The 144,179-nt window shown below is 42.4% G+C and overlaps 1 protein-coding gene across 3 annotated transcripts; it reads right to left on the bottom strand.

Moving 5' to 3' along the window:
• Positions 1 to 47,804: 47,804 nt before the first annotated feature.
• DET1 (DET1 partner of COP1 E3 ubiquitin ligase) lies at positions 47,805 to 114,266 on the bottom strand. Of its 3 annotated transcripts, none has more exons than XM_073653272.1 (5): positions 114,179 to 114,266; positions 110,936 to 112,041; positions 88,230 to 88,420; positions 75,609 to 75,800; positions 47,805 to 49,314 (listed from the first exon to the last, which is right to left on the bottom strand). In XM_073653272.1, the coding sequence occupies exons 2-5, from the start codon at positions 112,031 to 112,033 to the stop codon at positions 49,125 to 49,127; spliced, it is 1,671 nt and encodes a 556-aa protein (XP_073509373.1). In that variant the 5' UTR covers positions 112,034 to 112,041; positions 114,179 to 114,266; the 3' UTR covers positions 47,805 to 49,124. The 3 variants fall into 3 exon arrangements, with proteins under 3 accessions (XP_073509373.1, XP_073509375.1, XP_073509374.1); XM_073653274.1 differs by having other exon boundaries at positions 110,942 to 112,041; XM_073653273.1 differs by lacking the exon at positions 114,179 to 114,266 and adding an exon at positions 113,745 to 114,170.
• Positions 114,267 to 144,179: the final 29,913 nt, after the last annotated feature.

The following is a 144,179-nucleotide window of genomic DNA, read 5'->3' as shown; positions in this document are numbered from 1 at the left end:
TATAATACTGCTGCATTACAACAGAGTGTGATTCATCTAAGCCTACTAACCCTTAGTTATAGAACGTATTGTATAACTGAATTTTAACCTAGAATTTTTTTTGTTCATTAACACATGAATATATATTTTTTTTTTTACCAGTCTTCACTTTATTCATTAGATATTGTAAACTTAGGAGATTGTTTCTCAAAGTGGCGGTAGGTATAAATAATAAATAATTTTTCACCCTCCACTTTCTTGAGCTTTTAGTTTTTGTTGGGTTTAAAAATGAAATTACGTTCATAGATGAAGCCTCTAGAAGGGTCTTATAACCTTATCTTGATGACCCTTTATGCATCACTATTTCAAGATCACTTAGTAAAGTAATAATAGGGGGTTACTGAAGAACGAATAGTTGTCAGTGTTTACCACTTTAGAGATTATTTTTTATTTTTAAGGACAACTCTTATGTTTTCACATCATGAATACTTTTTTTCCCAGTGCTTTGTAGCCCACCTCAGTGCCCCACAATCATGCCCTACATTAAATATAACTGGATATCTATTAGGTATGAACACCTTCTACCCCACCTAACTTTAAAGGGAATTTATTGTCAGCTGTTTGACTCCTAATCTGAAAGCAGAATCATGCAGAAACAGAAATCTTGATTCCAGCGATGTGTCACTTACAGAACTACTTGCTGAAGTTTTGATAAAACACTTTTATCAACAGGAGATTATCAATAGAGGACTAGTAAACCTGCTGCCATGTAGTCTTCCATATGCATAAGCTCTGTGTAACCCCGTTTCCACTATTGATTGGCAGCTTTCTGCCTATGCACAGTTGTGACGATACAGAGGTTACGCCCACAGGAGACCCCGGGTTTTCACAACAGTCTACACTGAAGGTCTCCAATCAATGGTGTGGGTGGGTTATACAGAGCTCAGCAGTCAGAGAACTGGAAGATCTGCAGCAGATAAAACTGTGATTTTATCAAAACTGCAGCAAACGACCCAGTAAGTGAGTTATTCATCGCTGGAATCAGGATCTCTGCCCCTAGACCATGCTGCTCTCATATAAGGTAGCAAAAACCTGGGGACAGATTCCCTTTAATGATCAGGTCTATATTTCATGTTTGAAGTAAACTATACAGCATAAGATTGGTAATTATGACCCAGAGATGAGCGGTGTAGGACAGTAGTAATGCTTATCACCCTCAATGTAGGGCAGTAAAGTCAAATGGTCACTCCATATTGGCCAGATACAGAATCATACCTCAAGATATCGGCATAATACAAATATCTGGCACCCACCATATATGCTTTTATTCATAGTTTATCACTCATTACTAGTGTTGAGCGAGTATGTTCTATTAACCCTTTCGCCGAGTATGCTCAGGCCGAGCTCCAAGTATTTACAGCTGCTCGGTGATATGGTTGAATCGCTCCCGTGTGCATGATTTGCGACTGTTTGACAGTTTTATTACATGTGAGGAATGTCTATTTCTTACACATTCCTCACATGTAATAAAGCTGTCAAACAGTTGTAAATCATGCACATGGGAGATTTAACCTTATCACCGAGCAGCTGTAAATACTCAGATAGAACATACTCACTCAACACTACTCATTACACAATAGAATGTTTTTAGGTTTCAAGTTACAGTCAGAGAAGGAATGGAAAAATCTCAAGTTACCTAGTTGGTTCTAGTCATCTGAAAAATTGGTGAATGTATAATACGTCTTGTTTGCATGTGAGAAAGCCATTTCGAAAATTCTCTTTTGATTGATGTTATTTGAACAATTTGTTTATTCTGCATGTTCCTTATCTTCTAGCCTCAGCTGATATCTGTGACACCTGCACCGCTCTCTTACAATGCATTATGTGCATGCCATATGCTCATGTTCAGGGGTGGTATAATCATGGCATCATGTGCTTTTGTGTATCATCCGTTTCCAAGTGTAGCGTGATTACACAAACGACGTTGGCACTGAGACAAGCCTGTGCATTGGGAACCTAGAATTATACTTTTTTTTTTCTCTTGGAAATGTCAGCTATTTTTTAGGGTACTATAGAGAATTTCATTTTATGTAAAAATAATATAAGGTTGCAAAGGATTTAAATAAAGGGCAGAAAATCCAACGAATTAAATATCTTCATATTTTGACAAAAAACATTTGCAATTATTGGACTGTTCCAATTTGTGTTTTCTCTACTTTTCTGCTGACATTTACGGTGTTGAAGCACTTGAAGGCCATGAGCAATTGTAGCAAAAAGGATAAGAGTAAGCTGAAATCTTTAAAGCGTAGCTATTGTTTTAATTCATAAATCAATAGAACACAGAAAAATAAGGAGCTTTGTAATATATGTTATCAGAGAGATTTGCTTCCTCTGACAGAATTGATCAGTCATCATCAAAATTCTCAGTTCTGAGGTAAAATCTGTATTCAGTGATGACAAACTTTCCCATTACTGAGATAGAATTGTATCCATAGCAGCTGCCATCTTCTATGTAGATGAGAGGAGGAGGAGCTAAAGGCAGAGCCCCTCCCTTCTCCTCCCCCTCCTGTCTACATACAATCTGATCAGACAAAACCCAAAATAAAAACATAACAAGCAAATACCCTGCAGTAAATAAATGAACAGAAATGAAAATAATATAGGGCCTAGTTAATATAATTTTGAAAAAATTTTTAAAAGCCATCCCACCATGTCAAGGTGACCCTATTCGGGATGGTCCTAACCTCTAATATTAAAACCTTACCATTTGTCAAGTGACATACAAGTGGATAAGGGCTGAGAAGGACTGAGACTCTTATCAGTAACAACTGCCATCTCCTATCTCAGTAATGGGAAAGTCTGTCTTCACTGAATACAGATTTTACCCAGAATGGAGAATTTTGATAATGACTGATCAACTTGGCAGAGAAAGAAGCAAATTATTTTCATGTATACTATTCATTTATTGAATAAAAATGAAAACAATGGCTACGCTTTAAGTATGTCAAGCACATTGCACCATGCCGCCTACACCATGTTTGTAAATTTGCCTCAATTTACTCAATATTTTCAGTACTGTAAAATTGTGCATCTTATTGTTAAATTTACTCTTAGAAATATGTTTTAATAGATACAGAGCTAACGTGTACATGGCATGATTTCCTATAGTATAGAAGCCCCCATGACACAGCTGTCCCAGCATTGCCATTTCCCTTTTACATGGCTTGTATAAAACAGACAATTTAATTTACCACTGGATAAGATCATTCTAACTCATTAACACATGCCCACAGAAAATTATCTATTTCAGTGTTTCTCAGTCGCAGTCGACAAGGAACCCCAACAGGTCATGATTTCGTTAATACCGCACAAGTGATCTAATTAGTATTGCTTTATTAGCATCAGCCACAGGCTTCTTCCTGTGGGAAATCCTCAGTGCTTGTTCTTATGGAGTTCCTTCAGCATTAGACCTGTTTTATCAGAATTTCACTAACAAAACTCAAGCCAAAACCGAGTAAGACTATTGTCAGTGGATGCACCCATAGATAAAAACACACCTCAAGTATTTAATGTGATTTTTCTAATTTTATTGCTACATGTCGTACTCTGAATGATGAATAGAAATAATTCATTCTAGTGAAATTCCACTGCATTTTTGGCTCGGCTGATATTTGAAAAAAAAAAAAGACAACAATTTTTCACACCTGTTATCCAGAATTTACATGACTATGGATATAGAGACGTGAAATGTTATGTTTTAGAGGGGTACAAGAGTTACTGTCTAGCATTAAGTAGGTACAGCTAAATCTTGGCTATGTGACCTTGGTTTCTTTGTTTTTGAAACAGACATATCCAAATTACTTACGTACGACCTAAAAGGTCGCAATAAGGTAAAGGGCACTCACATTGTTTTTTCCTTCTGCTTGCATAATACTCTCCATTCCATTCGGCATTTTAGACATTAATTGGCACTCAATGACTGCAAGGCTCGCTTGCTGTCTTTTTTTATTGAGCTGGCTAATAGCTGGCTGCAGAGGAACAAGGACTTGCTTAGCAGAATACTTCTCCAAGCTCGCTCTTTCTTTGCCCCCCTCCCGACGTTTTCATTTTTCCTTTCTCCGACCACCACCACTTCAGTTCCTCTATACAGCTGAAAAACAGGAAGCGAGATAGGACTGAGCATCAATTTATCCATACAGCAAAGTGCTCTTAGGTTCTTTTCAGACCATGCAAGTGATTGTTTTGTAAAAGCCGGGTTGCTTTTTTCTTTTTGTTCGTTCTTACGTTGTCCTTTGTTTCTTTCGTCCTGATCATCTGCTGCTCTTGGGGAAGAGACTCACTGGGGAATGGATGTTGTTTAGTCGGTCCATGCGTCTGTCTTGGTGTCACCATGATGCCTTTCTGTCGAGGTTTAATACTAGAAGTGACATTGTTACAGACTGCTCTTTCTGAACGGCAGGTAGTTTTATTACTAGTTCCAAAACAAAAAGTGTCAAGCACCATTCAACAGAATTTAAAAAAAAGAAGAATTATTATTTATAATCAAATAATGGCGTCAAGTTACTCTTTATTATTATGTTCTATTATAACCAAGTGTTCAAAAGTGTAAAATATGCTGCGATAAGATATATGCTGACTAATTCCCTTTTCTACAGCATATGAATGTGCATGAGAAATATGTAAAGTTGCATTACTGTGAAATATCCTCTTAATTAAAGAAGAAACCTCATCGAATTAACCAAGTGACTTTTTTTAGTCTTTGAATAAAAAAATAGGTTTAATGGAATTCGTCATAAGGATAGAACTTTTTTTTTTTAATTAGGACATATTACAATGGGCCATAAAAATGCTGATCGGGGCCTGAGATAGAATACTCCACAGTAATAAAGGTATTTCCATGCATGTGACATGCCCCCCACATCTTTTAATTTTTTCCTTCGTTAGGGTCAAGGTTCTGAAAATGTAAAAGGTGAGACCACAAAATCCAGTAGATGAATGGATGTAATGGATGAAAGTAAAATGACTTAAAGTAGTATGTGTTGGTGATGGGTTCCAGGGTTGACAACTTGACTTTATATTTTTTTTGGAAGGCTTATCAAAAAAATCACGGACAGACAATATTTTTGTATGGACACTTTGTAAAACCATATCAAATCATTATGATTATAAGTGATACATGTCTACAGCTCATAATTCTGATAAGAAGACATCAGCTGTATTCAATGTGAACGAAAAAATTATGATAATTAGTGTTACAATAATTTTTATACGTTTCCAAAAAAATCACAGATGCCTTGAACTTTTTTTTACGAACTGAGTGAAAAAGTGCCCTATTTTTATGGACTGTCCTGGAATTTCTGGATGGATGGCAAACCTGATAGGTTCTCTTTAAAGAGAACCTGTTATTACGAGTTAGCAGTGGAAAGACATGGCCATAATGGGCCATACTGTTTAAATTGATACCTTTGGTGAAGAAATCTCTGTGGTTCTTATTTAATCAGCATTTGAAATTTTCTTCTAATGAGATTTCTGTGCACAAGGGCAGGACTATGGGTAGAGACTTTTACTCTTCTTCCGGCCCCTCTGCCTGCCTCTGGTGTTTCAATGACAGGTCACTGATCTGAAAATCAGAGGCGGCACAGATCGATATCTTGGCTCCATGCCATCTTCATTGAGCTGAGATTGTGTTCAACATATGTGCCACCTCTGGCGACATTTTATTGTAGCCCAGCCATGAAATCAAACTGCGCACACGCCACCCACGCCAATGACGGTGGTGGTGCAAAATTTCAAACAGAAGTCAGTTTACTGAAAAATCACTGATTTGTCATTGAACACAGGAGGTAGGCAGAGGGGCCGGAGCACCAAGAGAAGACCCATATGGCTATGTCTTTACTTTACATTGCTAAATCGTGCTGACAGGTTCTCTTTAAAGCATTGGTAAATTTTGACCAACTATTACTTACAGTTTTGACCAACTTTTACGATACAGATGTGTCTGTCGTACTGGACCCCCATAATCTTAATGAAACATTGGTGGGTGTATTAAAAATAAAATGAATACTCCTAGCCTCCACGCTTGTGGCTTCTCTTCCCTGCTGCCATTTCAGAGATTGTGTGTTGGTAAATTATCCCACTACCACTCCCCATATACCACCTTTCACAAGAAGTTATAGGCTGACATCAGTCACTGTGACCCCTCTTGGATTATGCTGGTGACTCCTAGCTACCACCACAATCTTAAAGGAAAAACAATCTATCTAATCATTTCCAATTATATTCCCAAAAACATTGTTCAGTTAAACAATCCTTGTAACGAAATGAATTAACTGCAATTGCTATTATATTATTGATAAAATAATTCTGTAGAGGCAACAAAATATGCAAGATTTTTACCGGTGTTTTAATTTTCAGCAGAATGTTACAGTTGTCCATACATTCAGTCTTATTTACTAAGGCTAGGTTTATATCTATCCTTGTTCTTCCATTATAAGAACAGAAAACTGAAAATAATGGTAGTGCTGGATCCATTACATGACAGACACCAATGGCGTCCCATGGACCAATGGCTAGAATCAGATCTATCAGGAAGCTGTCATGGGGTCTATCATTTTGCTGGAAACAATAGCGCAACATGTTGGGCTCTTTTTCCTGGAGGACCAAAGAAAATGTGAATTTAGCCTTACAATGTAGCACCATAAACAGCAGTTGATGGTCTGTGTTGACAATTTGTTAAAGAGAATGTGTGTTAGGTGTTTGATTTCAGTTTTATTAATTAGTTGTATGTCTGTAGAACATAATGTATTTTTTTCTTTTTTCCTAAATGTTGTAGATATTCTTTTTTAATTAACACCTTCTCTGCGTACGAGAAGTATTAGAGACATTTTTGTTCTATATTTTCTGTAACGATAGTGCAGCAATATGTGTGCACTCTACAGCAACTGAAATTAATAGTAATGTATCTGCATTGTCGGCCAGTGTCAAAACTGGAATGTTTTAAGATTTTTTATGTTGAGAGTCAGAAATAATAATTACAAGAATTTTTAAATAAAAACCTAAATTATATCTGCTGTTAAATAGTATTTTCTGAGGTGACAGGTTCCCTTTAAATAAGATTTTTCTCTTTAAAATTCTCAGAGGGTAAATTAATGAGAATGTATAATTTTCACGCCAAGCTCTGCCGTACTTTCTTGTAATTCCCACAGGCATGGGAGACAGTTCTGATACTTATATTATGTTGGTAAATTATTACACAATATACAGTGCATATAAATTAACTCCTAACTGCACCTAAAATATAAACTACACAGTTGAAAGCAGATAATCAACATTTTTTTCCAACTGATATCAATGTTTGATATTAGTTGGATAGGATAGAAAATAGGCTTGGTATTATTGTGACTTAAATCCCTTAAGAACCAAACTATTTTTCGTGCTTCCGTTGTTTCCTCCCTTTGTTTCAAGTGCCATAGATTTTTTTTCCCCCATGGATGGAGAGATTATTATTATTTATTATTAAAGTGCCATTTATTCCATGGCGCTTTACCTTTACATGTGAAAAAGGGTTATACATAGCAAAAATAATTACAATAAACTTGAACTATACAAGTCAGCGACTGGTACAGGAGGAGCGAGGACCCTGCCTGCGAGGGCTCACAATCTACAAGGGATGGGTGAGGATACAGTAGGTGAGGGTAGAGCTGGGCGTGCAGCGGTATGGTGGAGCGAGGGTTACTGCAGGTTGTAGGCTTGTAGGAAGAGGTGGGTCTTCAGGTTCCTTCTGAAGGTTTCAACAGTAGGCGAGAGTCTGATATGTTGGGGTAGAGCGATCCAGAGTAGGGGGCATGCACGGGAGAAATCTTGTATACGATTGTGGGAAGAGGAGAGAAGAGGGGAGTAGAGAAGGAGATCTTGTGAGGATCGAAGGTTGCTTGCAGGTAAGTACCGGGAGACTAGGTCACAGGTATATGGAGAGGACAGGTTGTAAATGGCTTTGTATGCCAAGGTTAGGGTTTTGAACTAGAGTCTCTGGGCAATAGGAAGCCAGGGAAGGGATTGACAGAGAGGAGAGGGCGGGGAATAGCGAGGGGATAGGTGGATTAGTCGCACGGCAGAATTTAGGATAGATTGGAGGGGTGCGAGACTATTAAAGGGGAGGCCACTGAGCAGGTGGTTGCAGTAGTCGAGGCAGGAGATGATGAGGGCATGCACTAGTGTTTTTGCAGATTCATGGTTGAGGAATGTATTTTTGAGTTGGAGTTGGCAGGAAGTGGAAAGGGCTTTGATATGTGGTTTGAAGGAGAGATTAGAGTCCAGGGTTACCCCGAGGCAGCGAGCTTGTGTGACTGGGGAGAGTGGGCAGCCATTGACTTTGATGGATAGGTCACTCAGATTGAGTGAGATGGGGGGAAAGATGATGAATTCTGTTTTATCCATGTTAAGTTTTAGAAATCTAGCAGAGAAGAAGGACGAAACAGCAGACAGACATTGTGGGATTCTGGTTAGTAAGGAGGTGATATCAGGTCCAGAGAGGTAGATCTGTGTGTAATCAGCATAGAGGTGATACTGAAAGCCGTGAGACTATGAGCTGGTTGGAATCGTCATAAAAACACCTAAACCTATATTTTTATGCCAAAGAATTATTTCAGCCATAAGTTTGGGTGGAAACAAAGATATGATTAATAAATATATCATAGAAACCGTTTAACCCCTTCATGACCAGTGCATTTCCAGTTTTTGTTTTCATTATTTACCCTCCTTCCAAAGGGACGGGTTGGTTTACAAGGTTACATTGTGGAGTCCACTCATATAGTGCTGGAAAGACCGCCTGATCTAATAGTATGGGCGTCACTGTAAGCCAGACACTGCGCACTATATGTCTGTGTCAATGGCGCCCTATACAAGCCTTATCCATATGCATTTCTAATACTAGGTGTTTGAGTGGTTGTCTCATAAGTATTATGCACCGGTGCCAACTCAGCCTTTATCTAGGGGGGCTGCGGCACCCTGCAGTGCATTTGTTTGGTGACCTGTGTTCGTAACTAAAGGGTTTACGCCAGAGAACAGGTGTAGAACACTTCAAATAGTCACAAAAATGTAGCAACTTTTAGCCAGTTTTGGGCATCTCTGATAAAATGCCTGGAGCTGGGACGGTCCATGGCGACGCCCACCCATAAAATTCATCAATAGTGGTGGTGATTTTTACTCTACAAATGTTACTCTAGTCCCTGACTAGAGTAGCATTCCTGGCAAGGAGCATGAAGGCACACATCACTGAGATGTTCCGAATTCTTTAATTGGAGTGTGACTCTTAATGAATTCAGGGCATCCAAAACGTCCTTTCAATAAGACTTCCATGCAAAATGCTAGTCTTAAAGAATTGAAACCTAAGACTCTATAAGAGATTGGAATCGCCACATCCAAAAGCTATAAGAATGCAATATTATTATTGAAACAATGACAAAAATCAAGAACCAGTAATGTCGGATTTTGGGCTGGACACATGAGACAGTTCTGGATACCTGAGGAATATTTAAAGGGCAGACAATGTACTGTAGGTCAGATACTGTATGGTGTGGTTCAGTTACCACCGCACCAATTGTAATTGGGTAATTGTATACTTGACAATCAAGATGCACATGATTGCTAAGTGCCATTATCAGCCGGAATAATAACCATCATGTAATTCTGATCAGTTTTTGTCATATGCTGCTCCTGCTAGCAGGGCCATAATGGGTACAAAATCTAACTGGATGTCTTAAAGACATTGGAAAGCGGGAGCAGAGATTAAGCTTTGCATTCTTATCTGATGAAGACAATTAATGTCTCTGCATTTGAGAAGTGCTGATTTTAAGGTTCAGAAAAGGCACTTACAAGAAATACAGGTCTGATATTGAAAAGAAGCAAGCATGGAGTACGGATACTTCAAGAACATGAACTAGCAAATCAGCTTTGGATTAACTCTCCATACAGTGTAGGACTTGATTTCGATGCTTGCACATTGCTGAGAAATCTGTAATTGGAAGCCAGGCTAAAGCTGGTGTACGCAATAACCTGCGATTTTTACCTGAAGGGCCCAGAATCCTTATTCTGAAACTGCTGCGTGGATCACAGTAGGCTATAAATTGTAGTGCTTGACATACAGTATGTGTGAAAAGAACATTAGGCCTTTATAATTCTTGAAATAAAATAAGGAATATTTGCTGTCTTACTCCCTCAAATCACACCCCCCCCAAAAAAAGTTTGCTTTTAAACTTTACTAATATTTATCCGTCCCTTGCAGAGATACATATTCTACTACTATGGTGTAGCGTGTTCTGGGGACCCGTGACTGTAGCATGGGAGTCAGTGATTATATACTTTTTCTTTTGAGTACTTAAAGCTGAGACTTATCAATATGTCCAAATACCGGTAAGAGACAGTGACCCTAGCAGGCGCTAAACATTGCGCAGACATGTCTACAATAAGAATAGATCTAGAGAGACATGAGATGTGGCATGCATGTCGTATCAAGTCAGACTTGCATAAGCAGCACTCTAACATGATGTGATACACCTAAAAGTGCTGCAGAGTAACGCACAATTGATCACAATCACAAACCTTCATCCAACAAACCCCTTTTTTAAATGCCTTGTTTCCAGCAGAGAGTTGTCAAAGCATTCAACTGTTTCCATATCTCATGTAATGGTAAGCTCCCCGCCCTAAACACGCTCTCTAGAGTCCCCACCTATTACACATTTACGGTTTGTCATACTGATTTATTATGAGAAAACCCTTTAAAGGGAATCTGTCAGCAGGTTTTTACTACCTCATCTGAGAGGATCATCACGTAGACAAACAAGACCCTGAATCCAACAATGTATCACTTAGTTTACTGGGTGCAGCCGTTGTGGCACAATCAAAGTTTTTTGATTTGGGAATGAAGCAGAGCTGAGAAAGCTAACCCTGCCCACACTAGGCTCTTTGCACATTGTCTATAGACAGTGAGCTGCTTATCTAAGAAGGGGCGGAGTCAGACGCGTTGCTTTAGCTGTTATAGTCCGGACAATGACAAGGTGATAAAACCTTCAGTGAAATAAACAACAGCACACAGCCTGACATGTGACAAATAGTTGAAATCTGTGTCTAAACTCCTGCCTCATACTGTCCTCAGATTACATAGAAAAAACCTGCTGACCGGGTGCACTTAATATTAACCTAGGATCTGCAAACATTATGATTAGTCTTATTAATTACTTAGTATATTTATTTTATTCCCATTATTTTTCTGCCTACTTTATTTAATCTTTTATTATTGATAGGAGCACTATACTTTATATGTTATTAAATGGTAGCTGATGTAGGAATATGTTAAACAACAAACATGTATTGTGTCCTTATAAATTTACCTTTGACCTATTACTTTTTATTCGTATATTATTAATTATACTATTGCGGTTTCAACTGTGTACTATAAATTGTGCTTTTATGTCTGAAAATATTTATTTATTCCGTTTATTATAGATTATACTCCTGCTGTTTGACAGTGAAGAGTATGGTGCACACAAAATGAATTGTATTTGTTTACATCGTTACAAAAGTTGAAAAACGACAGGTCTATCAAGTTCAACCTTTCTCCGTCAACGGAACATTCTCTATGGCTGGATTATTTATAACTCACAATGCCATTTGCTGTGAAAAAAGCATCCAGCACTTTTTTAAAATTCAGTTATAGTGTATGCCATTACTACATCTTGCTATAGTGCATTCCACAGTCTGACTACTCTAACTGCAAAGAATCCTTTCCTATTTAGCTTCCAGAACTGCTTTGCCTCCACGCAATGAATGTCCCCTGGTTAATTGTAAGGTCCTTGGAAGGAATAAATCATGCGCCAGTCCTTCCGCAACACATGTAGTTATATATAGCATATAAATGAGATCTCCACTGAAGTGTCTAATTTCTAAGCTTGTTATAGAGAAAAATTAAAATCCATAAGACATCTCCAGAAGGGAGAAGAACTGACACTTCAACCTCCTTTGACGTAGGACTACACATTGATCATGTGGGACTTATTATAGCTAGGGAGAAAAACTAATTATAAAAAGGGAAATGAGGTAGAAGATATGACATGTCAGCTCCACTGAAGTAGCAGCCTCCTGCAGTGACCAGGTAATTAAAACAGAAACACCTTTTTTTGGGAACCAGATAACAAAATAGGGATTCATTTAGACAGAGGCAGAAGCTTCCTTTCATCAAAGAAAAACTGGACAAAAGCAGTAGACACTCTGTCTTCGGCATCCAGATATGAATATTGGGGTTAGCATTGATCCGATAACTATGGGAGATACATTTTTGGTGACTTCATGAAGGGACAAACAGAATGCATTCACTCACATCACTGTAAGGGCATTCTAACCCCTCTAACTTAATCTCGGCTTGATGGATGAGGCTATCCAGGTCTTGTTTGATCTGTTTGTAAAGGTAAAATCGCGATTTTATGACATTATCTACCGTCTGGGACCTCCAGGGGAAAAGATATCCTATAAGTTGGGGATCTCATAAAATTCCAGCAGATCTAGCACATCCCCCAAACAGCCCCCACATGACCTTATTAAGGGGAGGTATGTGGGAGTAACCTTGATCTGAAAAAGGCAGTATTCAGGTTTAGGTCATTCTGGAAGAAATATTTCACTGTGAGGTTGTCCCATTTTCCTAATCGGAGTGCTTCCCTCCGCTAAGCTCTGAGCCATTTCTGTGACACAGGTTTTGCAATTCCCTTTCGTTATTCCTTTTTATTTTATGTAATTGTATATATCATATTGTTTTGTTCCCATTTTGTATCATCTTTGTATATTTTTATAAAGACTGCCTATCTTACTGAATAAAATATATAAAATTTAATAGCTCTGTTCCTCTTGCTCTGTAAACCACACCCCTGAAGCCATACGTGATGCTAAAATCGCTTGGAAAGCGCTTGTCAACTCGCATGCGGAAATGCAAGTGAAGAACGCTTCACTTCCCCATGTCCCTGGCAGGAAAACGCATGTACAATCCGCATGCATTTTTTTCTGCAAGGGAGATGCAGAAACGCTCAGGAAAAAATCCTGAGCGTTTCTGCATCGTGGGCACATAGCCTTATAAACATTTAACTTCATTGGCCATGTGTTTGCCCATGCAGATATCTTATCCAGATAGTTCCGTAATATTACACAATCCAGCTCAGTTTTTATTATCCTACATAGTTTTGTGTCATCAGCAAATACTGAAACTTTACTCTCAATCCCATCCTCAAGGTCATTAATAAAGAGACTAAGGCTATGTGCCCACGATGCAGAAATGCTACGGATTTTTTCCTGAGCATTTCTGCATCTCCCTGGCAGAAAAAACGCATGTGGATTGTACATGCGTTTTTCCTGCCAGGGACATGCGGATGTGAAGCGTTCTTCACATGCATTTTCGCATGCGGGTTGTCAAGCGCTTTCCAAGCGATTTTAGCATCACTTGGAAAGTGCTTGACAACTTGGTCAAACTATATAAATCCATGCAAACGGCATGGATTTATATAGTGTGACCGTAAAGAATGGTAAAAAAAATAAATATATACTTACCTTCTGATGGCCCCCGGAGTCTTGATTTGATGCGTCCTCGCTTGTCGGCAGCTCGCGGTACACTGAAGGACCTGCCGTCACATGACTAAATAACGTCAGCGCAGGTCTTTCAGTCCACCGCGATCTTCCGGCAAGCGAAGACAAGCGCACCGCGGGCCATCAGAAGGTAAATATCATATTTATTTTTTATTTTATTCTTTTTTTACAGGTTCTATGGTACCCGAGTCCAGAGGAGAGTCTCCTGTCCTCCACACCCGGGTACCATCCGCACATTGAAACGCTTGGATTCCGCATGTACAGATGCAGTGATGCGTAATCCAAGCGTTCCAATGCAAGTCAATGGCGGCGAAAACGCAGCGCTTCCGCAAAATAATTGGTAGTGCTGCGTTTTTTTCCGCAATGATGACCCACAGCGGAAATTTCCACAGCATGCGCACAGCACATGCGGATTATCATTGGGGAACATGGCAGACCTTCTACCAAGCGTTTTTTAAGCGTTTCTGCAGCGGAATTGCCGCTGCGAAAACGCTTAAAAAACATATCGTGGGCACACAGCCTGAGAAGAATCGGTCCTAGCACAGATAACTGGGGTCCCCACTGCTGACTATATCCCATTTAGAGAAAGTACCATTTATGACGACTCTTTGTTTCCTATCATTTAGCCAATTCCTTACCCATTTCCATATACTTCCCCCAAGTCCTTGTTTCTGTAGCTTCAGTATAAGGCTGTTATGTGGTACAGTATCAAATGCCTTTGCAATGTCCAGATAAATCACATCAGCCGCATTACCAACATCCAGATTTGCACTTACTTCCTCATAGAAACCCAAAATGTTGATTAGACACGACTTATCTTTCATGAATCCATGCTGGTTATCATCTATAATATAACCGGGGATGTGTGTCTCTGTCTGAAGCCTCGATAGACTGTGCATGCTCGACGCGCAGTCTGGCTCCAGACAGAAGCACGCATCCAGCCATTACAGGTAAGAGGAGTGTATGGAGCCAGAGATCGCGGTATGCGTAGGCACTGAACGCATACCACGATTTCCGGCGCCATACTTACCTGACCGGGAGGAGCGTTGCCGCGGCTCCTCTCTTCGCCGGAGACTGGGGCAGGAGTGAGGCGTCGGATCGGCGCATGCGCATAGTGCTATCAGGCACCATTTTACTGAAGACACATTTACAGTGTGTCTTCAGCAAAATGGCGCCGGACAGCGCGGCACTCCTCCCCCGGCCTCGGGCAGAACAGGACGCAGCAGCACTGGAGCACAGAGAAGAAAGGCGAGTATAACTGTTTATTTTTTTGTATGTGTGTAAAGTGTGAAATGGATGAGGGGACCATGCATACCAGGATTGGGGGGTGAGGGGGCCACACATACCAGGATTGTGTGGTGAGGGGACCATGCATACCAGGATTGTGGGGTGAGGAGATCATGCATACCAGGATGAGGGGTACCACACATACCAGGATTGGGGGGTGAGGGGACCATGCATACCAGGATTGCGGGGTGAGGGGACCATGCATACCAGGATTGGGGGGTGAGGGGACCATGCATACCAGGATTGGGGGGTGAGGGGACCATGCATACCAGGATTGGGGGGTGAGGGGTACCACACATACCAGGATTGGGGGGTGAGGGGTACCACGCATACCAGGATTGGGGGTGAGGGGTACCACACATACCAGGATTGGGGGGTGAGGGGACCATGCATACCAGGATTGGTGGGTGAGGGATACCATGCATACCAGGATTGGGGGTGAGGGGGACCATGCATACCAGGATTGGTGGGTGAGGGGACCATGCATACATGGATTGGGAGGTGAGGGGTACCACACATACCAGGATTGGGGGGTGAGGGGACCATGCATACCAGGATTGGGGGGTGAGAGGACCATGCATACCAGGATTGGGGGGTGAGGGGTACCACACATACCAGGATTGGGGGGTGAGGGGTACCACGCATACCAGGATTGGGGGTGAGGGGTACCACACATACCAGGATTGGGGGGTGAGGGGACCATGCATACCAGGATTGGTGGGTGAGGGATACCATGCATACCAGGATTGGGGGTGAGGGGGACCATGCATACCAGGATTGGTGGGTGAGGGGACCATGCATACATGGATTGGGAGGTGAGGGGTACCACACATACCAGGATTGGGGGGTGAGGGGACCATGCATACAAGGATGAGGGGTACCACACATACCATTATTGGGGGATGACGGGCCCATGCATACCAGGATTGGGGGTTGAGGGGACCATGCATACCAGGATTGGGTGGGGTGAGGGGACCATGCATACCAGGATTGGGGGGGTGAGGGGACCATGCATACCAGGATTGGGGGGTGAGGGGTGCCATGCATACCACAATAGGGATGAGGGGTACCATACATACCAGGAAAGGAATGCGGTGTACTTTCCATACCAGGATGAGGGATGGGGTGTCATGCATACCAGGATGAGGGGTATCATGCATACCAGAATAGGGATGAGGGGTGCCATGTATACTAGGATGAGGGATTAGGTGCCATGCATACTAGGATGAGGGGCACCATACATACCAGGATAGTGATGAGGGGTACCATGTATACCAGGATTGGGGATGAAGGGCCCATGCATACCAGGATAGCGATGAGGCGTGCAATGCATACCAGGATGGGGGTGAGTGAGCCAAGCATACCAGGATTGGGGATGAGGGGTGCATTGCATATCAGGGCTGGGGATGAGGGGTGCCATGCATGCCAGGATTGGGGATGAGGGGTGCCATGCATGCCAGGATTGGGGATGAGGGAGCCATGCATACCAGGATTGGGGATGAGGGAGCCATGCATACCGGGATTGGGGATGAGGGAGCCATGCATACCGGGATTGGGGATGAGGGGTGCCACGCATACCAGGATTGGGGATGAGGGGTGCCACGCATACCGGGATTGGGGATGAGGGGTGCCATGCATACCGGGATTGGGGATGAGGGGTGCCATGCATACCAGGATTCGGATGAGGGGCCATGCATACCAGGATGGGGATGAGGGGTGCCATGCATACCAGGATGTGGGTGAGGGTCCCATGCATACCAGGATGAGGGATACCATACATACCAGGATAGGGGGATGATAACAGTTTCGACCTAAGGCTGTGGGGTCTAAAAGATAGGGGGAGGTCGAAGAACAAGCGCAGATCTAAGTGTAGATTTTCTATATAGATTAGAAAAAGAGAAAAGGTTTTAAGCTCACCTTTAAATTATCTTGTAATACTGCATGTCGACCTCACAGTCTTGTTTCAATATCCAACTCAGGTATGCAGCTTCTTCACGGGTGTGACAGGATCTCTCAGCCAGGGATCCGTAGGATAGGATTAGAATGGAATACCCGATAGGACTAGTGCTCCCAGACTTGCAAGGATTGGAAAATTAACTCTATCTTCAAAAGATTTATTTCACTCTGTTTTCTCGATATAGTACATATTAAAACAATAAAACAACGCGTTTCGGCTATAGAATAAAACAGCCTTCTTCAGGTATGAACATATCTTAGAGTATATGAGAGTTATATAGTCTTCACAATTGCACCTGGTTATGTTAATTGGATTAGAGTAACCATATGTTTCAGTTTAATCATGTCAGCTGTTTTTCTATACATATATATGTGCAGGTTCAAAAAAAAATTTATTTTTTTTCTTCTTCCTCCTTTTCTTTTATTTTAATATCCAATTGGTTCTCAGTATGTAGCATTAGAATCGCCATCGAATGCAAAAAAATAAAAATACAAAAAAATAAATAAATAAATAAAATAAAAATATAAAAAATATAAATATAAAAAATAAAAATACAAAAAATAAATAAAAAAATAAAAACTTTTACACGTTTTCGATTTTATCTTTGAGGCCGTCTGGATATAGACAGCGTAGCCTATATATCCAGAAGGCCTCTTTCCTATTCAACTGATGGATTCTATCAGGTTTATCTGAAGGAATCTCCTCCACTGGCGTTATTTTCACTACAAATTTCTTATCATGAGTTGTTAAGAGATGTCTTGATAGACTATGCGTTAGGAGTCTGAACTTGGCATTATGTCTAGGTCCAAAATTTTGTGATTACTAATTTTGGAGCACTTTTTATACAAAACTCAAAATTACCTGTGTAACCATAGTGGTAAAATTATGAGTGCTTCCATCCACCACTTGCACACAATACTTAAGCTCCCTCGCATGGTGGTTTTGGGCAGCCAGAAGTTAATTTGCAACCCTGGTGGTTGGAGCTTTGTATAATAAGTTATGGCTCTTGGAAGAAGGGAAGGAAAAAATTAAAGCACAAAAACGGAATATCGCCATGCCGGCAATGGGTTGTTGTTTTTGTTTCTATAACTTTTACCCCCAGAAGCCAAGAATAAGTAGTAAAATTGTATAATGATCTTTTGTTGATCATGTTTAGCAGAAGAGCTAGACATCATTGGTATTTGACCCATATATGGTTTTATTATATAAATCTAAATATGTATACAAGCTTATGCACCAACAAATCAGCTTTAAATCTCATGTTGGTGGCCAATGGTTCCTCCTGAAGAACCCAAGAGACTATAAAGTTTAGAGTTGTCTTGTTGCTTACGGGTGGCAGACAGACATCAGACTGTCATAAAATAATATGTTGCCTGTTGACGGAAAATTTTCTTTCCCTGTGGCTTTTCTACTCTGGCTGAAAATTTATCTAAATAGAATTATATTTGCTGAAAATGCATTTTGCTAATCGAATTACTTGTTAATTTCCCTACAAGAGGTTACTCCCAACCATCAATGAGCACAATCAGCACATGTGGAAAAGGAATAAAGCTTTATTTATTTTTTATACTTTGCTTATATAACGCTATCATATTTCGCAACGCTTTACATACCTTATCGGCACTGTCCCCATTGGGGCTCACAAACTACATTCCCTATCAGTATGTCATTGAAGTGTGGAAGGAAACCGGAGAACCCGGAGGAAACCCACGCAAACACAGTGAGAATATACAATCTCCTTGCAGGTGTTGTCCTTGGTGGGATTTGAATCCAGGACCCCAGCGCCACAAGGCTGCAGAGCTAACCATGAAGCCAACGTTAGTAAACACTGTTTTTGATAAAAATAGTGTAAAAGCCATCCCACCGCGACATGGTGTACCCTACTTGGGACCGCACTATCCTCTAGTAATAAAGTGTCAGACGATCTGAATGTGGATGGGACAGAGGCCCAACTGTTCAGACACGCAGCCATGGGAAGATATATAAATGAAATACCCAGCTCAAAAAAGGGGATCACACCCCTATTTGTACAAAGTTTAAGAAACTACAGCAAAACAAAAGAAATGAGCATAAGTTGGTATACATGCAACATATAGGAGCATGTTCACGCTGTGGCCATTTGACAAAGCCTAAGATAGTAACAAAATGAGGATATACCCTGCTGTAACTAAAATTAATATTACATATAAATCATATAGGATACTTAGTAAACACTGTTTTTGAAAAAAAACAAACAACCTTTTACTATTTACAGTAGGGTATATGCACATTTTGTTTCTATCGTAGGTTTTGTATGTAATGAAAGAAGGTGATGTGTCTGCTGTCTGTGGACTGATCAGGTCAGAAAAATGGATTTGAATCAAGCAGTGAAATAAAGATGCTCCTGATAATAATAGGCAATATCACCATCATCACTTATTCCTACTGAATACAGGTCTAAGGAGTAAGGATTCAGCTTAGAAAACTGAATAAAAGCTCACATGTGACACATAATTTAATGAGATTTGGTCCTTCCAATTTTTTTAAGCATTTTACCTGATTTGTTTTCCTCAGTAAACACAATTAAAGCCTGGCATACAGAAGACAATCCCAATTTGTCTCATTTCAATCAAATCTCGACGTAAAAAAAGTAATTTTCTATGTGTCCCAAGAGATCAGCCATTACCCCCACTTTCACTTCACAATCCCATGTTTGGTTGGTGATAGAATGTTAAGTCCTTCCCGTCTAATCCCTCAAGGTATGAACAATATAAGGCACATAATTCATTCATTCTAAGGACACTGTTGGGCCCATGCTTCCTGGGCACATACACCCAACAGTGTGCAGAAAAGTAGTGTGGACCGAGCCATAGGATAGGGACCGGTTTCTCCACATCCGAGAAAAATGGTCCAATTATTCTGATCAGGCTCTAATCGGATCTGATCAGAGTGGCATCAGTTTTTCTCGTGGAAAAGATAAAATAAAAGGTTCTTCACCTTCTCCATTCTGTCAGTCCGTGAAAATCGGACCGCACTTAAATGTTATCTGAGTGTGGTCCTATTTTTTTCACTGACCCATAGACTTGCATTGGCGATTTTGATTCGACAGTAGAATTAAAATCGGACATGTGCACAGCCCCACAGAATATCATAGAAACGAATGCAATTCGTGAAAACCATCGATAGCACTGGTACGAGAAAATCGGTAGTGTGCACGAGCCCTTAGAGAGGCACAAAGAAGATTTCCCTCTAAGTTGTGTGGACACACAACCGTGCAGTTTTAACATAACCACTGCTCAATGATAAAACCAGTGAGCAGCTGCATTTGCCAGAGTGAGGACTCACATGAGAGTATAACATGGCCAAGTGCTATGCGATAAAACATCGCATAGCACTTGGACCAGTGTTCCAGTGTTATTCTATCGGCCATCTCAGATCTGCGATTATTTTGTCATGGCCATTCAGCATGAGACAACAATCACAGCATGCTGCGATTGCATAAGTGAATCAGATAGCGCTCACCCATATAAGTCTATTGGTGTGTGTGAAACAATGGACTGCACTCGGATGTCATTCGAGTGCAGTCTGATATGCGCCGAGACAGGCAATTGAGAAGATAGAGAGATGAATCTGCCCTTCTCTCACCTGTGGTCCAGTTCTCTCATGTGAGAGAATCGGATCACAGTAAAATGACGCTCGGCTCACGCTCGCAGCGGAGTTTGAGCAGTGTGTCATTAGCATCTCGCATCGGATGCTATAAGCTAGTGTGACCCCGGCCTTAAAGAGTAACATTTCTCCCCTTTAGCAACTGTATATAAGTATCCATAGCACACAAGCTGCTGTGACAGAAGAGTTCCCCCTTCTTTGCCACTGCCAGAAGGGGAATGCACTGACTGAGATTACACACAGTGGGATGGAAACTGCCCAGTGCCATGTTCCCTGCATGCCCGTCTCTCTTTCTCTTTTGTTGAGGCAGTAGCAAAGCAGTATACGAAGAGCTGCCCATGCCTAACACTACCTCAGGGGCTTTTCAGCAATCAGCCATAGAAAAAGGTGTGTTTTCAACAATCCTAGCAGTTTAACCCCTGATATGCTGATGTTAATAGTGACAGCAGCACAAGAGCAGTTTGATACAGAGAGCACTCCCTCTGTCAGCGCATCAGCACCCCCCCATAGCAGGAACGTGGTGGGGGGGTCGAAAGTGTTGCTATGGCAACCAGAAGCCTCTAAATCTGCCATACACTACATCCTATGAGATCCCACTGTCTCACGCCGATATCTCGCACACCTTCTCAGCGCCGTCTTACTTACTTCCGTCACCGCTCTACTTCTCCTCATGTCAGGCCATCTCACTGTGTTGCCTCTTGCAGCACTCCCCAGCACTGCTGCATCTTCCTGCTGTCTCCACCTGGCTTATAGGGAGGCATGGCCAGTGTACCCCACAAAAAAGCAATCCTACAAGTCTGTCCATGGAAAAATAAAGAAGTTATGGGTCTCAAATATGTGGACCCACACAAACAATTTTATTTTTTTTTTCAATTGATTTTTTTTTGTGTCAGCAGTAAAACACAGGTTTTTTTTAAAAATTGGGTATTTTCATCGCATCGGATCGACCTGCAGAATGAAGTTATTTTGTACAATGAACTGAAAAATAACTAGTGTTTAAATAAAATAAATAACAAAAAAGAATTACTTACTTTTTATTAACTCCACAAAAGTATAAAAAAATTAATCAAAAAGTCATTTGTACCAGAAAACGGTATCATAGAAAACTACCTCTTGCCACACACAAAAATAAATCGTCGTACAGCTCTACTCAAAGAACATTGTAAAACATATGGCTTTCAGAATGATGACATAAAACTATTTTTTTTTTTCAAGTAATAAAACTTCATAAATTGGGTACTCCTATAATCGTGCTGACCCACAGAATAAATAGAAACCTTATACACATGACATATGAACTATGGTAACGTAAAATATAGCATTTATTAGAGAATTGGATAAAATACATATACAAAATACATATCTGGACAAAGGAAAAAGAACATACATAAAAAGGTCAGACTCAGGGGAATACAAGCAGTATGTGGATCAATAAAACATCCCTGCACTGCCCTATTGCAAAGGTGCTGTGGATAGCTTAATATCAGCAAATCTATACCTCAAAGTGCAGTTAGTTATATGGAATTACTGCTTAGCGCAGAGAGAGAAAATATCAGACCAATATCTATATAAAGTGCTACGTGCCAATGCTCCATACTGATTATACTCTCAAAGCAACAGTATACATGTTATCTTATGGGAGATTATTGGTAAATATCTCTAACATCCCACCTATCAAAGTGAAAAAACCTTGCACAATATTGAGAAGTCCAATGAAGGCATGCAATAAGGATGTATAATGATAATTTGAGCTCACCCCTGTGTGCTGACCAGGTCCGACGCGCGTTTCGCCGCTGGCTTTGACGAGGATGAAACGTCAAAGCCAAAGCCAGCGGCGAAACGCGCGTCGGACCTGGTCAGCACACAGGGGTGAGCTCAAATTATCATTATACATCCTTATTGCATGCCTTCATTGGACTTCTCAATATTGTGCAAGGTTTTTTCACTTTGATAGGTGGGATGTTAGAGATATTTACCAATAATCTCCCATAAGATAACATGTATACTGTTGCTTTGAGAGTATAATCAGTATGGAGCATTGGCACGTAGCACTTTATATAGATATTGGTCTGATATTTTCTCTCTCTGCGCTAAGCAGTAATTCCATATAACTAACTGCACTTTGAGGTATAGATTTGCTGATATTAAGCTATCCACAGCACCTTTGCAATAGGGCAGTGCAGGGATGTTTTATTGATCCACATACTGCTTGTATTCCCCTGAGTCTGACCTTTTTATGTATGTTCTTTTTCCTTTGTCCAGATATGTATTTTGTATATGTATTTTATCCAATTCTCTAATAAATGCTATATTTTACGTTACCATAGTTCATATGTCATGTGTATAAGGTTTCTATTAATATGGTGGGCATATGAACATTATTATTGTGCGTGCACTAATAGTGTTGTCATCGACCCACAGAATAAAGTTAACTCCTTACTTAGGCAGCACGTGAATAGCGGAAAAAGTAAAATAAAAAAAGACAATAGAACTGCTGTTTCTCTCTATAAAGAGTTAATAAAATGTATATAATAATTTATATATGTAGCCCAAAATGCTGCCATTGAACAAATACAACTCCTGGAAAAAAAACAAGCCCTCATACGGCTACGTCGATGAAAAAATAAAAATACTAGGGCTCTAGGAATGAATGAAAAAATATAAAATGGGAAAAAAAAAAAAATGTTTTGTCGTAAAGGTCCAAAATGGACAAGTTCTTAAGGGGTTAAAAACATCGTCAGTATTTCAGTTTATGTAAATGATGTTTTTATGCCATTCAGGGCCTTTTCTACACATTTTTGTGAAATTAGCAGAACAACTCTTGCGGCCGAACTTGGTAACTTTCCAAAAACACGGATCTACTAGTGTCTCTTTCTCTCATTTTAAGTTCACAGCATCAAAGCAAACCATTCAGTGCCCTATTTCATGACTGGCAAAGGAGCATTCAGAGCAATTTAGGGCAATCTCACCTTCCCTGTAATCAGCGCTGAAGGTGCTATTAAGAGCTTAACTGGGTCACCACTGACAAATCAATCCATTAATTTCAAAGAACCAGGCAACTGGTTTCCTAAAGGCCGTCTCCAGAATTCGTGTGCCTCTCTTATCACCTCCTGATTTACCCTAACTAGGAGAGAGGATAAGTTAGTGTAGCAGGAAAGACAAAACGATTGTAGGGTGTATTAAAAGTAAGTGACCTGAATTGAAATCAGGCAGAGCTACTTGCTGCACCAGGTAGCTAATATGTTGTTTTTTTTCCTTTTTTTGGCACCTGTAAATACAAATGAATCTGGAACTGATTTTTAACCTCTTTCTTCCCTTATAGATTACTTTTTACAAGCCTATATTATATCACGAGGGGTTCTAGTGACAGTTTTAGGATCAATGCTACTATGTGGTGGAATCTTAGTACATACAGTTATATGAAAAAGTTTGGGCACCCCTATTAATCTTAAGCTTAATGTTTTATAAAAATTGGTGTTTTTGCAACAGCTATTTCAATTTGATATATGTAATAACTGTTGGACACAGTAATGTTTCTGCCTTGAAATGAGGTTTATTGTACTAACAGAAAATGTGCAATCTGCATTCAAACAAAATTTGACAGGTGCATAAGTATGGGCACCCTTATCATTTTCTTGTTTTAAATACTCCTACCTACTTTTTACTGACTTACTAAAGCCCTTTTTTTGGTTTTGTAGCCTCATTGAGCTTTGAACTTCATAGCCAGGTGTATGCAATCATGAGAAAAGCTACTTAAAGTGGCCACTTGCAAGTTGTTCTCCTGTTTGAATCTCCTCTGAAGAGGGCATCATGGGCTCCTCAAAACAACTGTCAAATGATCTGAAAACAAAGATTATTCAACATAGTTGTTCAGGGGAAGGATACAAAAAGCTGTCTCAGAGATTTAACCTGTCAGTTTCCACTGTGAGGAACATAGTAAGGAAATAGAAGAACACAGGGACAGTTCTTGTTAAGGCCAGAAGTGGCAGGCCAAGAAAAACATCAGAAAGGCAGAGAAAAAGAATGGTGAGATCAGTCAAGGACAATCCTCAGACCACCTCCAGAGAGCTGCAGCATCAGCTTGCTGCAGATGGTGTCACTGTGCATCGGTCAACTATACAACGCACTTTGCACAAGGAGAAGCTGTATGGGAGAGTGATGCGAAAGAAGCCGTTTCTGCAAGCACGCCACAAACAGAGTCGGCTGAGGTATGCAAAAGCACATTTGGAGAAGCCAATTTCTTTTTGGAAGAAGGTCCTGTGGACTGATGAAACCAAGATTGAGTTGTTTGGTCATACAAAAAGACGTTATGAATGGCGGCAAAAAAAACTCAGCATTCCAAGAAAAACACTTGCTACCCACAGTAAAATTTGGTGGAGGTTCCATCATGCTTTGGGGCTGTGTGGCCAATGCCGGCATCGGGAATCTTGTTAAAGTTGAGGGACACATGGATTCCACTCAGTATCAGCAGATTCTTGACAATAATGTTCAAGAATCAGTGATAAAGTTGAAGTTATGCATGGGATTGATCTTTCAGCAAGACAATGATCCAAAACATCGCTCCAAATCTACTCAGGCATTCATGCAGAGGAACAATTACAATGTTCTGGAATGGCCATCCCAGTCCCCAGACCTGAATATCATTTAACATCTGTGGGATCATTTGAAGACGGCTGTCCATGCTCGGCGACCTTCAAACTTAACTGAACTGGAAATGTTTTGTAAAGAGGAATGGTCAAAAATACCTTCATCCAGGATCCAGGAACTCATTAAATGCTACAGGAAGCGACTAGAGGCTGTTATTTTTGCAAAAGGAGGATCTACTAAATATTAATGTCACTTTTCTGGTGGGGTGCCCATACTTATGCACCTGTCAAATTTTGTTTGAATGCAGATTGCACATTTTCTGTTAGTACAATAAACCTCATTTCAAGGCAGAAACATTACTGTGTCCAACAGTTATTACATATATCAAACTGAAATAGCTGTTGCAAAAACACCAATTTTTATAAAACATTAAGCTTAAGATTAATAGGGGTGCCCAAACTTTTTCATATAACTGTATGTTTAGTCTGTTCTTATTGAATTGTCTAGAATATCTGTATGACACCTTAGCATCTGATGTCCTCCCGCATTGAAAAAAGTTAGTAAAGCTGGCCAGCTTGCGAAATTTAGCAATTAGAGTTGGGTGGATCGCATTGCTGGACTTCGGTCCATTGGTCAAGTTCAGTAAGGTTTCACCGCTGGATGGGAGGCTTGTGAATCTCTTACCTTCCAATGTTGGCACGACTTCATCATTGTGGCGTAATGAACAGATGATTGTCTTCAGCCGCGCTGAATCATAAGCCTCTTGTCCAATGGCCAAAGATTACTGACCTGGCCGATGGACCGGAGCACCATGAATCTATCCACCCAACATTATCAGAGATAATAGGCAGACTGGCCAAAAGACACAAATAGCTGTGTTTGTTTGTTTTTAGAAACAAATTGGAACACCTAAAATTATTAAGATTGTGAGTGATTTACACTAATCATTGATAACATTAAAACCACTTAAAGAAACCTGTCACTTTGTTAAAAGTGGCCAGTGTTTCGTCTTATGATATTCCCACTGCTACCCGAGAGCCATACAGTTCCAGAGATATGGGACTTTTTGTTTTGAGCCAATTCTTAACAGGTGCGTGGCTCACTGAATTCTCCAGGAAAAATAAAATAAGGGCAAAAACTGGCCACTTTCGATCTTGTGGCAGGTCCTCTTTGGGTGAAATAAAAACCATTATCCCAATACAATGGCACCTGTCATGGGATAGAATTTATTAGAGAGAAGGTGAACAGACTGTTCTTCAAGTTGTTTTGTTGAGCGATGGAGAAATGTGCAAGCGTAAGAAGTAAGTTTTCCAAATTGTAATAACTAGACAATTGGGTCAGAACATCTCAAAATTGAAAACTCATAGGGTGTTCCTAGTATTCAGTAGTTATTACTTACCAGAATTGGTTCATGAAAGGACAACCAATGAATTGGCAGCAAGGTCATCGGCACCCAAGATTAACCCATCTTGTGGAATCCCACAGAGGATCTACACAGGGATGGCATTAGGTCAGGGCAGACTAGGCACCTGTCTAGGGTCCCTACTCCCTTGGGGGCCCCCCAGCGACTACAGCAGGAGCTTCACTGATAATAGCATTATCAGTGAAGCTATGTAGAGACTTGTTGAGGACCTGTAGTGACATCATAATCATGTGACCATGATGTCACTACAGGCCTTGCAGTCTGAAGAGCTTCAGGATCTTTGGTGAAGGTGTTGCATTGAAAGAGGAGCGTGCAGTGAAGGACAGGAACCCTGGCCACTAAACCTCCACCATCAGAGTGATAGAAGCGCTCATTGGTCAGTGCTCCTGTCCTCCTGCACAGACCCTTAGGGGGAGGGGGAGCCAGAGACCCGGCACCTACTGAGCTGCCAGAGAAGTTCTCCCGTGTCCGCCTGTGTACTGTGCTGCTCCTTTCAGCCTCCTCCTGCTTCTGCCAGCCCCCTCCTGCCACCTCATCCTGCTCTTGTCAGCAGTCCCAGCAGAGGAGAGGGCAGGGAGGCGTCTGCTGGGACAGTGCTGCTGTGAGCAGGAGAAGCTGCAGATCATATTGTGGAATAGCTTCATTCCCTTCAGCATAAATCAGTGTGTGTGTGTGAGGTGTGTGCTGTCTGTGAGATATGTATGTGTTTATATGAACGTTTGTTGTCCAGCATACATGTTCTGTGTGTATCTACGGAGCATTTGTTGTGCAGCATGTGTGTGCCGTGTACAAGTGTGTGCCATGTACATGTGTGTACAAGAGTGTGCTGTGTGTATCTTGTACATGTGTGTGTATAGTGTGTATTGTGTACATGTGTGTATATAAGTGTGTATGTTTATGTTTTATTTCAGTATTCTAACTTATATACAGTACAGACCAAAAGTTTGGACACACCTTCTCATTTAAAGATTTTTCTGTATTTTCATGACTATGAAAATTGTACATTCACACTGAAGGCATCAAAACTATGAATTAACACATGTGGAATTCTATACTTAACAAAAAAGTGTGAAAATACTGAAAATATGTCTTATATTCTAGGTTCTTCAAAGTAGCCACCTTTTGCTTTGATGACTGCTTTGCACTCTTGGCATTCCCTTCTCATGAGCTTCAAGAGGTAGTCTCAGTGCTCAGATTGACTCTGCTTTCATCTGTGAAGAGTACAGGGCGCCAGTGGCGACTATGCCAATCCTGGTGTTCTGTGGCAAATGCCAAGCCTCCTGCACGGTGTTGGGCTGTGAGCACAACCCCCATATGTGGACGTCGGGCCCTCATACCACCCTCATTGAGTAGGTTTCTAACCGTTTGTGTTGACATGCACATTTGTGGCCTGCTAGAGGTCATTTTGCATGGCTCTGGCAGTGCTCCTCCTGTTCCTCCTTGCACAAAGGCGGAGGTAGCAGTCCTGCTGCTGGATTGTTGCCCTCCTATGGCTCCCTCCACGTCTCCTGGTGTACTTACCTGTCTCCTGGTAGCGCCTCCAGCCTCTGGACACTACGCTGACAGACACAGCAAATCTTCTTGCCACAGCTCGCATTGATGTGTCATCCTGGATGAGCTGCACTACCTGAGCAACTTCTGTGGGTTGTAGAGTTCGTCTCATGCTACTACGAGTGTGAAAGCACAACCAACATTCAAAAGTGACCAAACATCAGCCAGAAAGCATTGGTACTGAGACGTGGTCTGTGGTTCCCACCTGCAGAACCACTCCTTGAGGGTGTCTTTATAATTGCCAATAATTTCCATCTATTGTCTATTCCATTTGCACAACAGCATGTGAAATTGATTGTCAATCAGTGTTGCTTCCTAAGTGGACAGTTTGATTTCACAGAAGTTTGATTTACTTGGAGTTATATTGTTGTTTAACCCCTTCGCAACCTTGGGTTTTGTCGTTTTTGCTTTTTCGTTTTTTGCTCCCCTTGTTCCCAGAGCCATAGCGTTATTAGTTTTTGGACAATATGGCTATGTGAGGGCTTATTTTTTGCGGGACAAGTTGTACTTTTCAACGCCATTACTAGTTTTACCATATCGTGTACGGGAAAAAAATTCCAAGTGCGGTAAAATTGCAAAAAAAGTGCAATACCACAGTTGTTTTTTATTTATTTTTTTTACCACGTTCACTGAATGCTAAAACTGACCTGCCATTCTTATTCTCCAGGTCATTACGAGTTCGTAGACACCAAACATGTATAGGTTATTTTATATTTAAGTGGTGAAAAAAAATTCCAAAATTTGGTAAAAAAAAAAAAAAAAATAGCGCCATTTTCCGAGACCTGTAGCGTCTCCATTTTTCGTGATCTGGGGCTGGGTGAGGGCTTATTTTTTGCGCGCCGGGCTGACGTTTTTATTGATAACATTTTGGGGTAGATCCGATGTTTTGATCGCCCGTTATTGCATTTTATTGCAATTTTGCGGCGACCAAAAAACGTAATTCTGGCGTTTAGAATTTTTTTCTCGTTACACCGTTTACCGATCGGATTAATTCTTTTTTTATATTGATAGATCGGGCGATTCTGAACGCGGCGATACCAAATATGTGTATGTGGGTTGTTTTTTTTTTATATCTTATTTTGAATGGGGCGAAAGGGGGGTGATTTAAACTTTTATATTTTTTTTTAAAACATTTTTTTTTCACTTACTGCATGCTTCAATAGTCTCCATAGGAGACTAGAAGCAGCAGTTGTCTGATCGTCTCTGCTACATACAGGGGACGAGCAGATCCAGTGCATGCAGCAGAAATGGTCCTGTGCTATGAGCGCCGACCACTAGGTGGCGCTCATAGCGACCAGATCATGACAACCACAGGCGTCTGCTGCAGACCCTGGGTTGTCATGCACGCCCATCGGCGACCCGCAATCACGTGACGGGGTCGCCGATGGGCGGGGCTTATGACGCGCAACCCGGAAGCTCGCGTTAAATGCCGCTGTCGGAGATTTGACAGCGGTATTTAACATGTTAACAGCCGCGGGTGGATCGCGATTCCACCCGCAGCTGTTGCGGGCACATGTCAGCTGTAAGAATCAGCTGACATGTGCTCGGTTCAGTGAGGGCTCAGTGCAGCAGCCCTCACTGAACCGGGGGTACGCAAATGTGCGTACTAAGACGTCATGGGTTGGAAAGGGGTTAAGTGTTCCCTTTATTTTTTTGAGCAGTGTATATTAATTACTCTCACCCTCAAAGCTCTTCACACTGGTGCACCGCCCTTTATCTCAGTCTACTACAATATCCCTGATCTCTGTTCTGCCGGTGATCCAATACTTAGGGGAAAAAATATCTGCACCATACACTATGTGCAGAATTATTAGGCAAGTTGTATTTTAGAGGGATATTTTTATTATTGATCAACAACTATGCTCTCAATCAACCCAAAAGGCTCAAATATCCAAGCTTAATATTTTTGGAAGCTGGAGTGGGTTTTTTTTAGATTTGGCTATCTTAGGAGGACATCTGTTTGTGCAGGTAACTATTACTGTGCAGAATTATTAGGCAACTTAATAAAAACCAAATATAATCCCATCTCACTTGTTTATTTTCACCAGGTAAACCAATATCAGTGCACAAAATTTAGAAATAAACATTTCTGACATGCAACAACAAAAACCAAAAAAAAAATAGTGATCAATATAGCCACCTTTCTTTATGATGACACTCAACAGCTTTCCATCCATAGATTCGGTCAGTTGCTTGATCCGTTTTCGATCAACATTGCATGTAGCAGCTACCACAGCCTCCCAGACACTGTTCCGAGAGGTGTACTGTTTTCCCTCCCTGTAGATCTCACATTTTATGATGGACCACAGGTTCTCTATGGGGTTCAGATCAGGTGAACAAAGGAGCCATGTCATTATTTTTTCTTCTTTTAGACCTTTACTGGCCAGCCACGCTGTGGAGTAGATGGATGCATGTGATGGAGCATTGTCCTGCATGAAAATCATGCATTTCTTGAATGATACCGACTTCTTCCTGTACCACTGCTTGAAGAAGTTGTCTTCCAGAAACAGGCAGTAGATCTGGGAGTTGAGCTTCACTCCATCCTCAACCCAAAAAGGTCCCACAAGTTCATCTTTGATGATACAAGCCCATACCAGTACCCCACCTCCACCTTGCTGGCATCTGAGTCGGAGTGGAGCTCTCTGCCCTTTACTGATCCAGCCTCTGGCCCATCAAGAGTCACTCTCATTTCATCAGTCCATAAAACCTTTGAAAAATCAGTCTTAAGATATTTCTTGTCCCATTCTTGACGTTTTATCTTATGTTTCTTGTTCCAAGGTGGTCATTTTTCAGCCTTCCTTACCTTGGCCATGTCCCTGAGTATCGCACACCTTGTGTTTTTTGATACTCCAGTAACGTTGCAGCTCTGAAATATGGCAAAACTGGTGGCGAATGGCATCTTGGCAGCTTCACGCTTGATTTTCCTCAATTCATGGGCAGTTATTTCGCACCTTTTTTGGCCAACACGCTTCTTGCGACCCTGTTGGCTATTTGCCATGAAACGCTTGATTGTTCGGTGATCATGCTTCAAAACTTTGGAAATTTCAAGACTGCTGCATCCCTCTGCAAGACATCTCACAATTTTGGACTTTTCAGAGCCCGTCAAATCTCTCTTCTGACCCATTTTGCCAAAGGAAAGGAAGTTGCCTAATAGTTAAGCACACCTTATATAGGGTGTTGATGTCATTAGTCAACACCCCTCCTCATTACAGAGATGCACATCACCAGATTTACTTAATTGGTAGTTGGCTCTCAAGCCTATGCAGCTTAGAGTAGGACAACATGGATAACAAGTATCATGTGATCAAAATACTCATTTGCCTAATAATTCTGCACACAGTGTACAGTCCTGCTCATCGTTATTGGCACCCTTGAAGTTTAAGTACATAATGTGGAATATCTCCTGAAAAAAATGAATTAAGTAAAACAATTTTTTTTGTATAGAGTACTCGTGTTAAATACAAAAGAGCAAATGATAAGCAATAATTTAAAACAAAAATCAGTGGAAGGGAAAAATAGAAAAACCTAAAGCTTGCTGTGTCACACACAGGTATTGGCACCCTTTACATTAATTTAGTATGGAAACACATTTTGACTCGCCTGTGGTAAATCACAAAAGATTCACCTGTGAATTGTCGGTGCCCAAGTGACATGAAGTAGCCAATGAATGATGACTTCAGTGTTTTAGAAAGCCACCTGGTAGGCCCTGTTCCTTTGTCACAATGGTGATGACAAAGAAGCTGTCTGAGTACATCAGAACTGCTATTAGCAAACACAAGACTTCCAAAGGGTATAAGGCCATCTCCAAAGATCTTGGTATCCCAGTTTCAACAGTGCGCAATGTTATTAAGAAGTTTGCCAAGCACTGAACCGTCAAGAACCTCCCTGGAAGTGGGGGAAAGAGGAAAATTGACAAGAGATGTCTTCAAAGGTTGGTGCGAATGATGGAAAAAACACCACGTCAAACATCCAAAGACCTCAAGGCCAACCTTGAACAGTCTGAGGTCATGGTTTCAACACGTACCATACGCTGCACACTAAACCAAGCAGAGCTTTATGGGCAAAGGCCAAGGAAGAAACCATTGCTGAAAAAAAAGACATAAAAAAGAACAACTGATTTTTGCCAAAGAGTACATTGACAAACCACAATCCTTGTGGGAAAATGTTCTGTGGACTGTTTGTTTACAGACGGCGCAATGAAGCTTATAAGGAAAAGAACACCTTACCAACAGTTAAGCATGGTGTAGGATCCATAATGCTGTGGAGTTGCTTTGCTGTGTCTGGTACTGGAGGCCTTGACCGTATCACAGGAATCATGAAATCAGAGAATTATCAAGATATTTTAGAGCAACATGTTCTACTCAATATAAGAAATATTGGTTTGAGTCGAAGATCAAGGGTCCTCCAGCAAGACAATGACCCAAAGAAAACATCCAAAAGTACACAGGAATGGTTAAAAGAGAAAAAATGGATTGCATTAAAGTGGCCAGCAATGAGTCCTGACCTCAATCACATTAAAAATCTTTGGGGTGAGCTGAAATCTGCCATTGGGAAAAAGAACCCTGCAAACATTCAAGAGCTTGAACAAACTGCAAAGGAAGAGTGGGAGAAAATTCCGGCTGAGAAGTGCAAGAAGCTTATAGATGGCTACAAGAAACGTTTGGAGGCTGACAGCAATGCCAAATGCAATGCCAACCAAGTATTAATTAGGGGTGCTTTTATTGCTGCACATGCTGTTTATTCCGTTTCTCCTTGAAATTGCAACATGGAAGTTAAAAAATAATGTTTTATTGTTGCATTACTTTGATCACTAATTAAAAAATCCTGAAGATATAACTTTGATACATTTCCATTTATTTCTGAAGATATTGTATAGTCTATGAAAAAAATGAAGGGGTGCCAACAACAGTGAGCAGAACTGTATAAATGCTTTGCATAATTTTTATTTTCTCTTTGAGCCAGATATCAAATCACATATAAAGGAAAGGAAAAAAATTATTTTTCACGCAAAGTGATAAAGTCAACTATTCCACAGCATTATTCCATCAAGTCTACATAGACATGCTGTTGGGGGTCAAATCGGTGTTGTTCCACCTATGTAAATGTTTTCGGGGTAATGCCCCTTCCTCAGAGGTGATTCAAAACTAACATCTGCTATTAACTGAACCTTCCATTCCTGGCCCTAAAGGTTCTCAATATTCACTTTTTCAAACGTGCCCTAAAGCACATTTTCAGACAGGGATGTCACATTCACACTAATCTAATTTTTCGTCATTTCGTTCTGAGTTTTTTTTTTTTTAAGAAGGGAATCGGTCGTATTAACCATGCTGCTGAAACCACAGGTATCATCTAAAGCCTGGCTGGGTGAATTCAGCTTTGTATATTTGCCTCGTGTGCATAGGAAAAGACCTGTCAACCTCCAGAGGCAGCGCTGGGAAGAACCGGCAAGGGACAGCACCAGACTAGTCTCTTCTCTGGCTATGGTCCCCTGTCAGATCTTTAAAGTAGAATTTCTCTGAAACCCCAGAGCATTTTAAAGAAAAATATATCTGTCTGCGATTGTGCAGCCAGGCTCCGATTTATGCTACCTGGGAATTTGGCAGTATGAATCAGATGGCAGGTTTGCCTTTCAATTAACTTCCAGCCATTTTTTATATATAAATTTTGTAGACATTGTAATTGCTTACAGATTAGTGGGGGTCCAGGTAATACAGTTTAAACAGAGAGCATAGGCTACAAAAGTCTATGTTTTCTATTGAATCCATACTTTGCTGTGTGTGCTTGATCAAGTAGGGGTTGCAGGTATTTTTTGACTGATCAATGGGGTTCTCCGGACCGTGATAAATTTGCAGGCAATTAAAAGTGATGCATCAAAGCTTTCCAGGAGCAATAAAGTTCCTTTTCTCTTGGATTCTGTACTTTCAGTCCTTTATAACACCATTAACCTGTAGATTAACCCCATATCTGCCGGTTAACAGCGTTATCTGACATGACAGGTTCACTTTAAGCAAACATGAACATGGACAGCACTGGTATGCAACTATGATGACATCTATGTGTAGTCGGAGTTTTTCACAGACTGAAAGAACTTGAACAGATAAATCGGATTTGTAACTAGGATCAAAACCAGACAGATCTCAGCTTTTTTTGTGGACTGCTCAGACTGAAAACAAACATGAACATGTGAACAGTCCCTGACTGACGGGTACGTCTTGTATTTGTAAAAATCACATATACTACATGTATGTAGAAGACATACGCCTGAACAGGTCCTTACTATTAGATCGGTTTTTATTGACGCCATATGTAGACTCGGAGTTGTACAATGCTGAGGAATAGGTTGGCGCTACAAAAATATAATTATTACTGTAAACAAAAATAAATATTACCCAAAAATAAACTTTGTAAATAGACAATAAACTTTATGCTTTACTAAATATGTATGAAAAGTTCCTTTTTTTTAATTAAACAGTAATAAAAAAAAGAAATAAATCTGTTTATTAATGTCTATCAATTCCTATTTTCCTGTTTGCACAAAATATTTTTGTCTGAAAATCCATCCCCTAGTAAAGGACAGAACCAAACTAATTTATTTCCTTATTAATAGCTATTCTTAGTGTTGCAGCCAAACTGGTCGCCATAGTTACAGTGATTAGCAAAGGCTAAAATATTAAGTCAGTCTAGAGGGAGGAGAGACATTCTGTACCTCGCCGTACAGTAACCAAGGTCAGCAGGTACATCTAATCCTCCCAACCCCGGCGTTGATTATTGGAAGCTACAAGGAAGCAGAGAACGTGGCAGCTGGCTGCCCAATAAACCGCGCCAACCTCAAGATGCTTTCCCTTAGGCTCACAGTGATAAACAATTAGACTTTAATACCCGCACTAAAATAAAGGAACCATCTGCTTTCCAAATGCACATAATCATCATCCTCATCATGGATTTTATTGTTCATTTGCTTATTGGAACCTCTGATTCTGCTTTTATTTTGCTATTAGTCAGTGGCCGGCTGAATTATGGCGTGCTGTAAAGACATTTGATTTACTTCTTACATCTACATTTACTAATCCATATTTATTTCACATATTGTTAGTCTACGTTCACTCCACATTTGGACATAGAAATTTGTAGGTCCTTACTAATTACGTAGGTCCTTACCAATTCACACCTGGGTGTAGGCGTGTGCCGTTTTTAAAAGGGTTTCACCATGAATGAAGTACATTTTTAATTAATAGATCTTGGAATAAAAAGATAAAAATTTGAATTGTCCCTCCAGCTGCCACCATCTTAAAGATAATCAATGCTTTCCAAGTGAGGGAGCGTGGCTTAAAGGGGTTGTCCCACAAAGTTAATTTTAATCAATAGATCTTGGAATAATAATAGTTTCCACAATTGGATGTGTTTAAAAGAAAATGTTCCTGTGCTGAGATAATCTTATAAATGTGCCCCTGCTGTGTACTGTGTAATGGCTGCGTCTGACCGTACGGGCGCACCGATGGGATAGCCTCTATCCCCTGATGACGCCGGTTAGGCGAAACATGTCGAGGAGGCTATAATTTTAGTTTACAATAGGACAGGTAGGGAATAGTGCAATAAGTGGTCCGCGACCACAAGCATATGATAATGGAAATAGATAGGATGGCTATTGGATACACAGTTATGCCAATTGAATAATCCTGATAGTCCTCACTACCTGCGCCTATATTGGAATTTTAATATAAATTACTACTATAATAAGGATTTAATTATTAAAAGTTAAGTTTTATAGAGCTTTAGTTGGGGGTTCTATTTGCCAACAGGCAATATGTTAATGAGTTAAATTGCCCCTACGCTGTCTCTGGCTGAACACTGTTGGCTAGTTATGACGTGCATCTAGCGCGGCCATGTTAAATGCCGCTGTTGGAGATTGACAGTGGCATTTAACATGTTAACAGCTGCGGGTGGATCGCAATTCCACCTGGGGCTGTTAGAAGCACATGACAGCTGATCAGATCAGCTGTCATGTGCCTGAAAAGGTGGGGGATATGCACCGGAGCCCGCACCAAAGAGGCAGAGGCAACCCATGACGTACCTATACGTCATAGGTCATAAAGGGGTTAAACATATGAAAAAAAGAAAAAAAAAAAAGTTCAAATCACCCCCTTTTTGCCCCGTTGAAAATAAAACAAAAAAAAAATACACATATTTGGTATCGCTACGTTCAGAAATGTCCAATTTATCAAAATATAACGTAAATTAGTCCAATCGGTACACAGCGTAACGAGAAAAAAAAAAGTCTCAATTAAATTTTTTGGCCGCTGCAACATTGCAATCAGAGGCAATCAAAACATCATATCTACCCTGAAATGGCATCGATAAAAATGTCAGCTCAGGGTGCAAACAATAAGCCATCCCCAGCCCCAGATCTCGAAAAATGTCAATGCTACAAGTCTCGGAAAATAGTAAACACAAAAACTTTTTTCATACAAATTTCGGAATTTTTTTTTCACCCCAAGCTATACATGTTTGGCATCTGCGTACTCATGCTGACCTGACCTAGTCAGTTTTACCATACAGTGAACATGGTAAATAAAAAACCCCAAAAATAATTGTAGAATCACACTGTTTGCAATTTCACTGCACTTTAATTCTTTTTTACCCATTTCCCAGTACACTGTATGGTAAAAACAATGGTGCCATTCAAAAGTACAACTTGTCCCGCAAAAAACAAACCCTCACACAGCTATATTGATGGAAAAATAAAAAAGTTATGGCTCTTAGAAGAAGGGGAAGAAAAAAAAAAAAAAAGAATGGAAAATGGCCATGACGTGAAAGGCTTAATCTAGGTGTATGAAAATCAATCACAAAGTCAGAAAAAAAGACGTCTCACGGACATAAAAAACAGATAGATAAAAATCATAAGAAATTTAGAAAAATATTGTCCAATTTTTCTGGATGAAACACGAATGATTTCTCGCATGCTCGTCTGCAGCCGGCCTCAGGCCAGGTTCATACAACCATATAATAAATGTTCAGCTTTTCAACCAGAAAACTCGGACGAAATTTGTCATCCTTATGCAATCCGCTTTTTTCCAGCAGTATCTGCTAATAATTTACAAGATCATTTACAGTTTCCAAAGTTAAAAAATTACAATGTATCTGTAAAAAATGGATGCTATCCATTGGGCAACAGATTGCGCACTCAGACTTGCATAGCCAGTCTCATCCGATTTACAGAAGAAACTAGAGCATGCTGCTTTTTCATACGCAGAATTGGTCAGTGAAAAAAATCGCTTATCTACACTGCCCCATTAAATAACATTGGTCAGTGTGGTTCGTGTTTTTTTTTTTTCTTTACAGACAGCAGTTGCACGGAAAATATGGTTATATGTTTGAGCCCTTAAAATGCAGAATGAGCTGTCAATCTAAGTGCCAGGGCGTGCTTACAACTGGCGCACACAATATAATGAGTGGTGCGGTGTCTAATCGCTCCATGCGCCACCCCCATCACCGGCAGCTCCCAGGAAGAAATACATTCATTTTCTCCTAGTATTCACAATTTCATTAAGGTGGTTCAGAAGCATAGTAATGCTATTAACCCTATTTCTGCAAGTAAATAGCATTTTCTGATGTGACAGGTTCCCTTTAAAGTGGCTAACTATATTAATGTTATACGTTGGGAAATCTGGACACCATACATCTATGGCTCTGTTCACATTTCATATTTGCTTTATAAAGCTCCCTTGTATCCAACTGTATATTTGCATGCATTATCCACAGGATAGGACATCCAATATGCTTTTTAAGTGAGGTGTCTATCTGTTGAAGAAAGAGTAGCCAGTTGTGTCCTTCCGCAAGATGCCAAAAGCACCTTCCCTACAGCGCTCTATAGACTCGCTTAGTGTATGTGCCCCATCCCGAAGCTGACTGAATGTAGCATGAATATAGTCTGATATTTGCAAAGCCTGTTCTTTGTTTTTTTACTATATATATGAAGCAAAATTAGTGTTACAGGACCCTTAAGTCTTGCAACACTAATTAATTACAGGTGGTTAAAGAAGCACTCCTCCCATCAAAATTGTTATCCCCTTAATATATTGCAATCATATTATATAGCACTGTGTACTTACAGTGGTGGCCAAAAGTATTGGCACCCCTGCAATTCTGTCAGATAATACTCAGTTTCTTCCAGAAAATGATTGCAATCACAAATTCTTTGGTCTTATTATCTTCATTTAATTTGCTTGCAAGGAAAAAACACAAAAGAGAATGAAGCAAAAATCAAATCATTGATCATTTCACACAAAACTCCAAAAATGGGCCAGACAAAAGTATTGGCACCCTCAGCCTAATACTTGGTTGCACAACCTTTAGCCAAAATAACTGCGAACAACCGCTTCCGGTAACCATCAATGAGTTTCTTACAATGCTCTGCTGGAATTGTAGACCATTCTTCTTTGGCAAACTGCTCCAGGTCCCTGATATTTGAAGGGTGCCTTCTCCAAACTGCCATTTTGAGATCTCTCCACAGGTGTTCTATGGGATTCAGGTCTGGACTCATTGCTGGCCACCTTAGAAGTCTCCAGTGCTTTCTCTCAAACCATTTTATAGTGCTTTTGGAAGTGTGTTTTGGGTCATTGTCCTGCTGGAAGACCCATGACCTCTGAGGGAGACCCAGCTTTCTCACACTGGGCCCTACATTATGCTGCAAAATTTGTTGGTAGTCTTCAGACTTCATAATGCCATGCACACGGTCAAGCAGTCCAGTGCCAGAGGCAGCAAAGCAACCCCAAAACATCAGGGAACCTCCGCCATGTTTGACTGTAGGGACCGTGTTCTTTTCTTTGAATGCCTTTTTTTTTTTTCCTGTACACTCTATGTTGATGCTTTTTTCCAAAAAGCTCTACTTTTGTCTCATCTGACCAGAGAACATTCTTCCAAAATGTTTTAGGCTTTCTCAGGTAAGTTTTGGCAAACTCCAGCCTAGCTTTTTTATGTCTCTGGGTAAGAAGTGGGGTCTTCCTGGGTATCCTACCATACAGTCCCTTTTCATTCAGACGCCGATGGATAGTACGGGTTGACACTGTTGTACCCTCGGACTGCAGGGCAGCTTGATCTTGTTTGGATGTTAGTCGAGGTTCTCTATCCACCATCCGCACAATCTTGTGTTGAAATCTCTCGTCAATTTTTCTTTTCCGTCCACATCTAGGGAGGTTAGCCACAGTGCCATGGGCTTTAAACTTCTTGATGACACTGCGCACGGAAGACACAGGAACATTCAGGTCTTTGGAGATGGACTTGTAGCCTTGAGATTGCTCATGCTTCCTCACAATTTGGTTTCTCAAGTCCTCAGACAGTTCTTTGGTCTTTCTTTTCTGCATGCTCAATGTGGTACACACAAGGACACAGGACAGAGGTTGAGTCAACTTTAATCCATGTTAACTGGCTGCAAGTGTGATTTAGTTATTGCCAACACCTGTTAGGTGCCAGAGGTAAGTTACAGGTGCTGTTAATTACACGAATTAGAGAAGCATCACATGATTTTTCAAACAGTGCCAATACTTTTGTCCACCCCCTTTTTTAGGTTTGGTGTGGAATTGTATCCAATTTGGCTTTAGGGCAATTCTTTTTGTGTTTTTTCATTGAAGACAAATTAAATGAAGATAATAATACCAAAGGATTTGTGATTGCAATCATTTTCAGGAAGAAACTGAGTATTATCTGACAGAATTGCAGGGGTGCCAATACTTTTGGCCACCACTGTACACTTGCTCATTTTGCCTTTCTACCTAATTCTTTGCTGTTCCATTAGGCCTATGACATCACATGATTAATAACAGACTATTGCACGCGCTCTGACGAGCGGCTCCCCGCGTGTGCGCTGTGAAGCTGTGTAGTTTTCAGCTTTACTGTGTGCGGCTGGAGCAAGCGCCCCATACTTACATCATCGCAAGCTGGGAGCACTGAGAACTCAAATGCCTGGGCGGTGCCAACCCTGACTGAATGTGAGGAATCACACCCCTATGACTAAACGAGCAGGTATGATAAAAGTATATAAAGGGCTTTATACTCATGATTTAAGTGCTGATTTTAATGAAAAAAGCGTGTTAGTGATGCACATTGCATCACTAACAACGCAATAGGGATAGTTTACATAGTACAAGGGACATGACAGGTTCCCTTAAATCCTGCTCCCTGCTCAGTCCTTTGCTGTTTATTGTGGTTCCTATGTGCTGTGGTGGTGCGAGGTACTAGCATTAATGTTACTATCTCTTCAGGGGTTTTCTCATTTTCTCTTCTGGTTACACTCCCTGGGGTTCTTGCAGATGTACTCACCTGGTTCTTGACTAGGCACCAGTGGCGTCACCAGACGCCAGCTGTCCGGCAAAAGTGGGACTGGGAAGGGCTCTGCCAAAGTCCCACTACTGTTTACTGGGAGCTGGGTGAAGAAAATTCCCGGCTGTCAAGGACTCGCCTAGTTGGGCAGCTTGTGCAAAGTGCGTCTGTGGCTGCACCTTTGCTATTTTGGTGCCCGTCTTGCTGGGTCCCTCTGCAAAGTGCATAACAGGAAGTGAACCATTTGGAATTACCTATATTTCTGCATTGATTACTAATAAAATGTGGCCTACATGCAAATCGTTTTACAGTACTGTTCATGTATGTTACAGTGCACATTGAGTTAACACTCACAGTGCGGGAGACGTAGTAAACGAAGCCTGCAATTAACCCATAAGATTGTAATCCTAAAATTATGTCCATTCTGCCTCAGAACATAGATCTAAGTGCTGAGTTTTTTCATGAGCCCATAGATTTGAATTGGCGAAGCTGATTATAGATTTGCATCAAAATCATCCACGTCTCCATGATTTTGTGTGGATCGCTCTGCCCGCAAAAATGGGCATTGGCTTCTTCTTTCTTCTGCCCAGGCTAGTCACTAAGTGGGGAGAGCACCTCATCACCGTGCACGCCGGAGGTCACTTGAGAGGAAGTAGCAGTGACTCACTGGCGCCTGCACAGAAGAAAGAAGCCACTGCCCATAGAAGGGCCGAAACATCAAGTGTAATTGTGCTATTGCAGAGCTCAGGCGGGGGATCCCAGGGCCACCACTACACGTCACAGGGAACTGTGACGCTGATGGGAGGGAGCCGGTACGCTTTAATTCGTTACTAAAGACAACTCCTCTTCATCTCTGCACTAGTTATAAAATTTTCCCCAATTCCTTTAACATTATTAAAACAATTAAGTGTTTCCCGTACAATGAAACTCATACCCAGCCACAGATACGTAAAAAAAACCTTTATTTAAATAAAAACATAAATATTTTACTATCTATACATATGTATACAAAAGTCCATTGTTGTATATGACTATAATTCATTTATGTAAAATACGGTCATCCTACAGAATGCATAAAAAATACCACCTTTGGCATAAAAGCATTTTGCTTTTTCCTTATCAGAGTTTAAATTGCATAAAGACAAAATAATCAAACCAGAAAATATTATCTGTGAAGGCTTACATGAAAATGCCTCTTTTAAATAAAATATGTGTTGAGCTTTATCACGCCCACACAGAGATTTCACCTTCAGAAGACAAAGACTTGCTGAATAGAGACAGAGTTCCCGTTAAACCTCGAGGTTGAAAGGTTTGACATGAAGTGAGGATCTTTATAGGAGCGGCTTTACAGAAAATGGATTTCTCCTTAGTACTAAATATAGTTGTCATTTAGAGAGACTTTCGCATTTAGTTTTACAGCACTCGCAAACACAAAAGGTTACAAGGTTTCCCCACATTCGGCTTTACAGGTTTTATCTATGCGTTTTACTTCATTTTAAGGCCTTCAATAGCACTGTGAGGGAAAGATACAAAAGAGCGCTAGACAGATCATAATTGATTTACCATTGTGTTTTGCCATCTTTGGCGAGGTCCTTGGATTCGGCAAATATTATACAAAGACTGAAACATTTAACATTTTGTTTTCTAAAAGAGATACACAGCAGAACAGCATGGTGTAGACATGGCCAAGCAACCTAAGTACCAGTAATGCTGGTCAAAGAAACAGATAATTCTGCTGTTAGCACAAGGTATGGCAGGAGCGAGAAAATCAGATCTGCGGTGTAGACCCATCATGATGGAGAAGGGCAAGTATCAGTCATATTGAGTTTTCAATCATTTTTCCTAACTATAAGGTAGAGAATAGGACTTTTTTTTTTTTTCTTAAGACTGGAGGTTTATTCTGATTGCATGTCATTTATAGAAATTATCTGATTGTTTTCAACATGTCTGGAAATGGTTTAATATTTGTACTAAATAAGAAACCCGATAATGAATGGAAAATCCTGAAGTCTGGGTATCCCGCTAAACAAATAGCTTAATGAAACCCCTTTGGAACAAAGAGCAAGAATATAAATATATATTTTTCTCTTATAGATCTCACCACAAAGGGTCATGATTAAGTGCTCCACATTCCATGTTCACTTAATAAGGATGATGTACACTGCTCAAAAAAATAAAGGGAACACTTAAACAACAGAATATAACTCCAAGTAAATCAAACTTCTGTGAAATCAAACTGTCCACTTAGGAAGCGACACTGATTGACAATCAATTTCACATGCTGTTGTGCAAATGGAATAGACAATAGATGGAAATTATTGGCATTTATCAAGACACCCTCAATAAAGGAGTGGTTCTGCAGGTGGGGACCACAGACCACATCTCAGTACAAATGCTTTCTGGCTGTTTTGCTCACTTTTGAATGTTGGTTGTGCTTTCACACTCGTGGTAGCATGAGACGGACTCTACAACCCACAGAAGTTGCTCAGGTAGTGCAGCTCATCCAGGATGGCACATCAATGCGAGCTGTGGCAAGAAGGTTTGCTGTGTCTGTCAGCGTAGTGTCCAGAGGCTGGAGGCGCTACCAGGAGACAGGCCAGTACACCAGGAAACGTGGAGGGGGCCGTAGGAGGGCAACAACCCAGCAGCAGGACCGCTACCTCCACCTTTGTGCAAGGAGGAACAGAAGGAGCACTGCCAGAGCCCTGCAAAATGACCTCCAGCAGGCCACAAATGTGCATGTGTCTGCTCAAAAGGTTAGAAACCAACTCCATGAGGATGGTATGAGGGCAAGGCCCTCCATGTGCCGCATGGCCCTCCATGTGCTTGCCAGAGGTAGCCTGACTGCCATTAGGTACCGAGATGAGATCCTCAGACCCCTTGTGAGACCATATGCTGGTGCAGTTGGCCCTGGGATCCTCCTAATGCAGGACAATGCCAGACCTCATGTGGCTGGAGTGTGTCAGCAGTTCCTGCAAGATGAAGGCATTGAAGCTATGAACTGGCCCACCCGTTCCCCAGACCTGAATCCAATTGAGCACATCTGGGACATTATGTCTCGCTCCATCCACCAACGTCACGTTGCACCACAGACTGTCCAGGAGTTGGCGGATGCTTTAGTCCGGGTCTGGGAGGAGATCCCACAGGAGACCATCACCAACCTCATCAGGAGCATGCCCAGGCGTTGTAGGGAGGTCATACAGGCACGTGGAGGCCACACACAATACTGAGCCTCATTTTGACTTGTTTTAAGGACATTACATCAAAGTTGGATCAGCCTGTAGTGTGTTTTTCCACTTTAATTTTGGGGTGACTCCAAATCCAGGCCTCCATTGGTTAATAAATTTGATTCCCATTGATGATTTTTGTGTGATTTTGTTGTCAGCACATTCAACTTTGTACAGAACAAAGTATTCAATGAGAATATTTCATTCATTCAGATCTAGGATGTGTTATTTGAGTGTTCCCTTTATTTTTTTGAGCAGTGTATATAAAAGTAGTGCAGAACGAGACTGAAGTGACTGTCCATAACAATCAGTCACATCACATTTTCATAAAATTTTTTTTTTTTTTTACAGCTGGTACAATATTTTAAAGGGGTTTTCCAGTAACAGCTGTTATTTGTAAAAATCATTTATGTTCCCATTTAAGCATTTTTCTTATTTAGTAAATGTAGGCAAACTACATTGTTGGGCTTCTATGGAAACGCATCACTTAGCTCCCCCTGTGACGTGCCAATCCTGCACTGTGCTGTATACTACCGGCCTCCCTACTTCCAGCCAGTACTGAGCTTGGCATGTCACAGGTCACGTGCACTCTAAGGGCTCATGCAAACGACCGTGTAAATATGAAGAGCGCTTTTCACGGATAGTGTCCGTCCCCATGTTATTCTATGGGGCTGAGCACATGTCAGATTCTTTCCTCGGACTGATTCAGTGTCTGATTAGCATAATCAGGCCAGTTTTCTCAGATGAAAGAAAATAAGTTGTGTGACCCTAGTTTAAAGGGAAAGTTCTGGACTACCTGAGGTGGGCTGAAATAGCTCAACACATCACTGTTCACAGGTGGCATGGCTACTAGAGATGAGCAAATCAATTTGCAGAAACCCTAGTCTAGCAACCAAGTCCGTATTCGGTGGCTTTTTGAAGAGAGCCCTACGAACCGCCTACTAACTGCCAGCATCTCTGACTATTTTGATTAGTTTGCCTGGCAAGACATATTGTTGAAGCATGACCTACACAATATTTTGCAAGGCCAACTAATTAAAAGGAAAAGCTAGGGATGCCGGCCATTAGGTGATGGTTCACAGGGCTCCAGTCTGGTGGCCACAGAATACTGATGTGACAGCTGGACCAGGGTTTTGAGAATTTATTCTGTCATTTCTAGACGGTATTTACCATGGTGGGGAGCGTGTGGGTGTGCAACGCAAAATAGTGGTGATGAGTCAGGGATGGATTAGCTGGCAGCAATCTAAGATGGCAAGCTAGAGACACAAGTCTCAAAATATTCCTGAGAAGTGGGTGGCAATTCTTGAAAGAACAGTCTCAAGAAAGCTGTTCAGGGTGGAAAAGGAGTGTGGAGGTGGTGATCTAGGCTTACCAGTGCTGTGAAGGTCTCAAGATGGGGCTGAGAGGGTACAGTGTGCAGATACAATAATTTCAAGCTTATAGGGGAGGCAACAGTGCTGCTTGTGAGTCATAGGAAATGTAGTCTTATTGAGCAGACCATAAGTACCAAATGCAAACAGACTGAGCATGTGGTGGTGGCCTTGGGGGACCAAAAAAACAATCAAACATACAGGCAGGTTAATAAATTATCCTTTTTTTCTTCTGATTGAAAATTATATTGATTTGAAAACCCCTTTAACATTAGCACAAGTTTTTAATCTATCTCCTACATCTTGTACATTGCAGAGTAAACTTGTCCCCGGATGTCGCTTGGAACTTAGATGGGGAACCGCTTGTGTTCTATTTTTAAACCATTCGCTTATATTCCTTGTCAAACTACTTTAGGATGTATTAGATTTGCTACAGATTATCTGCAGTAAAATCCACATATTTTTACATGCAGATTTTGTGCAGGACTTCAGCATCTCACAGAGATACTCTTCCAATGAATCCCTGTGTTCTGCTCGGTCTGTTCAGGCCCTCCACCAGGTATAATATGTATAGATCATTTTAGGTTCTAATATGACCACTAGATTACAGGAGATTAAAGAGGAGATAGAAGTACTGATAAACTGGATATGGTTATCAATGTATAGGCAATTGTCAGCAAGAGAAAAGCTGTTCATTTCACTAGAAGCCAAAAAAGGTAACTAAACCAGAAATCCGGGGTAGTGCACTTTCATGACAATATAATAAAACATTAAAGACAATGTTATCATGGATTTTGTCTATGCAAGTATTGCACAGAAAATACCAAAATCACACAAATGTCCTTATATAATTTAACATCCCAAAAATCACAACTGAGTTGCCAAGTCCTCTGCTAACTTCAGGATTTCATACACGGACTAATTAAAAGAAAAAATTGCTACAATGTAAATCTATGATTTTAATATGTAAATGTACTTATGCAGAAGATCACCAAAAATAAAGAGGAAAGAGCGCTCATCCAAGTACTGCTCTCCTTTGAGGCTGAAGACCAGCTCAATAAGTCTATGAACCATTGTTCAGTCCACGAGGAAAGTAGCTTCTGTCAATTTATTTTAGTAACCGGTGAAGGTTTCTGTTCCAAGACCCCACTGAATATATCTTCTAACAGGTCTTTATGAAATGTCAAGGGTTTTCTAAAAGTGGTTAACTTAACGATCAGAAGTTCTTATCGGTGATAGTCCGGGCCTTGGGAGCTGAAATGAAGGAAAGGGTTCCTGCAGCACTCCTCCAGACTTTTAGCTCTGAAACCCTGTTGTTCAAATGGTTAGTAACTAGAATTAAGCAGAAAGCTTTGCAGGACCCAGGCCCAGCAGTCCCATCAGTATTCTGTGGCCTCCAGACAAAAGCCCTATGAACTGTCCTAACTACTGGCATTCTTGGTAACTCTTCTGATTAATAGGCCTGGCACATCATCATCTCTGTGGTGTGACCCACGCATGACGTCGTCCTGGGCTTACTAATCAGAAGAGGCACCGGGGATGCCAGCCACTAGGAAAAGGTTCACTGGACTCTGGTCCATGAGCTAAGGACAATATTGTAACTGGATCAGGGTCCTAGAAATCTTTTTGCTCAACTCACGGTGTTGGTTTCTGCTAACTGATATGAAATTAAGTGAATGTTTAAAGATTTAGCAGGCTGGGCATTGTAGTTTCTTGACACAACATTACTGGCACATGATAGAAGCAGCATATACTTTAGTACATAGAAGTGATCTTTACATTTCCACATCTGAAGATGACCCACTTCACTCAAATATTGTAGAGTTTGTAAAATTGCAGCAGTACTTATATTTGAAAAAATAGTGTTTTAATAACACACTTTGATAGCACTGTCAGTACAAATAATGTTCCATGCGGCGTTAACACCAGGACTGGGGAGATCTGTCTTCATTCATCAAGAACAGGAATATGTAAATCACAAGAGATGAGAAATGATCCATTCATTTGTATGTGTTCCCCTTTCCCATTGGCAGCATGTACCAGCTCTTGGAAGAGCCCTCCAAACAGTGCCGCGTACTACTTCCTTCTAATCTACTGGTGAAGAAGGGCAGTACAGTGCAACCAATTCTCTGTGTCTCCCTCGTTTGCCCAATCAAATCTTTCTGCTTTACTAATTAGCTACTCCGGTCAGGGATTCCTTCACCCTGCACTGCCTGTTCAGCAGTTTTTCAGGAAAACACATTGATGGCCTGATCTTAAGTTGGCCATACACAATTAAATCTCATCTTGTTTGGCCAAGCAACATTGCAAGTTACCTCTTATTAGAAATTCTATTTGTTATCAAGAATGGAGGGATTTTTATTTCTATAATTTACTTCTTGTTGTCTTGGTTACCAACGGTAGCCGGTTTTTGGAGCAATGACCATGTGCTTGCAAGAGCTGCTCTGAAGCTGGCCAGATTTACTGTCCCTACACTCCTCAGATATTGCAGAGACAAATCTGCCTCTCCTTGCAGTAAGGGAGAGCACACAGAACTGTCAATCACTAGGAGCAAGCTGGTAACTGAGTGGCAGTGAAACAACGCACTCTCTTTAAAGGACCTGTCCACTACTCGGGCAATCCCCCTCCTCATTCCGCATGTTTGCCCCTGTTATAATAAAGAAAAGCTTACAATCACCTCGCCTTCCTGGGGCTCACGTGCGGTTGTTATGACACGTGAGCCCTGAACCGAATCAGCGCTGGCGTCACTGTCCCCACCTTCAGACGTATAAGTGACTAACAGGAAGTGAGCGGCCAGCCGCAGCTCTCACTTCATCTTAATTACTTATGTGTCTGAAGGTGGGGACAGTGACGCCAGCGCTGATTGGGCGCAGGGCTCACGTGTCATAACAACCGCACGTGAGCCCCTAAAAAAGTGAGTGCCGACACTGATGGAACAGAGCCAGCATGGGAGCGGAGCATAAGTTTTTTTATTTTAAGAGAGTCAAACATGGGGAATGAGAAGAGGGGTTGTCCAAGTAGTGGATAGGTCCTTTAAGGCCTCATTCAGACGTTTGTTTTTAACGGATAAAACATGGACCCATTATAGTCTATGGTAGAGTTCATATGTCCATGTTGTTTTCTTAGCAGACCGTGTGTCTGCACAAAAAAAAAATCACGGAGACATATCCATATTTTATTTTGATCAAAATCAACCATACAAGTCTATGGATCAGTTTTCTGATCCAGTACATTGATGTAAATCGGTCCATTTTTTCCACATATAAGAAGAAAACTAAGTGAGTGAGGCCTTAGGCAGCCAAATTTAAATATAAATGCTTGATCCTTTTGTTCTGTCCACCTTCAGTTATAGGCATGTCGGTGATCAGTGATACAACACCCCAGGGATAAGGCACTTAATGCATGCAGCAAAGTCAGATCCTCAAGCTTAGACCTGTTCACTATAGAGGGGTTGTTTGGGACATTTATAGAATGACACTGACTCTGAGATTATGTAATATACTCACTGTTAGGATTCCACTGTTTCTACCCTCCCAGCGCTCGTCATGTGACTACTCCATATGCAACTGGACAACTTACAATGATGTGCAGACCGCTTTTTTTCCACTTTCATGTGTCTCAATTAATAAAAAATAAAAATCATCGGCTGACTTGTTAATAGAGCTGACCGACAATACCAGGCAGAGCAACATGTACATAGTGCAGTGCCTTGATAAGCTGTTGTCCAACCCCTGGCACCCCATCGATGACAATGCGGTTGAAGATTAGGATCTTAACAATAGGCCATCAATGAATACTTCCAGAAAACCTTTATGAGTAAATTAAGGGCTGTATGTAAGAATTGCTTACTTTTGGTGCTGACATATGGAAAGGTCAAACAAGATGTGATCTTTGAGGGCTTCAGGTACCTGTAGAGATAGATATGATTTCACGTAGTCCTGGAAGTAGACATTATCTTAAGTGTGATGGGTTACAATTATTATAGTGTCAGTGTTAAAAATCTTATTGTGAATTAGTGGTGTATTTCGACATCCTGTTTTTAAATTATCATTTGTTCTGTGAGCTTTAAAGGTGAATATTAGGATTTGGTTTCTAGTTATTAAAAAAAAAAAAAGTAAAAATTATGGTATTAAGGCAGCAGGTTATAGCTCCGAAATCTTCTACGTGCAGATGTGTCTCATGTGAAAGTTCACCACATATTCTGCATTAGTCCTCTGCACAGATATTGCGAATGGCTCAAATGGATGAAATGTGAAGGCCACAAGCCTACGTACAGTGTGATTAATAGGTCGCCCAAGAAGGCCAGCCTGGATTTTAAACTTTAAAAGTCCGGAATCTCTTGCATAGAACCTAGAAAAGAAAAGCAAAAGAATTAGAAGACTAAGAAATGTTTTCGCTCTAAACATGATCTAACCTAGTTAGGGGAATAAGGCCACCCTATAGGTGGCAATGCAAAAAGCATTTTGTAACCCACTTCAAACCAGTTCACCCTTCTGTGGGAGGCAGTCCTACGCATGCAAGCTCTATGAGTTGCTTGAGTGGCAGCAGAGACAAATGGATCTCATTTATTTCTGGCTATGAGGAGACCAATTGTGAGACCCACACCTAAAGGCCCCGTCACACATAACGAGATCGCTGATGAGTCACGGTTTGGTGACGCAATAGCGATCTCGCTAGCGATCTCGTTATGTCTGACAGGTAGCAACGATCAGGCCCCTGCTGCGAGATCGCTGATCGTTACAAAGCTTCCTGGACCATTCCTGGGTCGTTGCGCTCCCGCTGGGCAGTGTGCATCGCTGTATTTGACACCTTGTCAACGACCTCGCTAGCGATTCAGAACTGAGACACGTAGAGGTGCATAAATTGGACTTTTCTGCGTTCATCGTCCCCGATTGCTGGTCGCTACTGCGTCCTTGTTTTTTCAGATCCCACCAGCGTTCTCCGGCTGTGACTCCACTTTGAACAAATCAGCCATCTTTAGCGAAGTAGGTATTGTTTGGGGTCTCAAATGAGTTTCCATTTTTAATTCATTTATAGGACATCTACCAATTATCTGCTATCATTGCTCTTCACGGAGGGAGGGCTTGGCTTCAATAGTGATCTCGTTAGCGATCTCGTTATGTGTGACGGGGCACCAGGACCGTTAAAATACTGGCAGCAGTTATCGCGGCAGGTCTTCGCATCATGGGTGTTTCTGCCATGTCCCACTGGTTGAAGGCCTGCAATTGCAGGATCGTTTGCACGCTATTCACCGAGCTCCACTTCCCCATTGGCTTGGTCCACAGAGTCCACAAAGCCAGGCGGACAGTACGTAATTGCATCACGTCGACGAAGAAAGTTTTGAAGCGTGCAACAGGCCAAAAGAACAGAGTCTATTGATTTAAGCTTCATGTTAATTGGCGTATGAAAAACTCTGAAGCGGTTGGCCACAACAGCGTGTCAGAAAACGTGCTGTGTGGGTGTGTGTGCACGAGACCCCTAAAATATCTGCCCATGCAAAAGCATATATATACAGATAGAAGCCAAGCCCTCCCTCCCTGAAGAGCAATGATAGCAGATAATTGGTAGATGTCCTATAAATGAATTAAAAATGGAAACTCATTTGAGACCCCAAACAATACCTACTTCGCTAAAGATGGCTGATTTGTTCAAAGTGGAGTCACAGCCGGAGAACGCTGGTGGGATCTGAAAAAACCAAGGACGCAGTAGCGACCACCAATCGGGGACGATGAACGCAGAAAAGTCCAATTTATGCACCTCTACGTGTCTCAGTTCTGAATCGCTAGCGAGGTCGTTGACAAGGTGTCAAATACAGCGATGCACACTGCCCAGCGGGAGCGCAACGACCCAGGAATGGTCCAGGAAGCTTTGTAACGATCAGCGATCTCACAGCAGGGGCCTGATCGTTGCTACCTGTCAGACATAATGAGATCGCTAGCGAGACCGCTATTGCGTCACCAAAACGTGACTCATCAGCTATCTCGCTAGCGATCTCGTTATGTGTGACGGGGCCTTAACAATCAAAGACTTATCTTGAGGATCTACTATAAATGTTTAGTTTGGGAATATCTCTTGGTTGCTTTTTCCAAGCTGTAGGATGCTTATGTAACCAGTAAAAAGATGCATGCTGTCACATTAATTAGTTCAGTGCTGTGATAAAATAGTTTTGTTAGAAATAAAGCAAAATTACTATGCTGAGAAGGAAAAGACACCAATGAAGAATAAGAGCAGCGATTGCTCTGGACAACTGGTGGAAATTCATGACAAGAAAAATGATGCAGTGCCTTAAATTATGGAGAAAGGTAATGATCGTTCTCTGCTTCTCAATGTAGGTAACACGGTCACATATCTCAAAACGTAGGACTCGAATAGGATTTACTGCATTCTTGTCATCTCAGAAAAATGCTAAAATTACAGAAAATCTGGGATAAAAGGTTTAAAGTAAAATATATAGTAAGGCACTTTTAAGGAGAAGAATCTGTCTTTACCAGAAAAAGATTATGTTAAGAGCAATGGACAGTACTGTCACTGTACCTACAAAATGGCATTTTTATGACCTGTACGCCCATCGCAACAAATAAAGGGAACTTATCACCTAGGTTATTGACACCAACCACCACCAATGTGTTATGTAGCTCTTTAGTACCTCTCCTAGCAAGCTTCTGGAGACATGAAAGTGTAATGGAGAAAGTACTAAATTCTGAATGTGCTGTATTCTAATAATCCTCAAGAAGTCATCTGAGTGGAGCCGTTGGGAACTGTGTGACTTTTTGGACAATAGTTCTATTTAAATGACTATTTCAGAGTAATTATAATATAGCACTTACATAATTAACCCCTTCCTCGTATGTCCTATTTGGTGATCCTGCAACAAGGGCTGTGGAGTCGGTAAGCCAAACTTCCGACTCAGACTTCTCAATTTCTATGCCACTGACTCCAACTCCCTCATACATGGCTCATGTTTAAGTGATAAATTTACTTATGAAAAAATATTCCCCACAAACTGCATTGAACTACTGTACCCAATTTATTATATATTTTAGGAGTCAGTCCATTTTATACCGACTCCACCAAAATGGGCTCCGACTCCACGACTGACTCCCTCATACATTACATGGCTCATGTTTAAGTGATAAATTTACTATAGCATAGATTAATCTCAGCTAAAAGTCTAGACCCTTAGATCAGGAATAGGACAGACCTTTATAGGACATTTCATAACTTTCCCAAATTCTTATGAAAAAAAATTCCCCACAAACTGCATTGAACTAATGTACCCAATTTATTAAATATTTTAGGAGTCGGAGTCGGTCCATTTTATACCGACTCCACCAAAATGGGCTCCAACTCCGACTCCACAGCCCTGCCTGCAACAGAATGTATCAGACACTCTGCGATCAGCACAACCACTGCCAGAAGCTCTGTTAAAAGGACAGATGAGGTTCTGCAGCACCAGACAGGGTAAAAGCCAGCACCAATCCAGGCTATGAAACCCTCTAGATGCTGTGACCAATCATGACCGCTGCATCTAGATAGTTGTGAAAGGAGGGGGCTCCATTTGTAACCTCATCAACCACCCTATCTGTTGTGATCGCAGGGGTGTTGATGACTTCTGGTTCTGCCAAGAACTGTGGAATGTTAGGCCCTGCCATCAGAAGGGTCTAAGAGGTCTCCTGTCAGTGTAAAATTGACAGGCCTAATACATTGCAATACATGAATATAGCAGCCTATTAGACTAGCGATCAGACTATTCAGGGTCCAACTCCCATAGTTAGTCTGAGTAAATAAGTGAAACAGAAAAATATTCACAACATTTTGTAAAAATGTAAAAAAGAAAAAATTATGGAAAAATCTTTCTAAATTAAAAACTTTCATGTAAAAAAAAAAAAAAAAACGTACACAACTGGTATTAACCCATCTGCAACCGGTTGAACTATTTAAGGGTCACACAATTTAACATGTACAGTGAACGCCATAAAAAAAATCTACATCAAAATGCTATTTTTTCATCACACTGCCATACAAAAAGTGGAATAAAACACGATCAAATCGTAAGCAACCAAAAAAGTATGTAAAAAAAAAAATGGTATCACTAAAAACTTCAACTCTTTTCATAAACAATCAAGCCCCCCCACTCTGCTCTTTTGGTGGAAAATTAAGTTATAATTCTCAGAATAAGGCAGTGTTCACATTTATTCTATGTGCTACACTAAACACTTACGTTGCGGTTTTCATGTAAATCTGTCAAAAAACATGATACAGACAACTAGAACCAATCAATGTAATGAGGCAGGAGTCATTTTGGACTATCTGTTTCTGTCCCGGCAGTGTCTTGTTTTTTTTTTGTTTTTTTAGAAGTGCACAAGAGTGTGGTTGACCGGGCTTTTGTACATGCCTAAAAACACAGATACTGTTGGAAAACAGGCCAGACAGAGTGCACAGTGACTATCTGCCTGGCTGTAGTAAGTGCTCAGTATAGAGCACAGGATAAATGCAAACCTAGACTTATTTTGATTTTTGGGAGGCAGATTGAAGAAGGCTACATACATTTACCCTGTGCTCTATATACTGAACACTTAGGTCAGGGTTTCCGTCTAAATGTCATGAAAACAGGATTCAAGTAAAAAAACCTGATGAAATCATTCACTATAACTTTGGACGTTATCAATCTCTGCTAATTTGACACGGCACCCACAAACCATTGCAGCAAATATGCACTTCAAAATGGCCCTCCTTCTCTTCTGAGCTTTGCTTTGTGGCCAAACCGTAGTTTCCAACCACATTTAGCATATTGGTGAACTAATAATAGGGTTATTTTTCTATGGCTACCCCTTATGAAAATGAAAAAAATGGGGCTAAAGCAACATTTTAGTGGAAAGCATGTGTGGGTTCAAAATGCTCGATACACCCTTAGATGAATTCCATGAGGGATGTAGTTTCCACAATGGGGTGACTGAAAATGTGACATGGTGCTCGCAGTCTATTCCAGCCAAAAGTCAACTCTAAGAGACAAATAGTGCTCCTTACTTTACAAACCCCACCCTCTGCTTAAACAGTAGATTCCAACAACAAAAGGTACTGGCGCATTAGGTGGGGTAGGTGAGAGGTTGCTTGGGTATTTTCTCATTTTACCATTAAGAAAATGAAAAATGTAGGAATGAAGAAACAATTTAGTGGAAAAGTCTAATTTTTTTGTTTTCACATCATAATGCCATAGAATTCTTTTAAAGCACCACTGCAGCGTTTTTTTTAGTGCACTGCTGGAGTGGTGCATTAAATTTAAGTCCCGTGTCATATACTCATCTTCCGCTGCCTTCATCGGTTTCCAGCATCGCTCTGGTCAGTCTCCTGTGAAAAGTGACCAGCTGACAGCTGCAGTTTTCATGGAGCTGCACGGAGGTCACTTTTTAATCCAAGTCTATGAGAGCCTCGTTCTGGCTCACAGACTTGCACTGAGAGCTTGTGAGCGGAGCTTCTGACTTTCGGCTGTCAAAAGCTGCACTTACAAGATGGCTCCGCGGGACCAGAGCGGTGCTGAAAACCAGGGAAGACGCCGGAGGGTGAGTAAATCACCGGGGGCTTACACTTAAAGCGCCACTCCAGCGTTGAAAAAAAAACCCGCTGGAGTGGTGCTTTAAGCACCTGTGAGTTCAAAATGCTCAATGCCTCACTTAGATGAATTCCTTATAGCTTGTAGTTTCTAAAATGGGATCACTTATGGGGTGTTTTAGCACCCTAGTGTCTCTGTATAAGTGACATGGTGTCCACAATCTATTCCAGCCAAATGTTCACTCCAAAAGATAAATTGTGCGCCTTCTCTTCCGAGTTCTGCTGTGTGCTCACACAGTTTCCATCAACATATGGTGTATTGTCACGTTAAAGAGAAATTGAACAAAGTTTAGGGTCCATTCTCTCCTATTACCCCTAGTGAAAATAAAAAAAAATATTGAAACTAAAAGATTCAACTGGAAAAATTTTAATTTTTCATTTTTTTCATTCCACTTTGTGTTAATTCTTGTAAGATATCTGAAGGATTGACATCTCACAGAATTCAAAACCACATTCTGTAATGAGTGCAGTTTTAAAAATGGTCTTGTTTGGGGGTTTTCTGACATTAAAGCCCTCAAAGTCACTTCAAAAGTGAAGTGGTCCTCAAACTATAAGCTTGGTAAACTTAAAAGTACAATTTCTGCTAAACTTAAGCCTCTGAACATACTAACAAAAAGGATGGTAGAAAAAGGATGCTGCTGTAAAGTAGGTGTATATGGAAAATGTTCATTAACTATTTTCTGTGCTCTGACATTAAATTTAAAATTCGGAAAACTACATTTTTTTCCAGATTTGTCAAAATTCAGATGTGTTCATAGATAAAAGCAGATAATTTCTACCTAAATTTGCCAACACAAAGCACAAAAAAATAATCTCAGAATCACTGTGATATGTCACTTGCTATAAATGTCTTTTTTTACATGGTGTTAAAGCTGCTTTTCTCCTAAATTCTGCCTTGTTTTTCTATTGATCCTGCACTTTTCCATTTCCTGAGATAAGACCACTCTTCCTTCTATATAAATCTAGTCATTTTAGCCAAGCGGGTGTGGTCATTAGCTATGGGAGTATTATGGAGGACTCCACCCAGATAGCTAAAAGGCTACATTTACGTGCAGAGAAAAGGGGCCAATATCTGATGAACGTAGATGCACAGGAACAAAAGATGAACTGCCAGATTTAGGAGATAACTGGCATTTACACCAAGAACCAAAAAAAAACAAAACTATATTTATAGCAAGTGAAATGTCCGTTTAAGAAAGTTGGTGATGATCCAACAGGTCACCGTCAAAGGATACAAAACATTACAGTAGATTGTGGAACAAATAGATATCTACAGTAATTACCATGGTTAAATTAGACAAACCCATATGGGTAATTATACTGTATCGCAGACACTGGAAAGATAGCGAGTTACGCAATATTATTGTGATAAAAAAATCCTAAATAACAAAAGGAATGGCTTAAAATGGAAAAAAAAAACAAAAGCTTCATCTAAAAGAAGAAGACATGAAAATAGAAATCTCACAATTCACGTGGTATCCACCTGTGGGGTAAGCTTTTATGCCTATATACATTGATTCAGTGATTGTACTACAATATCGTAATCATCATCTTTTTCCTATGTACGTTGCAGGATTTGAGCAGATGGGCAAGGCTTGGCGAGAAGTAGGTTTCTGTGTAGATGAGAGGCAGGCGTGAAGTGTAGCCTATTCACCATAAGTACCAGAAAAGCAAATGTTTCCATGGTAACCAGTGTTTCCTTGTATTCACGAGAAGACAATAGCGGGTGAAGAAGCCATGCAGGAGTGACAGGGGTGTTTTGGTGTATTGCTACAGCTGTAAAAATTGATTTTTTTTTTCATTTGTGTCCTATAATGTAGCTTCTGTGCGATGGCTTCGTAGAATATTCTGATAATTAGAAACACAGACAGACAAAGCGAATGAGGTGATGGAACAATAGTAAGGATGCCATAGTCTGATTAGTTAAATATCAAGGTTTCCTTTATACGAAGGCTCGTTCTCATTTTACTAAAAGGACAGAATTCCCACTTTTGGCATAAAGGATCTCCATTGTATAGACGCATTACACTTACAGGGTAAAACATGGCAAATTATAACTGGAAGGACAACATGAAAATCGCAGAGAAGGCTGTTCAATGTAATTTGTGCCGCTGAGGATCAGAACATGAGCACAAGAAGCTTATCTTTCTGTTAATCAATGACCTTGCATTTGAGGTTCACAATCTATCCAAGATAACCTTGTAATATCAATTTACAAAAAAAAGAAATTGAGGAATAATAGACCAATCATTTTAATGATCATGGCTGGAGATTCACAAGCCGACCATAAGATCTGACTGTATGAGATCCATACCAATGAGGGCTCCTTCACACATCCTAATTAGTGTTGAGCGAGTATGTTCTGTTAACCCTTTCGCCGAGTATGCTCGGGCCGAGCTTCGAGTATTTATAGCTGCTCGGTGATATGGTTGGATCGCTCCCGTGTGAATGATTTGCGACTGTTTGACAGTTTTAGTACATGTAAGGAATGTCTATTTCTTACACATTCCTCACATGTAATAAAGCTGTCAAACAGTTGCAAATCACGCACACGGGAGCGATTCAACCATATCACCGAGCAGCTGTAAATACTCGGAGCTCGGCCCGAGCATACTCGGAACAGAACATACTCGCTCAACCCTAATCCTAATATTACCGGTACAGTAAAAAACAGTACCGGTGCTATACGTGTCCGTGTATCCAATCCCTGTGGCATCCATGTGCACTATCAGTGTGACACATACTGGAATAGAATGTAGAATAGAAATGACAGATATGCAAAAATAGAGGATAGATAGAAAGATGTCCGTGAGATATACAATTAATGTAGTGCGTGTGTAGTTTACATGTATTTAGGTAAAAAATAAATGAAAAAAATGGGAGTGGGGTCCCCCTTATTTTTAATAACCAGCTAAGTGAAAGCAGACAGCTGTTAACTGGTCAATAACCATGGAGCTTCACAGCCTATTAATATCAGCTCACAGTTGTCTGCTTAGCCATTACTGGTTTACTGGTTCCAGTTACCACACATACTGGAGACACAGACGTGTGTATGGAGCCTAATAAACAGCCCAGTACCGAGCCATACTCACATTACAGTGTTCAGCAAACAAGTCCAAGACAGGAGTGAATTTTCCTGCACAAACTGAGTGTGAAACGGCCGTGGGCTGGGTGCTTGTATCTGTTCCAAAGTCCCTGCCAATGTGTCACCTTTTCCAATAAATCTATGGGTTGGGATAAAACATTTGGCATATTATATGTGTAAAATTCCTACCAAACAGAAGAATTAGAAATGTAGAGATGTGCTAAATGTCCATCCAGCACACCATCTCTGAGACCTAGCTGAAGACAAGCGGCCAAGTCAAATTCTGTTACTTTCTTAAGTAAATTCTTTACCATTAGCCAAAATGTCACATAAAAATTGTGCTGTTGGGCTTGCAAAAGATACAAAAAAATTAAAAGTTGACTCCGCTATACACCTCTTCCTGCCCAACTCAGAGTGACTGATGATCTAGTTTGTATCAGCATTCACAGCAGCCAGCTGTCTGTCATCGATGAGTAGGAAAGGAGGATGGCTAGTCATCCGTACAGAAGACTCATATCTACCACCTCATTATATTTTTTGACTGCTCCTACTAGCCAAACAGCACATAATTGTTTTTGCCTTGCTGGCAAATTGGAGAACAAACTAGTCTCTTTTAGGGCAGGTGCAGACAACCATCGATTCCCTAATCTGAGAGGATAGGGCCTATTATGCAAATTAGACTCTGATCAGAGTTTGATGAGAGTGTGATGATAGTGTGAGCCAATTCTCTCGGGTGAGGATAGGATGGAAAAAAAAATTCTCCATCTTTTCCATTGTATGAGGCTGCGGAAATGCAATCCAAGTGCAGTCCGATGATTCCCATGCACTCATTGACTTACATGGCCAAGTGCGATCCAAATATCAAACTCAGGCTCGGGCATGAAGTGATTTTATTCCTCACATAGACTTTGTCAGAAGAAAAAAAAAATTGGACATGTGCATTGCCCATAGCATAACTTTGGTCCGTGTGCGATCTGATGTTTTGTTGGATCGCACACCGATGCAGCAATAACACGTGTATTTTTTTTATCATCTTTATTTTTAATGGGGGAAAAAGATGGTGATTTAAACTTATTTTTTACTGTATTTATTAGTCCTCTTAAGGGACTTGAACCTGCGATCATCTGACCATTTTTTTTCTATATACAGCATTACCACAGGACTGCTGCATATTGTATATAGTAAAAATCAGTGTCTCCTTTTAAGCCCAGCCGCAGTGTGGGTTTCAATGAAGTTCCGTCTTGATAGGCAAAAGGTCTTCAACAGACACCCAGATGTCACAGCAACCCATCAGCGTCATGGGAGCGCAGATGGGGGCATAGAATGACCCACCCACATGACAGCACACTGTTAATGCAGCTGTCAAGAGTTTGACAGCAGCATTTAATATGTTAACAGTTGCGGGTTTCAAGCTGCAATCTCTAAGCAAAGTATTGAGTCCTCCAGAACATGAGTATGAAGTTTCTCTACAATCTGACTAATAGATGGGGAAATCCAAGAAGGCAAATGCCACTCTATGATGTCCATATACTCTAATATGGCATTTAGACAGAGGCAATCTATATAAGACAACTTCATTCACCGGAAGTACCACAAATAAGGTAATACTTTGTCTTAACAGAGATCCCAGAAATTCTATAGGCTACCATGATATTTTTTAAGAACCATTGGTTCCATGGTGATGTACATGTATGATGTCTAGCTTTTGAGTAACTTTTGGTCTACTTCACTTTGTCAGGCAGGTCCTATGTAAGTGATTTCTTGATTGATAACAGGTGTGGCAGTAATCAGGCCTGTGTGTGGCTAGGGAAATTGAACTCAGCTTCCAAAAGATGTGATAAACCAGTTAATTTATGTTTTAAGGGGGGGGGGGGGCAATCACTTTTTCACACAGGATCCTGTAGGTTTGGATTTCTTTTTCCCTTAATAATAAAGACCTTCATTTAAAAACTGCATTTTGTGTTTACTTGTGTTATCTTTGTCTAATATTTAATTTTGTGATCTGAAACATTTAAGTGTGACAAACATGCAAAAGAATAAGAAATCAGGAAGGGGGCAAACACTTTTTCACATCACTGTATATATGTGTTATTTTGTTCTAAGAAATCATTTAGGTCTTATTTGAAACTATAAACGGTTCCCGCTGTGACCAGCTACTGAGGGCAGCTGTTCCATAGATTAATACTTCTCATGGCACAAAAGTCTGGTCTTCTATGGAGACTGAACCCTTGTTCTCCAGATGGAAGGAGTGCCCCCTTGTCTTTTGAGGGGGTTTTACATGAAACAATTTTTGACAATATTTTTTGTATGGGCCATTTAGGTACTCTGATGTCTCTTCTCAAGACTAAATAAATAATTATTTTAATATTTTCTCATAACGAAGATCTTCAATGTCCCATATAAAAGTTTTGTGGCTCGTTGACGCTGCATGTAACATTTCTCTGCAGTATTATGATGTCCACATATAGACTACTATCTAGGCACTGCATAAACTATGTGGCAGTATCTATCCGATGCCGCTTTGGATTGTCAGCCTGAAGTTGCCCATACACCTTAGGTAGCTGTTGGCCGAATGCTTCCCCCGTATGCATGCGCACTAAGCTGGAGATGAAGGGGTTGATAAGGCAGAAGAGCTTCTATCTAACTGCTAAAAAGCTTCTTTTTTTAAAGGATAAAAAGAAATGAAGTTACTTCACAGAACCGCTTTTCCCACCAAGTTTTGTATAATGAACAGAAGACACATAAAATGGTCCGCTTGCCAGGCAGTAAAGAAAAAGATGAATATAAATACGGAGATATCAGAAAAAAAACATAAAACGCTTATGACATTATTTCTACATTAATATGCCACAAGAATAAACTGCTTATAAAGAGGATCATTCATAGTAATCTGCCAATCCTGGCTAAAATGCATTTTAAGAGACTGTATTTAGGAGGGTTTTTGAGATTATTTATGAAAATGAACAAGGACTTTCACAGCTAAAAATGATTCTTATATCACTTTTCCAGCAAGGAAAGTACTAATTTGCCATAATTAAAAATGCCTCTACTTTAATTTACTACACGACGATGGAAATAATCTACTGGGCAGACAAACCATTCCTCAACATGAAAAATTCAATAAATGTATGTACCTTGTTTTCATTCTTTCAAACCGAGGTCTAGAATGAGTGCTTGCGCCGATTTTAATATGATGTGTTACCTAGCAACAAGCTAGCTTTCTTGGCATGTATAAACAGGACTTGAATGTAGTCAGTGGGGTGACCCAACCAAATAAGAAATATTCGCAAGTTAATGACTCCGGAAAAAATTGGAGGATTTGTTTTTTTATCGCAGGCATACATGGTTACAGTCATGGCCAAAAGTATTGGCACCCTTGAAGTTGTTCCAGAAAATTCAGTATTTCTCCCAGAAAATTCAGTATTTCTCCCAGAAAATTACTGAAATTACAAGTTTTGTTATACTCCTGTTTATTTCCTTTGTATGTATTGGAACAATAAAAAAGGCAAATTGGACATAATTTCACACAAAACCCCAAAAAGAGGTCAGACAAAATTGTTGGTACCTTTCCAAAATCGTGGGTAAACAACTTTGTTTCAAGCATGTGATGCTCGTTTAAACTCACCTGTGGCAAGTAACAGGTGTGGGCAATATGAAAATCACACCTGAAACCAGATAAAAAGGGGAGAAGTTGACTCAATATTTGCATTGTGTGTCTGTGTGTGCCACACTAAGCATGAAGACCAGAAAGAGGAGGAGAGAACGGTCTGAGGACTTGAGAACCAGAGAACCAAAATTGTTGAAAAATATCAAGGTTACAAAATCCATCTCCAGAGATCTTGATGTTCCTTTGGTGCGCAACACAATTAAGAAGTTTACAACCCATGGCACTCTAGCTAATCCCCCTGGACGTGGACAGCAGAGAAAAATTGATGAAAGGTTGCAACACAGGATAGTCCAGATGGTGGATAAGCAGCCCCAATCAAGTTTCAAAGAAATTCAAGCTGCCCTGCAGGCTCAGGGTGCATCAGTGTCAGTGCGAACTATCCATCAACATTTGAATGAAATGAAATGCTATGGCAAGAGACCCTGGAGGAACCCACTGCTGACAGACATAAAAAGCTAGACTGCGGTTTGCCAAAATGTGCGTATGCCAAACCCTTCTGGGAAAGTGTCTGGTGGCGGCCAGATGAGACCAATATAGAGCTTTTTGGCAAAGCACATCATTCTATTGTTTACCTAAAACGGAATGAGGCCTACAGAGAAAAGAACACAGTACCTACAGTCAAATATGGTGGAGGTTCAAAGATGTTTTGGGGTTGTTTTCCTGCCTCTGGGACTAGGTGCCTTGACACTGTGCAAGGCATCATGAAATCTGAAAATTAGCAAAGAATTTTGGGTCGCAATATAGGGTCATCGTGTCCAACCCGCTGCTCAATGCAAGATTCACTAAACCATCACAGACAGATGTCTGTCCAGTCTCTGTTTGAAGACTTCCATCATGGAAGGAGAACTCTCCACCTCTTGTGGCAGCGTATTCCAATCATTGATCACCTGCACTGTCATTTTTTTTTCTAATATCTAATCGGTATCTTCTCCTTTTCAGTTTTATTCCATTGCTTTTCGTGTTTCCATGTGCAAATGTGAATAAGGATGATTCCTCTATACTGTGGCATCCCTTCAGATATTTGTAGACAGATATTAAGTCTCCTCTTAGCCTTTTTTGCAAGCTAAATATTCCCAGATCCTTTAACCGTTCCTCGTAGGACATACTTTGCAGTCAGCTCACCATGAGAGACCTGGAGCAGTTTGCAAAATAAGAGTACTCCAAAATTCCAGTTGAGCGGTCTAAGGAGTTTGTTGATTGTTATAGGAAGCGATTGATTGTAGATATTTCAAAGGGTGTACAATCAAATATTAAGGTGAAGGTGCCAACAATTTTGTCTGGCCCATTTTGGGGGTTCTGTGTGAAATTATGTCCAATTCGCCTTTTTTCTCTCTGTTTTTTGTGTTGTTTCAATACACACAAGGAAATAAACGAGTAATTGCAATAATTTCCTGGGAGAAATACATTTTCTGGAACAATTTAAATGTGCCAACACTTTCGGGTATGACTGTATATGACTCACCCCCTGGGCCAGTGCTGTAGTGCGGCGCGCGTGCGCGCGGGGGATACCCGGAGCCGGATCCGATAGGGGTAGTAGTCCTCGTGGCGGTGACCCGGTCCGTGCCCAGGGTGTCAAACTAAGTGGCGTTATTGGTATGATGGTATTAGTGTCCGACTACGCCACCCGTTGAATGCGGCTATGAAGCCGCCGCTGCAGGGCAGTCCGCTGAGGCCGGTGGTACGGATGTGCAGCGTGGATGGTATAACCCCCAACGGGAGGGGTATGGCCTCAGGGCAGAGGATGTGGATGATGTTGGGAGTGATGGTGTGAATGTCCCAGCACTAACGGTGCCGGTCCGACGAGGAATCACTGAGACGTGCAATTGCAGTTTTCACAGCTTTACTCACAGTTCTTTATCAGGTCCCTTGTGCACAATTAGGACCACCCGAGCCGTGCTGCGTCCACCAGGTGCGGGACTCGGTCAACTCCCAGGCAGTTCCAGAGCGTGGTCCTGAGCTCCCCTCTCTTCCTTCCTACTGGCCGTCCCCACCAGGGACCCACCATTGTCCAGCTCCCTCGGGCCTTCTGGTGGTGAAACCTTTCCCGGTTTCCCTGACCCTATATGGTATGCCTTCCTGGTGGATGTGGCGAGGGGTCGCGCCAAAACTTGACCACGACCTCCGGTTCCTGGCTAAGGATGATTGGCCTCCACCAGTTTGGGATCCGGCACCCTGTTCTGCCAACCCTTCACCCGGTATCTTGTGGGATCTCAGGGTTCCCTCTGTGCTTGCGTCTCTGGGCCTTTCCTTGTGTTTCTGTTCCTTCTCTCTCTCTGTCTCAGGTCTCCACTTCAGGCTTGCCTCTGGAGCTGGGCCCAGACTGAGCCACAGCTCCCTGTCAGCCCTCTCTGGCTGAGCTCCTCTCCTCTTCTCCTCCTGCCTGAACTGAACTCTGATCTAAGATGGTGCCCACCTTATATACCTCCCTTCTGACACCCGAGCCCTGGTGACCAGCAACCAATGGGCTCCTACCTATGCCCAGAGTCCCTCCCCTGTCTGCTCCTACACCACTGGGATGTTCCTCCCCCCTCCCCACTCCAGCCGGGGACAGACGCTGTCGTACCTGCACATCTATCTGGTGGGAGTACCGCTGATCTGTCCCCCGGAAATGGGGTGAGTGTAGTGCATGCAGCCTACTGAGCCCCGGTCCACACTCCATCCTTAACCGGGAGTGGAATACCACACCTCTGGATCGAGGTGCAATACCCCTGTAGCAGCCGAGTCCTCGGGGTGCTACATATATGCGTCTTTTTACATTAATTTTGAATAAAATGTATATTTTACCCATTTTCATTATTACCTTTTCTCTCGTACATTATTCATAATGGTTCCTTACTGTAATAAGCTGCCTAACAGATTCATATGAGACCAATAAAAATGGCATGCTTCATCACATGATGTATCATGGCAGTATTCTTCATTGAGAAAATTGGATGATGCGCCACTACAGCAGTTATTCTCAAGGCTTTGTCCAACTATAGTCTGATTAGACAAAGGCTATGTTCACCTGGTGATTTTTTTGGATGCACAAAAATCTAACCTTTTTTTCTCTACAGGACACATTTCCATTTTATTTTTGGAGGAATCTTTTTTTGTTTCATGAAGCGACGTTTGAAGAGTTTTTTTTATTTCCTACATGGTGTTTCACAGATTTTCAACTTGACATTGTCAAGTCTGGAGCAAATCCAGCAAGGAACAAACCTTGCATTTGAATTGTTTTTTTGATGCGTCTTGGAGCTGATGAGGAGACTTTAAAACCTTCTGAAAAACTCTGTGTGAACATACCCTTAAGTGTAGGTCGCACGCTGGCTTTAGCCATATGTAAGCCACAGTATAGTTTACTATATAAGCAGCGCTAAGATTATTTTGAAAAGATCTTAAGGATGGAAAAAAAAGAGAAACAAAAGCTGAAGTAGTCTTGGAAATACAGATGGAGAAACCCTCAAGATCTTTACATTATGACCTGCACACTAGCCAGCGAAAACAATGGAACCATTTTTATCAGTTTTTGTAGGAGTGTTGTACAATTTCTCTGCACTCACAAGCCATGAAGCCGTGTATACCTGGGCTCTAAGTGGAGAATTTCACTCATTACTAAAATTCACATAGTAATGTGCACAGCGTCAATACCCGAGAGTCGAATATTTCCTTAGCCCAAGTGGTAGCACAACAGCTTTAAGTACACATCCAAACATTCCTCTAATAGTGTAAGAACACCAGAAAGCAATGTGAATAATAATCAGGGCTGACATACATGGGATGTCTGCACTCCTTTATGCTTTTACATCGCTGATTTATGCAATGGCTAAAAGCTCTCCAGCTGTTCATACAGAAGATCTTGAACTTGGCTTTAGGTATGTTCCAAGAGACCCAAAAACAAAAAGCATGCATCCGTGTACAAAATGGAGAGAAATAGAAATGATTGTGACTTGGAATTTCTGCTCTTCCCATTAGAGATCACAGCGATGTTTTGTGTGTAATTGAAGGCGGCCATTACGTTTATTTGCTGTTTTGATTCCATTTCCAGTACTAAAGAGGAAAGCTTTTCCTTCCCAAAACATTAGCAAAATTATGTTTGGAAATCTCTGATGTGAAGCAATTTACAGCACACGAGGCAAATTCTCGGTAATTTCTGACAATGCTAGTGAAAGCTAAAAATCTCATTTAAACAGCTAGTAATCAAGACCACTTCAAAGGCAGTTACGCTTATTTACCAACATTAAATGTGGTCCGAAATGCAAGATTATGGGAAATTAACAGGCAGGTATCCACAGCTCAGGAGACTTCGAGCCATCTCGCCGCCTTTTATTCTATAGAAGTCTTGGACTAGGTAAATGGCATGTTGAGGGGGATTATGGAGCACCATGCAGTTTATGTATTCACAAGCTAGGTGTGACATAGGTTCGCTATGGGGAATTTTTTACAGCCTGCGGATAATTTTTCTTTGCAGTAACAGTACTACTACAGCCTCTATTTTGACAGCTTTATAAGCACTACAACTGGAACGCACCCGTGGTATTAATATTGTGTGCAGCTTATGCATTATGTACGTCAAAAGAAAAGTTAAGAAGACATTAGGGTCTCCAAGAATGGGCTTTTTTTATGGAAATACCATGGATTTTCTTCTACAATACCAGGCATTTAGTTCCAAGACCGGGACTACATAATACAAGTCAATGTACTACAGGACCAAATTTATCTAGTTAGATATTAATCACTATTAGGCCACGTTCACACGTTCAGTATTTGGTCAGTATTGTACATTAGTATTTGTAAGCCAAAATACGAAGTAGGTGAAAAATGCATATGTGGTGACTTGTTCCTTTAAAACTTTTCCTCTGATTGTTCTACTGCTCATTTTTGCTTACAAATACTGATGTAAAATACTGACTAAATACTGAAAGGGACCTTATAGAATCAGCACTTCTCTCTCTCAAGTTTTTTTTTTTTTAAGGGAATAAAGATTATTTATTACATTAAAGTGATTTTCCACTTAGAGTAGAGGACCCCAAACATTTGCAGACATTTAAAAATAAGGAAGTAAGATAATACCTCCACACACATATACACACACACACACACACACACACCCCACCAGGCTCCAGCCTCGGCAGCTCTGCTCTCCGTCCCTTATCTGCAGCGGCGACGCCAGGCCAACAGCCTGCACCACCGCTGTAACCAATCTTCGAGCCCAGCGCTGCCTATATCAGCTGAACTGCTGAGCTCAGTGATTGGCCGCAGCAGCGATACGAGATGTCGACGTGACATCACCACTACAGCCAAAACACGGAGACCACAGAAGCGGCAGAGTGCTGGCGCTGCAGTTTGGGAGAGCCATCTGATTTTTTAGGGGTCTGCTTTCAAGAAAGTGAGATATCCCTTAACCAACAGTTACACATTATTCTGATACAGTGGGGAAAAAAAGTATTTAGTCAGCCACCAATTGTGCAAGTTCTCCCACTTAAAGATGAGAGAGGCCTGTAATTGACATCATAGGTAGACCTCAACTATGACAGACAAAATGAGAAAACAAATCCTGAAAATCACATTGATTTGGAGAGAATTTTTTTTTTACATTTTGGTGTAAAATAAATATTTGGTCATCTACAAACAAACAAGATTCCTGGCTCTCACAGACCTGTAACTTCTTTAAGAGGCTCCTCTATCCTCCACTCATTACCTGTTGTACTGGCACCTGTTTGAACTTATTATCAGTATAAAAGACACCTGTCCGCAACCTGAAACAGTCACACTCCAAACTCCACTATGGTGAAGACCAAAGAGCTGTCGAAGGACACCAGAAACAAAATTGTAGCCCTGCACCAGGCTGGGAAGACTGAATCTGCAATAGGCAAGCAACTTGGTGTGAAGAAATCAACTGTGGGGGCAATAATTAGAAAATGGAAGGCCATACAAGACCACTGATAATCTCCCTCGATCTGGGGCTCCACACAAGATATCACCCCGTGGGGACAAAATGATCTCAAGAACGGTGAGCAAAAATCCCAAAACCACACAGGGGAACTTAGTGAATGACCTGCAGAGACCTGGGACCAACGTTACACAGGCTACCATCAGTAACACACTACGTCGCCAGGGACTCAGATCCTGCAGTGCCAGACGTGTCCCCCTGCTTAAGCCATTATATGTCCAGGCTCGTCTGAAGTTTGCTAGAGAGCATTTGGATGATCCAGAAGAGTATTGGGAGAATGTCATGTGATCAAATGAAACCAAAGTAGAACTCTTTGGTAGAAACACAACTCGGCGTGTTTGGAGGAGAAATAATGCTGAGTTGCATCCAAAGAACAACATGCCTACTGTGAAGCATGGGGGTGGCAACATCATGCTTTGGGGCTGTTTCTCTGCCAAGGGACCAGGACGACTGATCCGTGTACATGAAAGAATGAATGGGGCCATGTATCATGAGATTTTGAGAGCAAACCTCCTTCCATCAGCAAGGGCACTGAAGATGAAACGTAGCTGGGTCTTTCAGCATGATAATAATCCCAAACACAGCGCCAGGGCAACGAAGGATAAGAAGTATTTCAAAATCCTGGAGTGGCCTAGCCAGTCTCCACATCTAAATCCTATAGAAAACCATTGGAGGGAGTTGAAAGTCTGTGTTGCCCAGCGACAGCTCCAAAATATCACTACTCTAGAGGAGATCAGCATGGAGAAATGGGCCAACATACCAGCAACAGTGTTTGCCAACCTTGTGAAGACTTACAGAAAACGTTTGACCTCTGTCATCGCCAACAAAGGATATATAACAAAGTATTGAGATGAACTTTTGTTGGTGACCAAATACTTATTTTCCACCAAAATTTGAATTTTTTTTTTTCCAAATCAGACAATGTGATTTTCAGGATTTGTTTTATCATTTTGTATCTCATAGTTGAGGTCTACCTATGATGTCAATAACAGGCCTCTCTCTCTTTTTAAGTGGGACAACTTGCACAATTGGTGGCTGACTAAATCAGTTTTTTCCCCACTGTATATTAGTTTGTGTATCTACTCTTCATGGCTTCCTATGAACGGTCAGTGAATAGGGAGGATCATTGCTTACTTTAACAATATGTAATTCTATCCTAGTCATTGAATGCACATGGTGACAAGCCCATTACAAGAGAAAGATCTGATAACTGCAAATTTGCCACAAAGTAGTTGCTGAATTTTTTTTACCTCCTAGTGATACCCCTCACATCTCGAGTCATTTGAGCTCAGTGCCAGAAGCTTTCCTACATTGAATATGCACAAAACCACGAAGATGTGTTCTACATCATTACACTGACAGATAACACAAATTAATATTTGGCAGGTATCATGGCAATAGGAATATTTGCACAGCTACTTAAAAAGCGATTCTTGATGATTCCATCAACATTTGCAACCAGAAAACATGTCAATTTACTCAGCCAAGAAGGAATAGAAGCAGATCCCAATGGCCCAAACAATCCCCAAATCCCGTGGAACTCAGTAGATAACAGTTTTATCTTCAGGTAGAACATGTCACAGCTATTGGGGGAGGGGGGAAGTTTTATCATCATAAAAATTCTGACCTGAAGAACAATGTGGCTGAGTCATTTTGAGAAAAAAAAAAGCTTTTATTAAAAAAAACAAAAAACAGAATTAACGCATTTTGAGGGAATTAAAACATGGCTCCTTTTCCACTCTAGAAGACGGCGGGCATGTTTTAATTCTCGGTGTATACTGAGTCTTTTTTTTTTGTGTGTTATTTATATATACAGTCATGGGTGAAAGTTTTGGCACCCTTGAAATTATTCCAGAAAATGATGTATTTCTCTCAGAAAATGATTGTAATTACACCTGCTTTGTTATACACATTTATTTCCTTTGTATGTATTGGAACAATACAAAAAACAGAGGGGGAAAAAGGGCAAATTGGACATAATATCACACAAAACCCCAAAAATGGGCCGGACAAAATTGTTGGCACTCTCAACTTAATATTTTGTTGCACACCTTTTGGAATAAATAACTGCAATCAATCGCTTCTTAGGCTATGTGCCCACGTAGCAGATTTGATGCAGAGCGTTTTTGCCTCTCTCTGGCAGAAAAAAACGCATGCAGATTTACATGCGTTTTTTCTGCCAGAGAGAAGCGTTTTTTCAGCGTTTCTACATGTAGCTTTCCAAGCGATTTTGAGCATCACTTGGAAAGTGCTTGACAAGTTGGTCACACAATATAAATCCATGCAACCAGCATGGATTTATAATGTGTGAAAAACTGATGCTTTAAATGCAGCATCTATAGTAAAAAAAAAAAGGGAATTAAAACGTTAAAAATAAAAAAAAACCTGTATACTCACCTCTCCGGTCTCCTCCAGTCTGCTCCCAGCGGCGTCCCGCAGTGTGCTGTCAGGATCTGCAGTGACGTCATTTAGTCAGCTGATGGTCACGCGACCATCACCTGACCGCCAACGTCAGCGGTCGCGTGACCATCAGGTGACTAAATGACGTCACCGCAGGTCCTGACAGTACACCGCGGGACGCCAAGCAGAGAGGACGTGGCCGGGAGCAGACCGGGGGCCGCCGGAGAGGTGAATATACAGGTTTTGCTTATTTTTAACTTCTTTTTTTCACCGCGTGGTAGCCGAGATGAAGTGGAGTTGTAGTCTCCTATTCATCCCGGGAACCACACGCACCGCGATTACGCTGCAAATTCGTGGCCATTGAATTTAATTGAAACGCAGCAAATCCACTTATACCTGCAGGTTTGCTGCGTTTCAATGTTCCTCAATGGCTGCGAATTTGCAGCGTAATCGCGGTAGAAATGGTCATGCTGCGTTTTGCAACGCAATGCGAATTCGGCGCGCAAGTTAGCGCATCATGTGCACAGCACATCCGAATTCACATTGCTTTGCATGGGAGACTGTTTTACAAGCGTTTTCGCAGCCGTAAAAACGCCGCAAAAATGCTACATGGGCACTTAACCTCATAACCATCATCAAGCTTCTTACACCTCTCAACTGGAATTTTGGACCACTCCTCTTTTGCAAACTGCTCTAGGTCTCTCATATTTGAAGGGTGCCTTCTTCCAACAGCAATTTTAATATCTCTTCACAGGTATTTAATGAGATTTAGATCAGGACTCATTGCCGGCTACTTCAGAACTCTCCAGCTCTTTGTTTTTATCCATTTCTGGGTGCTTTTTGAAGTATATTTGGAGTCATTGTCCTGCTGGAAGACCCATGATCTAGGACACAAACCTAGCTTTCTGACACTGGGCACTACACTGAGACCCAAAATCCTTTGGTAATCTTCAGATTTGATGATGCCTTGCACACAGTCAAGACACCCAGTGTCAGAGGCAGCAAAACAACCCCAAAACATCTTTGAATCTCTACCATATTTGACTGTAGGTACTGTGTTCTTTTCTTTGTAGGCCTCATTCTGTTTTCGGTAACAGTAGAATGATGTGCTTTACCAAAAAGCTCTATTCTTGGTCTCATCTGTCCACACGATGCTTTCTCAGAAGGATTTTGGCTTACTCACATACATTTTGGCAAACTGCAGTCTAGCTTTTTTATGTCTCTGTGTCAGTAGTGGGGTCCTCCTGGGTCTCCTGCCATAGCATTTCATTTTATTCAAATGTCAAAGGAGAGTTCGCGCTGACACTGATGCACCCTGAGCCTGCAGGACAGCTTGAAGTTCTTTGAAACTTGATTGGGGCAGCTTATCCACCATCCAGATTGTTGATATTGTTTAACAATTTTGGTTCTCAAGTCTTCAGACACTTCTCTTCTCCTCTTTCTGTTCTCCATGCTTAGCTAGGCACACACAGACACACAATGCAAAGATTGAGTCAACTTCTCCCTTTTTATCTGGTTTCTGGTATGATTTTCACATTGGCCACACATGTTCCTTGCCACAAGTGAGTTTGAACGAGCATCACATACTTCAAATAAAGTTGTTGCTTACCCACAATTTTGGAAAGGTGTCAACAATTTTGGCCGGCTCATTTTCGGGGTTGTGTGTGAAATTATGTCCAATTTGACTTTTTTTCTCTGTTTTGTTTTGTGTTATTCCAATACAAAGGAAATAAACATGTTTATAACAAAACGTGTAATTGCAATAATTTTCTGGGAGAAAGTGTGCCAACACTTTCGGCCATGCATGTATACAGTACATTTATATTAAAACTGTTTTCCCCTGTTAATTCTGATATGTGAAGGCTCTACGTTATGTTGAAGCCTTTTATTTTCTAAGCTCTAAGGGATTTAGAGTTTGTTAGTCGTATTGGCATCTGCTCCTACACCCCTTGGGGTAGTGGATTATGTTTTCTGCCAATGTAACACCACAAATGTTGATTGAACCATCTAGAAACGCTTTTGAAGTAGCCTGTTTTTCTGCTCTACAGCCTGTGTCATACTGAGAGTGGTGTTCTGCCCAAGAACTGCAGAATTATAACCAGGGCAAAGTTACATATTTTTTTAAATTAACTTTTCTAGGAAATATGCATACAACTGGAAATAAGCAATTAGATCACATGATTTTAATTTTTTATTATTAAAATTAAAAAATAAAAAGACATGGCTTTTTAGGTTATAAAAAATGCATGGCATTCAAAAGTGAGATCTCTGTAAAATCGCATTGGCATTATAATACCATCTGGACACTGCAGTTTTCCATTTGCGTAAGAAAGAAAACCCAGCAAAGACTCAGTCTATGTCTTTGCGGTCAATACGGTTTTTGATGTGATGGTTCAACCTGATCTGATAAGGACTCGAGATTAGCAAATCTGTCAAGATGAATCAAATTAACCTCGAATTTTTTTAAGAAAAATTCTGTTGCCCTTGAAATGGAATTCTGTGTGATTCGCTTTAGGTGAATTCAGCAAAAGAGGCCCTAGGCAACATTTGTCTGGATCACTGAGGGCTAGGGAAGGGTTAAAACATGGAAAACAAAAATAAATTATACTCACCCGGCCCTCAAATGTCCAGCCGCGCAGAACTGTTCTCGTCTGGTATTCTTCTGCTGTCTGGTGCAGTTTCTTTCTCCTGCACCTCTAGATGTAGTGTGGCCTATTCCGAGCTGGAGGCGGTGAAAAATAACGTGCTGTAGAAAGATACTGCACCGGACTGAAAATGAGTTTCACAGAGGGACAGGTGAGAGCTGGGCGAGAATCAGTTTTTAAAATTTTGTATTACCTATGTATATTATGCTCTGGGGTCAGGAGAGACCTCTGATCATAATAAAGAACAATTGATTCATATCAATTTAGTCCAATGGAGATCGAATTTTCCTGCATAATTCAAGTGAACCTACTTTAATCAAATTTCAGCAGATTCGTTCATCCTTAATCAGGACATTACTTCTGGATGCTAGATCCAATTAACTTTTATATATTCCCCAACTGAAACTTTAGATGTAAAACAATTTATTTTCATTTTTTTAAAACCTTTAATGACCAACAATATACCTTTTTAAGGCAGTCATGAAACCTACCAATACATTTTTTTAAGGCATTGCTTTGGAGGGCAGATACTTGACTGTCGAATGACAGCGAAGCTCCTTCTGTAACGGTCCAGATCAGAGAATCCAGGGATCAGGTGTTTAACCCCTTAAAGGAGTTGTCCACTACTTTCACACTGATGCCCTATCCAAGGAATAGGGCATCAATGTATGATCAGCCGGGATCCCGCACGCGGCACCCCCGCCGATCAGCCGTTATCAGTGTCGGCGGCCGCAGGCCGAAAGTCTTTGACTGCAGTGCTTGGCTGTCCATCTGTAGTGGTCGCAGCGGGGTACTACACATCCACCTCCCATTCAATTGAATAGGAGGTGGAAGTGCAGTAACAAGCGGCGGCCACTACAACATTCCGGCCAAGCACCGCAGGTAAGGACGTCCGGCCTGCGGCCGCCGACACTAATAACGGCTGATCGGCAGGGGTGCCACGTGCGTGACTCTGGCCGATCATACATTGATGCCCCATCCTACGGATAGGGCATCAATGTGAAAGTAGTGGGCAACTCCTTTAAAGGAAATCTGTTGGCTTATTCTACCCCTCAACCCCACATTGATTACATATTTATAGGTAATAAAAACAAGTCGATCCATACATTTTTTTAACCAAAAATACTGCTCTGTTGCAGAGAAATCCACTTTAGAAATGTTATGCAAATTAGGCTTGAAGTGCTATGGGTGGGAGGGAGCACTTCCATTTATTCAGCTCCCAGCTCAATTCTCAGCCTAACTCCATCCTCCACAGGATGATTACCATGCTGCAGCAATGCTAACTGGCTGTCAAATACCTAATGGAGGGCAGAGTATGGAGTTGCATCAGCTCGCAGTGGAAGTGCTCCCTCCCACGAAGAGCACTTCCAGACTCATTTGCATAACACTTCTAAAAGTGAATTTCTCTGCAACAGATCAGTGTTTTGGATTAATAAAAGTATGGATTCTCTTGTGTCTTAATAACCTACATACATGTTAGATTTGTGGCTCCTTTTATATGCCACAGTCAATAGCAACAGCAGCCATCTAAGTGGTTTTAGAGAGGGGAGGAGCCCTCTCTTATCCCATCACCCTCCCGTGATAGATAGATAGATTTACACAAGATATATGGTTTAACCTGGGCTATAAAGCTATCTTATCGCTAATTGTGCACAGTGAATGCCGTTAAAAATATATAAAAAAAGTATGCCAGAATTGATGTTTCTGTTTATCTCGCTTCGTAAAAGATTAATTAAAAAGTGATAAAAAAAATTAAATATATAAATTCGGTGTCACCGTGATCTTATCAACACGGTCAATAAAGTTAACGTGTCAATTATACTACGTGTTGTAGTACATAGAATTAGACTATTTCAGATTTATTGTTTTTTTGTTCATGCCACCTATAAAAACATGAATTAGAAAGTGATCAAAAGTCCTACTTACACAAAAATAATACCAGCAAAAACAACATCTCATTCTTTTCATTAGATGAAGTTGTTTTTTTTTTAAAGTTATGTTTTTTTCTAAAAAATGGCAAAACATAAAAATACACTATGTATAGTCATGCACATATTGACTCACAGAATAACATGTAACATGAGAATTATACCTTACAGAGAAAAGTGTTTAAAAAAAAATGAATAAAACAAATTCAGAGTTAATTTTGTTCAGAGTGCAAAACAAATGTGATCAAAAAGTTGCATTAACCAAAAATTACAATAAAAACTACAGTTTATCACAAGTGTTGTGCGAACGTACTCAGATACGGAGTTATCCCAGCACGCTCGAGTCCTGAGTATCTTTGGCATGTCAGCATGTCTCGCAGCTGTTTGACAGCCACAACACATGCAGGGAATGCTTGTTTGCAGGCAATCCCTGCATATGTTGCGGTTGTCTAACAGTCATGAAACATGCAGCCGCGACGACGCAAACATACTTTGCGAGCATGCCGAACATACTTGGTTAGGACTCGAGCGTGTTCGGATAACGCCTTATCCGAGCACGTTCGCGCAACACTATTTATCACATAAAATAAGCCCTCATATACCTTCAATAATGGAAAATTGTAAAACTTAAGATTTATTATACAAGTGACCCAAAAAAAAGATTGTGTATTTTATGTACAAAATAAAGCAAGTAAAATTTTATAAATTCTGGTCATATATGTACTCACTTACAAAATAAAGCTAAAACTTTCTTTTGTGCAGCAGTGAATATTGTATAGGTTAAAACACAATAAAACAGTGGCAGAATTGTGGTTTTGTTTATAAGTTAATGAAAGTTGGTTAATAAGTTATATGTACTCCAATATGATGCCACTGACCAATACAACTCATCCCGAAAACAACAAGCCCTGATGTGACTATATTCCCAAAAATGTAAAAAAAAAGTCATGGCTCCTGGTACGTGATAATAGTAAAGCTTCTAAAAAAAAAAAAAATAATAATAATAATGGTCTGGGATAAAAGCCAAAACTAGCTGTGATGCTGGCAGGCAGTGTTAAGTATACTGAAAGCAAAATATAGAAATATAAATGGAAGCAAATTATTAATAAAAAAAAAAAAAACCACATTAATCTGAACTATTAAATTGTAGTAGGATAAATAACACCTTATTCATCCCATACAGTAAATGTCAAAAATAAAAAGCAACATGAGAATTATTGTTACAGGGCTAAAAAAATAAAAAGAGAGACGCATAGCAGGAACATATTAGTAAGATAAGTAAAGGAATGTAATATTCATTGATGAACAATACTTAACAGAAAAAAATCCACAAGTATAATAGGCAATACACGAGACTAAGCACTGGACTTTGTCGTACCTGATTGGGTGATCTCCGCAGGTTTTAGGTCTCTCCATAACAGAGACCCACTTATCATCGTAGCTGAAGAGAGAGAGGTCAAGGTAAGGACTACCACTGTAAGACTGTGCGCTGATCGGCAGCTGGCTCAGAAGCCTCCTCACTGCTTCAGTATGGCCTCCATACTTGGCATTCACAATTGTATCTTTAAATCTAAAAGCATAGAGATTCACATTAATGCATAATAAAGTGCCATGACACTATGTTCTATACATGGAGCAAGAAATAAACATAGTACACACGTATACAGGTCCCAAAACCAATGCCTTACATGATAAGCAAGCATTGTCTAATGGCAGATGATCTAAGGCCTAGCGCATCTGTCACTAGACAATCTGTATTCAGCTCCTAAAACACCGCCAGTGTGGGTTACAGAGTGGGAATTGATTTCAAAATATCTCACTGAAGTATTCCTTGCAGCATGAAATAAAATAAAAAAAATTCTTAAAGCACCACTCCAGCGGGTTTTTTTTTTATTGCCCCATTGGAGTGGTGCTTTACAAGTAATTCCCCTGCCCTTGCTCATACTCACCTGCCACCCCCTTCATTGCTTTCTAGCATCGCTCCCATAGGTCTCCGGCGAAAAGTTATCTGTCAGCAGCTCCAGTGTCTCATGGAGCGGCGCAGAGGTCACTTTTCAATACAAGTCAATGAGAGCTTCGTTCTGCTTTGTTCTGGCTCTCATAGACTTGCATTGAGAGCTTGTGACGTAGCTTCTGACTTCCGGCCAGCCAGAAGCTGCGCTCACAAGATGGCACTGCGGGACCGGAGCAATGCCAAAAAACAATGAAGACGCCGGAGGGTAAGTATATTACCGGGGGCAGAGGATTTGCATTTAAAGCACCACTCCAGTGCTGAAAAAAATAAACCTGCTGGAGTGGAGCTTTAAGTATTGCCATTGATTGGCCATTTGTCTTTATAAGCCTGCCACAACAGCATATGAAGCATGCGTAGTGAAGCCTGGGCTTCATCATCTACAACAGATGCCAATGCTGGCTTGTAATGATGAACAGTCATGAGAAGAACACAAGTACACCCACTTTGAATTCTATGGGTTTTCATATTATTAAGCGCACTTATATAGCGCCATTAATTCCGCAGCGCTTTACAGTAAAGACATCATCATCACTCTCCCCATTGGGGCTCACAATTTAAGTTCCCTATCAATACGTCTTTAGAGTGTAGGAAGAAGCTGGAGAACCCGGAAGAAACCCATGCAAAAACGGGGAGAACATACTGTACAAACACTTTGCACGTTGTCATTGGTGGGATTTGAACACACAACCCCAGGGCTGCAGAGCAACAGTGCTGACCACTGCATAATTAACCCCTTTCTGACTTGAGCCATAATAATACGTCCCTGTGCCCTGGGCTTTAATCACCAGGTACTTATTATTACGTCTCAACGATCGTGCTTGCACAAAGACTGTGCGAGAGCGATTGCCGCTTGGTGTCAGCTGATTCTAACAGCTGACACCCAGCACTCAGCGCCAGGTGATTCTACACTGCTATTCCTTATAACTGCGAACAAACTGCAGAAAGTAAGTGAAAGTGCTATAGCGGGACAAAGTAAAAAAGTGAAAAAAATAAAAAAGTAAAATAAAATAATATTATATATATTACATATACATACACACATTTTTATATACATATGTATATATATATATATATATATATATATATAAAAAATGTGTGTATGTATATGTAATATATATATATATATATATATATATATATATATATATATATATATATATATATATATATATATATATATATACACATACACACATATCCACACTACCCTTAAATAAATATTCTGAAAAAAAATAAACAAACAATGAAAGTGCACATATTTGGTATCACCACATCAGGAACGACCTGACCTATAAAACTGTCCCACTAGTTAACCCCTTTAGTGAATACGGTAAAAAAACGAAGCAAAAACAGTGCTTTAGCATCATACCGTGGAACTGGAATAAAACGCGATCAAAAAGACGAATGCAAATAAAAATGGTACCACTGAAAACGTCATCTTGTCCTGCAAAAACAAGCCGCCACACAGCTCCATCAGCCAAAAAATAAAAAAGTTAGAATAGAAATGAATAAATAAAAATCAGAATAGAAGGCAATCAAAAATTGTCACGTGCCCAAAAATGGAAGCAATAAAAACATCAATTTGTGCAGCAAAAAAAAGTCCTTAAATTACTCTGTCGGCTGAAATACGGAAAAATTATAGCTCTCAAAATATGGTGCTGCAAAAACTAGTCTTTGCAACAAAAAAAAAAAGTGTTTTTTAGTGTGTGACAGCTGTCAATCATAAAAACCTGATATAAATCTGGTATTGCTGTAATCGCACCGACCCGAAGAATAAAGTCGTCGAATCACTTATACAGCACGAGGAACGGCGTAAAAAATAAATAAAACCAATTCCTCACCGGCTGCTGATTTGTGCTTTCTGCCTCCCAAAGACTGCAGTATGGCTCGGCTCACATTAATCCTGCGCTCTATGTTGAGCGCTTACACTGGGGTTTCCGTGTAAATCTTTGAAATACGTGATTCAGACAGAACCCCCAAGGGAAGATTCCCTTTAATGAGGCACTATGGACGCCATCTGGCCTGTGATCCCACGGTATTCGTCTTTTTATTAGGTGTGCATAAAAGTGCCTTTGGCCACAGTTTTGTGAACCTCTGAAAAAGGGATTGTGTGACAAATTTTAGTGCCATTTTTACCCATTTCCATGTTTGTTAGGCATTTCTCACATGTATTAAAGCTGTCCAACAGTCGCAAATCATGCACACGCAGTGACTAAAACATAACTTTCGAGCATGCTGCAAATACTCTGCTAGCATGCTCGCCAAAAGGGTTAACAGAACACGCTCGCTCATCACTAATAGTTACCCTTTAAGGTCCTTCCACAGCATTTCAATTGGGGTCTGGACTTTGACTCGACCATTGCAATACTTTCATTCTTTTCTTTTTCAGCCTGGTGTAGTTGGATTCACATTTGATTCTAGAATTCTTTTGGTATATGAAGGAGTACATGGTCGACTCAATGACTGCAGCAAAACAAGCCCACATCATCACCCTCCACCTATGTTTTTGACAGTTCATAAGTCATTTGTGCTGATTTTTCTGTGTTTGGTTTTCAGCACGTGGTGCAGGGCGTTATGACCACTGTCTCTACTTTGGTCTCAACTGTCTAAAGGACATTGTTCCAGAGGTCTTGTTTATGCAAATTTGCAAACTTTACCCGTGCTGCCATGCTTTCTCCTGGCAATCCTTTCAAACAAATCATACTTCATTCTATTTTTAATTGTATTAAAGTGAACATGAATGTTTAAAAAAGACTCTCAAGGGATTCATACTCTCCGAACCACAGGTAGCATGAATCAGAGCCTGGCTGTGGAGCGTGTCAGAAAAAATGTAGTTTAATTTGCCCTGGGTCTCTTCCATAGACACCTGTCAATCACCTGGAGCGGTGCAGGGTGAAGCCAGCCAGGGGCAGCATCGGACTAGTATTGTCACTGCCAACTCTTCAAATTGTATGTTCTGTAAAACGCTGGAGCATTTCAAAGAAAGATATATCTGTCTGCAATTGTGCAGCCAGGATCCGATGTATGATTCCCATGCAGTGTCGGACTGGGTTGCCCAGGGCTCACCAGTGACATTAATTCTAGGGCCCCCTCTGTTCAACTACATGCAAATATTATATTACCCCCATTCACACATTTACCTATGCTTCTTTATAATATCTAATAATAATAATAAACTTGGTAGTTATTTACATGAAGATGAGATGCAGTCTTTGTACATAGTGAATCAATTACAAACTACTGCTCATATGGGGGGTTGAGCTCACTTTTGCACAGAGGCCCATCAGGGAATTCACCTGTTCCCCTGTGGTCCAATCTGAGCCTGTGTCCGTGATTTGCACAGGATGAATTGCATGACTTTGCCTCATTCTTCAAACAGAAAATTGACACCATCAGACAAAGCTTTTCCCTAAAGTCCTCACAGCACCCCCTCCTAACTACTCAACCTTCCTCCTCCAAACCCCACTTCTCCACTATTACAGAAGATCAAGTCTCTTCTTTACTCTCTAAGTCACACCTCACCACCTGCGAACCGGACCCAATCCCGTCCCACCTCATCCCTAACCTTAACACAGTCTTCATCCCAACCCTAACCCACCTCTTCAACCTGTCACTAACAACTGGTTTCTTCCCCTCATGTTTCAAACATGCCTCAATCACACCCATCCTCTCTGACTAGCTACCGCCCCATATGACTTCTCACCTATGCGTCAAACCTACAGGAACAACATTGTCCACCTTGAACTGTCCTCCCACCTCTCCTCATGTTCCCTCTTCGACCGTACACTCTGGCTTCCAACCGCATCACTCGACTGAAACTGCCCTGACCAAAGTCACCAATGACCTGCTAAGCACCAAATCCAAGCGGCACTACTCCATCATCCTCCTCCTGGACCTGTCACCTGCCTTCGACATAGTCGACCATTCCCTCTTACTACAGACTCTCTCATCTCTTGGTATCAGGGACTTGGCCCTATCTTGGATCTCCTCATACCTAACAGACAGGACATTCAGCGTCTCCCACTCACACACCACCTCCTCATCTCGCCCCCTATCTGTCAGTGTCCCGCCAAAGTTCAGTTCTAGGACCTCTGCTTTTCTCCATGTACACCTTTGGCCTGGGACAGCTCAGTATTTCACGGCTTTCAGTATCACCTCTATGCTGATGACACACAGATCTACCTCTCTGGACCCGATATCTCCTCCCTACTAACCAAAATCCCACAATGTCTATCCGCTATCTCATCCTTCTTCCCTGCCAGGTTTCTGAAATTTAACATGGATAAAACAGAATTCATCATCCTTCCACCTTCTCATTCACCCCCCCCCATCTGACCTAGCCATCAATGTCAATGGCTGCCCACTCTCCCCAGTCCCTCAAGCTCGCTGCCTCGGGGTAACCCTGGACTCGGATCTTTCCTTCAAACCACATATTCAAGCCCTTTCCACTTCCTCCCGACTCCAACTCAAGAACATCTCCCGCATCCGCGCATTCCTCAGCATAGACTCTGCAAAAACACTAGTGCAGGCCCTCATCATCTCCTGCCTCGATTACTGCAACCTCCTGCTCTATGGCCTCCCTTCCAACACTCTCGAGCCCCTTCAATCTATCCTAAACTCTGCTGCCCGACTAATCCACCTGTCCCCCAGCTATTTCCCGGCCTCTCCCCTCTGCCAATTCCTTAACTGGCTCTACATTGCCCAGAGAATCCAGTTCAAACCCCTAACTTTGGCATACAAAGCCATTACACAACCTGTCTCCTCCATACATCTGTGACCTAGTCTTCCGGTACCTACCTGCAAGCAACCTTCGATCCTCACAAGATCTCCTGCTCTACTCCCCTCTTATCTCCTCTTCCCACAATCACATACAAGAATTCTCCTATGTATCCCCCCTACTCTGGAACACTCTACCCCAACATATCAGACTCTCGCCTACCACGGAAACCTTCAAAAGAAACCTGAAGACTTACCTCTTCCGACACGCCTACAACCTGCAGTAACCACCGCTCTACCATACCGCTGCATGACCAGCTGTGCCCTCACCTACTGTATCCTCACCCATCTATTGTAGACTGTGAGCCCTCGCGGGCAGGGTCCTCTCTCCTCCTGTACCAGTCGCTGACTCGTTTTGTTAAGATTATTGTGAGTGTTTTCGCAATGTATAACCCCTTTTTCACATGTAAAGCGCCATGGAATAAATGGCGCTATAATAATAAATAATAATAATAATTATGTGCCTTATACCCTGTATTCCCACCAAGTTTCCCCTCGGCATCTGTAATTTTCAATCCACTGTTTGCTACCGGGAAGGAGAGGAGCAGCACTGATCTCTCCCATAGACAGCACAGATGAAGATTCCTGCTCTTCATTCACTTTTTAGCTCACAGACAGAATGTGCAGCAACATTAAAGGGAAGGTGCCATCAATTTTTTTTTCTTTTTGTGAAAATAACATTTTATTATTAATTTAAGCTTTGTAATGCAGTGTTTGCATAGATTGCAAAACACTGCAACATGCAAAATATCTATAAAAAAAAAAAAAAAAAAAAAAGATTACCTATACTTGCAGCTAGTGGGAGCATCTTCCTGTATAGACCTCAAGCAGCTACAGTAATGCTTACTTGCATTACGTTAGCTGCAAAATTGGGGCAGTGTCCTTGTGACATCAATGTTTCCCTACACTACAACCAAAAGTGGGGGAGGCAGAATAAAGGCTAGAGACAATGCACCGCCATTTTCTTGGTGACTGCACTGTGATCTAATCTCAACCAGCTGCTAAACAGAAAGTGGATCTCAGTATATTTACAGAAGAGCAAGCAGAAGGAAGACAACGGACTGTGGAGCAACGTGGACCTGAGGAGCAGAGCTGAATGCAGTGGAGAAGAGAGCAGCTGCGAGGCCAGGACCGAGGAGACTAAACCTATGTGCCCACGATGCAGAAATGAAGCAGAAATTTTCCTGACCATTTCTGCATCTCCCTGCCAGAAAAACGCATGCGGATTCTATGTGCGGTTTTGGTGAGTTTTTGATGCATTTCTTATGCGTTTTTCATGCGTTTTGTAGCCAAAAGTCAAACCCCTTTTCACCATTTTGGAAGTATTCTTCAGGATGCCACGTCTCTTCGCTTTTGCTTGTCCTTGTATACTCCACTTACCTGGTGTATATGTGTATATGTACATATATATATATATATATATATATATATATACACACATATATATATACATGGCCAACTCCTCCCCCCAATATCCAATTGAGGCTCTTTCACGCATCAGAATCTCCGGTACAAGTGGTGATGACTTTTTCCACACATACCGGAGAAACACACAGACCCATTTCAATGTAAGCTTGGTCACGCATACGCTGTATAATAATCTTACATTTCAATGTATTTAAAAATAAAAAAAATTGAGTGGGCTCACATGTATTTTTAATAACCAGCAGAGGGAAAGCAGACGGATGAGGGCTGATGTTATAGTCTGGGAAGTAGCCAAGGATCATGGCCCCTCTCTAGGTTATTAATATCAGGCCGCAGCAGTTAGCTTAGCCTTTACTGCCCATTCTACAGGGGGACCCCCCCAAAAAAATATATAGGGTCCCCCCATAAATTGGTGCCAGCAAAGGCTAGGCGGACAGCTGCGACCTGATATTAATAGCTTAGAAAGGGGCCATGGTTATAGGCCCTCTCCCAGGCTATAATATCAGCCCTCAGCTGCCCCAAATTTGGCGCATCATATTTGTGCGCCAAATCTGGCACTTAGCCTCGCTCTTCCACGCTGCTCTGGTGCGGTGGCAGGGGGTAATAGTGGTGGGGTTCATGTCAGCGCCAGCTGCCATGAAGCCCAGGTTAGTAATGAGGGGCATCTATAAGACACCCCCATTACTAACCTACAAAGAGTTAAAAAAAAACACACTAGACCCAGAAAAAAAATTGTTTATTTGAAATAAACGACACAATTTTATTTAATTATTAATTTACTAAAAAAAAATAATAATTAGCTGTCCACGTTCCTGCGCTGACCTCCCATGCACAGCTGTCACATCTGGAGATGTGACAGCTGTCATGGCTGCTGTATGCTCACACTGCCGGGAACACGTCCGCTCCCGGCAGCGTGAGCCCCTGACTGAAGTCACCGGAGTGCATTCAGTCAGTGCAGCTCCGGTGACCTCCTTTACGGCCCTGCTGTATCGTGGGAATTTCTCACGGTCAGCGGGGCCGTAAAGGAGCTCACCAGAGCCGGGCTAGCTGAACTCTGCTGAACTCGCTTATGCAATGACGGGGCTGCTTTATGGCCCCATCATTGTAGCGGCGGCGGTTTAGAGCGGTCACATTTTATGTGGCTGCTCTAAACTGGAGATCTTCGTGGGACACTCGTGGACTACTATGGAGGGGTAAGGATACACTTGTGGTTTATTATTTTATATTTTATTACAGGAGATCGATGGCTTCGGGGAATTAGGTGTCTAGGTGAGTATAGGTGTATTTTTTTATTTTTTACTTTATTTTAGGTGGCGATCGACGGGGACAGGTAATGTATAAACTAAATTTATTTTAGGCAACCACTGGCCACCAATGAAATGTATTTTTAAAATTTGTGGACCAAAAAAAAAAAAAAAAAATGGGGACTGTAAATAAAAAAAAAAAATAAATAAATACGTAAAAACAAAAAAATATGGGGGCATAAAAAAAAAAAAAAAAAAGATATAGGGGCAAAATATAAACCTATGGGGGCCAAAAATAACATATGGGGGCAGTTTAGAGGACACATTAGGGCAATTTTAACAGCAGGATCAGGCTGATGGGAACTACTGCTCCCATCGAGCTGATCCTAATGGCACTAGTGGACGGGGGACAGACATTGGCCGATGGGAGTAGTAGTGTCACATCGGCCTATGTCTGCCTGCACGGAGACACCGCACAGAGCACCCGCAGACAGGATGGGAGAATATGAGAGCAGGGCTGGGGGAGCTTGTGTGTGTGTAAAAAGCTTCCAATTACATGTCCTCAGTGTGGAAGCTCTGGGCCACAATGAAATGGCACCTAGACACACCTACAGCTGTGAATTGAGCAGCCCACAGAGGCATGCCCAGTTCACAGCTAATGTGGCTACAATGTTACAGATAGGGTCGGCATCGGATAGTTGAACACTTTGTCCAAGGCTGCCGTATTTGAAGGAGTGTGAGTGTAGTGTAGTAACTCTTACACTCCTGAAAAGCAAGATGGCAGCCCCCAGTAGCTGCAAAACAAATTAATAAAAAATAAACTATAAATACTGGGCACTTGAAAATATGTTATAACATTAAGGAATTTAACATTTAAATTTATTTTACATAATGTAAAAATGCGGCACCTTCCCTTTAAGAATATGATACAGAAAAGCTCAGCTGTGTTGATCTGAGTGAAGCTCTGATGTGAGGTAAAACTCTTGTTACAGAGCTCTGCACCATGTTTTTCTGCCCCCTCTCTTCTCCATAAAGTATAATGATGTGTCACATGGCACCTGCAGTCTCTCTCTGAGCAAGATGGACTTGAACTGCTTTTTCACAGTGGAAGACAAATTCAGGAGGTGGGGGAGGGGTAGAAGTGTCTGATAAGTGGGGAAGAAAGCGGATTTCTCTGATAAAGATACATTACAAGGCTTCTAAGGCTATGTGCCCACGCAGCAGATTTGAAGCAGAGCGTTTTTGCCTCTCTCTGGCAGAAAAAAACACATGCAGATTTACATGCGTTTTTTCTGCCAGAGAGAAGCGTTTTTACAAGCAGTTTTCCAAGCGATTTTGAGCATCACTTGGAAAAGTGCTTGACAAGTTGGTCACACTATATAAATACATGCAACCGGCATGGATTTATATAGTGTGACCAAGTAATAGTTAAAAAAGATTATACTCACCTTCCGGTGTCTTCTCTACTGTGTCCGGTCCCTTGCATTGCTTGGGGTGGTGTGAAGGACCTGCGGTGACGTCATTGAGTCATGTGATGGGTCACATGACTCAGTGACGTCATGGCCGGTCCTTCACAACAGCGCGAACATTGCAAGAGACCGGACGGCGTGGACAAAACACAGGGAGGACATCGGAAGGGGAGTATAAACTTTATTTTTTATTTTAAATTCTTTTTTTTTTTACAGATTCTATGGTACCCAGGTCTGGAGGAGACTCTCCTCTCCTCTCCTCCAGACTTGGGTACCATCCGCACATTAGAACGCGCCAATTACGCAAGTACAGATGCAGTCTTGCGGAATTGGCGCGTTCTAATGCAAGTCAATGGCGGCGATTACGCTGCGTGTCCGCAAAATTAATGGACATGCTGCGGATTTTTGTGTCTAAGGACAAAAACTTTTATTTTATTATTATGCCCAATACATAATAGTAGAATTCAAAGAGGGTGTACTTTGTTTTTCTCATGACTGTATACCACTTTGCGCAAAGTAAATCAAGTCGGGACTCCATGACTCCTGAGGGGAACAAGACCACCCGCTTAAGTCTTCCCACATGGTGCATAATACTTTATAGCTTCTATTTTATTCTTTGATGCTGGAGGAACAATTAGTAGTGACATCTTTAACCCCTTCATGACCGGGCGATATTTCATTTTTTTTTTTCATTTTTATCCTCCCCTTCTTCCAAGAGCCATAACTTTTTTATTTCTCGTTCTACATAACTATATGTTGTACTTTTGTACTTTTGAATGACCCTATTCATTTTATTATGTGATGCACTGGAAGGCAGAAAAAAAAAATCCAAGTTCATTGAAATTACAAAAACAGTGCAATTCCACATTTTTCTTTATTTAGCATGTTCACTATACAGTAAAACTAACCTTGCGATAAAATTCTCCAGGTCAGTACAATTCTGCAGATACCAAACATGTATAGTATTTCTTTAAGTGGTACAAAAAGTTTTGGAAATTTGTAAAAAAAAAAAACACCCCAAAAACACCTTTTTTTTACCCGTGTCGCCATTTTTCCGAGACCCATAACGTTTTCAATTTTCCGGATATGGGGCTGTATGATGGCTTATTTTTTGGACCCTGAGCTGATGTTTCTACGGATACCATTGTGAGGTAGATATGATGTTTTCATCGCCTCTTGTTGCATTTTATTGTAATGTTGCAGCAGCCAAAAAAAAAAAAAGTAGTAATTCTTGAGTTTCAATTTCTTAATTGTTACACCGTTTACCGATTGGATTCATTTATTTTTATTATTTTGATAGATTGGACTTTTACAAACGCAGCCATACCATTTGTGTAGTTTTATTTTTCATGAAGCAAAAGAGGGGTGATTTGAAAACATTTTTTTTTCATACTTAAATTTTTTTTTTTTTACTTGTATTTAATAATCCATTTTGGGGATTTGAAGCTGTGGATCATCTGACTGCTTGTATTATACATAGCAGTGCACTGGCTTTCACAGGAAAATCGTCATGACAAGCACAAGGGTCTTCAGCAGACCCCCAAGTGTAATGGCAACCCATCGGCCCCCCCGTGTGATCAAGTTATGGGAGTGCCGATGGGTGCATGGAATGATGCGCCCCCCCTTGCTGGCGCGTGATAAATACCGCTGTCAGACATTGACAGCAGCATTTAACAGCGGCAGGCAGGGCTCTGCCCTACCCGCGTCTGTTAGAGGCACATGAGGGCTGATTAAATCAGTCATCATCTGCGTGCGAGCCCACATCAAAGTCAGAGACCTGACATATTACGTAAATATACGTCATATGTCGTGAATGGCTTAACAATGTTTCACCATTCTGTCTGAGGCTTCAGTACCAGTTTAGAAGTTGTATGTGTGGTATCAGGCTGCAATGATGTTTTTATTGTCTCACTGATACTGTTTAAATTTAATTTATTTTGATCTGAATAAGTAAACTTTTTGCCTACCGCTGAAGGCAGTCTATGGGACAGCTCTTGTGCTCAGTATAGGTTTTGTCAAATTACTGTTGATCTACTGTATAATGCAACAGCTTTTACCTAGACACATACACATTGACTTCTCCTTTCTCTCACTAGAGCTGAAACATGTACAGCATCATTTAGAAATTATAATTAAAGGGGTTGTCAGCATTATCTATTTTTAAGGGCATGGACTGTGATAAAATCAGAAATTGAGGCATACTCACTTGCTGTCATCTGAGGATCTCGCTGGGGATTCAGTCCTCCACATCCAGAAGCAATGACTGTGCTGTAGTGTTGTCTCGGGACCATTGAATCTTGAGGCTAAAACAGCGTGTCATCAGAGAAAGAACCAATGATGCGCTGCTCCTCTCACCTGACTGTTGCAGCTACAGGTCTCAGTGGTCGTGTGACAACTGGATGGCACAGTCAACACTTCTGTAGCCAACCATTTGCTCGTCCTGCACTAGGTTCAAGGAAATCACTGGAGGTGAGTGTGCTTCAAGTTATTTTATTAATGGTGGACAACCCCATTATCATTGGAAACCAACTCAGATGACTTTTTTTTTTATGAAGAGGGGGGGGGGATCTGCGGCCAGACACCATTAGCAGTTGCTTACCTCCCTGCAGGACACACGCAGTGTTCTTAATCTTCATCATTCTTAGTCTTTAGTTGGGGGAGTCCCCGTACTAATATTTTTGTAGAATTGACCAACCATAATTTAATGTGGTCAACCTTACCTAGAACAGTTATGTAAAATATCCAATCTCATGACGTATTACATAGTTTCATAATCATCCCAGAATTTTTTTAACACCAAGTTGACCCTTTCCGTACATGAATAATGGATGTGTGCACTACATGTCTGGAGGTAACATCCAGCAGGTAAATGTAGCTGCTGCAATCAGAGATGGCTCCAATCTACGTAGTTAAACCCCTTGGATGCCTTTGATAATTGTGGCAACGGCATTTAGGCAATTGCTCTGGACTGCCAACGATCATAAAGTAACGGCATATTCTAGCAAAATATCACCTTTACAACCTCTTACATGTTTGAGTTGAATACCAGAAGACAACATAGCATATCTGACCTGCGCTGGATCTGTCTGGCAAAGTTGTTGCTGGAGGCAGAGCAGGGGAACTGCACGGCTTCACTGTGAAGGGTAGCATTCCGGAAAAGGTCACAGAAGTTCTCAAACAGCTCCAACAGCTCATTCGATGTGTTCTCAAAGACCGCAATTACTTCTGTGGTAACCATATTATACACCACAAAAAAAGAGGGCTGCGAGAAGACAAAAAGCAAGTCCAGAATAAAAGATTCAGAAATAATCACTTACCACACTTTACCGTACTATGTAACGTGACATTTTCTGCTGCAATTTTGTACGTTTTAATTTTCCTTCTGTCAAATATTGTGTTTTAAAAAACAGATCAAGGTCAATGAGCGACCATTCTAGACTGCCAATTTACACTGTTCAAAAAAATAAAGGAACACTTAAAGGGGTTGTCCCACGAACAAAGTATTTTCATTGTTTGAATGATTTATTATTGATTTCCAATGTGTCTGTAAAAAATATTGTCTCTCCGTGATTTTTTAGTAAGCTGTACAGAAAAAAAAGCTGGCAACCCTGCGTCTGAATGAGCCCTTAGGCTGTTTTTAATTAGTGCTGGATCCTACCTGCCCTTTAAATTTGTAGGCTTTTAAAATGGGGGAGGCATGCTTGAGAAATACTAGGTTAGGGTCCCATTAAACAAAGATGCGCCTTGTCATGGCTGGTGGGCTCTCATGAATTGGCCAATTTGTGCTATTAGTACCTTCATTTTATGAGTATATTCTATATAGCAATAATGCAGTCCAAATTTCATATAGTCAATGTTTGCAGACATGCTGGCGCTTACAAAGTGCTGCTGTATTATTTGGTTTGTATATTTCGCAGTCATAGCAGCTTTTCACCTGTTCACACTTGCTTTATTCTGTTTGGAGGTGCTGGATAGATTTTTGTAGGCTCTATGACCCTGTACACAGAGGGGAGGTATGATCTCATTGACTTTCTATTGACCCTGTACCTGTACCTGTGTGCACACCCACAGTTAGAAACTCAGCACTTTTTGAGAGATCAATGGGGATCTCAGGACTAACACCCCTATCAACTTCACGTTAGCTACTACCCATCAATAAAAAAAAAAAAAAAAAAAACTTAAATTAAAAAGACAGGTACTCTGCATAATAAAACCCAATGTCCTTGCTAGTGTCTTTGTCACTACTGGTATCATGAGGGCTATAGTTTTTAGTTTTCATAAATGGGGTAACTTCTGGGGGAAGGGTGGAAGGATAACACCTCAAAGGATCTGCAGATGCAATGTGGTGACAGGAAGCTATCCCACGTTTGCCCTCCAAATGGTGCCCCTTCCCTTCTGTGCCTAAACAGTAGTATATAGGATATTTCCACACTCAGGATAAATTGTGCTAAAAAAAAAAAAATTGTAAGGTGTTTTTTCTTCAATTACTCCTGGATATGAAAACTTGGGAGCTAAACCTTCATGTAAAGGAAAATGTTGAATTCTTCATTTATTCTTTCCACTTTGTTTTAGATCATATGTAGCACCTGAAGGGTTAATAAACTTATTAAATTATATTATGAATAATAAAAGGGGGCCTTTTTCTTTTTTTTTTTTTTAAGTGATGTCATTTTTAATTTTTGGGAGGGGGGATTAAATATATATGTCTTAAACTTTTACTTTTAGGAGGTCCAATGTTTTATTTATTTATTTTTTTTTAAAAAGTCTCAGACCCAGGGGGATATGTGGAGGCAAAACAAAATTCTAACTCAGAAAAGTGGCACGCGGCAGATTTGAATTTTCCAGCGTAAAATCACATTTTTGGTCTCCCCAGTTCATATAAAGGTACACCTCTAACTGGAGGATGGAACCATTAAATGGCTGGTATTTAAAAATACAGCTTGTGCCGCAAACAGCAAACCCTCGACATATGGCTAGGTTGATGGAAATATAAAGTTATGGTTCTTGGAAGGTGGGAATGATGAAAATGTCCTTGGCGCCAAGGGGTTAACATACAGCTTTATCATTACCAAATCTTTCAACAAGTAGTTTTTACTCCCATGTGTTTTTTTTTCCTAAAATGTGAGAAGTTGCTAAGAGCATTTAATGTGTACTTGACATGGTGTGATTGAAAGACAAAATAGTAGGGAGGGCACAAAGAAAATTAACAGCTTTAGCGCAACCAAAGTGGTTTACAAAGTCCAGACTGCGGATTTCTGGCTGTCACCTTTACTATTCGAGGCCACCTAAACAGTACGGACAATTATGTTGAAAAACGAACGTGACAAAAAATATATAAAAATCCTTTTATAATAAATATAATTCAATATAAATACAGATTGTTCCATGAATATATTAAAAATTGTTTATTTTCCTATGAAATGCTCATGTTCTTACCACTAAAAGAAACTCATAATGCAACAAAACTTTCACACTAAGGCACATCCCCTTTTTTTTTTTTTTTTTTTTTTTTTTTTTTAGGGATCACGTATGTAAGTGTAATACAGGCGTGTGTAACATAAGGCCCACCAAAGGAGGTTCTGTGGCCCTATATTCAACTGTCGCGTCTGTCAGATGCAAATACATTTGAACACTTTGTCACAGAGATAGAGGCAGAACAGCGCTCATCATCCTCCACCCCGATGTGCAGCGGCGTCATAAGGTCATCATGCTGCTGACCTCATCACAATGCTGCTGTTGCCGGTGCCACAACGTGAAACAGTAAACGCTCTATGGAGGAGCCGAGGATTAAATATCCTGACCATTATAGGAGGGGTGGGGGGTTTGGTGTTACTGTGTGGGAACACCATGCAACGGTGGTAAAATTGTGAATGAGGCACAGTATGAATAGGGGAAATGTAGGGTACATTATGGAGAGGGACAGTGTGTGGGGGTGATATAATGGATAGGGGCAGTGTGTCAGGGACATTATGGAGAGGGGCAGTGTGTGGGGCAGGATGAGATATTTTGTGCAGGAAACACAGTGAGGGGCAATTATTTAGGGGCACAGATTGTGAGATATTTTTTATTCATGGGGCATTCTAATGATACTTTTATTTTTAGGGGCACCATGTCAGAAAGTGCTGGAGAAGGCTAGAGAAGAGGGAAGTCTGGAGAGATGAGCTCTGGGCATGAAATCTCCTCATTGCATCTGTACTATGACAAAAGGGTTGTTGACAAAAGAGATAGGAACAACTCCCATAAGAGAAGATATCACCTAGAATTTACCTAGATGTAAACGCTTCTTCTTCTGTGATACTGACTAAATCTCATCAGTACTGTAGTTCCTGTATGGCCCACAGTCTGATGGTGACTGGTAACATACCATTGTTAAAGAGATACTGGGAGTTGCAGGTTCACGTGATACAGGTGTCTATGGGGCTGACCTGAAATTGCAACTTGATCACTGTACTTAGCTTGGCGATGTATTCCTGTACTGACAGTGGTTCTGATGCAGCATTCATGTACAAATCCATATCGTGCTTCATGTTAAAACTGAAAAACTTAGTGTTGAACTTATGAGAAGGATTTGGTTGAGTTTCTTCTCCAAAACTCAGTGTAAGCTTGGGTGTGTTCACACATTTTTATTAAATAGAAACTCTCCAAATCCTTCTCAAATACTGAAAACTTGGTTCTCATGATGTAATAAGTACTGGTGGTGGTTCTGGTGATGTATTCATACAAGTTACCCTTTATATTTTTATGACAATGAGGCCCTTGGACCATAAAATGTTGTGCAACCCTGGAGTAATACAGTCATGGCCGAAAAGTGTTGACACCCTTGAAATTGTTCCAGAAAATTAAGTATTTCTCCCAGAAAATTACACGTTTTCTTACATATATTAATACATATATTTATTAAATTTCTGTGTATTGGAACAACCCAAAAAATAGGTAAATTGGACATCATTTCACAGAAAACCCCAAAAATGTGCCAGACAAAATTGTTGGCACCCTCAACTTAATATTGGTCCCGACTCATTGCTGGCCACTTCAGAACCCTCCAGCTCTTTGTTTCCATCCATTTCTGGGTGCTTCTTGAAATATGCTTGGGGGGTCATTGTCCTGCTGGAAGATCCATGACCTAGGATGCAAACCCAGCTTTCTGACACAGGGCACTATATTGCGGACCAAAATTATTTGGTAATTTTCAGATTTCATGATGCCTTGCACACAATGGCAACACCCAGTGCCAGGGGCAGCAAAACAATCCCAAAAAAAGTTGAACCTCTACCATATTTGACTGTAGATACTGTGTTCTTTTCTTTGTAGGCCTCATTCCGTTTTTGGCAAACAATAGAATGAAGTGCTTTACCAAAAAGCTCTATCTTGGTCTCATTTGTCCACAAGAAGCTTTCCCAGAAGGATTTTGGCTTACGTACATTTTGGCAAACTGCACTCTTGCTTTTTATGTCTCTGTTAACAACGGGGTCCTCCTGAGACTCTTGCCATAGCGCTTAATTTCATTCAAATGTTGACGGATAGTTTGTGCTGACACTGATGCTCCCTGAGCCTGCAGGACAGCTTGAATTTCTTTGAAACTTGATTGAGGCTGCTTATCCACCATCTGGACTATCCTGCGTTGAAACCTTTCATCAACTTTTCTCTGTCGTCCACATCCAGGGAGATTAGCTTCAGTGCCATTGGTTGTAAACTTCTTGATTATGTTGCGCAATGAGACAAAGAAACGTTAAGATCTCTGGAGATGTACTTGTAAGGCTGTGTGCCCACGATGCGTTTTTAATGCGTTTTTGCAGCTGCGGAAATGCATTAAAAAGGCATGGTAGAAGGGCAGCAATGTTCCCCAATGATAATCCGCATGTGCTGTGCCCATGCTGCGGATTTTTCCGCAGCGTTTATGCTGCGCTCAAAAATCCGCAGCATGTCCATTAATTTTGCGGAAACGCGGCGTTTTCGCCGCCATTGACTTGCATTAGAACGCGCCAATACCGCAAGACTGCATCTGTACTTGCATTATTCGCGCGTTCTAATGTGCGGATCGTACCAGAGTGTGGAGAAGATGAGACTCTCCTCCACACCCAGGTACCATTAAAAAGCTGTAAAAACAAGAATAAAATAAAAAAGAAAGATTATATTCACCTTCCGACGGCCCCCGGTCTCCTTCCCTCTGCTTGCGTGCAAGACTGAAGGACCTGCGGTGACATCACAGTCATGTGACCACCGCAGGCCCTTCAGCGCAGTGTCTCGCGATATCCCGGCAGCCAGGAACAAGCCAGGAACGAACGCGGCAGCACACCCCGGGCCATCGGAGGGTAAGGCTGTGTGCCCACGTAGCGTTTTTCAAGCGTTTATGCTGCGGAATTTCCGCAGCGGAAACGCTTGTTAAACGCTAGGTAATCCGCACCCCATGGTCCCCAAGGGGATTCCGCATGTTCTATGCACATGCTGCAGATTTTTCCGCAGCGTTTATGCTGCGTACAAAAATCCGCAGCATGTCATTTAATTTTGCGGAAGCGCAGCGGAACTCCCGCCATTGACTTGCATTGAGACGCATAGAAACCGCGACTGTACATTTGTACAAGCGGCTTCTATGCGTCTCTATGTGAGGATGGTACCCAGTTCTGGAGGAGAGGAGACTCTCATCCAGACCTGGCTACCATTGTACCTGTAAAAAAAGAATAAAATAACAAATAAAGTTTATATTCACCTGTCCGGCGGCTTGTCTCTGAATGCCGGCATCGCTTGAGGACCTGCGGTGACGTCACAGTCATGTGACCGCAGGTCCTTCACCGCTCTGTCTCGCGAGATGCCGGCAGCCAGGAACCAGACAGTAACGAGCGCTGCAGCCACGCCGGGGCCTCCGGGGTGAGTATAGCTTTATTTGTTTTAATTTTTACGGTTCACACTGTATAAATCCATGCTGTTTGCATGGATTTATACAGTGTGACCTAGTTGTCAAGCACTTTCCAAGTGATGCTATCGCCTGGAAAGCGCTTGTCAATCTGCATGCAGAAACGCATGTGAATCCGCATGTATTCTGCAGGAAAAACGCATGCACAATCTGCATGCGTTTTTTTCTGCCAGGGAGATACAGAAATGCTGCAGAAATTTTCTGCTTCATTTCTGCATCGTGGGCACATAGCCTAAGGCTATGTGCCCACGTTGCATTTATGAAGCAGAAAATTTCTGCTTCATTTCTGCAAGTCCTCTCCCGGAAAAATGCATGCGGAATTCCGCACGCGTTTATCGCGCATTTTTCGCGCGTTTTCCACATGCGGAATTGCCTTGCGTTTTTTATGCATTGGACAAAGGCAATTCTGCATGCGGAAACGCAAAATTAAATGACATGCTGCGGATTTTTGAACGCAGCATAAACGCTGCGGAAAAATCCGCAGCATGGGCATTGACATTGCGGAATGCCATTGGGGACCATGGGGTGCGGATATACATGCGTTTTTCAAGCGTTTACGCTGCGGAAATTCCGCAGCATATACGCTTGAAAAATGCTACGTGCGCACACAGCCTTAGTATAGCTTTATTTTTTTATTTTTAAACATTCTTTTACGGTCACACTATATAAATCCATGCCGGTTGCATGGATTTATATAGTGTGACCTAGTTGTCAAGCACTTTCCAGGTGATGCTAAAATCGCCTGGAAAGCGCTTGTCAATCCGCATGCGGAAACGCATGTGGAAACGCATGTGAATCCGCAAGTATTCCGCAGGAAAAACGCATGTACAATCAGCATGCGTTTTTTCTGCCAGGGAGATGCAGAAATGATGCAGAAATTTTCTGCTTCATTTCTGCATCGGGGGCACATAGCCTAACCCTGAGATTGTTGATAGTTTTCAAAAATTTCAGTTCTCAAGTCCTCAGACAGTTCTCTTTTTTTTCTGTTCTCCATGCTTAGTGTGGCACACACAGACACACAATGTAAAGATTGAGTCAACTTCTTCCCTTTTTATCTGGCTTCAAGTGTGATTTTAATACTGCCCACCACTGTTACTTGCCACAGGTGAGTTTGAACGAGCATGACATGCTTGAAACAAATTTGTTTTGGAAAGGGGCCAACAATTTTGGCCTAGTTTGGGGGTTGTGTGTCAAATTATGTCCAATTTGCCTTTTTTCTCTGTTTTTTTTTGTGTTGTTCCAATACATACAAAATAAATAAACATGTATAATTGCAATAATTTTCTGGAACAATGTCAAGGGTACCAACACTTTCAGTCAAAACTGTATATGGAATTACATATCGCCACCCCCCCATCTGCATCTGTTTTCAACCCCACTCTGGTTGCTCTGACACCACATAACGGCTTTTGTAAGACTGTGGATCACTGTGTTCCGAAAGTCACTTTTCTCAATTCAAGTCTATGGGACTTAGAACAAGGTTTCAGAGCCTTGTTCTGAATTCCCATAGACTTGTATTGAGAAGATTTTAAAAAGTGACCTCCACTTCACACAACAACCACTGTGTGATTTGGCAGGTCACAACTGCAGTTACATGGTGCCAGAACAAGGCTGAAAAAAGGTTAAGATGGCTACTGGAAAGTATGTGATTACATGCATTAAACTCACATACTTGATCACTAACAAAGGGATCGATTAAAAAGGCTGGAGTGGTGCTGTAAACTCTAAATTCCTGTTCTTTCAGGAAATTCACATGTGCATTAGCAGCATCAAACTGACTCAGACTATATTTTGTATTGAAGCATCTAATGAAAGTGTACAGAGAAGGGAGGGGGAGCAGGGTCAGCTGTGACAGCACCTATTGTGATTGGTGAATCCTGTTATTAGCTATATTAAGAGGGGTTTCTGTCATTGTAATCCTGCCTCTTCTGATAGTGATCCTTCTGAAAACTCTTTGTGAAAGGACATGAAGTATGAATCTAAACTAGCCTCAATGGTCAGTATGAAAACTGCAAGATTTCTAGTTTTCTTTTTTAGTACAAATAGTATGGAAAAAAATGACAAATAAAAGCCAGTTATCAAAGAAAAAAAAGAAAAAAAAAAGAAAAAAAAAGTCATTATCCAATGATGCTAGGTCCAAAATCCAAGGCACCAGACATTCTCCTCTAGTCACTATTGATTACAGAATAGAAAATAACATGCAACTTTTTGGCCACATACTTCTATCTGTTTATGGCTTGATAAAGGCCCTATGTGGCTGAAATGTTGCCTGTACACTTTTATCTCATAATAGCTTGATAAAGGCACCATATGTATGCTGTAATCAAAGTGAATAATCTGGGAACTTCTGGTGCCTTGGATTTTGGACCTTTTATGATTTGACAACACTGTAGAGAGTTGTACCAATACTGCACAGACTATGGAGTGGTTCACGGCAGTATACCATTTGCAAATTATCTGATGATGCATTCCCATTAAAGGCTTGTTCACAAATAGAATTTTTCATCTGATTTTGTTTCAGGTAGAATAAAAACAGCACTTTATAGCAACAGGAAAATGAATTAGATTTTGAAAATCTCATTCACAAGGTGCATTTTTTTCCCCTTGCATTTTGATCTGTGGTGCGATTAAGTTAAAAATCAAACAAAAAACCACAGTACATCAATTCTTTCAGCATTTGCTCATTGACATAAAAGAGGCTTGGCAGAAGAAAAAATGCATCGCAAAAGACTCATCCATCCAAAAAAGCATCAAAACACATAGACTTTCTGTTGCGGTTCTCCAGCCAGGATTAGCATTTTTAATGCAGAAAAAAACAACATAAAAAAGCTACAAGTGAACATATCTTAAAAGTATGTGCACAGTATTTTCACCGCAGAAACGCATTAAAATCGTTTGTTAAGATCTCTGCCATGTTTCCCAATGATAATCCGCATGTGCTCTGCACATGCTGCGGGAATTTCCGCTGCAGATTATCATTGCGGAAAAATTCGCAGCAAACCATTTACTGTGCGATTTCGCTGCAAAATTGCCGCCATTGACTTGCATTGAAGCGCATAATATCTGCATATATACATGCAGATGTTATGCGGTTCAATGCGCGAATGGTACCTGGGTCTGGAGAAGAGGAGACTCTCATCCGACCCAGGTACCATCGTACCTGCAAGTTAAAAAAGAATTATAAAGTAAAAAATATTCATACTCACCTCTCTGGCGGCCCCCGGTCTGCTCCCGGCGGCATCCTCTCTCCTCGGCAGCCCGCGGTGTTCTGCCAGAACCTGCGGTAACGTCATTTGGTCAGCTGATTGTCACGCGGCCATCACCTGACCGCTGAAGTCAGTGGTCGCGTGACCATCAGCTGACTAAATGACGTCACCGCAAGTCCTGGCAAAACACCGCGGGCCGCCGAGGACAGAGGACGGGGGCCGCCGGAGAGGGGAGTATGAATATTTTTTTTTTTTTTACTATAGGTGCAGTATTTTAAGCAGAAATCTCGGTCACACAATATAAATCCATGCCAGTTGCATGGATTTATAGTGTGTGACCAACTTGACAAGACCTTTTCCAAGTGATGCTCAAAAAAGCTTGGTAAAGCGCTTGAAAAAATGCATGCATAAACGCATGTAAAAACGCTTAAAAAACGTTTCTACCTGGCAGAAAAAACGCATGTCAAATCTGTATGCGTTTTTTCTGCCAGGGAGAGGAAAAAATGCTCATGAAATTTCTGCTTAAAATCTGCATCGTGGGCACATACCCTTTTAGGACATTTCATAACTTTCCCAAATTCTTATGAAAAAAAATATTCCCCACAAACTGCATTGAACTACTGTACCCAATTTATGATATATTTTAGGAGTTGGAGTCGGTCCATTTTATACTGACTCCACAGCCCTGGCTTTTTTGCGGCTTTTTTTTCCTGCAGCCAAAACGTGATCTCTTGGCAGTAACAAAACTGCAGACAAAAAGCAGGTTTTGCTGGCTTTTTTGCCACTTTTCTTGCTGCGTTTTTCAGAAGCCCAAATATTAGCTTTGCTTCCACCATACAAGCATGAACAATGCAAAGTGTTAGGGCACAAATGCATATGTGAAACCATAAAACATTTTTGGAAAAAAGGGCAAATTGATCAAATTATTTAGTGGAAAAAGATTTTTAGGTCTTAAAAAATATTGAGTATTCTGAATAAAAAAAGTTCATGAAAAAATACATAAGTTACAAATGCAACAACAGGGGAGGGGTGAGGGGGAGTGGAAATGGTCTGGAATAGTTTAGCTAAGACATTGGCAGTGCATTTTGTAAGGAGGACATGGTTTACTTTCACACATTGGTCAGGCAATGTTTAGTTTTACACATTGGTAGGCACTGAGATGCTCAGGCTTTGCTTATTTTAACACATATTACTAATTAAACTGTACTGATACCAATAGCCAGGCTCATGTGAGAACACAGATATTTTGGTTTAAACTTGAGAAAAATCACAAAAATAAATGTATTTCACATCCTGCTGTACCTGATTTTTTTCAATTGATGCCAATGTTTTTGTTGCTTTTTTGCACGTCCTCATTGCTTTATATGGGTGAAAAAAATGCTGCACAAACGCTGAAACTGACGTGCTGCAGTTTCCAAAGAATCAGCAGTTTTCCCAAAGAATTTTTCCTAAAGCATTTTTTGCAGCCAGCTGATTGGACAGCGGTGTGGAGCAGTTTCCATCAGGAGCTGCTTCAAAGAAATTACTTTCCTCCCCATCTGGCATTTTTCAAAACCCAAAAAGGAAAAGAAAAAAAAACAAAAAAACTAAAAAAAAAACAACTGAACATATGAAAAGCAAAGTGGTTTTATAATAGAAATGAACAGCAAGTTTTTTAAGCAATTTTTATCAGGCATTTTTTGAAGAGGGCCTGCTCAAAATAGCCTAAGGGTTTGTGCACATGGACTATGTGCCCACGATGCAGAAAAGCTCTGGATTTTTCCTGAGCGTTTCTGCATCTCCCTGGCAGAAAAAACGCATGCGGGTTGTACATGCGGATTGTACATGCGTTTTTTCAGCCAGGGACAAGCGTTTGTCACGCGTTTTGCTCATGTGATTTCCGCATGCGGGTTGTCAAGCGCTTTCCAGGCGATTTTAGCATCACTTGGAAAAGTGCTTGACAACTTGGTCACACTATATAAATCCATGAAAGCGGCATGGATTTTATATAGTGTGACCAAGTTAGTTAAAAAAAGAATAAAAATGGTAAAAAAAAACAAAAAAAACCCATTATACTCACCTTCTGATGGCCCCCGGTCTCCTCCTCCGGTCTCCCCGGTAGCTCGCGGTGGTGTAAAAGGACCTTCCATGATGTCATTTAGTCATGTGACGGGTCACGCAACTGCTGACGTCGGCGGTCGCGTGACCCGTCACATGACTAAATGATGTCATGGAAGGTCCTTTTAGACCATCGCGAGCCGCCGGGTAGCCAGGACGCATCACTAAGGAGACCAGGGGCCATCAGAAGGTAATATGGTTTTTTTTTTTTTTTATTTTAAATTCTTTTTTTTTTTACAGGTACTATGGTACCCAGGTCTGGACGAGAGTCCTCTCTTCTCCAGACCCGGGTATCATTCGCACATTGAATCGCTTAAAATCCGCATGTGCACATGTAGTCATGAGGATGTTAAGCGATTCAATGCAAGTCAGTGGCGGCAAAAACGCCGTGCTTACACAAAATAATTGATAGTGCTGCGGATTTTTCCGCAATGATAATCCGCAGCGGAAATTTCCGCAGCATGTGCACAGCACATGCGGATTATCATTGGGGAACATGGCAGGCCTTCTACCAAGCTTTAAGCGTTTCGGACTTTGATTACCATGGACTAATCCTCTCACTAATTGTGTAAATCCCCTATGGGCGTGAGGGACATGATTTGCAACAGAGAGGTCAACCCCAGCACTTTGCAAATCTTGCACCTGGCTAACATCTACATCACTGCTACCTCCCTTGGGATGCATGTTAATATTAGACTGCAGGGAAAAGATGCTATACATACATGGTGAAGGTAAAGACAATTCATGGTTTGGGCTGCAGTAACGGAAATGAAGATCCTTGATCCAATAATATAAACAAACGAGTCTTTCTCGAGTGTAAAAACCAACTGTACCAACAAAAATGTTCCCACAAAAATGTTGCTTTAGCCCCAATTTTGCATTTTTTTAACAGGTGAAAATGGACTGTACAATTTGCTCTGCAAATTCTCCTATGTAAACTAATGCCCTATATGTGGTGTAAAACTTCTATTTGGGCGTGGAAGGGAAGGCACTCCATTTAATTTTTGGAATGCAAAAATGGCTGGAATATATAGCAAACACCTTGTCGAGTTTGCAGAGCCTCTGATATGCGGATTGTACATGCGTTTTCCTGCCAGGGACAAGTGGAAGTGAAGCGTTCTTCACATGCATTTCCGCATGCGGGTGTCAAGCGCTTTCCAAGCGATTTTAGCATCACTTGGAAAGTGCTTGACAACTTGGTCACACTATATAAATCCATGAAAGCGGCATGGATTTTATATAGTGTGACCAAGTTAGTTAAAAAAAAAAGAATAAAAATGGTAAAAAAAAACAAAAAAAGAAAACATTATACTCATCTTCCGGTAGCTCGAGGTACCACAAGTGACCTGATTTTGTAAACTACTCCCCTCAAGGACCTTATCTAGAGGTGTGGTGGGCACCTTGAACCCACAGGTGCTTCACAGAATTTTATAATGCCGAGCATGAAAAATATACATTTTTTGCACAAAAATGTTGCTTTAGCCTCCAAATTTTTCTTTCACAAGTGTAACAGGAGAAATGGACAGTACAATTTGTTGTTCAATTTCTTCTGAGTACGCCAATACCCCATATGTGTTGGAAAAATACTGTTTGGGCACACGGTAGGGAAGAATCGCCAACTATATTGCCACATTTGAAGAGCCCCCGACATGCCAAAAAAGCAGAAACCCACAAGTGACCCCGTTTTGATAACTACACCTCTCGATGAATTAATCTAGGGGTGTATTGAGCATTTTTAACCCTCAGGCGATTCACAGAATCTATAATATAAAAGGGAGATGCGTGTCTCTGTATGAAGCCTTTATATACTGCGCAGTCTGGCTCCAGACAGAAGCACGCATCCAGGTAAGAGGAGTGTATGGGGCCGGAGATCGCGGTATGCGTAGACACTGACGCATACCACAATCTCCGGCGCCATACTTACATACTTACCTGACCAGGAGGAGCGTTGCCGCGGCGCCTCTCTTCGCCGGAGACCAGGGCAGGAGTGAGGCGTCAGATCGGCGCATGCGCATAGCGTTATCCGGCACCATTTTACTGAAGACACATACCAGGATTGTGGGGTGAGGGGACCACGCATAACAGGATTGTGGGGTGAGGGGACCATGCATAACAGGATTGTGGGGTGAGGGGACCATGCATACCACGAAGAAGGGTACCACACATACCAGGATTGGGGGGTGAGGGGCCATGTATACCAGGATTGGGGGGAGAGGGGACCACGCATATCAGGATTGGGGGGTGAGGGGACCACGCATACCAGGATTGGGGGGTGAGGGGTACCACGCATACCAAGATTGGGGGGTGAGGGGACCACGCATACCAGGATTGGGGGGTGAGGGGTACCACGCATACCAAGATTGGGGAGTGAGGGGTACCACGCATACCAGGATTGGGGAGTGAGGGGTACCATGCATACCAGGATTTCTGGAGTGAGGGGTACCACGCATACCGGGATTGGGGGAGTGAGGGGACCACGCACACCAGGATTGGGGGAATGAGGGGACCACGCATACCAGGATTGGGGGAGTGAGGGGACCACGCATACCAGGATTGGGGGAGTGAGGGGACCACGCATACCAGGATTGGGGGGTGAGGGGTGCCACGCATACCAGGATTGGGGATGAGGGGTGTCATGCATACCAGGATTGGGGATGAGGGGTGTCATGCATACCAGGATTGAGGATGAGGGGTGCCAAGCATACCAGCATTGAGGGTGAGGGGTGCCATGCATACCAGGATTGGGGGGTGAGGGGTGCCATGCATACCAGGATTGGGGGGTGAGGGGTGCCATGCATACCAGGATAGGATGGTGGGGACAGGATGGGGGCAGCACAAATACCAGGAGGGGGGCAGCATATACCAGCATGGGAGACCATATACCAATAAAAATACTCGCCACCCGGGCGTAGAACGGGTTCAATAGCTAGTTATATAATATTGGGCTGAGTAAATGAAAAATGAAGGGTTAATAAACTTCTTAAATGTGGTTTTGAGCACTTTGAGGGATGCAGCTTTTAGTTATGGTGTCATTTTGGGGTATTTTCTGTCATATAGGCACCTCAAAGTCACTTCAAATGTGATGTGGTCCCTAGAAAAAATTGGTTTTGTAAATTTTGTTGGAAAAATGAGAAATTGCTGACCTTTTAACCCTTATAACTTCCTAACAAAAAAAAATATGTTTTAAAAATTGTTCTGATGTCAAGTAGACATGTGGGAAATGATATTTATTAACTATTTTGTGTGACATACCTCTCTGGTTTAAGGGCATAAGAATTAAAAGTTGGAAAATTGCAAAGTTTTCGCCAAATTTCCAATATTTTCAGAAATAAGCACAAGTTATATTGAACAAATTTTACCACTATAATGCAGTACTATATGTCACGAAAAAACAATCTCAGAATCACTGTGATACGTTGAAGCGTTAGATAGTTAATACCGGATAAAGTGACACTATACAGAACTGAAAAAATTGGCCTGGTCACAAAGGCAAAAACAGGGTCTGGCGCAAAAGGATTAAAGGGGTTGAACAAAAATATACTGAGAAACATTTAGGAATTGTAACTACTTTTCTACAAAGCCTCCTCATTTCAGGGCCTCAAAAGTAATTGCACAAATTAATTTTACCATAAATAAAATGGTAATTTTTAATACTTTGTAGAGAATCTTTTGCAGACAATGACTGACTGAAGTCTGGAAGTCATGGACATCATAAAACGCTGGGTTTCCTCCTTTGTGATGCTTTGCCAGGCCTTAACTGCAGCTGACTTCAGTTGTTTCTTGTTTGTGGGACTTTCTGCCTTAAAAGGGTTGTCTGGTCAAAAGTGATAAGTCCGCAGTCACTCTGTGTGACTGCAGACTTATGAATCCCCCAGCGTAGGAACTGCTGCAGGGATTCACCAGTCAGAGACCCGGTAACCGAGGGTATGTATGTGTTATACATACTCCCAGCCAGTAGGCATGGCCTCGCTCTCTACACACTTGTATTGAGCGAGGACGTGCCTTCTAGTCGAAAGCTCCCACTGGCCATCCACGTCACTAGATGGGGCGTGGCCTCGCTCCATACAAGTGAATCAAGAGAGGTGGCACTGAATGGCCAGGGGTATGTATAACGTATACATAGCCTCTGGTCCCGGTTCTCATACCAGCGAATACCATGGCATGCATGCCTATGCCAACACACTGCCTCCATCATGTTTTCAGAGTATGTGCTGTTCTTTGGATCATGAGCCTTTCAAAGCCTTCTCCATACTCTCTTCTTTCCATCATTCTGGTATAGGTTCATCTTAGTTTCTTCTATCCATAGAATGCTTTTCCAGAACTGGGCGGCTTCTTTAGATGTTTTTGGCAAAGTCCAATCTGGCCTATTTTTAAGGTTGATTAATAGTATGCACTTTGTGGTGAACCCTCTGTAGTTGCTCTCAAAGTCTTCTCTTTATGGTAGACTTATATACTGAAACACCTACTTTCTGGAGAGTGTTCTTCACTTGAGTGGATGTCATGAAGGGGTTCTATTCATCATGGAAAGGATTCTGTGATCATCCACCACCTGTTGTCTTCCATGGACATCCAGGCCTTTTTGAGTTTCCAAGTTAACCAGATGCTTTTTTTTTTAAGAAAGTAACAAACTGGTGATTTGACCACTCCTAACATTTCTGTTATCTCTCTGATGGATTTCTTCTTTTCTTTTAGCCTAATGATGGTCTGTTTCTCTTTAATTGAGAGCTCCTTTGACCACAACTGCAACAGCTTCCAAATTTAAATGCACAGCAGGAATCAGCTCCAGACCTGTTACCTACTTAATTGATTGATTAATGAGGGAATAGCCCATGCAGCCCATTAAAGAGCTTTTGAGATAATTGTCCAATTACATTTGGTCCCTTTAAAAAGTAGTCAGCAACATATGTAATTCCTAAAACCTTACTGCAATTAGGATGTGAACACCCTCAGATTGAGGGCACATTCACACGCTCGGTATTTGGTCAGTATTTTACACCAGCATTTATAAGCCAAAACCAGGAGTGGATGAAAAATGCAGAAATGGTGCACGTGTTTCTATTATAGCTTTCCTCTGATTCTTCCTTACGAATACTGAGGTAAAATACTGACCAAATACTCAAAGTGGCCTAAAGCTGGGAGTCTGCACTTTAAGGCCATATTGATTGTATAACTGTATCTTAAATATGTTTTGGTCAACAGATAAAATGCCAAAACTTGTGTCACTGTTCAGATATTTCAGGACCTAACTGTATATATACACTCAATCTGTACATTAGTTTCCAAAAGTATTCACCCCCTTGCCATTTTTTTGTGTTCTGCTACCTCATAACCTGAAATTTCAGTTTTTTTTGAGGGTTTGCAACAGTTCATGTAAAGTACATGTCTACAGACAGCTGTGATCATTTACTTTTATTGTTATTGTGAAGTAAACAACAAATATGACAAAATAACTGAACACTTCAGTGTGCATAATAATTCACCCCGCTAAAGTCAGTACTTTGTAGAGCCTCCTTTTTGGCAATTACAGCTGCAAGTCAGTTTGGATAAATCTCTATGAGCTTTCCCCATCTAGCCACTGGGATTTTTCCCATTCCGCAAGGTAAAACGACTCCAGCTCCTTCAAGTTAGATCTTTTCCTCTGGTGAACAGCATTCTTCAAGTCTGACCACAGATTCTGAATTGGATTAAGGTCTGGGCTTTCAATAGTCTACTCCAAAACATGTACACATTTCCCCTTAAACCACTTGCTTTAGCAGTATGCTTTGGGTCATTGTCTTGTTGGAAGGTGAACCTCCATCCCAAACTCAAATCACTGACAGTTTGAAATAGGTTTTGATCAAGAATATCCATACCCAAGAGCTGTGGTATGATCAGACCATGTCCCTGCACGGTCAGACACAGACATTACACAGTACACAGCAGGGGCACATTTACAAGATTATCGCAGCACAGGAACATTTTATTTAACTCATCCAATTGTGGAAATTATTTTTATTCCAAGATCTATTAGTTAAAATGTACGGTACTTTGTTTGTGGGAAAACCCCTTTAATGGTGTTGCAGCCTCTGTGGCCTTTCAGAAAAGGTGTGTATATACTGGCAGACCATGTGACACTTGCACAACGGTGGACTTCCTTTCACTAAGCATTAGACATATGAAGGTAATTGCTTGCACCATAAATTTTCAGGGGCTTCATCGCAAAAGGGGTGAATACATATGCACATGATAAATTTATGGGATCAAATAACTAAAAATTAATTTATGGCTATATTTTTCTCACTTCACTAACTTACACTATTTAGTGCTGATGCATCACACACAAAGCGGATTAAATATTTTTTAAAACAGGTTGTAATGTAACAAAATAGGTAAAAAGTGAATACTTTTCGCAAGAGATTATATATATACTGGGCCCTACATTATGCTGCAAAATGTGTTGGTAGACTTCAGACTTCATAATGCCATGCAAACGGTCAAGCAGTCCAGTGCCAGATGCAGCAAAGCAACCCCAAAACATCAGGGAACCTCCGCCATGTTTGACTGTAGGGACTGTGTTCTTTTCTCAGGTAAGTTTTGGCAAACTCCAGCCTGGCTTTTTTATGTCTCGGGGAAAGAAGTGGGGTCTTCCTGGGTATCCTACCATACAGTCCCTTTTCATTCAGACGCCGACGGATAGTACGGGTTGACACTGTTGTATCCTCGGACTGCAGGGCAGCTTGAACTTGTTTGGATGTTAGTCGAGGTTCTTTATTCACCATCCGCACAATCTTGCGTTGAAATCTCTCATCAATTTTTCTTTTCCGTCCACATCTAGGGAGGTTAGCCACAGTGCCATGGGCTTTAAACTTCTTGATGACCCTGCGCACGGAAGACACAGGAACATTCAGGTCTTTGGAGATGGACTTGTAGCCTTGAGATTGCTCATGCTTCCTCACAATTTGGTTTCTCAAGTCCTCAGACCGTTCTTTGGTCTTCTTTCTTTTCTCCATACTCAATGTGGTACACACAAGGACACAGGACAGAGGTGGAGTCAACTTTAATCCATGTTAACTGGCTGCAAGTGTGATTTAGTTATTGCCAACACCTGTTAAGTGCCACAGGTAAGTTACAGGTGCTGTTAATTACACGAATTAGAGAAGCATCACATGATTTTTCAAACAGTGCCAATACTTTTGTCCACCCCCTTTTTTAGGTTTGGTGTGGAATTATATCCAATTTGGCTTCAGGACAATTCTTTTTGTGTTTTTTCATTGAAGACAAACTAAATGAAGATACTGCAATAATACCAAAGAATTTGTGATTGCAATCATTTTCAGGAAGAAACGGAGTATTATCTGACAGAATTGCAGGGGTGCCAATACTTTTGGCCACCACTGTATATATACACTGCTCAAAAAAATAAAAGGAACACTTAAACAACAGAATATAACTCCAAGTAAATCAAACTTCTGTGAAATCAAACTGTCCACTTAGGAAGCAACACTGATTGACAATCAATTCCACATGCTGTTGTGCAAATGGAATAGACAATAGATGGAAATTATTGGCAATTATCAAGACACCCTCAATAAAGGAGTGGTTCTGCAGATGGGGACCATAGACTACATCTCAGTACCAATGCTTTCTGGCTGATGTTTTGGTCACTTTTGAATGTTGATTGTGCTTTCACACTCGTGGTAGCATGAGACGGACTCTACAACCCACAGAAGTTGCTCAGGTAGTGCAGCTCATCCAGGATGGCACATCAATGCGAGCTGTGGCAAGAAGGTTTGCTGTGTCTGTCAGCGTAGTGTCCAGAGGCTCTCATTGCGGTACCTAATGGCAGTCAGGCTACCTCTGGCAAGCACATGGAGGGCTGTGCGGCCCTCCAAATAAATGCCACCCCACACCATTACGGACCCACTGCCTGCAAACCAGTCATGCTGAAGGATGTTGCAGGCAGCAGATCGCTCTCCACGGCGTCTCCAGACTCTGTCACGTCTGTCACATGTGCTCAGTGTGAACCTGCTTTCATCGGTGAAGAGCACAAGGCGCCAGTGGCAACTTTGCCAATCCTGGTGTTCTGTCGCAAATGCCAAGCGTCCTGCATGGTGTTGGGCTGTGAGCACAACCCTAATCTGTGGATGTCAGGCCCTCATACCACCCTCATGGAGTCGGTTTCTAATCGTTTGTGCAGACACATGCACATTTGTGGCCTGCTGGAGGTCATTTTGCAGGGCTCTGGCAGTGCTCCTCCTTGCACAAAGGAGGAGGTAATGGTCCTGCTGCTGGGTTGTTGCCCTCCTATGGCTCCCTCCACATCTCCTGGTATCTGCTCCATGCTCTGGACACTGTGCTGAAAGACACAGCTACCCTTCTTGCCACAGCTCGCACTGATGTGCCAACCCAGATGAACTGCAGACACCACCTCATGCTACTGTACCTCTAGGGGTGAGAGCAATGGCAAAATGAAAATAGTGACCAAAACAAGAGCCAAAAAGGATGAGAACAGAGAAATGGTCTGTGGTCACCACCTGCAGAACCACTCCTTTATAGGGGGTATCTTGCTAATTGCCTATCATTTCTACCAGTTGTCTGTTTCATTTGCACAACAGCAGGAGAAATTGATTCATAATCAGTGTTGCTTCATAACGGGACAGGTAGATTTCACAGAAGTGTTATTGACTTGGAGTTAAACAACACAATGTAAGTGTTCCCTTCATTTTTTTGAGCAGTGTATATATATATATATATATATATATATATATATATACACAGTACAAACCAAAAGTGTGATGAAAGCCGGCCGGTGGGTGCAGCTCTCTGGCGCCCCCTTACCTCTCCAGCAGTCAAGGTACTGCACCTAGAGAAAGTAGTGCCAGGAAGCTGCAACCAGCGCAGGGAACACGGTAGTGTGTTATCCCTTCAACGTCACTAAACCGTAACGTCACTACACAGCACAACTCGCTAGCGCCCTCTTAGCCTCAGGTCAGTCAAGGAACTGCACCTAGGATAAGCGGTCGCCAGGGAGACTGTCCTGTAACCTACTGGGGATCGGGGCCCTCTGTAGTGAGGGCGGTATATATATCTTCCTTGGCCGCGCCAGGAATATATATATCTGAACCTCCGACCGTCACTACCAGCCTTCCCCAATCCCCAGTTGGTATGCTGCCACCAGTCCCTATTTTAGATATACGCCCAGTCCGTGAATGGGCCTATATCGGGTCAGGAACCAACCCTGGGTAGCGTTTTTGGCTTGAGCCGAGCTCACACGGACGTGCGTTCGTTATGCAGAATAAAAGGCAGGCCCACAATTACTTGAGGTAATTGATTATAATAATACACTAGATACACGATATACAACTAAATATACACAGGTATAAGGTCAGGCTAAACTATACAACAATGGAATACAACACACAGAATCACCACAGCATATCAGTTACCGGTTTCTTGATTTTCTTGTGACGCAGGGAGAGGATTCTGCGATCGCAGGCACGGTTCTTTGTTACAGGCTGAGGCCTACCACCGCATGGTCAAACTGCTCCTCCCCTTGGTGGCCTCAGCTGGTGCTCAGATGTTCAGCACCCCACTCTTGGGTCAAGACTGACTTATCTCTTGTCTGTCCTGCTATCTTACCTGCCCCGTCCCGCCCACTGCTGGTGAGGTCAGCTGGCTCAGTCTCCACCCTCAGGTCTAACTTCGATCAGAAGCCCAAATTCTAAGGAACCCAATAACTTCTTCTGGGATGGTCTCAGGATACCCCCAGGGGTTCCCATGGATTCGGGCCGCCGTAACCGACCTTTTGATATCAATTATGATACCATACGGTCCTCAGGAATGGCTCAGCGCTATATCTTGTCTTCCAGAGCACGTACAAACGTCTACCGCGGAGGCTTGTGTGCGCAATGGCTCCGGGACGCCGTGATATTTTTTTATTGGCCCATCCCATGCAACATGCGTGTGCTTTTCATGTTTCTATATCTTATGCCTCCATGCTTGTGACAGACAAAGAAACTAGTCCTATGGGACAAATGGTCAGGTACAGATAGACGAAGCACCCCCCCCTGCTGGCTGTGTTTCCTCTCGAAGTCTTTGAAGCTCCTAGCATTCAAGTGTTAAGTAGGCTTCTTATCTTACAGGAGCCTGGATGGGGGGAAACTATCTAGTTGACGTTTTAACAGAAGGTCCCAAGGGTGGGGGCTGCTGAAGTGTGGCCATCCCTGGATATGATTTATCATTACCAAGATGGCGGCTACAGGTTCATCACAAAAAGTTTGGACACACCTTCTCATTTAAAGATTTTTCTGTATTTTCTTGACTATGGAAATTGTACTTTCACACTGAAGGCATCAAAACTATGAATCAACACATGTGGAATTATATACTTAACAAAAAAGTGTTAAACAACTGAAAATATGTCTTATATTCTAGGTTCTTCAAAGTAGCCACCTTTTGCTTTGATGACTGCTTTGCACACTCTTGGCATTCTCTTGATGAGCTTCAAGAGGTAGTCACCGGAAATGGTTTTCACTTCACAGGTGTGCCCTGTCAGGTTTAATAAGTGGGATTTCTTGCCTTATAAGTGTGAATGTTCAATTTTCAAAGTCATGAAAATACAGAAAAATCTTTAAATGAGAAGGTGTGTCCAAACTTTTGGTCTGTACTAATATATATATAAATAATCACACACATCTAACAAAATAAATTTGGGTTTGTATGTTTGCATCATCATATTCTGAGATCTGTATTTTTTTTAGTTTTCTGTCAATGGACCTGGATTAGAGCTTGTTTTTGTGCACCGAACTGCAGTTTCTATTGATACCATACTGAGGTACATAAAATATTTTTTGCTCTTTTAATTGCATTTTTTTGGAAGGAGGAGGAGGGAGAAATGTGACAACTGGAAAAAAAAAAAAAAAAAAAAAAACAATTCTGGCAGGTCATATTTCTTTTCTCAGTTTAACATATGGTGTAAATAATAATAATAATAATAATAATCTTTTTATTTATATAGCGCCAGTATATTCCGCAGCGCTTTACAATTCAGATAATTTACAGACATTATGGGCACTGTCCCCATTGGGGCTCACAATCTACATTCTACAGTATGTCTTTGATATACTTAATTTTTTTGTGTGTTGATAGATCGAACGTTTATGGACACGACAAAACCTATTATGTTTTTATTTCTTTCAATTTTTGAATGGGGAAAAGAAGGGCTATTAATCGATTGCCTCCACATAATGGCGTTGCGAAGGGCATATGGGACCTGGTATACTTGCACACCAGCGAGGCAGCCATTTATTTGCCGCCGTCAATTATATAAATTGTTATATAGCAGCCAGCTTTAGTCCCTGCTGTTAGAGACCGATGTTGGCTGTAAAACACAGCCGGCATCTGCTCGGTATTGAAGGCTCAGATCCTCCATACACCCTGCACACGATCTGTGATAAAAACTTATATCACAGAATTTTAACGGGTTAAAAACATCTGCCAATATTTTTTTTTACATGTTGGATGACCCCTTTAATGAAAAAATGTATCCACCCCCATGAAAGTAATTTAGGAATTTTTTTTATACCTGTACCTGTGATGGGTCGTTGACTCGTAGCGTAACCACATCCTCACTGGTATACTTGATGAATAGGTGACTTTCATCCAGCAGTTGCATCTTCCACATTCTGAGTTGTCTCAGTTGGTCAAAATACTGGAAAAAACGCCTTTTGGCCGTGGCACTACCATCTCGTTCTGCCCTCCTCCATAGGTATACCAAAAGTCTATGCTTCAATGAATTAATAAATGGCTCTTTATATAAATTGGCCATTCCAGTTTGGGTTTCGCGTTGTACTTCGGGGTAAACAGCGGATAATATCAATAGGTCGTCCTCGTAACAAAATCGCCCTATAGTCCGTACATCAATGAAGGTGCCTTCTGTCGTCACCTGAAAGACATGAATGGTTTGTTGCTGCACAGAAAGAATAGCCAATATGTTTTTATACAAGTACAGGCCTTGATTGTGTGAAAGGATGATTTTATCACATTTAAAGGTCCTTGTGTCACAGAGTCTGCCGGTGTGGAGGTCTATTATGTGAAGGGAATAGTCCTCTAGGGGAGATCTGGGATTGGGAGTCACAGACTCACTATTACGATAAATTTCATAAAAAGGTGGATATGGTTCCTCGGGAAGATAGGCTGCTGATCCCACAATCACATAACGACAGTCATCAGTAAATAGGCTGCATTCTCTGTTCAAGTGCTCCCCATTCGAAGCCACATTAGTGATATGGAGGAGAACAAAAAAGCGCTCAAATAACCGGCCTCGAATGTTCACCGACCGCTGATCATTAGAATTTGCCAAAATTTCTCCTTCGTAGCCATTTAAAAGATCTTCAGCTGCCTGGCAGCCTTGATATTCATAAATCTCTAAGGAGGTCTGATCAGAAGAAAACGCAATAAAGTATCTGCCATCAGGGGAGAACTTGCGCAGGAAACAAGGGGGCTTTTCCACATTGACCACTGTGTAGTTAGGAAAGACATTCTGATGGAAAATGCGAACTTGGTGCCAGTGAGAGCCGGGCTTCCCAGAGCTGATCTTCCGACGTTCCAGGCGATGGATTACATTTTGGTTCTGTATTCTCCTTGGTTTAATAGTAGGGGCGTCATGATCCATCTTAAACATAACTTCATCTACAAAAACAAACATAAGTGACATAACTATTGTGAATTTATCTAAAGAATTCTTTCAAATAAACTTAAAATTAACTGTTTTCCTCCAATTAAAAAATTTACATTTTTTTTACCATGGAAAAAATGCTAAATTTTACAGTACCAGCTAAGTGATTGGGATTTCTGAAATCTCATGCTGCTTATTTTTTTCCTTGCACATTTGAACCATCAAAGAGTTTTTGTTTTTTTACAATACTGCAGCATATCAGTTATTTCGCCTTTTCCACCAATTCTAATGTATGGGGAAAAAAGGCGTGTATTTTAGGCAGCAGTTTTTCTGCAAAACACTTTGGTTTTTGCTGCAGAAAAATCTGCTGCAAATACTCATCGAGTGCACATTCCCTTACGTTAAATTTTTGCATCAAAGGGGTTTTCTTCTACTATGACAATCCCTTCTCAATCTGAATGTTTGGCGCCAATAAAATAAAAACACCGATACTCACCTCTCATGGCGGCGGCGTTGTTCCAGCGGTGTCAGCACTCGTGGTCCCGGTTGTGCGGTTATGACACATGAGCCCTGCGCCCAATCAGAGCTGGCGACACTGGCCCCGCCTTGGGATCTATAAGTAATCAAGAGGAAGTCAGGGCTGCAGCTGCTCTCGCTTCCTCTTGATGTTCGATTTGTCCGAAGGAGGAGACAGTGGGCGTCGGGCTCACATGTCATCCCACAGGAGAGCCCTGGGCTGCTTGGTGCAGTTTGGATAGAATCTGTTTTCCCTGCTGTAGAGGTAGCAGTGCTCACAATGCTGAGCTCTGTATAACACTGCCCACACCACTAATTGTACAGTGTACACAGGAATCTGCCAATGTCAGCAATAATTGGCCAGAGTACTGAACACCCGATAAACGAGCAAAACAATCAGTATATTGTAAGCCAAACCCAGGAGTGGGTGAGAAATACAGAAGTGGTGACTTGTTTCTATTATACTTTTCCTCTGATTGTTCCACTCCTGGTTTTGCTTACCGAATACTGAACGTGTGCAAGTGGCCTTGAAGAGTAAAAAACTGACCGCACTAATGACAGACGGCGCCATACTCTATTTTCACAGATGGGCAAGTTTGATCCTCAAATCAGCTTAAGTGTGAACACGTCTGAGGTGGTTTTATTGTTTTTAGAATCCATCTAATTGAGAATAATACATGGACGGGTTCTATCCGTGATGCGCAGACCGGCTCGGATCACACGGATTGTCTCCTGACTCGGGGGGAGGAGGAGACCGGGGGGTCAGGATCACAGCGATCAGTCACACAACCCATACCACACATGTAGAATTCCTTCACAACCGGCACAGCCCAGCTTATACTCTGGATAAGGCTGTGTTCAGACGGGCATACTGATAATCAGGCAGCACGGTGGCTCAGCGGTTAGCACTGAGTGGGGTCCTGGGTTCAGGTGCCACCAAGGACAAAATCTGCAAGGGGTTTGTATGGGTTTCCTCCCACACTCCATAGACATACTGATAGGGAATTTAGATTGTGAGCCCCAATGGGGACAGTGATGATAATGTCTGTAAAGCGCTGTGGAATTAATAGCGCTATATAAGCGAGTAAAATAAAGAAATATCACTCGGCTCCGCATAGCGGACTGTACAGCACCGCTGCAGAGATCTTTCTGCGTGAACCAATGGGAAATCAGCCGTGTGAACGGGCCACAGTGGACTCACCACTTGTTACTCTACAGGCGGTGTCTCCTAACACCTCTTCTTGCGGTCAGTGAATGTGTGGGGGGCTCCCTTAGGGAACTGACTAAGAATCCTCTCAAAACCTGCCCCAAGCACTTCCCGTCCGGATTATCAGATGCAATCCGGAGACAACTGTGACAAACCCTCAGCTGTGCAGCAGGTAACGCCACACAGCTCGGTGCACAACTCCCTGCACTGCCGGCACATTGTCACGGACACTCCCCCTTCACACTCCGGCACAACAAAGTAGCGGCAAACTAACTGCGGCATCAGCAGACAAGTGAGTGACCGGGCGGAGGAGGCACAGCCGGTGTGTGCCGGGGAGGAGGGCCGAGCCTCCCAGCAGGCCCGCACCGAGCCGGCAATGGCGGGGAGCAGCACCACTACTACCAGCGCTGGCAGCTCCGCGTACTTACCGGGGACAGGGAAATCCTAGTGGCTGCAGGACCTCCGATGACGTCACGGCCATGTGACCAGACTAGGTGGGCGGGGGCACTCCAGTTTGCAGGAAGTGAGGTGCAGACTGGGAGCAGGAAGACGCGGGGCTGCGGACGGAGCCTCCGCTGTTACTCACGGGCTCTGACCTCTTGTGTCTACAATGAGTGACTAATGATAGACTACGGCGCAGCCACAGAATGGGCACCACAGGGTGGTAACACAAGGGCCAAATACCTGTGGTCACTGGTCTCTCATGGACATGTCACAGACACATCAAATTCACATCACTTCAGCCTGGCCCAAACAGCTTAGAGCTGGCATGGAAGTGGGCAGGCCGCCACATTGAACGGATGTTTTAATGGGTTAAATGACTTGGGCACTGCTCCCCACCCCCCATCACATAGATAAGGATGCCCTGGCTAAAATGAATCTAATCCTAAACTGATCCAAATGGGTTCTGGGCATAAAGTGTGGCATCAAAGTGGGCAAACAGCCAATTTTCACAAATTTTAAATAATTTGTGGGTTTAAAACTTTGTGCCACTGACTTTACACCAGGTACAAATAGATAAGGGTGCACCGTAATTAACTCCAGGTCCTCACAGGCTGTTGTAAGTGGGGTCTTGGCCTAATAGGATCAGGCATAGGATAGGCATCAGAGGGGGCAGACGGACACTTTTCTCAGGGGAGAGAGAGGAGAGATGCCAGTGGCATTGTAGGACTTTGTGTGAATGAACAGTGATATGTAAGCTGGCATTCCTCCTGCTACATTTAAATTACAGTTAGTGCTCATCCACAAGACCGTATTTTCGGTCCAAGTGCGGTCCTGATGATTTTGCTTCACTGACCAAATCTGAATGTGAAAAAAATCGCAGCATGCTCTAGTTTCATTCATAAATCAGATAAGACTCATCCATTCAAACCTATGTGTGCTTGAAAAAAAATCAGATGAGATACGGAGCCACAGTATAACATCCGATTATTACGGATACATTGCAGTTCTGTAACAGGAAACTGTAAATTGTCTTGTAAACGATTAATAACTGCTGCAAATAAAACAGATTTCATACTGATGGCGGGAGAAAAAAAAAATTGTCCTCTACTGTCTACAGTGTCAGGCGGCTGCTGCAAAGGCAAATAAAATAATGGGATGCATTAAAAGAGGCATAGATGCTCATGAGGAGAACATAATTTTACCTCTATACAAGTCACTAGTGCGAACCACACTTAGACTACTGTGTACAGTTCTGGTCTCCGGTGTATAAGAAAGACATAGCTGAACTAGAGCGGGTGCAGAGAAGAGCGACCAAGGTTATTAGAGGACTGGGGGGTCTGCAATACCAAGTCAGGTTATTACACTTGGGGTTATTTAGTTTGGAAAAACGAAGGCTTAGGGGGTGATGTTATTACTATGTACAAGTATATGAGGGGACAGTACAAAGACCTTTCCACTGATCTTTTTACTCTGAAACGGGGACAAGGGGGCACTTCTACGTCAGTAGGAAAGAAGGTTTAATCATAATCACAGATGCGGATTCTTTACTGTAAGAGCAGTGAGACTATGGAACTCTCTGCCGCATGATGTTTATTGAGTGATTCACTACTAACATTTAAGAGGGGCCTGGATGCCTTTCTTGAAAAGTATAATATTACAGGTTATATATCCTAGATTCCTTCGTTGATCCAGGGAACTAGTCTGATTGTTGTATGGAGTCAGGAAGGATTTTTTTCCCCAATGTGGAGCTTAGTGTTTGCCACATGGTTTTTTGCCTACCTCTGGATGAACATGTTAGGCTATGGGTTGAACTAGATGGACTTAGTCTTCCTTCAACCTTAAAAACTATGTTACTATGTTCTGGATGAAACTAAATAATTTTTTATACGCTCATGTGAACCCACCCTTGCACATATTTTTCATCGCTCTAAATGCACTAGAAAGCAGCAGTAAGGCAGCATATTAGAGAAAAAAAAGACGATCTGGTGACTCGTCACAAGTAACTGTGCTGGGCTTTTGCATTTCTTGTGCAATCCTTTTTGTGAAGGGGAAAATAATTGTTTTTAAAAAATACAAAAGAAAATTCCCCAAAATCTAGACATTTAACTGCGACTGTCTACCTCACAATGTGTTGCAAGCAACAATATTTTGGCACATCTTTTTTTTTTATGTGTTTTATTCACAACTGTTGTATAACAAATTACATTCCAAGGTATATCTTGTTACAACACATGTCAAGTTCAGTCACATGTGAAATTACCTTCAGTAGAACAAAATCGAGAGAGACAGTTCTGATCAATCTTGTACAAAGTTACTAATTCCGTCAATCTTGTACAATCTTGTGCCACACAAAAGGTTGGTATATAAAATGAGAATGCTTGGTCTGGGGGATAATGTGTGCAAGTGGGTAAATAGCTGGCTGAGTGATAGAAAGCAGAGGGTGGTTATCAATGGAGTAAGCTCAGGGTGTGTCAGGGTTACTAGCGGGGTGCCTCAAGGCACCTTGGCCCTATATTATTTAATATATTTATTAATGATCTAGTGGAAGGGTTGCATAGTAAAATAGCAATATTTGCAGATGATACTAAACTTTGTAAAGTAGTTAATACAGATGAGGATAGGGCACAGCTACAGGAGGATTTAGATAAATTGGGGAGTTGGGCCAAAAAATGGCAAATGGGGTTCAATGCCGATAAATGTAAGGTCATGCACATGGGAAAGAAAAACAGCAGTCACCCATACTTATTAAATGGGAAACCGTTGGGGAAATCTGACATGGAGAAGGACCTGGGCGTCTTGGTTAATAGCAAATTAAATTGGAGTGCCCAGTGTCAGGCAGCAGCTGCGAAGGCAAATAGAGTCATGGCATGCATCAGAAGAGGAATAGGGGCATATGATGAGAACATTGTTCTTCCTCTGTATAAAGCGCTGGTAAGGCCGCACTTAGAATATTGTGCACAGTTCTGGGCTCCGGTGCTCAGGAAAGACATATTGGAGCTAGAGAGGGTACAAAGGAGGGCGACTAAGGTAATAAAGGGAATGGAGGGACTAGAATACCCAGAGAGGTTGTCAAAATTAGGCCTATTTACGTTGGAAAAGAGAAGGCTTAGAGGAGACCTCATAAACATGTATAAATACATCAGGGGACAGTACAGAGATCTCTCCCATGACCTGTTTATACCAAGGATGGTGACAAAGACGAGGGGGCACACTATGCGTCTGGAGGAAAGGAGGTTCCTGCACCAGCATAGAAGGGGATTCTTTACGGTCAGAGCCATGAGACTCTGGAACTCTCTGGGAGAGGAAGTGGTGATGTCCAACTCACTTAATGAGTTCAAGAGAGGCCTGGACGCCTTTCTTGAGAACAATAAAATTACATCTTATGCTTAATTAATTAATCCAGGGATTTAATCTGACTGCCAGATTGGTGTCGGGAAGGGAATTTTTCCTCAATGATGTAAATTGGCCTATACCGCATGGGTTTTTTTTTGCCTTCCCCTGGATCAACGCTGCGGAATAGCTGCAGTGCACAAGAAATAGGCTGAACTGGATGGACGCTAGTCTTTTTTCGGCCTTATAAACTATGTAACTATGTAAATCAGTAGAATCTTATATACTATTGATGAAGCAGATTTATGACTATTATATTAGCATAGTAAAAAATAAGCCAATATCATAAACATAAATTATAGAACAATAAAAAAAAAACAATCAAGCTGCCAGAGCTCCTCCATTGCAGTATGTTTCTCAGATGGAAAATTGTAGCCTTCATCTTGTAGGTGAGATCGGAAAGATCACATAGATAAGGAATGTAACAACCTCCAACTGCTGATGTAATATAAGTAAAAGCATCAGGCTGAGATGATTGTCAGGAGCCTTTCATGAATATTCTTCTGTGGTGTTGCCATGTTTTTTCCTCAGCTAGACCAAATAGGCAACTTTTTGAGTCAGTTGAAAAGGGGATTGATATTTAGGAAGATAAAATCAAACTAGCCACCCAAAAGGAATAAATGATCGGAGAAGCCCATATCATGTGCCAAAAGTCTGCATCCAAATTATGACAATGCAGGCACTCCGAGGTTGGTAATCTAGGCATCTGGAGCAACCTCACTGGGAATAGGTAGGATTGGTGAATAATATAAATGTGAATAATACTAATATTTATATAGCACCAACATATTCCGCAGCGCTTTACAATTCAGCGGTTCATATACAAGAGTCATAAATAACAGTTAAAGATAATACCATAATTAAAGCAAAAATAATGACGACCCTGCTCGTAAGAGCTTACAATCTACAATGAGGTTGGGGTGACAAAAAGTACAGGGGCTTATTTAGAATGATGGTCCAGCCATCTTGAGGGAATGGGGAATAGATAAAGGCTGCATGAGCAGTCACCAGCCAGTATCTGTAGTGCTTTTGGGTGCGGTAGAGATTGATGGAGAATTATGTTTGGAGAAATAGTGAATGGGCTTCTTTCTTCCAACATAATTAGGATCATTTTATTATTTGCTTAAGGAGAAACTGAAAGAAGATTCTAGCACAGCTTCCCAATCCTCACCCTGCATGGTAGGGTGTAGTGAGTTCCATTTGTCTTCTAGCGACAAGGGAGTGCATGCTATGCTGACTGATAGCATATGTCTATATAAAGTAGATATAAGTCCATGTGGACCCTGTGATTTGTGAATTCCTTTTAAGGGGAAAGCTTATATAGATATTTCTGTGTCTTGAGCCTTAACTGCGATTGGAGTTCAAACCTGAGTTGAAGAGATCTAAAAAATTGGGAGCCTGGCATATTGTGTTTGATTTGTATTTGCTCAAAAGATAACTATATTTTGATCATAAAGGTTTCCTAATGAAAGTATATTAAGTCCAAATTATGGTGGATGGGTGGGATACCTACAAGGGGAAGTATTAGTTCTGCTATGAAGGCATTTCAGCTATGGCTTTACTAAAATTACGGTAACCACCCGGTTTACCTGTCTCTAAACCAGATGCACCAATTTATGCATAGGTAACAATCTGGGAGTAGAGGGATTAAAAGATTCCAAAAAGCTCAACAAGCAATTTGGTTTTACTACGTGGGCCAGGTAATATTCCGAGTTAGACAGCTGCTTGTCAGGCATCCAGCTACCGAATGCCTTCAGTTAACCTGTTAAGTAATAAAGAAAAAAAAATCAGGTAAGGCTGCTCCTCCCAAATTTTTTGATCTCTGGAGAGGGGACAATTTAATTTTAGGTCTTGTATTCCCCCATATGAATGCAGATAACATTGAGTTTAGTGCTGTAAAGAAGAACTTAGGAATTGAGACTGCACTGTTTTGTAAGGCATAGCTAAATTTTGAGATTAGTATAATTTTAATTAGATTTATACGACCTTACACTATCAGTGGTAATTTACCTCATAAATTGAATTTGAGTTGTTTGAATTTGGCTTTGTCAAGCAAAGAAAGAATATTAGAGAAGAGGTAATTTCCACTATCTTTTGGCATATTTATCCCAGATATTTAAAATGATCTACTACAGGTAGGGGCGAAAGTTTCTCCAAGTATTCAAGAGACACATGGGGTGTCAATGCTGACTTGTGTCAGTTTATAAAAAGGCTATAGTCTATTGAACGTGTCAGTGGTTGATATAACATGAGGCAAGATTTCTCTAACCCGATCCATGCCGATAATCATATCATCAGCTTACAGGCCGATGGTGTCTGTTTGGTTAGCTGTAGAAATGCTGTTAATGGAAAGGGGCACATTCTTATGGCTGGGGCATCAATAGTCAGGGCAAATAAGGCTGGGGAAAGGGGACTGCACTGTCAGGTTTCCCTCTCTAATGAAAACAATGAGGATAGAATATTATTCACCACAACCCTGGCTCTATGGGATACATATAGCATGTGAATCAATTTATAGAACTTAGGGCCAAATGCAAGTTTTTGGACACAAGCAAATAAGAAAGGCCACTCTACTTTGTCAAATGCTAAGTTTAAGGAAGCCAGGGCCCAGCTATTATCTGGCACTAATGTACTATATTGGATAACCAATTGAACCTTTCTAATATTAATTAAGGTGCTTTTACCTGACATGAAGCCAGTCTGGTCTGGATGTATCAGATCCTCCAGAATTATTTTGGTAAGCCTTTTAGTTAGTATTTTAGTGAGAATTTTAAATCAACATTTACTAAGGAGATGGGTTAATAAGAATTACAATCTAAGGGATCACTTCCATCTTTCAACAAAACTATAATATTAGCATCATATGAGATACTGGAGGAAACACGAGTATAATGACATAAGAACAACTTTATTAGTACAAAAGGTTACAAAAAATTAGTCAAGTAGTGTCTGATGATGCGCCCCCTGGGCTGTGGGGTAGCCGGGCCAGTCGATGCTGGGGGATGTCACCGTGGCAGTGACCCGGTCCGTGACCCAGGGCGGTCAATTAAGGGAAAAGGTAAAAGGGGAATAAAGTTTTTAGAGATAATGTTCGTGACGCCACCTGTGGTATGCGGCTATATGGGGCCGCCGCTGCGGTGCAGATCCACTAAGGCTGATGGTGACGCAGCAGAGTTGGTTCAGCACTCCACAGGCAGAGCTAACCTTGGGGCAGTATATGTAGATGATTTGAAGAGTAGATGTTGTTGGCTGGGACAGTGTCGTGCAGGGCTGAGGGCGCAGGTAATGAACAGACAACACATTAATGGTGGTTTCCTCTTACCTTTACTTGCGGTTTGTAAAGCAGACCCGGGCGCGGGTACTAGCTGGTAGTAGAGGTCCGGGCAGCCTGGAAGCAAGTTGGGGATCCACCTTGCCAGGTGAAGTTGTAGGCCTTCCCTCTGCGCTATTCTCTTTGGCCCTGCTGCTTGAAGCTATGCTGCGGCCTTCGTCCCTGAGTAAAGCGTCTGTTCGTCACCCGTATGGCGGTGCTGGGCCCTATGGTGCTGCTGTGCCGCCGGGCGTCTTGTGGGGCCAGGAGACCTGCAGTCTCCTGCCCTCCGGATTCTGCTGCTGGGCCTTCAGTGCCCCACAACCACGGACTCTGGTGTCCGGTTCACTTGCGCTTCTCTCCTCTGGGGCGAGCTTGTACACAGCTCCCTTCCCCAGGTCCTTCTTCGTCGCTCTCCTGTCTCCAACTCCTCTCAACTCACTCTTTCTAACCCCGCCTCCAGATTCCAGTTGCTAAGGGGAGGAGCTCCCCTTTCTGGTCTGGAGCTAGGAAAGTGTTGTATGCTGGTAAACCTGATTAGGGGACCACTCCTTGCTTCCAGGCAAGGCATCACCGCTTGTGAAGGACGCAATGCCACTGTGGCAACCAGACCCCTGGGGTGCTACATCTGACATCACATAAATAGGACAAAAAGTGCAATGTGCCGGGCACTGTGATACTGCACAGTGAAAAAGGCCAAATGTAATCTAAATTGGCAAGGAGAAGAAAATGTATTAAACTGCAACAAGATACACTAGGAAATATAAGAGGACTCAACCTTAAGCCATATCACAGTTGTGTCAATCAAGTATATGAAGAGTTTCTTACCAAAAAGAGGGCGAGGGAACGGTGGCGAGGGAACGCCTCGTCGCGCGTTTTCTTCTCCTTGCCAATTTAGATTACAATTGGCCCTTTAAAACCGTGCGGTGTCGCAGTGCCCAGCACATTGCACTTTTTGTCCCATTTATGTGATGTCAGCCAGTACTTGTTTGACTCATTTTTTGTAACCTTTTGTACTAGTAAAGTTGTTCTTATGCCATTATACTCATGTTTCCTCCAGTATCTCATATATTTTGAGTAGGCATGTACGTGCTAGATCTGGGATGGTTTTAACCGTATTCTCAGTTGGTGTTTGGTATTATGTGGGCCGCTGTTTGTTTATTAATGTTAGCATCATAGAAGGAGTCAGGCAAAGGTCCCCCAGATGAGGCCCAGTAAGAAGACCACAAGGAGATGGGGCACCGAAATGACATGGTATTTAGCAGATACAGAGGCTTGTAAATGTTTGGGCACCCTTGGTCAAAATTACTGTTATTATGAACAGTTATGCAAGTTGAAGATGAAATGGTCTCTAAAAGGCCTAAAGTTAAAGATGACACATTTCCTTTGTATATTAGGCAAAAAAAATTGTCATCTTTTACATTTTAAAAATTACAAAAAGGAAAATGGGCTGATGCAAAATTTGTGCACCCTGCATGGTTAGTACCTAGTAGCACCCCCCTTTTGAAAGTATCACAACTCGTAAACGCTTTTTGTAGCCAGACAAGAGTCTTTCAATTCTTGTTTAAGGGATTTTCATCCATTGTTCCTTGGAAAATTCTTCCAGTTCTGCGAGATTCCAGGGTTTTCTTGCATGCACTGCTATTTTGAAGTCTAGCCATAGATTTTCAATGATGTTCAGATCAGGAGACTGTGAGGGCCATTGTAAAACCTTCAGCTTGCGCCTTTAGAAATGGTCTATTGTGAATTTTGACACGTGTTTAGGATCATTATCCACTTGTAGAAGACCTTATCTTGACCTCCACTGTTCCTGTTAACTGCCATTTCTTAATTACATTTTGAACTGAGGAAAGGGCAACTTGAAAACGCTTTGCTATCTTTTTATAGCCTTCTCCTGCATTGTGGGCCTCCACCATTTTAATTTTCAGAGTGCTAGGCAGCTGCTTTAAAGGCTGCTGTATTTCGGCACAAGGTTAGAGGAGGCTGGGTTTTTATAAAGCTGGAAAATTTACATCATCTGGCCTTTCCTAACGATGACGGTGAACAAGCCATAACCGTAACAGGCTAGTTAAAGTCTGAAACCTTGGTGAATGTTATCTGAGCACACAAACCTCCAAGGGTGCCCAACCTTTTGCATCAGCTCATTTTCCTCTTTGTAATTTTTATAATGTAAAAGAAGACTATATATATATATATATTAGGCTAAAATATGAAGGAAATGTGTCATCTTTAACTTTTGGTCCTTTAGAGATCATTTAATCTTCAACTTGCTTAACTTTTCACCATAACAGTCATTTTGACCAGGTGTGCCAAACTTTTACATGTCAGTGTAGCGCCAATGGTAGTCCATCAGGTGCTGGAGCCTTACCCTAGGCCATATTATGTATAGCAGCAGTCACCTCATCTAAGGTAATATTGACAGTTAAAAAAAAACCTCTGAGAGTCACTAAACTTAAGGAGTTGTAAATCTGAATGAATGAAGGCATTCTGATGTATTACCATTACTCATGGAACTGTAAAGAGTTTCATAGTATTTATAGAAGCATTGAGTGATATCATCTGCCTCTGTTATAATGGAACCATCAGATGCCTGAAGTTTAAGTATAGCATGTGATGCATTATGCCGATGAACCATAAAGGCTAATAATTTGCTAGACTGGTTCCCCAATTCAAAATAAGATTGACAAGTGAAAAATAATTTATGTTTAGATTTTATATGAATATGCTGCGTATAAAGACACTAAGAACTCAACCATTCTAATTTATTTGTGGAGTTGGATATATACATCTGTTTGTCAGCTTTTAAATTTAACTCCACATTTACATCTTCCCTGGATGTCACCTTTTTATATATGAAATGGTGGAGGATAGACTGCCGCTATGCTTCAAGAGTGTCACAGAAAACATTGGCATCTTAAGGAGGAGTTTGTGCTACTATAAGGCTATGTTCACACATCATGTTTTTTTCAGCATTTTTTGATGCAGTTTTTTATGCAAATTTTCAGTTGCCTTTTGCAGTACCAGAAAAGTCTATGGGAAACCAGAATTCTCTGTTCACACATCATGTTTTTTTTTTTGTTCATGATTTTGTGCCTTGCTTGTTTTTTTTGGAAAATAGAGCATGTCACTTCTTTCAGCGTTTTTTTAGTGGGTTTTCACCCATAGGAAGTAATGGGTGGTGAAAAAAACGCATCAAAAAATTGGTATCAGCATTTTTTCAGCGTTTTTGATGCCAAAATAGAATGTAGAGAAGTACAGTGAAAAAAAAGCTGAAAAAATGCACACAAAATGCATCAAAAAAGCAGGTCTGTGGAGTCGGAGTCGTGGAGTCAAAGTCGGTGTCCATTTTGGTGGATTCGGTATAAAATGGACCGACTCCCAACTACTAAAATATCTAATAAATTGGGTACAGTAGTTCAATGCAGTTTGTGGGGAATATTTTTTCATACGAATTTGGTAGTTATGAAATGTCCTATAAATGTCTGTCCTATTCCTGATCTAAGGGTCTAGACTTTTAGCTGAGATGAATCTGTGCAACAGTAAATTTATCACTTAAACATGAGCTATGTATGAGGGAGTCGGAGTTGGTGTCATGGAAATTGATGAGTTGGAGTCGGAGGTTTGGATAACCGACTCCACAGCCCTGCAAAAAAGCACAAAAACTGCAAGATCCTGAACTAAATGCCCTTGAAGATCAGGTTTTGCTGCAGAAAATTGATGCAAAAAAAACATGATGTGTGAGCATAGCCTAAAGCATTCTAATTCTGTTGTTGGGATGAATTATTTTCAGCCAAGAGGAATTGAACTTGCAAGAGGGCTTAGATACCTTTTGATCGGTCCTTAGTGTGAGTACCATCGGACTGTGATCTGAAATTTTTCTACGCCCGTATTAAAGGATTTTACCCAAATAGCCACATTGCTGGAACTGAATATATAGTCAAGACTTGATAAAGTATGTCTAGTTGAAGATTGGCAAGTGTATTCTTGACTATTAGGATGATGTAACCACTACAAATCTGTCCAGCCATTACCATCCACATGTATGTCAAAAAGGGGTTTGGGGGGACTACCTAAGGGAGTGTTCTCTCCCACCAGAACCTATCAAGATTATTATCCATAATTAGATTAAAATCTCGCATACATATAGAAGCATCAGAGTAATTTAAGGTAAAGCTCACCACCCACTTGATTACATCTAGAGAAGCTGGAGGAGGGTTGTGTATGGAAGCATAGCATATTCTTTAGCATTGATTTTAGCAAATATGAAACAAAGTGACCTTCAGGATTTCAACGTGTAACTTTAGCATCCCATCGTAAAGACCAATGTATAAGAAGAGATGCCCCTCTAGAGTAGCTAATGTGGAAAAAATGAAAAGACCATTGTATCCCTGGCTTATTTAACCATATTGCTGAATCTAAGATAAGATGTGTCTCCAAGAGACCTAATATGTGAGGCTGATATTGTGTAGCTTGTGAAAATACCTTAACTCTCTTTTGAGGGGAGTTCAGACCTCTTATATTCCAGGTCATGCATCTTAATTGGCAAGACATAGGCCTACAGAAAAATAAAACAGGAGAAATATCATATATATGAAATAAACAGAATATAGTATCAGGCATGACCAAAATCTTGTGCGCTGAAGAATTCAGGGGGACTCACATGACAATTGATAGAATATTGCTGTACACAAGAAAAAATTCAATCCTTGACATCTTGATAGAAACAGTAGGAGTAGGAAACAGACCAGTGCCCTGACTGCAAATAACACATAGTCCAACATCAAATTAACAAAAATAAATGAAAATGATTCCTTGTATAATTCACAGTTTTGGGGATATATTCACTGAGTTCAGTGGTTGGAATAGATGTTATCCATGGTGTGAAAAGCAGCTGCTCCTCTTACTGTGGAAAGGAGAATCAATCCTCTTGTTAACTGAACAGCGATGCACCAGGAGTAACTGGTTTTATGATATTTCTCCCTACTTAACGCAGGGTGAAACTAGCCACTCCAATGTATCGCCTAGGGTAGTGAAGAATGTATAGCAGAGATGTCAAACTCAAATTCGAAGGGGGCCAAAATGAAAAACTTGGACAAAGTCATGTGTCAACCAGTATACAGTATAATGGGCCCCCCAAAGTCCTCCATACAGAATAATGAGCCTCACATACTCCTACATAAAGTATTATGGGCCCCACATAGTCCTCCATACAGAATAATGGGTTCCACATAGTCCTCCATACAGAATAATGGGTTCCACATAGTCCTCCATACAGAATAATGGGCCCCATATAGGGGTGGTGGTTCTGGTGTCGTGGGCCAAATAAAACCACCCTGCCTGACAGATTTGGCCCACGCACCAGAGTTTGACATGTTTAGTGTAGAAGATCCTTCATATACAATATGAAGACAAAAAAAGAAGTCCAATGAGTAAGCAATGTTCCTGTCTTTGAGTTTCCTTTTCACATCCATAAATTGAGCGCTTTGTTTCTGGAGTTCAATGGAGAAGTCTGGGAAAACGAATAATGTGGAAGTATCATTTTTGAGAGGGTTTTTTTGTATGGCCAGATGGAGAGCAGCATCCCTGCCTTTACAATTTAATACTTGTGCCAGAAATAGTTTAAGGGGGGTGCCTGGGGTGAGTTCTCGCCGGAACCCTGTGAGCTCTGTCCCCAACAAACATGGAGGAAAATTTGTCACCTAAGTTCAATTTGAGCCAGGTTTCTATGCTCAGGATGATGTTCTTCCTCAGGTAGTCTAATGACTCAAATATTGTTCCAACGCAGTCGGTTCTCCAAGTCATCTGTCTTCTGCATCCTGGTGTCAACTAATCAAGTAATCTTAGCCATCTTAGTGGCCATAAAGAGCACATAAGAGAAAAAGAAAGACGATAAAGGGGCCACTGGATTTGAAAAGATTATAGCAAAATTTATTTATTATAAATAGTTAGGCACACAACAGGGGTAAGTGCAGATACAATAGGTAAAGCTTTAAAAACAACCCACTCCACATGGCAATCTCCATAATAACACGTTTGCGCCCTCCTAATTAGTCCCTCTCATCCTGACGGTTTCGTGACGTGGGTCTGACTTCCCTGGTATGTATACAGTGAGCGCTCTGGGGAATATATATATATGCAAGAGCTAGTGAGTGATAGTAATAATTAATTTATCACTTCATCCATTTGTAAGGGCACTATAATATAATATTTTGTGATTTTTTTATAGAGATGTTACCTGTTGTCGTTCCCCATGGTGACATCCCCTTTGTTCCTATATGTCTGAAACTAATGACTTAATTTTGTATAATGTAGGGCTTATGGAGATTGCCACGTGGAGTGGGTTGTTTTTAAAGCTTTACCTATTGTATCTGCACTTACCCCTGTTGTGTGCCTAACTATTTATAATAAATAAATTTTGCTATAATCTTTTCAAATCCAGTGGCCCCTTTATCGTCTTTTTTTTTCCTTATGTGCTCTTCATGTCTGTTTGACGATGGGGTCTATTTAGTCCATTAATGGTAGTGTTTAGTATGTGAATTAATGTAATGTTAATTTAGAATATACACCCGATACAGGATGTATACACTACCCTTCTTCCATGAATTGTATGTTTTATATCTTAGTGGCCATAGTAGATACTCTGTCTTCCAAGGGTGATATCCTAGCATCAGCCTAAGAGATCCGACCCCTTAGGGCCTAAATATCTTAACTTAGCAATCTCATATCTGATTTTATCTTCTCAATTTTCCCAGTTAAGGAGTGTTTACATAAGAAAATGGCTTGTAGTAATTGGTCATAAACGTTGCTTTAAACGACATCATAAACGTAGCTTTAATTCTTCCTGTTCCCCACTCTCATCTTCAGACATATGGCCCCTACAGTGCTAAATATTTTTAGAAGTAGAAATACCCCCTCCCTCATTGCACGAGGCATCGCAGATGATTCACCTATGGCAAACTCTTTGAGACTCTCCAATTGTATTACGTATTTTATTACGGCTCATTGTTGCAGGCATATGAGGCTGAAGATAGGTGATATTGTAGCTGAGCCCCTTCTTTTATAAAGCAACTCATAGGCCTTAGCTGAAGAGATCCTTACTGTTAACAGTATCCCAGATTATAAAACTAAATAAATCACCCCCCTGCAGGTTCCAGATTTATAGGGACTTGTAAGTCAGTGGCACTCAGATTTATTATTCAGCTTACTCTGTAATTGAATGAGATTGTCTCGGATAGGAGAAGAAAAAAAATGGAGCCCGTTTCTCCTGCCGTGAGACCAGGAGGAAGAAGAAACAAGATGGTGGAGCTGCACTCCTTGACAGTTTTGATTGGCCTAAAGGAGCAAGGGGTCCACCAGCCTGATTTGCCTGCCAGCGCTGTGGGTCCCAGTCACCAGCAAGAGCCAGCCACAGCTGAGATGGAGTGACAGCGGCTCTGGGAAAAGCAGTACATCTATGACCCAGATCCAGCCAAGACCCTTGGCCACCAGCAGCGATCAACAGAAGAGCCAGGAGGATAAGACGTGCAGCCGAACCAGGTGGGTCTATGAAAGTCGGGCGGCAGGCGAATGAAGACCCAACTGTCTAAGGAGCACTTAACGGGAGGTGATGTCTCTTTAGATCCTACCGCCATAGCCAATATATTACTGAGGTGGAGCAATGGTGTCCACGGTTACAGTAGCGAGCGGCAGACCAAGAGCCTGACGGAGCATGCTGATCCACAAGCTACTGGCTGGCTAATCAAGCAGACCATGGAGAGCAGGGTGAGTATCTCGGTCCTCAAACGAGTCCAACAGTTTAAAGAGGCCTATATGATGAAGATATAGGATTATATGAAGGATGTTAGGCGCTCTGCACAGACGCATATGTTCAGGCCAAGAGCATAGCCTTCGCCCCCTTGCACATCTTTTCTACTAGTTAAATTTTACAACCATACATCCCACACTAATACAGTGCCTTGTTGCAAATGCTGGATTTTGGACATGTACCTATGTAGCAATTTGTATTGCACCATTTTTGTCAAGGGATTTTTTGTTAAAAAATAAAACTAGATATTTAACTGTACATGTCGTTTTTGCACGCCGCACCTATACTGCTGTCACATTTTGTAGCTGTCTACCTACCTGTGATTTCTTGTTGCGTCTATTTTAGCAAGTATTGAATAATTGAGATTGAAAAGATTGTCAAAACTAGAAGAAGTTGTCCATTACTTGGACAACACCTTCTTATACCCCACGCTTGGTCCCGATAAAATGAAAAGCTTATACTCCCATCCCACGCTGGCGCCTTTCCAGTAGTGTTGGCACTCGTGTTCCTGGGGCTCTCATGCAATATGCAATTGTTATGACACGTGAGCCTGGTGCCCAATCAATGCTGGTATCACTGGCCTCGCCTTCGGACAAATCGAACATCAAGAGCACCAGGCACCAGGCTCAATTGTCATAACCACCACACGAAAGCCCCAGAAACGCAAGTGCCAACACCACTGAAATGGCGTCAGCATAGAGGCGAGTATAAGCTTTCTTTTTTTTATCAGCGCCAAACATTTAGATCAAGAAGGGGTTGTCCTAGTAGTGGACCACCTCTTTAATAATGGTGTTGATTGTGGCGCCCCTGAGGGTTCGACCGCCACAGGGATGCTGCACCTCTTTAATGGGGTGTGATGTTCCTCCTGCGAGGTAAGAACGGTGCAATGGTCAGGACCCCACCTCCACATCCAACACCACACTTCTCCCACCAGAGGGGGCTAGTAGGCACTAGTGTGCTGCCCCTACTGGAAATTGGGAGACTGGGGAACCAAGAGATAGGGGTAACCAATTAGTGGGTGAGGGTGGAGGACTCGCATTTAGTTACACTTAATATTTCATATTTAATAAACAGCCATCTTGGGCTCATGGTTCTTTGATTGTGTTCTCCATCCCTGAACGTGGCTTCTGGGTGAACCTGCAGAGGATGGAGACACGGCCCTCGTACCCTGGCCTTGAGTCGAGGGGCAGGTTGGAGTAAACAAATGTCTCAAACCCGGTCAAGGACCATAGCAAAGAAGGCCTGGAGCTTAGGAGTGTAGCTCCACCGCAAAAGGATCCCAGGGGGATGCAGAAGGAGCGGTATACGCCACCTGTCCTCGCTGTTCTGATCTAGTCAGAGGGATTCCGGCTGCAAGAGGGGTACCGGCCCCCGACACCTAACTTTGCTACTCTACGTCCTAGTCAGGGAGGCCCTGAGGATCCCACCGGATAACGGACGGGGCGGAGCTGCCACCCGTACCCTTTTTCTGAGCGAAGTCCAGAGGGAGACCCGGCCTATCTACACACACACAGACAGGAATGGACCCGGTCTGAAGTCTAGGAACACTCTGGTGCGAGGTCCTGATTAAGCACTTGAATTACTCGGATGTTGTCGGACCCCCGTCCCTGGTGACCGCAGAACTCCACGGGGAGCAGGGAGAAGCCTTGCAGCTGTACTCTCCAACGTGAGTAAAAACCCTGGAAGTCAACCCCTATGGCCTCCGGACTCTTTATTTCTGCACCGCACTGCACTATGCAGCACCAGACCTCCTACACTACAACCCTCTCTATCCTTGTCTCTGCCCTGAGGCCTTGCTCCGCCTGTGGGGAGTAGTAACAACTTCGGCTGCCACAACATCCCACCTCGGAGGACTGCAGCAGCGCTGGTGGCCTTCACCAGGTACCACAGGTGGCGTAGTCAATATCAACCACTCAACCCTGATAGCCCATTACATCCTTTTTAATGTGGCGGCCCTGGGCACGGAACGGGTCCAGGCCACGGCTGCACCCCACCAAAAACATAGGACCCGGCTCCGAGTAATCCCTTATCTTCCCAGGGTTAGGGCTGCGAGCGTCACATACCTGGTGTAGTCGGCAGGATTGCGTGCCCGCAGCAACGGAAGAAATTGCCCATTGCTACCGGGTACTGTGTGCCTTACACCTTAGACTGTCGTTTCCACTTAAAATGGCGCCCGCCGAAGAAGAACGGGCGCCATAGTGCATCAAAAGGACAGTCTCCTAGCCCCTCCTATCGTGGGCCAGGCTCCCCCATGGCGCCAAAAGACCAGACTACCCCTTCCATCAGAGACTATCCGCGGGGTAATGCCCCTCAAAATGGATGGGATGTACGAAGGCGTGCCTGTCAGCCTACTGCCCTGGAGCCGCCCCAAAAAGAGGTGGGAATGGAAAAACAACAAGGTGCGGCCATAGCAGTTGGAGACTGGCAATCTTCAGGAGCGGACATGGACGCTGCTGGAGCGAGTCAGGCGGAACCTTCCGAACCCGGCCCAGGTTCTTCTCCCGTCAGGGAGCGAAGTGGCACAATCCTAACAGCGGGAGATATCGAGTTTCTCCACCAGGAAGCCCCGGGTCTCGCTCGGAGAGTGGCTGAGGCCCAGCAAGCGGCATCCGCTGCGTGGCGGGAAGAAATGCTGCTGCGCATCCGGACACGCCGCCAAGGAGCAGCAGCTCAGGAGGAGGCTGCAACAGAGGTCGCGAGCAGCCCCGGAGTGGGTGAGTGTGATACCCCTGTCCCGGCTGCTGAGCCCACCGTGCCTCTCCTGGATCTCATGACCGAGTACCTGCTGGCCGGTGCGGTCACCTGGGAGCAGGTCTTTGCCCCGGAGCTTGAAGCCTCTGCTATCGGCGGGGACCTGCACTGCCTCCCAACTCCCTACTCGGAGGAACCTGAGTCTGCTGGGTTATCCACCGACCCAATCCGGACTGGTCCGCACTTCTAGATGACTCGCAACAGCCCCTGCTGTCACCGCTGCCCGCACCTACAGTCACCTGGCCGGCGGCTGAAGAGTGGGCCTGGGACAACCAGGGGGGGGACCTGATGGGCTTCCCCTGGGAGACCCGGGCTGAAGCGCGTAGGAGGAGCGAGCTGTTCCGTCAACAGATCCTCCATCTCAGCCGGGAGCAACGCCAGAGGGAAGTTCGCTGCGAGCACCTCGAGGTGCGCGCCAAGGCTGCAAAATCCAGGGCCCGCCAGGAAGAGGCAACCCGCCTAGCCCCCGTGTAGAAGGGCAAGTTGTCCGCTTCCACCATGAGGCGGGATGGGGATTCATCCGGAGTTCCCAACACGAGCACGACGTCTTCGTCAGCCGGCGGGACGTTGAGCCGCGGCTGAAAAAGGGACACCCTGGCCGGAACCTCTTCCCGGGTGACATAGTCACGTACACCCGCCATCACGGGGTGCGGGGGTGCTACGCCCTGGATGTCCACAAGGTGTCCGGGAGCGATACCCCCTCGCGCTCGGCAAGGGAGGACCGCCCAGCCTCCATCAGGAGGAATGAGCCATTTCCCCGGTGGGGACCTGAGGATTAAGCAGCCCCGGTGGCTGTAACCTGTTTAAAGTTATTGTGTTTCTATTAATGTTTGCCATGTTTTTCCTCCCGGGTTTCTAGAGACAATTGTCCCTGCGGACTTGCAGCAGACAGACTCTTTAACTGTAAATAGTTTGCATCTCTTTAGGTGCTCCTTATTGGTTTTATGTAAAACCTCGGCTATTTCTACCTCAGACCTCAGAAGAAAAACCTGTCTGGAGTGGCTCTCCTGGAGGTCCAACTCGGGATCTTCATACCCTGCAGCCACCCCAGGGCCTATGTTGGGGGTTTGGGACACATCCCTCGCGCTTCTGAACTGACTCTTCGTCCTTGCACTTTAACCCGTCTGTCTATGCATAAATGTCTCTGGATGGTTTTATACTTTTATATTTTTATACTTTTGTACTTTTATATTATGTGCAGTTTGTAACGTTAAAGGAGAAGTGCCTCCCATATTGGGAAGATTGTTTACTGTTTACAAAAATATAAAAGACTGTACCAGGTTCTGCTCTCTTTGCAGCCCGCGGACGTGCTGTGTTTCACCAGGGGGGAATGTGGCACCCCTGAGGGTTCAACCGCCACAGGGATGCTGCACCTCTTCAATGGGGAGTGATGTTCCTCCTTCGAGGTAAGAACTGTGCAGTGGTCAGGACCCCACCTCCACATCCAACACCACACTTCTCCCACCAGAGGGGGCTAGTAGGCACTAGTGTGCTGCCCCACCTGGAAATTGGGAGACTGGGGAACCAAGAGATAAGGGTAACCAATTAGTGGGTGAGGGTGGAGGACTCACATTTAGTTACACTTAATATTTCATATTTAATAAACAGCCATCTTGGGCTCATGGTTCTTTGATTGTGTTCTCCATCCCTGAATGTGGCTTCTGAGTGAACCTGCAGAGGATGGAGACACGGCCCTCGTACCCTGGCCTTGAGTCGAGGGGCAGGTTGGAGTAAACAAATGTCTCAAACCCGGTCAAGGACCATAGCCAAGAAGGCCTGGAGCTTAGGAGTGTAGCTCCACCGCAAAAGGATCCCAGCGGGATGCAGACGGAGCGGTATACGCCACCTGTCCTCGCTGTTCTGATCTAGTCAGAGGGATTCCAGCTGCAAGAGGGGTACCGGCCCCCGACACCTGACTTTGCTACTCTACGTCCTAGTCAGGGAAGCCCGACAGGCCCTGAGGATCCCACCGGGTAACGGACGGGACGGAGCTGCCACCCGTACCCTTTTTCTGAGCGAAGTCCAGAGGGAGACCCGGCCTATCTACACATACAGACAGGAAAGGACCCGGTCTGAAGTCTAGGAACACTCTGGTGTGGGATCCTGATTAAGCACTTGAATTACTCGGAGGTTGTCGGACCCCCGTCCCTGGTGACCGCAGAGCTCCGCGAGGAGCAGGGAGAAGCCTTGCAGCTGTACTCTCCAACGTGAGTAAAAACCCTGGAAGTCAACCCCTATGGCCTCCAGACTCTTTATTTCTGCACCGCACTATGCAGCACCAGACCTCCTACACTACAACCCTCTCCATCCTTGTCTCTGCCCTGAGGCCCTGCTCCGCCTGTGGGGAGTAGTAACAACTTCGGCTGACACAACATCCCGCCTCGGAGGACTGCAGCAGCGCTGGTGGCCTTCACCAGGTACCACAGGTGGCGTAGTCGATATCAACCACTCAACCCTGATAGCCCATTACATCCTTTTTAACGTGATGGCCCTGGGCACGGAACGGGTCCAGGCCACGGCTGCACCCCACCAAAAACTTAGGACCCGGCTCCGAGTAATCCCCCATCTTCCCAGGGTTAGGGCTGCGAGCGTCACATACATCACAATATAGTAAAAAAGTAAAAGAAAAAATGGCAATGCTGATGGATGGGGTAGTATAAAATAATAAACCCTACGCCACAACTAAGGTCTTCTTCACACTTCAGTCTCCGCTACGTGTGGTGACAGTTTTCACATGTACCGGAGACACACATGTAGACCCATTCAAATGAATGGATCTGCGCAAATGTCAATGTGTTTCCACAGACCATGTATCCGTGGGCCAAACACGCTGACATGTCCGTTTTTTGCACTCAGTACGGGCCGCAAATGTCCATGTGATGACACATGGATGACAGCTCCCAGCTGTTTGATTAGCGTTTACTGGCTAGTTTACCCAGAAAAAAATTGAGGTAGGGTCCCCCTATAAATTCTAACTAGCAAAGGCTAAACAGACAGCTGGGGGCTGATATTAATAGCCAAGGAAGGGGCCATGGATATTGGCCCCCTCCGAGGCTAATAAGATCAACTCTCAGTGGCCCCAGAAATGGCGCATCAATAAAATGCGCCAAATCTGGCACTTAGCCTTGTTCTTTCCACTTGCCCTAGTGTGGTAGCAAGTGGGGTAATAGGGTTGGGGTTGATGTTAGCTTTGTATTGCCAGCTGACATCAAGTCCAGGGTTAGTAATGGAGAGACATCTATAAGATTGCCCCCATTACTAACCTCATAGTCAGATTGTAAGTAAAAAACACTCAGAATAAAGTCCATCACCAGTTAAATAAAAAAAAAAGTTTGGTATCTGTAATTGTGTAGACCTGTAGAATCAAATTTCTAGGTCATTTTTATTGCTAAATAAATTAAATGAAAACAAAAAAAACAAATGCAAAATTGTGTTTTTTTCATTATCCCACCTTAATTGGAATTTTTTATCCGTTTTCCCTGTACATTATATGAAATAAATTGTATGTAATTAATGATGTCATTCAAAAGTTCAACTTGGCCTGTAAAACAAGCCCTCCAACAGTATGGGGCAGAAAAAATGACTCTTGGAAGAAGGGGAGGTAAAAACAAAAGCACAAAATTGAAAAATCACCCTATGCTTAGGGGGTAAGGACCAGAGAATTTTTCCTTTTTACACTAACGTTTTTTCCTCACCTGTCTCCAATAGCTATTACTTTTTAGTTTTTTTTTGCAAGCATACCATATGAGGGCTTGTTTTTGCAGGATAAGCTGTAATTTTGAGTCATTTTGCTGTGATTCCACTTTTTTGGGGGGTACGTGGGGAGTGCTTTTACAGTGTTCATTGTGAAGTAAAAATGACCTGGAAACTTGATTGTCGAGGTCACTTCAATTACGGCGATACCATGTATGCAGCAATTTTTTTTCTATTTAAGTGATGAAAAATAAAATTGTAACATTTATTTTTTATTTATAGGGCTGAGACAGCTTGTTTTTTGCATAACAGATACAAATTTGTGTATATACGACACTTTGATTGCTTATTACATTTTGTTTTAGGGAGGAAAGTGACCAAAAAAACACGCAATTCTGGCATTTGTCTTTTTTTTTCTTTACGGTGTTGTTTACCATAGGTGTTAATCAATTCTATATTTTGATAGATCTGACTTTTATGAACATGGCGATACGAAATATATTTATTTTTTTCCTTTTATTCTTCAAAATTTTTTTACAGTCCCCATAGGGGACTTGAACCTGCAGTCGTTTGTTTGCTTTTACTACACTGCTCAAAAAAATAAAGGGAACACTTAAACAACAGAATATAACTCCAAGTAAATCAAACTTCTGTAAAATCAAACTGTCCACTTAGGAAGCAACACTGATTGACAATCAGTTTCACATGCTGTTGTGCAAATGGAATAGACAATAGATGGAAAGTATTGGCAATTATAAAGACACCCTCAATAAAGGAGTGGTTCTGCAGATGGGAACCACAGACCACATCTCAATACCAATGCTTTCGGGCTGATGTTTTGGTCACTTTTGAATGTTGGTTGTGCTTTCACACTCGTGGTAGCATGAGACGGACTCTGCAACCCACAGAAGTTGCTCAGGTAGTGCAGCTCATCCAGGATGGCACATCAATGCGAGCTGTGGCAAGAAGGTTTGCTGTGTCTGTCAGCGTAGTGTCTAGGGGCTGGAGGCGCTACCAGGAGACAGGCCAGTACACCAGGAGATGTGGAGGGGGCCGTAGGAGGGCAACAACCCAGCAGCAGGACCGCTACCTCCGCCTTTGTGCAAGGAGTAACAGGAGGAGCACTGCCAGACCCCTGCATATTGACCTCCAACATGCCACAAATGTGCATGTGTCTGCACAAATGGTTAGAAACCGACTCCATGAGGGTGGTATGAGGGCCCGATGTCCACAGATTGGGGTTGTGCTCACAGCCCAACACCGTGCAGGACGCTTGGCATTTGCCACAGAACACCAGGATTGGCAAAGTCGCCACTGGCTCCCTGTACTCTTCACAGATGAAAGCAGGTTCACACTGAGCACATGTGACAGTCTGGAGACGCTGTGGAGAGTGATCTGCTGCCTGCAACATCCTTCAGGATAACCGGTTTGGCACTGGGTCAGTAATGGTGTGGGGTGGCATTTCTTTGGAGGGCCGCACAGCCCTCCATGTGCTCGTCAGAGGTAGCCTGACTGCCATTAGGTACCAAGATGAGATCCTCAGACCCCTTGTGAGACCATATGCTGGTGTAGTTGGCCCTGGGTTCCTCCTAATGCTGGACAATGCCAGACCTCATGTGGCTGGAGTGTGTCAGCAGTTCCTGCAAGATGAAGGCATTGAAGCTATGGACTGGCCCGCCCGTTCCCTAAACCTGAATCTGATTGAGCACATCTGGGACATCATGTCTCAATCCATCCACCAACATCACATTACACCACAGACTGTCCAGGAGTTGGCGGATGCTTTATTCCAGGTCTGGGAGGAGATCCCACAGGAGACCATCTGCAACCTCATCAGGAGCATGCCCAGGCGTTGTAGGGAGGTCATACAGGCACGTGGAGGCCACACACAATACTGAGCCTCATTTTGACTTGTTTTAAGGACATTACATCAAAGTTAGATCAGCCTGTAGTTTGTTTTTCCACTTTAATTTTGGGGGTGACTCCAAATCCAGGCCTCCATTGGTTAATAAATTTGATTTCCATTGATGATTTTTGTGTTATTTTGTTGTCAGCACATTCAACTTTGTACAGAACAAAGTATTCAATGAGAATATTTCATTCATTCAGATCTAGGATGTGTTATTTGAGTGTTCCCTTTATTTTTTTCAGCAGTGTATATACTGCAATAGCACAGTATTGCAGAATACAATGAAAATCCCCTGAGCTCAGCCTATGGCTGAACTTCACAGTGATGGGGGCCTTCAGCAGGCCCCGGCACTAACAACCTGTCAGTCCCCCGTGAATGCATTGCGGGGTGCAGATGGAAGCTTGTACACTGTTACAGACAGATGCCAGCTATGCAGTATAGCCAGCGTCTGCTACTGAGCCCCAGCCACACATGTGGACCCCTTTACAGGATTATAATTCACATTCTAATGTGGAAAGGGTATTATCCAGCTGAGTAAAAAATTTAAATATGTGCAATTTACGAATATGCTTTTTTTTATCCTGGCATCTCCACTTCCAGCTTGGGTTCAACAAAGGATAGTGTTGTTTCTCGTGTCAGTATGTGATCAGTGCTTTGTAGGAAGGGGTTGTCTGACTGCCTGATTTCAATGTTAACATCAATAGAGAAGGGGAGCTGGTTTAGCCATTTAACCAGTCAGCCAACCTCTTTATATACAGCACTGGGCATGTGCTGGCACAAGAAGCTCTATCCGAAGCCGGAAGTGGAGCTGCTGGTACTAAGGATTGGTACGGATAGCAGTACATCAGTGGATGACTAAAGTATTTTAATTAGAAAAATTCTATAGTTTTTTTTTCTTATTTAACTACCCCTTTTACCATTTTCATGCCACAGCATGTACTAATATGTTCTCATTGCATTCTCTTTACCACAATACGACTGGACCTGGCCTTTTTACCATTCAGATGCTGTGTTGAATAGCTATTACAGCATCTAAGGATGGATCCTTATGTTAGTACATTGTGATTAAATCAAAAGAGTGGGGAGCAACATTGCCCTTTCTGCAAAAGCTGTGTGCCTAATAGACTAATTGTCAGTGATACAATTAACTGTTGTGCTCAATATTATTGGCATTCCTGAATATTAAAGGGAATCTGTTAGGAAAAATCAACCCTCCTAAGCTGACTATATGGGCATGCAGGGTCACGGGTGTATCAAGTGTGACAGACAGTCGCTTTGGATCTGGCTGTAGAAGGTCACTGCACTTGGCATTGCAGACGTCTTCTTGATCCTCTCATCTCTGTAGTGTAGTGATGTCTTCTTCCTTTAGGACCCAGCAGCGACCTCCACCTTCTGCTGCTAATTGACACGCCCTTGCTTGGTAGTTAAAAACTCTCAGTGTCTCCAGAGAGTCGCCGGTGATAGTTTTATGTTCCTTAGTCCATGCCTGGAGTACTAGTAGTTGGTGTAATGCAGCAGGTTGCTAGCATTACTGTAAATGGTCCAGGATGTGCTTACTGGACCATGTACCTTCCCCTTTATCTGACTGGTCACATGACTGTGACATCACCCAGGTCCTGCATGCACAGTAAAGCTCTGTATACATGACTGGGACAGCACACAGGACCTATACACACAGCTGACTGATCACATGACTGTGACATCAGCAAGGTCCTGTCAGTATGAGGCTGTCTGTGCACAGCATATATAAACCTGCTTAATTTGAGACAGGTGTGTTCGGTGTGAGAGGCGTGAGGGATACTGTGATACCGTGAAGCCTGGCAGCCTGAAGGCAAAGACTAGATCCTGTGCGGATGCTAGTGGCCTTGGAAGGCAGCAGCTTTGAAGTGAAGCTTGGTACCTGAAAGGTCGAGCCTGGATCCTCTGCGGATGTCAGTGGCCTTTGACGGAGAGCCGGCTTGAGTAAGAGTCCTGGAAGGCAGAGCCTGGATCCTGTGTGGATGTCAGTGGCCTTTGAGGGAACGACGGCTGGAGACCCCTACCAGGGAAGCCGCAGAGCCACAGTGGTGGCAGAGTAACGGACTGAGACAGCTATACCCGGCAAAGGTAATACCCGGTGCTATATGGACATTGTGATATGAACATTGCTACTTTATTACCTTGCCGTAAGCTGTACCCTGGAGCAAGTGGGCCGGTGTGCCACTTGGCTCATGAATTGTTTATGTGTGTAAACCTGCCGGTGGCGGACTAAGATGAACTGTGTGTGAACAGCGGTTTATGAAGTGCCATAATAAACTGCAACACTGTGTGAAAAACGTAAAGACATTGCACGTGTGCATTGATGGACGCAGCGAAGCGAGTTACCCCCAGTATGATGACGAGCGCTGCCTTACATATGGTTCGAGAGTGCGGGCAACGGCAGCCCGGTTGCTAGTGGCAACGACAACCCCGGTTGCTAGGGGCAACGGCACAGGACGACGAGTGTGGATAAAGCATCTTGCGGCAACTCGGCGGGGTTGCGAAGATTGGCGTCGCACTCAAACCTGGTTTGCTGTGGCTCGGCGGGGCTCACGAAGTATAAAGCATCTTGCGGCAACTCGGCGGGGTTGCGAAGATTCTCATCGCACTCAAATCCGGTTTTGCGGTGGCTTGGTGGGGCCACGAAAATTTTTCCGGGAGAGCGATGAAGTGCTAGTGTGAACAGTGTACCACGATGGCTGTGAGCAAAGCAGCAGATCTGTCTGGAGCTACTGAGCGGTTGAAGGACCGGTTGGGACCGGAGCAGGTATTTGGGAAACTTTTTCTGGACATGGTGCAGGAACCGCAGGAGCTGTGGGCACCATATGGAATGGCTGCAGTGGACCATTCTATGGACTCTCCGGGGGCGCCAGTGTTGTCCCAGAGTGCCCGGGGAGGTGGTAAGAGATGTTGTGAACTGAGTCCTAAGACTACTGCAGATTTTTTGTGTAAAAATTACCCTGCCGGTGTGGTTGTTAAAAAGGGGGCGGAGTCTAAAAAAGGGGCGGATTTTCACAAGAGTGTGGAGTGTAGAAAACTGAAAATTGTTACTGTTGGAGGGTTGGTGCCTCCTAAAAATGACAATGTGACCGTTGATAACGTGGTAACTGCAGTAGAAGGGGGTGACGTCAAAGTGGGAGGTGACCTGTTAGTCCACAACACCATGGGTAGTGACACAGACCCCGTAGCTGACTGTGACACTATGAAAGTAAAAAGTGAGTTCAGTCAGGAGGGGCTAGACGAGGTGAGAGAGTCCCCATCTCGTAGACGGCGCAAGGGCCACAAAAAGGTTGCTCCTGTAGACTTGGCTGAAAATAAAAATAAAGAGAGGGTAGTACTGTGTGCCTTTGCTTCAAGTGTGGATCCTCCATTAGAGGTAGAAGAGGAGGTGACGTTGCCAGTAGCAACCTCCGGTATGGTACCGAGTCAGGAGGATCTGACAGCCCTGGAAGGGGAGGCGGCCAGTCGTGACCAAGAGCTGGAACCTATCGGCCAGCAGGGTCAGAGTGATGGGCAGCAATTATGTGGAAACCTGGGGAACTTGTCCTCAGACCAGCTGAACCTGGAGTCTGTACAGCAGAAAATACTCCAGCTTGTGAAGGACTTACAGCGAGATCTAAAGGGAAGCAACGAGGAAATTAACCAGTGGAAGGAAATGTTCTACGCAATTAAGGAGGACCGCCGCAAAATCCAGGAAGAGGTTTTGCAGTTGAAGCTTGAGAAGGAGGCGCGGCAGAATGGTGTTTCTGGACGTGAACAAATCCTAGAACGACTGCGCAAACAGCTCAACCAGGAGCTGTGTGACTCCAAGAAGGAGTGTGGTGAATGCAGTAGGGAACTGCAACAGAGTAAGAGAGATTATGAGGATCTCCTCAAGGTGAAGGAGAAACTAGAGGAGGATAAGGTGGGTGCAGAGCAAGTGCGCCAAGCAGTTGAGACCACTCTGCAAGACACCCGTGAGGAGAATGATGGTCTCCGGGGAAAGACCCTAGATCTGGAAGCTCAGGTGAAGGAGCTACAGATGTCCTGTGATGCTCTCCAGAAGGCGGAGACGTACCTTAAAGAAACAGTCAGCAAGATGGAAGCTGAGCGGAAAAAGATGGAGGAGTCTGTCGGAGAATCCACAGACCAGGGCCAGGAGTTGGCCGCTGGTGAGGGGAGGTGTGAAGCAGATACCTCCTCGAGTGATGCGAGCTTGGATGATTCGGTGGAAGTAAGAGCCGAGATCAGGGAGCTCAAGGAGTTGCTACAAACCCAGTGGACGCAAGAGAAGCGTGAGAGACTGGCTATTGAGAGCCGAGTGAGCACATTGGAGACGGAGAGGTCTGAGAGAGCTCTGCTGCTGGAAGAGCAGTTGAAGCAGGAAGAGCTTCAGAGACGGGCCGCTGAGAGGCGAGTAACTGAGCTGGAAGGAGAAGTTTTAGAGCTCAAAGGTCGCCTAGCAAAGTGTCACGTGGTGAACGAGGTCTCCTTGGAGAAGGGAAAAGGCAAACAAGTTGCACTTACTCCCTTAGACCCTGAGAAGGAGGACCTGAGGAGAGCTAAAAGTATGGTGTTGGAAGATAAAGGTGAAGTGGAGGTGGTCAAGACGAAAAGTTGTGAAGTGGTAGCTGTGAGTCAGCTCAGGGGAAGCATCCAGGGTGAAGAAGCTGGAAGTCAGTTGTTCCTGAAACCTGAGCTGGTTGATCGTCTGGAAACCACTGGTGAGACCGAAACGTCTCGGTACAAGTGCCTCGTAGAAGTACCCGAGGACTTGAGGGAAGAATGCACCCGTGAGTCCGTGCATGAAGAGTTTAAGAAGGCTGTGGGAGCCTGTAAGGTCTACTTGACCTCAGAAACTAAACAGCTGGTGGTCCTGTCCACGACCAAAGTCACAGTGAAGAGGGTGGCTATCCTAAGTGACATGCACTGGCGATGTGTTCGCACGAAGCGGTTTCTCCGGTTGAAGACGGAACAAGCCGTTAGACAACTGGAGCTTAGGAGAAAAGCTCACAGTATGCGTGAAGAGGTCATCCGGGTGCCTCATGTTCTGGTGAGAAAGCTCATTGGGAGAAGCGGTCGAGCCATGCAGATGATGGTCAAGAAGTCTGGTGTGGTGAAAGTAAGCAGTCCACGTGATCAACAGGACTGGATACCAGACAAAGACGGCATGGTGTCCTTTTCCGCTGTAGGAACAGAAGAAAGCCTAGAATATATACGCATGCTGATTGAGTACCGAGTGACCTGCCTGCAGGAGGTAGAACAATTGAATCTCGCTAGACTGCGAGTAGATAGACAGCATCATCTGAGCAGCAGAAGATGGAAGCCGTCTAGAAATAGTGAGACCCGACAGAGAAAGGGCCCCCTAAATAACAGAACAGCTACAGCTGAAGTTAGGGACCTTTTAGGATGTCCTGAGAGTAGTGGGCGTGGGTTTAGAGGTAGTGAGACCTCCAGTAACTCCGGTTTGAGCAGCCCATACAAACGACCCAATAGAGGACGGGACAGTACGGAGTCGAACCGGACCTTAGATACCGGGGCATGCGAGTTGCGATGCTGTATTGACCGCTGGGAGCGGGGAAGATCTGACAGGGTTTTGATTGACCGCTGGGAGTGGGGGAGACCTGACAAAGTTACGACCCGGAAAGGTGACCTGACGAAGTCAGTGACAGTGACAAATGGTAGGTCCCTAAGGAATGGGCTAATGTCATTGACTAAGGTTCCAGGGGCTGAGTAGCACAATTGTAAAGTTCATGGTCTATATGTGAGCTGGGGGTTATAATGTTATTGTGTATATTATGTGTTCAACCCCACAAGTTTGAACAGAGAGGGGGGATATGTAATGCAGCAGGTTGCTAGCATTACTGTAAATGGTCCAGGATGTGCTTACTGGACCATGTACCTTCCCCTTTATCTGACTGGTCACATGACTGTGACATCACCCAGGTCCTGCATGCACAGTAAAGCTCTGTATACATGACTGGGACAGCACACAGGACCTATACACACAGCTGACTGATCACATGACTGTGACATCAGCAAGGTCCTGTCAGTATGAGGCTGTATGTGCACAGCATATATAAACCTGCTTAATTTGAGCCAGGTGTGTTCGGTGTGAGAGGCGTGAGGGATACCGTGATACCGTGAAGCCTGGCAGCCTGAAGGCAAAGACTAGATCCTGTGCGGATGCTAGTGGCCTTGGAAGGCAGCGGCTTTGAAGTGAAGCTTGGTACCTGAAAGGTCGAGCCTGGATCCTGTGCGGATGTCAGTGGCCTTTGACGGAGAGCCGGCTTGAGTAAGAGTCCTGGAAGGCAGAGCCTGGATCCTGTGTGGATGTCAGTGGCCTTTGAGGGAACGACGGCTGGAGACCCCTACCAGGGAAGCCGCAGAGCCACAGTGGTGGCAGAGTAACGGACTGAGACAGCTATACCCGGCAAAGGTAATACCCGGTGCTATATGGACATTGTGATATGAACATTGCTACTTTATTACCTTGCCGTAAGCTGTACCCTGGAGCAAGTGGGCCGGTGTGCCACTTGGCTCATGAATTGTTTATGTGTGTAAACCTGCCGGTGGCGGACTAAGATGAACTGTGTGTGAACAGCGGTTTATGAAGTGCCATAATAAACTGCAACACTGTGTGAAAAACGTAAAGACATTGCACGTGTGCATTGATTGACGCAGCGAAGCGAGTTACCCCCAGTATGATGACGAGCGCTGCCTTACATTGGCTAGATTCTTCTTGGACTTCCCTTGGAGGACAGTTGGTGATATCTCTCTGGTGTCTTCTCAAGCTAAGTGTATTCCCTTTGTTTACCTTGTTGTCTTTAGTTACAGTGGAGCCTGACTAGTGTTCACCCCATCCCCTCCCTACCTAGGGACAAGCCCTAGGAACATTCAGGGATTAGGTTTCCTGGTACGTAGTAGGTGCGGAACCTATATAGGAACGATAGGGTAGTCAGGGTGATATTAGATCTGCCAAGGGGTCTCCACTTCCCTTTCCCTAGTTGTTGGGCTCCCTTCCCCCTCTTACCGTCATTGTACACTTGTTCCTTCCCTCACCTTGTGTGACAGCAGGTCATAGGAAGCTGAATAAAATGATACATTCATACCTGCGATCTGATATCCTAT

This window comes from Phyllobates terribilis, unplaced genomic scaffold (genome assembly GCF_046119375.1).
Source record: "Phyllobates terribilis strain yellow unplaced genomic scaffold, ASM4611937v1 Scaffold_11__3_contigs__length_659146591, whole genome shotgun sequence".
Lineage (NCBI taxonomy): Eukaryota > Metazoa > Chordata > Amphibia > Anura > Dendrobatidae > Phyllobates > Phyllobates terribilis.
The sequence above is the reverse complement of the archived record's forward strand: the minus strand, read 5'-3'. Positions and strand labels throughout refer to the sequence as shown.

Coding starts and splice junctions, on each gene's coding strand:
- DET1 (XM_073653272.1), bottom strand. CDS start 112,033: ATGTTTAAGATGGATCATGACGCCCCTACTATTAAACCAAGGAGAATA. Junction 75,801..88,229: donor GCCAGACAGATCCAGCGCAG/GTCAGATATGCT, acceptor CTATGCTTTTAG/ATTTAAAGATACAATTGTGA. Junction 49,315..75,608: donor TGCGGAGATCACCCAATCAG/GTACGACAAAGT, acceptor TTTCTTTTCTAG/GTTCTATGCAAGAGATTCCG.